Source organism: Dipteris shenzhenensis, chromosome 26 (assembly GCF_047967505.1).
Source record: "Dipteris shenzhenensis isolate YYH24624 ecotype China chromosome 26, Dip_SZ_1.0, whole genome shotgun sequence".
Lineage (NCBI taxonomy): Eukaryota > Viridiplantae > Streptophyta > Polypodiopsida > Gleicheniales > Dipteridaceae > Dipteris > Dipteris shenzhenensis.
Genome location: NC_141621.1, coordinates 26,379,459 through 26,523,637, shown reverse-complemented (window position 1 = coordinate 26,523,637; position 144,179 = coordinate 26,379,459). Strand labels below are relative to the sequence as shown.

The 144,179-nt window shown below is 44.6% G+C and overlaps 1 protein-coding gene and 1 pseudogene across 4 annotated transcripts; both read right to left on the bottom strand.

The window, feature by feature from the left end:
- Positions 1-31,551: 31,551 nt before the first annotated feature.
- On the bottom strand, positions 31,552-110,233 carry LOC147884895 (methyltransferase C9orf114 protein). Of its 4 annotated transcripts, none has more exons than XM_087397108.1 (13): positions 109,168-110,233; positions 109,017-109,064; positions 107,941-108,096; positions 107,737-107,803; positions 78,931-78,995; positions 65,898-65,967; positions 60,547-60,662; positions 60,349-60,428; positions 60,120-60,189; positions 53,930-54,007; positions 32,270-32,339; positions 32,010-32,161; positions 31,552-31,794 (listed from the first exon to the last, which is right to left on the bottom strand). In XM_087397108.1, the coding sequence occupies exons 1-11, from the start codon at positions 110,080-110,082 to the stop codon at positions 32,274-32,276; spliced, it is 1,731 nt and encodes a 576-aa protein (XP_087253234.1). In that variant the 5' UTR covers positions 110,083-110,233; the 3' UTR covers positions 31,552-31,794; positions 32,010-32,161; positions 32,270-32,273. The 4 variants fall into 4 exon arrangements, with proteins under 4 accessions (XP_087253234.1, XP_087253233.1, XP_087253235.1 ...); XM_087397107.1 differs by having other exon boundaries at positions 32,010-32,136; XM_087397109.1 differs by having other exon boundaries at positions 32,010-32,086.
- On the bottom strand, positions 95,867-98,172 carry LOC147884896 (uncharacterized; annotated as a pseudogene).
- Positions 110,234-144,179: the final 33,946 nt, after the last annotated feature.

The following is a 144,179-nucleotide window of genomic DNA, read 5'->3' as shown; positions in this document are numbered from 1 at the left end:
TGGTAGCCCCTCCTCATATTAAAAGGAGGCCCCTATATGTACATGTTAGCAAGTGGAAATGGTTGACACATGAGAATTTAAGGAGTCTATTCCCACCGACTTTCTCTCAAGAATTTCAATGCCATAGTTTATGCATCTCTAGCATAATGTCAGGAGTCAAATGACACTTGACTACTCACATTAACAAATAGACTCACCTAATACAATGGTAGAACCCAATTCACCTTGTTGAATAGCGGCCAACACATTTTACAGGTTTAGTAGATAATTTTCATAGAGGCAATAGCTATCGAGCTATTCATCTACAACAAGACAAAGCAACTATAGGCGTTGCTAAAATAGTGAAAATATGGGTGTGTCTAATAGTGCGTCTATTTGCACATCTAATAGCGCGTCTATTAGCGCATCTGCATTGTGAATTAGATGTGGATTTAGACGTGGAGTTACAAAAAGTGAGATTTTGGTGTAGGCTAATAAATGTACATCACTGCTTTCCAAACATTGCCCATGATTACCAAAGCACATAATTTTAACAAACATATCAATGCTTTTTGGCAAACCCACATATACAAAATTAAGTGAGGTGAGGAGAATGAGACAATTTGTAAAATAGTTTTGCCAATATCAATGATGGGCTATAGTTTAATCTCATCCTCAATGAGATCAACCCTTGACAAACTATCTACTTCAAAATCCAAACCAGTGTTGAGAGCTACAAATACATTCAGCCCACTACAATTTGTGCTACTCATGTGCTCATCGAAATTAGCATCACCAATGGTAGGCTCGTCCGCATGGGTAATGGCGTCAATATCTATATCCCCTATCTCATGATTATCCTCTCTTCTTGTATCACGATCATTATCACCTCCATGGCCATGATCATCCTCCATACGCTCCGTATTAGTAAATGTACTATACATCACTTTGGAACTGGTGTAAGAGACAATATGTAGAATAGTCTTGCCAATATCAATGATAAGCTACAGTTCAATCTCATCCTCAATGAGATCAACCCTTGCCAAACTATCTACTTTAAAATCCAAACCAGTATTGAGATCTACAAATACATTCAGCCCACTACTACTTGTGCTACTCATGTGCTCATCGAAATCAGCATCACCAATGGTAGGCTCGTCCTCATGGGTAATGGCCTCAATATCTGTATCTCCTATCTCATGATCATCCTCTCCTCTTGTATCATGGTCATCATCACCTCCATGGCCATGCTCATCCTCCATACGTTCCATATTAGTAAATGTACTATATATCACTTTGGAACGTGGTGTAATAGGTATGACATGCCACCACCTATTATTATCCACCATTGGTTGATAGACAACCTAATTCAAACACAAATACAATCATGTTATTTTCCTTGCATCGAAGATATCAAATATTTAAAAGTGAGTATTTTTATATGTGTATACAATACCTGTTCACATTGTTGTGGTAGTACTAGTGTGTCCTTCTTACTTTGCCAAAACTCTGTGGAGTCAAGAGTTACAAAGCCACTTGCATGGCATTTGATTGTTGCATTAGGGCCTCTTTCCACCACATCCTTAAACCACTTTACATCCAAAACATGCACAAAGAAGCGTTGAAAATCAAGCTTAATAATATCTTGGATTATGTCACAATAATCATCCATGGCTCCCTCAAAGCTAGCAATGATGCCGCAATCTTGTGTGTTTCTCTTATCATCAATCTGTTGTGTTTGAAAATGCTTGCCCTCACACCATATAGCATTGAACATAGTACACTACACCAAGACAAAATTAATTAAATAAGCAATCTAAATTATTGAAAGCTTCTAACTTATGCATAACATTCTATATATCGACCTTGCTCATGCATCCCCTAGCATACTCCCATTCTTCCATTGTGATATGCATCCCCTCGTCTCTCTCTGCTCTCTCCATTTCATCAAGTAGCCAATCCACATGAATATCCTTTGGAAGTGCTCTTAGATGTTGAGGGTATGGCATACGAGATCCATGGTGTGTACGAAAGAGGGCCCTTTCTCCTTGTCTTCTTGCATTTGCATCCTCGTATCTTGTCACCCATCTTTTCATCACATCACTATTAAGCATGCAATAAAGGTTGATATTATTAAGCAACTCCATGTCTATTACTTTGCGGCATCCTTTCCCTTGAGGCACAATAGAGGTCATGGTTAGGTCTTCATCATCTCTCCATAGTCATGGGAGAGAGCTATCCGCATCAACAAGAAACTCAAAAATATATGCAACTGACTTGTACCAACCAACCCTCGGCCATGCTACCTTCGGTTCTTGCATTTTATCTCACAAAACCCTTTAAGGTCTTTATGAAGCACTCGAGGAAGAACAACCATCGTGCATGTACAGTACTGCATATAGCAATCTCATCCACCAAATGCACTATGAGATGTAGTTGGCTTGTGAGAATAGAATGTGGAAATGTCTCCTCCACTAAACAAACCACCTCCACTGACATAACTCGAGCATTCTCAAGCGTGGTGGGATCTATTTCCTTTGAGCTCACATACCTAGAAAGGAAAAAGTATGTCATATTAGCAATATGAACACCTTGCATGGAGCATTGATACGCTTCACGTTTTGTATCTTATAAAGTACCTCACAAGCTCGCCCATCTTGTAAATACAATCCTTCACATCCTTCGATGCACTACAATAAATGCTAGTAGGTAGTATGAACTGAACACACGAGGAATGGCTGATTAGTTGCTTCTAATTCACTCACAAATTTGGAAGGAAAAAGATATTATGCATATAAAATACTTACTTGGAATATCTTGTGCCAATCATGAGATTTCATGCCATATAATTTCTCTACACTTCTTAACTTTTTGTTTGTGAAGGCCCCCTTCAAACACATCATGCATCCAGTGGGAGTACGAATTGTAGTGGTAGCTCACTTCACTGCTACCATCTCTAGCTTTGATAACCTCCACGGTGCACGAGGTAAAAAGACACGTCCATTTGGCTTCTCTTGTGGCCAAGCTTCACACATCCTCCCTGTGGTACGTAGATCCTCCCTTATGCCTGCAGAATCTCGTGTCCCATTGAAATGTTCCCAAATGGTAGATGCCACATTCTTGAAGATACGCATGGGATCAAGCAGGTGATTGATCTTGAGGTGGGACCAATATGGTAAACGATAAAAGATGGAGTATCTAAACAAAAGTTGGTGTTAGCAGGCAATCTTTATTTCCATTCAATATAGCACATAATAGCTACAAACCCTTACTGGCTCATGCCAAGTGGTGGAGAAGTCGTGGAACCGTCCCAAATTCTCATCTAATCTCCTACAGTGAGTGACTGTGGGGGGACTTCATTCTAAGAGGCGACATATCTAGGATGATCAGGTGGAAGAAATTAATGGTGATTCTCATAGATGACCTTATTCAATGCGTCTGCCCGTGAGGCAACTAGCGAAGGACCATAAATAGGACATGCATGGTAACCCGATGTGGTGAGACCTGAACAATAGATGCAATTAAGAGTTGAAGGTGGGTTTAGGGTGCCACATCGATTGCCTACTCGTAATTAAAAGTGCAATGCTTACTTGAACACTCGCCATAGCTTGGGAAGACATGCATCGTCCACATCAAAACTGCTTTGCAGTTGAAGTATCATGACGAGGGAGGCATCATGCACCTCGATACCTCTCCAAAGTATCTCTAGCTCATTAATCAAAGGCTCCAAATAAACATCAAGATTTTTGACTTTATGTTTCCCTGGAATTAGAAGGGATAACATAACATGTCCTGTCTTAATCGCGAGAGAGGGTGGAAGATTATAATTCACCAATATCATTGGCCATACACTGTAAGAGGTGCTTTTGAGACCAAATGGGTTCACACCATCCATACCCAATCCAAGTTTCAAGATTCTAGGTTCTTCCTTGAAGCTTGGCCATGTGTCTTCAATATGCTTCCACTCAGGAGTGTCTACGGGAGTTCTTCACTTGCCATTAGTTGATCGATGGGAGGAATGCATGACATGAGCTCTGCAATGGATTTGTACTTGAACATATATTAGATGTCAGGGATTATGGGAAAATGTCACAAAACCTTACGAGGTACATCCAAAGTTTTGAGATCTGCTCTATATCTTGCCTCTCCACAAGTAGGACACTCCCTTGCATCCTAAGGTCACATGTTTCCTTGCCATATCTCTTGAGGTCGGTAATTTATTCTCCCTTGGAAGAATTTTACACAATAGCGTGCACGTGAAGACCATAAATGAGAAAGTTGAGTAATTGACCCACTAGCATAATTCACCATGTTTGCAAAATAGACTTTAAAGCTTACTTGAGTAATGCATTCAAACTTGCATTGCTCCATCCATAGATGGTCTACAAGTTTAGTAACTCAAGAGAGGCACGTAGTACAGAGAATGTGCACCCCTCAAATAGTGGAGTTGATGCTATAAAAAGATCGTCCTACTCCATGCTATCATTCCTACCTGAGGATTGATGGACATATAAATCCCACACCATATCATCAAACACCTCCTTCTCCACGGCCTCATGAGGTAATGGCAGAGCGCTACTATCACCATCACTCCATGCATCCGTAACGGTCCCTCCTGAAGATCCCACCTCATATCGCCGATGCTTTGCCTCCTCATAGACAAGCATAGAGCAACATATGCGGGTGTGGTACTGCATCCTGTATCAAATTAAAACGGGATCATAACTGAAACACATGAACACCCATAGGTATCTCAATCAACCTTAACTCTTTAACACTTACCATGTTTATCATCGCATCCCATTCTCCATACTTTGAGACATGATTCAGTGTAATTCTGCATGCATGATACATGTCTCCTCAACATCGATCACACGTACATCGACCACATTTTGTGATGGTGGATATGGAGGGATTCATCTGAGTCACCGGAGCTACTTGTTGAAGATGAAGACATCCTACAAATAAACAACCCAAAAAATTTCTTCTTGCATGAGTTGTAAATGTCAAAACTCTATGGAGCATCTAAAAGCACGTCTAACACTGCATCTGTACTATGGAACGCATCTGTAGGCACATCTAATATGCACTGATAGATGCGCTTTTAGACGCGTAGATTGCGAGCTGATTTTTTAGCCTACTTTTAGCGTGCTTGCTTTCCTTCACATACTTTTAGCATCGCGCAGCTTGCTTTCCTATTAACAGACATAGCTTCAGGCATCCACACTTATCTCTAAGCACCCACACTCATCTCCAAGCTTACACAATCATCCCCAAGCACACAAGAGAAGAGGGTAAACAAGGAAGAGAAGAAAGAGAAGCAGCTTTGAAGAAGGATAAGAAGCTTTGATACCTCTATCTAAGGTAAGTCTCTTGGCAGTTGATCTTCTTTGGAAGTTGCTCTCTTTGGATTTGTCCTTTGTCATATGTAGGGAAGTGATGTTTTTGATACTAGTGTTGTTCTTTTTGGGGTTGGGTGCATGTCCTTTTTAGTTTCTTTGAAAAAGGCGTCTATTGGAGCACATCTAATAGTGCTTCCAACTTTTGGAAAAATAGATAGCTGCACCTACAGACGTGCTATGACAGTCTTTCTTATGTGTTCTTCCCTTTCCTCTTCGCCTTCCCCTTCCTTCTCTTTCCTTCCCCTTCCCCTTCCCCTTCCCCTTCTAAGAAAGGGATTGCATGAATGATGGAAATAAGTGATTGCATGAATGTTGGAAAGGGATTGCATGAAAGAAGAAAGGAATTGCATGAATGATGGAAAGGGAATTGCATGAATAAAGAAAGGGATTGCATGAATGATGGAAAGGGATTGCATGAATGAAGAAAGGGATTGCATGAATGATGGAAAGGGATTGCATGAATGAAGAAAGGGATTGCATTCGTGAGAAAATAAGGGATTGCATTCTCTTTTTCTCTCCTTTCTCCTCTCTTTCCTTCTCTTTTCTTCTCTCTTTTTCTCTCTTATCTCCTTTCTTTTTTCTCCTCTCTTTTTCTCTCTTTTCATCTCTTTTCTCATCTCTTTCCTTCTCTCTTTTTCTCTCTTTTTCGCCTCTCTTTTCTCCTCTCTTTCCTTCTCTCTTTTTCTCTCTTTTATCTCCACTTTTTCTCTTTTCGCTTTCTCTCTTTTTCTCTCTTATCTCCTCTCTTTTTCTCTCTTATCTTCTCTCTTTTTCTCTATTTTTTCTCCTCTCTTTTCTCCTTTTTCTCCTCTCTTTTTCTCCTCTCTTTTCCTCTCCTTTCTCCTCTCTTTCCTTCTCTTTTCTCCTCTCTTTTTCTCTCTTATCTCCTTTCTTTTTTCTCCTCTCTTTTCCTCTCTTTCGTCTCTTTTCTCATCTCTTTCCTTCTCTCTTTTTCTCTCTTTTTCTCGTCTCTTTTCTCCTCCCTTTTCTTCTCTCTTTTTCTCTCTTTTATCCTCACCTTTTCTCTCTTTTTCCTTCTCTCTTTTATCCTCTCTTTTCATCTCTTTTCGTCTCTTCTTTTCTCTCTTATCTCCTCTCTTTTTCTCTCTTTTTTCTCCTCTCTTTTCCTCTATTTTCCTCTCTTTTCTCCTCTCTTTCCCTCTCTCTTTTTCTCTCTTTTATACCCACTTTTTCTCTTTTTACTTTCTCTCTTTTTCTCTCTTATCTCCTCTCTTTTTCTCCTCTCTTTTTCTCCTCTCTTTTTCTCCTCTCTCTCCTCTCTTTTCTTCTCTTTTCTCCTCTCTTTTTCTCTCTTATCTCCTTTCTTTTTTCTCCTCTCTTTTCCTCTCTTTTCGTCTCTTTTCTTCTCTCTTTTTCCCCATGTGAAGCTTCAATAGCCTGACATTGAGCAAGCAGATACAAACTTCTATCACTCTAATTGAAAGAATGCAGGAGTCTGTAAATGCTTGCTCAATGTCACGCTATCACTCTATTTTTTCTTTTGCATCTCGTGACGAGGGCATGCTCGATGGTAATCTTCTTCTTTTCTTTTCTTCAATTCATCATGTGGCCAGGAAGCTCTATAGCCTCACCTGATCTTTGGGATGCCATCTTTTGGGAGTTATATAACATTTTGGGGCACCCTCCCACTCTTGGGGAGTTATACACATACATGACGGGTACTACAAACACCGCCTAGGAGTCGGCAGTATAGACTCCAAACTACCCCAACCCCACACCAGCTGAGATTACCCCAATGAAGTTGAGACAATCCAGCCAGCTACAAAGCTAAGCCCCTTCTCCCCCCTGCATTCAAGAGGTCCTTCTTCCTCGCAGAGCCATCGGCATACTCCCGTGCCATCGAGAGACGCTTCTCCAACTACGAGTGACCAACATACTCCTGTGTAGTCGAGAGTCGCTTCTGCAACTATGAGTGGCTAGCATACTAGCTCAACACGACAGGGCAGTAGGCGTAGTAGTAAGGAGAGCAGTGGGGGATGCATGGCACAGTGCTTTGGGGGGGGTAATGGTGGGGGCAAGGATGATTCAAATGATGCAAATGTGCCAGAGGGTGATGGTATGATCTTCTATGACATCACTCAGACAAGAGGCATCTTGATGGATGCACAGGGGAAGGACATCATGGGCTTCATGTGCTCTATATTTGCTAACAACTACAAAGATTGCTTTATTCACTATTACAAAGACCATCCAAAAAAGTTGGCTGATGAGACCCTCGCTGCTATTCGCTCTAGGTATCCCAATCCCCCTAATGTTCAGTTTACAAATAAATGGGCTAAGTCAAAGATTGTTAGGATACTTGGCAATAAAAGATCTTCACTTAAGAGGCAGGTACTAGCTGAGATTGCCAGGAGAGAGGGAGGTCAACCACCAAGGGACCAACCCCACACTGCTCACAAGCGTGAGTAGAAGAAAGCAGTGAAGGCAGCAAAGGCGAACCCCAGTCTGACCCCAGTCTACACTACGAGGAGGCACGACGGATCCAAATGGAGCAATATGGAAACGTGTATTTTGGAGGCCCAATTTGTAAGCATCGATCTCAAATTATATTATTTATGTGGTTTATTAGGAGGTTGTTTCTTTGTACTAACCCCTCCGCAAATTGTGTCATCTTGCAGCTTGATATCGTGGACAGGTACCCTACTCCTATCGAGATAGCCTACCACTACCACCATCACAGAGGAGATACATGGAGGCTCTTCTATGATAATAGGTTGATTACTGAGGAGTAGTATATCCGGGCTACTGGAGCGCCCCCCAGGTATTTAAAAGTAATTGAATAATGTCAATATTGCAAATAAAGATTTGATTTTTCATACATTGATACATGTTGTTCCTTGTTTACAGGGCCCTATGGCTGATCAGGAGGAAGAAGATGAGGAAGAAAGGAGCAAAGACGTAGAGAACGTAGATTAGTCATAGAAGTAGTGCTAGCTACTCTTTTTTGTACTTGAAGCCACTGGCTTGGCTTTGTGCCTCTCTTGTATATACACTCCTCTTATTTTTGTACTTGAAGCCACAGGACATGGCTTGGCTTCATGCTATATGTACATACAAGCACTTTTTGAGCTATGAATTAATATACACTCCTTTTATTTTTTTGGCTTTCAATTTCCTTGTGCAACGTTCTATCAATGAATGCCTTGTAAACTAAACATTTTGGAGTTGTAACATTTTATTCGGAATTGTAATCATCACATATAGACGTGCTTGCAATCATGCTAATTAAAATGCGGTTGGCTGTAAGAATTGAATTACACAATGTGGAAATGGGATTCTTGTAACTACATAGCATACACAACATACATAGCATTCTGTTCAACCACACAAAATTCTGCTTTTATTTTTTATTTTTAATTTGTAGAGCGTCTATAAGCACGTCTATGTGTGGATCTTTCTATTTTTTTTAAATTTCTACCAAAGCGTCTAAAAGCACATCTATAGGCACGTCTATAGGCGCATCTATGTTATATAGACATGCCTATAGATGTGGGTCTGTAGATGCACCAATAGACACGCAAATACACACGCCCGTAAGTTTTTTTTTAAGTTAAGGAAATGCATCTGTGGGTGCTTTGTCTTCTTGTGATCCAAGAGCAATAAACTTTCAAAGTCAAGAAAGAAATCATTATACTATTCATAAGGATTTTGCTTTTTTTCACTTGTATTATCACTTTCATTTGAAGTAGAAAAATGTAAAAATGTAAGAATTGCTGGCAGACGTTATGGAGAGATAGAAGAATAGTTACACTTGATGATAGTCATGGATAGAAACATGTAGAATACCCCAAAACATGTAGCAAAGACTTGGTCCTCTAGGGATGCCAATGTTGTTGTTATGGAGTACTAATTTGTATTAATGCTTGAATTATGGAGCTGAATCCAAATCCATGTAGATCACCTTTGGGTTTTACACTTGAGCATGCATGTGTATGTGGATAGACACATGCAAACATACATATGCAACTTGAATTAGTGACCTTAGATGTATGTGTTTATTTGTGCAAACCTAACGCATCTCCCGCCACTGTACAGTAGTAGCAAATTGTGATTTTGAGAGAGATAAGGACTCTATAGGATGCTGGGGGCCCCCTCACTTGGTCGCGAGTGTGGGTATGCAGTCATCGATGGTCTACGTCGACTAGGTGGTTACGAGGACCTTCAGCAAACGTTTCAGTCATAGGCAGATGATGAGGAGGAGGTCAGGGCATGGATTGGAGAGCCGTACATGTCCTATTTGAGCATGATTCTCCTCATAGGGTGGCTCTAGATATAACCTTTTCGAGATGGTCAGACAACATCCCAGTGACCTCGTTCTGGATAGCCTTTTCACATATTGCAGTGTATAGGGTTCAAGTAGTTATGTAATCATTGGCCTTTTTTATGTTAATAACATGTGTTAATAACAACTTCACATCATCACATTATTAAGAGCTTGGTAGCAAGCCGGTTTAGGGTGACATGATAACCCACAAAAACCCCATCGGGCTTTTTGATTATCCCGTTGGGGCCCATCGGGCTTTTGAGTTTTCTCGACAGGCCCGTCGAGAAATATGCTTTTCCCACCGAGCCCTCCAAGAAAACTCAAAAGCTTGAGGGGCCCCAATGGGATAATCAAAAAGCTCGGCAGGCTATATCTTCTATAGATGGCAGGCCTGCAGTGGGCTCCCTCACATTCAGATATCTCCCTTCACTCTTCATTGTTTGACCTTCAGCCTTTAGCCTTCAGGTAAATTTTAAACCTTTAGGCTTTATCATAATGTTATTTAGAATATTAATTTCGTAGTTTTGATTTGGCTCTATGTCATTAATTCGACATAATGAGTCGTCTCACTAGTTTAGCTAGTTAATGTAAAAATGTTTGGCCTGATGTCGTACTTTTGACATATCAGGTCATTCAAGAATACTATAACTACTAGTAAAATAATAGGCCATATATATGGTACCTAGCTATTGGCCTTTTGTCATTCATTTGGCAAGATGGGTCATTCGCATAGGTATGTTACTCTCCTCAACACTTGGTCGCCTTTTCGACCGTGTGTGCCGCTGAGATGTAACACCTTCCTTTCCAACCAATATCTAGGTATAGTTTTGCACTTAGTCATCATTTAGTCAGGCATATGTGTCATTTTTCGGGAGTAGGGTGTTATGTAGGGTTTGTTTAAGTTATGTAGGATTTTGACACTTGGTCATTTATTCGGCCACCTGTGTCATTACACTAGGTTCGTCTCTACACAAGAGCTCGACACTTTGTCGTTCATTCGGCATTTGTGTCATCTCTCCTTGCATTCTCATTCTCGTGCGTGCAATGCAGTGATGTCAGACAATGCACATTCCATCTACAATCTACATCTACACGAGCAATAAACTCACGTGCATGCGAAATGAGCTCACTTAAGTTTTCTTCTTTAAAGAATGATGTGACCAACTAACTTTCTTACATGTTTTAATTTTTATATAGTGTATCATGTATGTGTATGTGTTTACTATGCTTATGTTCTCACATCCTTGTTTTCTTGCCCACAGCAATCTTGTTATCAAGAAGCATGCTCTTTGTCTCATTGTCAATTGGTCTTGTATGCAAAATGGGTGACGTCAGTTATGGGAGAGATGAGAGAAGGGATGCAATGAGAGCTCTTAGCTTGGAGATAATCAATGAGATTAGTCACATGTTGCCGACTACTATTGAGGGAACCATTCAGAATGTCACATCACTTGATGACCACTCATGCAATATTGAGTGCAGCAAAGATGCAACTTCAAGGTGAGGGTAAAGGAAATTTCATGGAGGCAAGATTATGGTGCCCGAAAGTGGTCAAACACATGTGTCTCAGCGTCATTGGAAATGTCACTAAGTGTGTCATTGACCTAGGACTCCAATGACCAGCTGAAGATATGGAAAGAATATCTTTATGGGATGCTCAATCGGTAGAGGAGAAGCATAGGAACAAGAGAGCAAAGGACATTGACTCGTAGTTGTCACTGATCAAACGTCAACACAAAGCATTAGATGAACTTGGTAGAGGTGGCAAGAGAGAGATAGGTGTTGTAGGAGCATCATCAGGTGGTACAGGGGGGTTTGGACACTTGCAATGGACAACAAGAAACAATGAGTGTCTGGTGACCATTGTAGTGCCATACGATGCTATAGTATGGCAAGAAGAGATTGGGAAGTGTGCATATGGAGCTTGTCACAAGGTCCAGTTCACTGGTGTTTCTTACTTTCCTAGTCATCTAACATAGTGTGCAAATAAATACTTAGCAAGATCCATAGGAAAACAGTTTGAGGCTTTTGACATTGAACAAGGGATGCAAAGATTGCACCCTTGTCTCGTTTATTGCATAGGTAAGACAGGTGAGACTCCATGGGTAACTATCTTTCCATATTTCAATGGTGGTACCCTAGGGAAAATGATGATGCAATTACCTTTTTGCAAAGGTACATATAGGCATGTACATCTCAAGCTGAAGCAAGAAGGAGTGATCAGAAGCCCGGGGGATGATCCAAAGATTGAAGCTAATGACATGGCAAGATTACATGGGTTTCTAGACCATATTCCCTCAATTTTGTACGCCCTTGTGGATGTAGTGTTTGTTGCTCATACGGCAGGGATCATGCATTGTGATCTACATGCTAAAAATATTGTACTGGACTTTATGAGAGACCACTATCCCATAGTAGGTGTCATTGATTAGGGTCTCATGCTAAAGGCCGGTGAGACTAGACCGGCCTCTAATTTTATTGCTAGGCCCTAGGGAATGCATGAGGCAGAGTTCGAGTTGAGGAAAGCAGAAGCGCAACGAGGGAGGGGGAGATTGAGGGAGGGGGTGGCTCCAGAGATTTTGGATCCAACATGCTCCAATGCATACTCCAAGGCCTCCGATGTATACTCTCTCGGTTGGATCATCAAGCAAATGTTCACTTTTTGGAAAGAGTGTCTGGATGTATATTTGAAAGTAGACTACCGCATGCATACAAATTTTGTTCGAACATCACGTATATTGCGGATCTTATGTTGGAAAAGAAGGCAAATGCACATGCTGCTGTGATTGATGTCAGAGAAAGAATGAGCAAGTTGAACATCTTATTCATGTACTTATGTCTGTGTATACAACTTTTCATCAATTAAAGTTTGTGTCTGTGTTTTAAACTTGCTATCTCCGCATGATGAGTGCGGATTAAATTATTTAAATGGTATTGTTTAATTGGTATCCAATTGTTTTAAATTATATTATTTAAATTAAATTGTTTAAATGGTATTTAAATGGATGCTCATTGTTTTAAGATTAACTAGTATTTAATTGTTTTAAATTTGTATTGTTTAAATGGAGCATGTTTAATTGGTATCCAATTGTTTTAAATTTATGTTGTTTAAATCAAGGATTGTCTAAATGGTATTTAAATGGATGCTCATTGTTATAAGATTAATTAGTATCCAATTGTTTTAAATTTGTATTGTTTAAATTAAATTGTTTAAATGGTATTCAAATGGATGCTCATTGTTTCAAGATTAATTGATATTTAATTGTTTTAAATTTCTATTGTTTAATTGTTATCGCATATTTGCTTATGTACTGAACATCATGTTCTTTTGTTCTTTAGACGTCTGTCATCACAATACAGTGTACACGCATACTTCCATGGGTGAAGAACAAGACCCTAGACGTAACATAGATAGGGGAAAAAGACCATTGACTAGAGAGGAATTGGAAGAGGACGTTGCAACAAGGAGAGAGCTCAAAAAGCATTTGAGCGAATGCAAGTCTTAGCCTTAGGGATGGATCCAACCGGAGTGGCTCGTGTTGCTACGAGAACTAGCAATTGGGACAACCCTGCATCCCTTTAGTGGAAGGAAATCAAGAAGTAGGTTTCTGTTGAAGATGTGCATTTAATATGGCTGGTGTCATTGAGCGAGTCTTGAAAGGGACGATGGAAGGTGGACAATTGCACGAATGATGACAGAAAGGCAAACGTTGAGAGGATCTACCTCAAAGTGTTTGGACATCCCTTTCATCACCCATTATTCTTTGCAAAAATGTTATACATGCAATTTATCCGAGAAGAGCATGGAATTCAACTCTAAAGAGGTTGTTCACAATGTACGTGATATCAGGAGGGAGACTATCACATTCACATGGGAAGAGCTGAATCTAGCGCTTCAAGGAGCTGCCTTAGAGTTGAAGGTACATGCAGATTCTCTCCTCGAGAGGTTGAGCCAATAGGAGATAGAACTGAAGAGGTGGCATGAGTTTGCACAAACTCAAATGCCACCTCGTCTAGTGCAACCTCAAGCTGGACATGAAAGCATGGTGTGAGAGATGGTTGAGCTAAATCAATTGGTGAAGCAGCTTACAGAGTCATTGAAGCATTAAAATGACTCAACTCCTAACTCCATCACTGTGAAGCATCCGAAAGATTTCCAAACTCAGGTAGGGGAAGGCGCTGAAGATTGTAATGAATGTCCTGCATGCAACAACTCATTTGACTTATGGTCGGGGCATTACAATTTGGGATGTCTACAATATTCGCACCACTCATGCTTGATAAAGCATATGAAAGTAAGCCATGTATGTCCAATATGTCTTGTTCCACTATCTCATGCACTGTTTGAGCTATTTGGCCTTGAGAGATACTATGATATGTAAACAGGAACTGCACCAGCCATGTCGAGATTTATTCGTGACCTTTTTCAGGCTTATGGGGGAAGGAAGCCGTAATGATCCTCCGCAGTGACATTTCAAAATACAAATTTGATATGTAATATTGACAAGCTTGCAGTTTGATTTCGTGAAATATAAAAGCGATATTTACTTTGCCTGAAATCTTGTTTCACAAAAATTTCATGATGTTGTATAAAGTCTTGTTTATAGATAATTAAAGTTTGTTTGAAGCCTACAACATTCTGTATAAAGTCTTGTTTTAAAGTGTGGACATATGTTGGAAATGAGAATATATAGCACTCACTACAGTTGCATGTGAGGCTATATGGCTCAGAAGACTATTGTCAGATATAGATTACTTTGCTGAATCAAAGACCAGTAACAATATATTGTGATAATCAATCGGCTCAAGCATTGGCCAAGAATCGAGTATATCACTTTAGGACAAAGCACATTGATGTCAGAGAACACTTCATTAGAGAAAGAGTGTTACTTGGTGACATCACACTACAACATTGTGATAGCAAAGAAAATGTTGCAGACATCTTTACCAAACCACTTGGTAAAGAGCTTTTTGAGAAGCATCGACAAGATCTTGGTTTAACATAGAGGAAGGAAATTCCCATTAAGAGGGTGTGATGGAATGCAATGCTCAATCCTTCTTTGATTTCCCAAAATCATTATCTTAAGGAAAGGCCTACTTCATGATGTTGATCTTGAGGGAAGGTGTTGAGAAACCACGCTCAACATCATGTGATCATATTTGCATAGCACTAACCCAATAGAGTCTTATAAAGGAAATGGTTAGATGCCCTAGCCCTAACCCTAACCCTAAAAGGGTTTGTATATATTCTACATTTTCAACTAAATTTACTGTATAGTTAGTCATTTGTGGTGTGCTCTCTAGATGTTCCCTCTCTTCTCATCTCCACTCTTCTCCTTTTGCCTCTTCATATTTTGTTGGGATGGTACTTTGCAAAATCCTTAATCTCTCCTACTTTGAGACCCATGCAAAGTATCATGCCCATATAATCTTATTTGCATGGCCAGGAATGCATTTTTCATTCAGTAAAAGACAAAGAAACAGTTGGTTGCTTGTTGGACAAACATTATATAGCACCTTGACCAAGAAAAAATACATATCCTTGTGTTGATCTCTTGGTCTCATGATCTCTGACATAGTCACTCTGCAACCTTGGATGACTTCCTTTGTATTCTATTCCAAAGTGTCTTATACCTTTGATGTATCTTAAGACTCTTTTGGCTGCATTCCAGTGAGACTATTTTGGATTTGCCATAAACTGTGCTAGTGAACTTACTGCATAACAGATATCTGACCATGTGATATCCAAATATATAAGAGATCCGATGAGCTGCCGATAGTACCTGTCATTGACAATAGGGTTTTTTTAATCTTTTGTAAGTTTCAAACTCTATTCCATGGGAGTGGCTACAATCTTGCAATCCTGCCATATGAAACTTCTTCAGGAGATTGTTAACATATTCCACATGACTCATGAAGGTGCTGTCTGAATCTCTCTAGAACTCAATTCCAAGACAATAGTGCGTAAGTCCAAGATCTTTCATGTCGAACTTTGTAGATAAGCCTTGTTTCAGCTTTTTGATGAAGCTATCCTTACTTCTGGTCACAAAATCAGATCATCTACATACAAAAGTACAATAGTAATGTCTTCCCCTTAAACTTTGTAGTAGAGAGTATCATCTACATTGGATTTTATGTATCCTAGATTAGCAAAATAGATGTCAATTCTACTATACCAACTTTTGGGTGCTTGCTTTAAGCCATAGAGACTTTTCTTGAGATGGCAAACCTGATTCTCTTTTCTAGGTTCAACATAACATGCTGGTTGTTGCATATAGACTTCCTCGTCTAGGTTACCATTGAGAAAAGCATTATTGACATCGAGCTGATACATATTCCATCTATTGAGTGTTGCTAGTGATATCAAGAACTGTTTGGAATCCATCTTTGCTACTAGAGCATAAGTCTCATCATAGTCTCAATCGTACTGCTATGTCCTTTTGCAACTAGTTTAGCTTTGTATCTTTCAATGCTTCCATCTAGATTGTACTTTACTTTGTATACCCATTTGTTTACTATGTCCTTCTTTCCTAGTGGAAGGTTGCATAATTCCCAACAAGTATTATTCTTGTACAAAGCTTCCATTTCTTCATTCATAGAAATTTGCCATTCTGGCTTATCAACTATATCTTCAAAGTACACTGGCTCTTCTCTGTAGCCATGATGGTAGTCATAAGAGCATAGTTGGTGGTTTCAATGTGAATTGCTTTGCCTTTCTAAGCATATGCCAATCTGGCTGGAGTTTTTCTTTCCCTAGTAGACCTTCTAAGTTGTTGTGGCTCTTCTCGGGGTGCTTCTGGCAATTCTTGCTCTTCTTCATCAACCTTTTCTGTAGATGATTGAGTAATTGGTGCGTCTATCTCCTATGTATTTGAGGTTTTCCATTCTGATTCCTCATAAAAGATTACATCTCTAGAGATACTGGTAGCTATTAGTCATTGTTTACAAGTTAGAGTGGGGCTTTCTGGAATAGCTAGAAGTACTTAGCAATTAGTAGAGTCTAGCCCAATAATAGTTAGTATACTCTAACTCATGTCACTGGTAACTGTTAGTCATTGTTTGCAAGTTAGAGTGGGGTTTTTTAGAATAGCTAGAAGTACTTAGTAGCATCTAGCTAGTCAGTAGTATTAGTTTACAACTTTGTTTACTACTTAGTAACTCGTTAGTAAGTTACAAGTCTCATGTTGATTAGTTAGTATTAAGTATGAACCTAGTCTTCATTTAGTATTTAGTAACTCCCGTCTCATAGTAGTTTAGTTGATGCTCCACCTCATAGTAGTTTTTAGAAAAGTTAGAAATCGTTAGTAGTGTCTAGTTTAGTAAGTTTACTACTTAGAAACTTATAAGTAAGTTAGTAGTCACAAGGTTATTAGTTCGTCTTAGTTTACTACTTAGTAACTACGCAGTAAGTTAGTAGTCACAAGTTTATTAGTTAGTTTGAGTTTACTACTTAGTAACTAGTAAGTTAGTAGTCAGTCTTTAGTACTAAGTAAATGTTCCTTTAGCATTAAGTACCTACCCCTAGTTTGAGTTATAGTAGTTCAATTGCAGCTTGACTTGAGCTCCTCCACATAGTACCCGCTTGAACGTTTCTTTGTTTTCCCTTTGTTTGGATAGCCAAAAATTTAAAGAAGTGTCTCCTAGGATGCCACGATATCCTAGTCTTGTGGAAGACACTATATAGAAGATATTGCTGGGTCTACTTTTTGAAAGAGAAATCTGAAGTGTTTTCCACATTTCAAGAATTCAAAGCCATGGTAGAAAACCAGACACGTAGAAAGATCAAAGTCATGAGATCTGACAGAGGAGATGAATACATGTCTTCAGCATTCATGAACTTTTGCAAAAGTCATGGCATTTGAAGACAATTCACATGTGCAGATACTCCTCAACAGAACGCAAGAGCTGAAAGGAAGAATGGTACTTTAGTAGACAATGCTAGAGCAATGCTCAATGAGAAGCATCAGTGAATTAGAGTATACTAACTATTACTGGCTAGACTCTACTAATTACTACCAATGTGAATGCAACTCCAAGATTTTTCATGACGATGTTCTATGATATTTAGTGGTTGACTGGCAATCAAAAGGACAACTTATGGCATAGCTGCTCCAAGGTTCATATTGATAGCAACCCCATGGACACTTGATTGTGTTCCTTCTTACCTTATCATGAGGAATAAAGAGTGCCCATCCCCATCCATTAAATAATTCCAAAAGAAATACAATCATAAAAGAAATTGCAACACAATATTCTACAAAACATTGAAAGCATTATGTGGCTCATATCAAGCCACTCTATCAAAGCCTTGTAGAGGTCACCCATTATGCTGGAATGTACAGCTTGGCAATCATGGTTGTGATTCCTTCTAGAGATCAGTCAATCTAAGTTAAAGCAAGAGTTGAGACCATTTATCCCTTTCAAAAGCCAACGTATGAGTTAGACCAGATGTGTTATCAACCTATTGAGGAGCACTATTAAAGTCTCCACATATAAAAGCATGATGATGCCAGGGATACCGTTGCATGTGATCCCATATCATAGCTTTACCACGAGATGATTTTGGCAGGTCATAGATAGAGGCAAATTCAAAGATCTCTCCCTAAACAAGACATTGCATAACAATCCACCTTCCATGAATATCATTAAAGGCCATAGTTGGATGAAGATCATGTCTCACTAGAAAGGCCACTCCCAAAAAAAAATGGTGCCCGGCATAAAAGATATCATAGCCATGAAAATGACCATGCTGTCCTGCATATATATGTTGATTCTGCTCTTGTAGAGCCACAACATTAGGCTACAAATTGTTGAGATACACCCAAACTAACTTCCATTTCCTAGTATCACACAAACCATGTACATTAATTAAGTGTCAAGCATTTAATATGAGACAACATATTTATAATGTCTACATGTCGACCTCAGGATCAGGGCCTCTACCTTGAGGTGACAAAGGCACTTGTTGAGAGGACAGCAAACCCACAATATCCTCTTCTGGGAAAAGGATATGACTAGCTATTAACCCAAACCAAGTAATGCCAACCCCAACATTTTCTTGAAGGGTATGGCCATTAGAAGAAGTTCCATGTGTGTGGAGGTAATGTTCTTCTGGCTATATAATAGTTTTTCTTGGAGTCTACCAAGCTTCCTGTAATGTCTTTTCTTTCTCTTTAAATTGAGAAGTGGTATAGGTAGTAAAGTAAGAACATTTCCATCAGTAACAATCGTTGCTTTGCCTTTATCTTGGGCAACATACACATGTCTATTATCTTTGTTTTTTATCACAGAAGTCCCATTAGTGTCTTAGTTTTGCATCTGAGCAGGCATAGTATCTTGTGGCATTTTTTGTGAATGCAAAGGACATTGTGAAGCCATATCCCAAATTAATTACATTCAAAACTAGCGCGTACAAACAAACCCCACTTAATCTTGCAGAAAACTTAACATTATTTACAGTAATAGAATAAGCCTCAAGTGTGGGATTATCAGTATCCCATAAAATGCAAAATCTATTTGAACTCCCATTTGGTCTCGGAGGATAGACCACTTTGCCCAAAGATGCTGCAATTTTAGGCAAAAGGGAAGGCAAACACCATGGAAAATCTACCACCTCTACCCAAACTAGACAGCAATGGCAGATGAGGGCTTAGTAGTCCCTCGTTCGTGGCCATGGAAGGACATGTACCATTTGTTGCCCAAAAAAGAGAGGAAAGTGCTCCTATAACATCTGCTTATGCTTCTCATCTATCATGATAACCTTAGAAAATCCCCTTGTTGCATAGTGGACCTTATGAACAAAAGAACCACCAACTATCCTTGTCAACCAATTTCCAACATCTGCAGACAACAACTGGCATGCGACCTAGAAAGAAAATAATTACAACATGCTTGGCATAGTCTTGACAAAATATGAAGAGGGGAGAGGAGAAGAGTGGAGATGAGGAGAGAGGACATAGCTAGAGAGCACACCACAAATGACTAACTGTACACTAGATTTAGTCAAAAATGTAGAATATATATGAACCCATTTAGGGTTGGGTTTAGGGTCAGGGCATTTAACCCTTTCCTTTATAAAACTGTATATGTGTTAGTGCTATGCACCTATGATCACATGATGCTGAGCATGGTCTCTCAACACCTGTCCTCAAGATCAACATCATGAAGTAGTCCTTCCCTCAAGATGATGATTCTAGGGAATCGAAGAAGGACTGAACTTTACATTCCATCACAACCCTTTAATGGGAATGTCCTTCCTCTGCATCAAACCAATAGCTTATTGGTGTTTCTCAAAAAGCTCTTTACCAAGGGGTTTGGTAAAGATGTCTGCACCATTCTCTTTGCTATCATAATACTGCAGTGTGATGTCACCAAGTAACACTCTTTCTCTAATGAAGTTCTCTCTTGCATCAATGTGCTTTGTCCTAGAGTGATATACTGGATTCTTGGCCAATGCTTGAGCCGATTGATTATCACGGTATATTGGTGTTGGCTTTGACTCATCAAAATAGTCTGTTTCTGGCAATAGTCTTCTGAGACATATAGCCTCACATGCACCTGTAGTGAGTGTCCTATATTTAGCTTTAGTCGAAGACAAAGAAACATTTGGTTGTTTGTTTGACAACCATGATATAGCACCTTGACCAAGGAAAAATGCAGATCCCTATGTCGATTTCCTGGTCTCATGATCTCTGGCATAGTTACTGTCATAGTATCCAAGCAACCGTGGATGACTTCCTCTGTATTCTATCCCAAACTCTCTTGTACCTCTGATGTATCTCAAGACTCTTTTGGCTGCATTCCAGTGAGATTGTTTTGGATTTGGCATAAAGTGTGCTAGTGAGCTTACAGTATAACAAATATATGATCGTGTGATAGTCAAATATATAAGAGATCCAATGAGCTGCCTGTAGTACCTGTCATTGACTGTAGTCTTTTCTGAATCTTTTATAAGTTTCAAACTCTGTTCCATGGGAGTGGCTACAATCTTGCAATCTGCCATATGAAACTTCTTCAGGAGACTATCAACATATTTGAGTTGACTCATGAAGGTGTTGTTTTCATCTCTCGATAACTCAATACCAAGACAATAGTACATAAGTCCAAGATCTTTCATGATGAAGCTATCCTTGCTTCTGATGACAATCAGATCATCTACATACAAAAGTGCATTAGTAATGTCTTCCCCTTGAACTTTGTAGTAGAGAGTATGATCTGCATTGAACTTCATTAATCCCAGATCAGTAAAATACTTATCGATTCTACTATGCTAACTTTTGGGTGCTTGCTTTAAGCCATAGGTACTTTTTTAAAGATGGCCAACCTGATTCTCCTATCCTGGTTGTTGCATGTAGACTTTCTCGTCTAGGTAACCATTAAGAAATGCATTCTTGACATCGAGCTGATATACATTCCATTTGCTGAGTGTCGCTAGTCATATCAAGAACCATATGGAATCCATCTTTGCTACTGGAGCATAAGTCTCATCACAATCCTGACCATATTGATGTGCAAATTCTTTTACAACTAGTCTAACTTTGTACCTTTGAATACTTCCATCTTGATTGTACTTCACTTTGTATACCCATTTGTTTGCTATGGCCTTCTTTCCTGGTGCAAGGTCACATAATTCCCAAGTATTATTATTGTACAAAGCATCCATTTCTTCATTCATAGCAGTTTGCCATTTTGGCTTGTTTACTGCATCTTCGAAGTACACTGGCTCTTCTCTAGCCATGATGGTAGTCATAAAAGCATAGTTGGTGGTTTCAACTTGAATTGCTGTGCCTTTCTAAGCATATGTCAATCTGGCTGGAGGTCTGCTTTCCCTAGTAGACCGTTTGAGTTGCTGTGGTTCATCTCGGGGTGTTTTTGGCAATTCTTGCTCTTCTTCATCAATCATTTCTGTAGATGACTATGAAATCGGTGTGTCTATCTCTTGTATGTTTGAGGTTTTCCATTATGATTCATCATCAAAGATTACATCTCTAGAGATAATGACCTTGTAGTTGATGGGATCATACAACTTATATGCTTTGCTTTCTTCACTGTAGTCAACCATGATGCATTTGCGTGACTTCACATCCAATTTCTTGCAATGATCATCATGTATGTGGGCATGTGCTATGCAACCAAATATGCGGAGATGTCCAATGCGTGGCTTGTGTCCAGTGAATCTTCATAAGGTGTCATACCATGAATCGGTTCAGTAGCAAGACAATTAAGCAAGTAGTTTGCTGTGGCTATTGCTTCTGTCCCATGCTGATTCGAAAGATGCTGCTCACTAAGCACTATCCTACTAAAGTACCATTCTTCCTTTCAGCTCTTGCATTCTACTGAGTATCCACACAAGTGAATTGTCTTCAAATGCCGTGACTTTTGCAAAAGTTCATGAATGTTGAAGACATGCATTCACCTCCTCTGTCTGATCTCATGACTTTGATCTTTCTACCTGTCTGGTTCTCTACCATGGCTTTGAATTCTTGAAATCTAGAAAACACTTGAGATTTCTCTTTCAGAAAGTAGACCCAACAATATCTATTATAGACATAGATGAAAGTCAAGTAGTAAAGTGAACTATTGATGCTGCGGGTTTTGGGCATAACCCCATACATCTGTATGAATCAAATCAAGAATATCTCATGCTCCAGAGATACTTCTGCCAAAGTTGGTTCACTTTTGTTTGCCAAAGCAGCATGCTTCACAAACTTTTGCAAGACACTGTAGCTTAGGAATCCTAATTTCCATATTCTGGTTCCTGAGATCTATCAAGCTCTTGAAATTGACATGATCATATCTCTTGTGCCATTTTGTGGATAATAGCATCTGTTACAGTTGAGCTGACATGGCATGTAAATCTGGTACTGTAGCTAGCATTCTGTACAAACGTCCTTCCCTAACTCCTACGAGCCGAAATCTTATGGATTTATCTCTGATAGTGCATTCATCTCCGTCAAAGATGACTCAATAGTTGTGTTTCGTTATTTGACCTACTAACAAGAGGTTCTTGCTGAGCTTCGAAACGTAGAGTACATCTTTCACCAATCCTTTTGTACCACTGAAATTATTCATAGGAATAATGCATGTCCCTTAAACTGGATTTGGCGTATTATCTGCTATGTAGATGACATTCTTTTGACCTTCTAATGGTTTCATCTCTGTGAACCATTCCTGATGATTTGTCATATGAGATGATGCACTGCTATTGATGTACTAAGGATCCTGGTCTACTTGGTCAACTTGATAGCTAAAATCCTCTTTTGGATTGCAATTAGTGTCTAGGTACACTATATTAGTATTTTGCATTTCCTCGTTTGCAAGAAACATATTCCCATGTTCATTTGCGTAATGACTTTGACTAGAATGTCCACCACGATGGTTTCCTCTTCCGTGGAAATTCCCTCAATTGCTACTAGATAGTTTCGTTAAGAAGTGAATCTTTTATATTGGCATCAAAAAGTTTGAAACTTTTATGCAAAATTTTTAAACTTTCGCCAAGATTTTATATTACTATAAAACTATAGGTTCGATAAAAACATCCATGCTCTCCTCATTGACTTTCTGCTCAAACTGACCATGCTATGTGTGGAAGCTTTTTTAGGAGACGTTCAACACTACGTGATCTTATCTAGTAACATTTTTTGCAAAAAGAGCCGTACTAGAGTAAAAGATAAAGACATTGAAGATTGGCAATCTAAAAGCAATTATATGAGTGAAAGTATACCTAATTTCAAAGGAAATTCAAGTGAGTCAACACGACTAGGTGAAAGGAAAGTATATTGAGACCGTATTATTGGGATATTTATGAGTCAATGCAATAAAGCACATCATATTAATGAAAAGTGGCATGCACATATGGTGAAAAGAGGATACTAAAGAAATATGAGTGTGAGCTCCATAGCATAGAATGTAATTCAAAAGATGGGTTGCTATGAAGTCATGTTGGGTGGAAAGAAGGATCAAACTGAGCTACAAAGAAGAATCAAATATCATGCAAATTTTTGTGTCATATTATCGATCAAATTATTTATGTACGAGTCTAGTGACATCATTTTTTAGTAGAGGAACAAAACCGCAATTACACATATATGTTAGTTACACTGCATATGCTCATACAGTCCTTAGTTGTATTGCTTATGCTCATATATTATAAAGCAACTTTAAAGCATGGTATAGTAAGATTGACAAGTACTGAAAATGTTACTCTTTGTTGATCAATTAATCCTTAATAGGAATAATATAAAGATGGTTGGAGAGAGAAAATATATATTAAGTATGGAAGTACTCAGACATACATCATTAATATTTGTGTAATAGGAAAACAAGTTTCTAGTATTGTCAAGCATTTATATGGTCCAATGAAGATACTATGAACCAAGGAGTAAAGTATATAGACAACAAGGATGCAATATCTTTTGATCATATTATGTGTAAGAAACCCATTGACAAATTTGTTCATCTAATGAATCAAGACTAAGGCAATGAGTGGCATGACTAAGTTTTGTTTGAATCCACAAGCAACACATTGACAAGGCGTTACAAGAATTTTCAAGTACATAGAAGATACACATGTACTTTTTTGCTATGGTGATTTAGATGGAACTGGAGATTATATTTGAAGTTCATGAAGCACCTTGGCTTTCACATACATAATAAATATGATGCATGAACAACTTCAATCTACTGTGAATCAATATGATAATGAGAGCTCCATTGCAATTATAAAGAATCTAGTTTCTCATGGAGGTACCAACATATTGAAATATATCAACATAGGATTCAAGATAGTTCTATGAGGAGTGAATAAACTTATACAAATATTGCATCTCTTAAATAAAGGTGTACCTAGGACAAATTTTGTTTTGTTTCAAATCCACTTCAACTGAGTAGCCTTCAACACAAAAAATAGGACGAGATAATGAAATTTTTTTCGACTCCGAGTGGCGAATTATGTAAAAAGGAAGGATTCTAGGGAAATCTATCTAGAAATTTTATGTAAGAAGAAAGGATTATAGAGAATTCTATCTAGAAGTTTGTAAGGGCTTATAGAGTAAAGCAAATTTAGGAAAGAAGCATCATTACAGGCTAGACGAGACAATGAAATTTTTTTCGACTCCGGGTGGCAAATTATGTAAATATCCCAATAATACGATCTCAATATAAGCTTTCACTCATGATCTAGATGCCTTTTTTTTTTTGGCAAAAAAGAGACTTCTATTAAGTATGAAAGAAGCTCCCTCGAGCAAGCTCTGAGCGAAATACATCATGCTAAGCATGTAATAAAACACCTCAGAAAAATGAGGTAGAAAGAAACCAAGGCTGAGGCTGAAAATGCCAACTCAACCCTGTAGAAGTTTCAGCATGGAACGGAGAGTCTCTTAAATCCTTGAGAAAAGTAACTCTCCTGGAGGAGGCTGCTCAAGAGGATCCCTCCATGGTCGTCCATATGGCTATCAGAGTGTATACCATATCTGTCCAAGTACTGGCCAAGATCTGAGAAGGGTGAACCTGAGAACCCTCCATAGCCTCAGTGCATCTGGCTCTCCAAATGTGCCATGCTGCAATGCTAGCTAAAACCTCCCATGGAGAGTCAATCGAGGAATGAGCAACCCTGAAGAGAGTGCCCGGAACATCCTCTAAAGAGCACAACTCCACAAGGTGTCATCGAATGTGTAGAGCCTAAGACAAGTCATGTCTCGAAGAGAACCTAAGGAAATTTAAGCTCAGCTGTAAGGGTTGGAGGCCCACCAGAGCTCTTCATTGGAAGAATTATCAGATTTTTGCAGACTTACAGAAAATTTTTTGACAAAGGCTTTGAAAATCCCATCGGATAGAAAAATCACTCTCTTCTTTTGGCTTTCTATTCATGATGGGATAGCAATGAATCATTGGAGATCCAGGTTTGGGGCTGACCCTACTTACCCTCGTTGTCTTTATGCTTCGGAGACAGTACAGCACTGCCTTTGGGATTGCAGACAGGCGAGAATCATATGGAAGGGGATTGCAAGACTTTTCAGCACTTTTGTTCGCCTCCCCTTCTATATGACCTAGGAATCAATGGCTACTGACCATGTAACGAAAGAAGAGGATCCATGTCTCTCGGTGCCCTTCATCTATCCACTCCCATTCCCTAGGGTCCCACTGCAAAAACTTAATTGGAACACCTCCATAGAGCCACAGCCTCCATGAGCCCAGGGTAATGAGTAGCGAGTCAAGATCCAAGTACCACTGTAAAAGAGAGCCATGTTCCGTGAAGCCCACTACCCTGACTGGCTGAAACGGTATCTCCAACAATATATCTGTGAGCTTGGACAAGCTACCCCCCGAAGAAACATCAACGACTAGGGCATTCTCATGTGTGTTCCGTAAAGCAATTACCTGCAAAGGAATGCCCGATCTGAAAAATGCACCCATCCAAGTGGAACAAGTAATAGGCATGTCATCTGTGTTCACCCAATCCAAGGACAAGGCTGCATCAATCTGTTGAATTCTTACTGCACTCCCTCTAAGATTATGAACCACCTGGCCTGACGGTCTGCAAAAAGCCTTCTGAAGGCTTTTCGTGCTCCCACATTAGATGCAAGGCCTCTCTCCCATCTGGGCCACTGCATGTAAAGAGAAGCTCCAAGTGGTCTACCATGCTCATCCAAAATACTGTCGTTCCACATGATAGGCTGCCTTTCAATCTCTTCACGGGTAGACGGGGGAATCCTGCGAAGAGTACTCCTGAAGCTGGCCCATGCTTTCAGTATAGCAACCATAAGAGGGGAAGGAGATCTGAGGTGATCTATGGTAAAATCTCATCTGATACTATGTATCCAATCATCTTCTGAAGTGGGTGTGCGAGACTGTATGCATCTGATAAAAATGTCCTTCCAAGGCTCTTGTTCTGGCATGAGTCCTCTCACAACAACCTTGCAGAGTGAAGCTCTACACTGTAGATCCGAGTCAATGATATTCAAACCCCCTTCTCTAGTAGGAAGAATCAAGGTCTCCCAAGCTGCCCTGGCTGTAACATCAGTTGTGCCATCTAGACCACTCCATAAAATACAATCCCTAGAGTGACACCAACAAGAGCATACAGACCAAGCTGTGGCTAGAAGGACCTGGTTAACCACCACTACTCTGGATGCCAAGTCAAGTTTGGCTGAGCTTCAAAAAAGGAGCTTTCTTATGTTCTCCAACACTGTTCTCCAACACCGGAGCAAACTGTTGTGAAGGAGAGATGCCCACCCCAACTTGGCAGCCCAAATATCTGATGGAGACACCCCTTTGTACCCAAGTGAAACCAATATCATTACCCCAATCCGAGGTGTCATCATCGCAAATTCAAAAACCATTGGATTTATGCCAATTAATGTGTGCACCTGAAGCCGTGCAAAATAAATCCAAGGCTGTTCGGAAGGAAGTGAGTGTCCTAGGGAATGCATCCAAAAAAACAGCCGTGTCATCTGCCAACTCACTATCTAGGAGTTCTTCCCGTCGAAGAGGAAGCCTCAACCCATAAATATCAGCTTGAGATCTAAGATAGATACTCATAGCTTCCGCCACAAACTGAAAAAGAAAAGGGGCAAGAGGACATCCCTAGCGGACTAATCTACCGATCTGAAATCTGTCCCCTTACCCCCCCTGGATATGGGCTGATCTGTAGAGAGAGGATACTCCTCTAATCCATGCATCTGAAAAACCAAATCCAAAAAGAGTACCCTCTAAAAAACCCCAGTCTACTCTGTCGTAAGCTTTCTCAAAGTCCAAGAGTAGAATGGCCATCCTCTGGCGGCTCTGCATGGCCCATTCTGAGGCCTCCTAAAATGAGAAAATATTATCGAAAATACTTCTGCCATGCACAAACCCTGTCTGTGTGTCATGAATCGAATCTAGAAGAAAAACCTGTAGCTGCATACTGATGGCTTTCTCCAGAATCTTGTAAAAAGTGCCCAATAAAGTTATGGATCTCCATTGTGACACTAAATTCCTATTACCCACCTTTGGGATGAGATGAATGAGACCATCTATAAGTGAGTCAAGCATCTCACCAGAGTCCCACACGCCCTGCAGGACTGATGTAATGTGATCACCAATTTGCTCTCAAAAAGTAATAAAAAAAGAAGAGATAAGTCCATCCGAACTTGGGCACTTGCCCTTGTGAAGGACAAGTAATGCAGTGTTGAATTCTGCATTGGTGAAAGATGCATCAAGAAAAACATACATCGCATCCTTCACCAATACACGGATACACTGTCAAATAACCTCTCTAGCATCATCTATGGCTACACGCATGACGGCATCAGGATCTAACTGTAACACCCCGTCTGAGTCAACAAGCTGCAACACACTTTCTCTACTATGTCTAGGTCCATGAGTAGAGAAAAAGTGTTTGTTGACCCTGCCACCCATCTGAATCCAAAAGGATTCTCGTGCATGAAAGACATACTCTGCTCTTTGATCCACTAATATTTGTATATGAGCCCTTACTGCAGCAAGGCGCTCCTGAATCCAAGCATCAGTGGACCTCTTCTGCTCTTCCCTCTGAAGGGATGCTAATTGCTGGCGTATACCAATCTCACGTCTCCTAAGATCAACGACTGTATGATAATAGTCACTAATTCCAGATAAGGCTGCAACTACCTGAGATGAGCAGATAACTCCCCTGTATGTGAGAAATCCAAATCTGTAAAATATTCTCCATGAGGCTCTCCTCTACATAAAAGGCATCCGAAATCCTGACACTGGCAGAGCGTCCTCTTCGATGAGGCTCAAGAATTTGCAACACCACTGGAAAATGATCTGAAGTGGTAACCCCAGTAGAAATGCATACACATCTGCCTCTGTCAAGTGTCCAATCATCTACATAAAATCTGTCAATTCGTGCATGGATGGGTATGTGTACTCTCCTGTTCGACCAAGAGTACAGGAGTGACTGTGGCATAACATGAAAGGCATCATCAAGCCAAGTGTCCCTGCCACTGTACTGAAAGAGAGAGGCATCCCAAGCTACCCTCTCCAAAGAATGAATTCCACCCTGTCTGCCTCCCTTTTTGTCTGATGGCAACTCAACCATGTTGAAATCGCCACCAATGATCCAAGAATTTGCAATGGCGACCCAAGATAGTAACTCCTTCCAAAAGGAGACTCGCTCCCCTCTGTTGGGGGCATACAGATTGAGAAGACCAATCTTATGCCCTCCAATCAAAATAATGATCAATTGAGCTCTAAAGGGAGAGATAATGCCATGACCAGCAAACAAGGATAAAATAAAAGGAGAGACCGAAATGCAAGTACCTCCCCTTGTGCCTATAGCAGGCGACCAGAATGTATGTCCTGAAAGAAAATTGCCAAATTTAGAGCAATCACTGGCATCCAACTTGTGTTCTTGGATAAGAAGGATATCAATAGCACCTCCAAGCTGAGGGGGAGGCCCTATCAAAAGAAATCCCAATGACTGGGATCCCTAAGGTGGAGGGCACAAACTCCTCCTCATCCATCAAAGTCGCCGAGTCTGCTAATTCGAAAAAGAGTTCCTAAGAAGCAAGTCTGGCCGAGGAGTGCGAAGAAGACCTGCACTCTTGGAAGATGGAGGAGGATCTGCCAGGCCTCTATCAGCAGAGCTGAAGCTGGAGACTGAGGAGACCTGTGGCAGGGCTGAAGAGAAATTTGGAGTCCTCATCTATGCATGCAATCCCTCAGTCGTCCTAACTGTGCCAAGAACAATCTGTCGCAAAGAAGTATCCGTAGCCCCCTCATGATCAAAAACCAAAGTGACTAGGACTGGTATTGGTGCATCTAAAGGCCCTCCTGATGTGGAACTATAGTATTTGGCGCTGCAGCAACATCTACCTCTGGAGTCTAGATGGCGTCTGTCTGAACCGGATCAAAGGTCTCCTCTTGAGATAAAGGAGCCGCTCTAATCGCTCTCCATCGTGGTACTAGGTGTGCTATGCGAGCTTTGGGCGTCCTGCTGCCCCTGGTGCTCCTAGGGTGCGCGAAGCAAGACGCCCTACTACTCCTGGTGATTCTGGAGTGCGTGGTACAGAGCGCTGGGGAGGTGCAGTTGGAGTAGTATGTGAAGGAGCCGCACCAGAAGACCTCTTGGGTCTCTTTCTCTTCCTTGAGCAATCTCTAGCAAAGTGCCCAAGGGTCCTGCAAATCCTGGACTGATCCTGTCTACCTGCAATCTTGACACTCTGTCGAAGAGAGCCATCTGACCGCTGAAGCATGATGTGGTCATCTGAGATGTTAGGGTTAGAGACAATGATCCTAACTCGAGACACCCCGTCCGCTCTGATTACCTCTGCCGAGGAAGAAGGCATGCCAAGAAGTGGGGGGATCTCAGTGACCACTCTGAATGTGGCTCCGATAGTAGCAAGAAGTCGATGGTAGACCTGAGGAAGACCAAGAAATCTAATGAACAGTGATGTGACCTGACTGTCCTCCTCGACCAGATCGAAGCCCAAGGTGTAGGGTAAAAGAAATATCCTCCTCGAACCCAAAGCCAAAGGATTAGCTTTGATTAGCTTTGAGAACAAGGGCTGTGGACTCGTGGGAGTCCAAAACCACTTGGAAGAATCCATGTCTCAAAAGTCGAATATCCCTAAGGTGTGGGGCGAGATCTCCTGGTAATGCCGCCAACATCCAGTCTCTGGCCTGTGATCTAGAAGGGTGTGACCCAAAGATGCGGGTGAAAAGTGAAGTGGAGCCTTCTAGTTCCACATCTTTCTTGAGCTGCTGCAACTTGTCTTCTGAGAAAATGACAGTTCTCGCGGCCGGTGGCGATGGACGAAGATTGGTTAAGTGGGGATCCATTCGCCAATCGAAGTGAAAGCGCCAATTCAAACACTAAAAAAGTTCTGTTCGTGAAACTGCTGCCCAGGACGCAATGGAACACGAGCGCAGGAAGAAGGAGAACAGGAGAGAGAAGGAGAGAGAGGAAGAGGAGGAAAGGAGCCAAGGGAGGCTGTGGGGGAGGAGAAGTTAGGAAGGGAGGGGGCGGAGAGGGAGAGGGAGGGCGGGGGAGAGGAAAGGAAAAGAGGGGGCGGGATAGGAAGGGAGGGAGGGGGCTGGTGGGGAAGGGGAAGGAGGGCAGGGGAGAGGAAGGGAGGGGGCTGGTTAGGGTGGGTGGGGTAGGGGGAGGGGGTGGGGGGGGAAGGAGGGGCGGGGAGGGCAGGGGCGGGGAGGGCAGGGGCGGGGGTAAAGGAGGGGGCGGGGGAGAGGAAGGGAGGGGGGCGGGGGAGAGGGAGGGGGCGGGGAAGGCAGGGGCAGCAGACGGGGGGGGCAGGGCAGCGAGGGGGGAGAGGGAGAGGGCAGCGAGGGGAGAAAGGGGAGAGGGCAGCGAGGGGGGGGAGGGAGAGGAGGAGGAGGGACTGACGGAGGGGGCAGGAGGCTTCACGGGGAGGAGCAGCAGCTGTGATCTAGATGCCATTGACTCCTTGATCCTCTCAAATCCTTACAAATATTAGATTCACAACCAAACAGTTAACTACAAACTTTTACATGGCTGATGCCAAGTACTTGCTTACATGATCGCATTGTTCCTGAGTAGCCGCTTGTATTTTTGACAATGCCTCCCTCCAACAATCTTGATTGAAATGGGATAGAATTCCTAGGAAATCCATTTTTCAAGAGCAGCAGTGGCCAGAGTGTTCAGGTTGGGCCGATGTTTCTGAATTTCATAAGACTTCTCCCATCAAAGCGAACATGCAGGAAGGCAGTATCTTCCTAAACAAATTACATGATCTGCGAACTTGATTGTAGGATGGGAATTTTACCTGTAAAGTCGATATATTTACAATAGGAACAAACAAATGCAGCAGAAAAAAGCTGCTAAGCAAACTCAAAAACGACCAAATTGCAAAAAAGAGTAGGAGACCAATATGATTAGGGGATTTATTTAAAATTTCCCAAGGATAGAGCCAAGTGGAAAAATGAGCTACATAGAGGATATTTCATAGGGTTAAAAACCTGAAAATCCATTTCTAATGTAAGTAAATGAAATCCCTTTACATGCAATTGACAAATCTCTCTGTCCCTGCCCCCAAATTTTGTTCTATGCAAACAGGTTTTCATATCGTTCCCCGAAGGCCTCCATCTCTTCAGGACATATGGGGGGGTTTGGGCTTGAGCTGATCAATCCTGTTATAACATTTAGTAAACAGAATATTAGAAACACAACACATTGGACTCTCATCAATGCAATGATATGTTTGTACAATGAGCCTTGTTTGACGAAAGCAAGCATCAAAAATATGGCACAATACAGTTCAAAATCAGCTTCACCATTGCAAACCTTGATACTAAAAAACCCGTATGAATGCAGCCAAAACAGAAAGTCAAAACACAAAACATACCTTGAATCAGCAGAACAAAGGCCTAGGGAGGGGGTGACAATTTTACCCAAGCAAAATCCTTTGTATATTGGTTAATCCTGTAAGATACTCGCCAATTGAGCCATTTCCCAATGAAGATCAGTAACGCCTGAAAGATAATCCAACAAAAAAACCTTGTATTTGGAGACCCCCAATACGTAAGGATAAAAAAGCAAATCCCCTAAAATACATAATAAGCCATCCCAATGGAAACTTGAATTGCATCGATAAATGTACCATACCTTCTTAATCTGAGTCTATGGCCCTTTGAATAGCTTCTTGGAGACACTGCAAAGAAATCAAGATAGCTTCCTGTACATGACAGCACATTATATAGTGTTTAGAAAGGGAGGCTATCCCACTAGAGCCGACAAAATTCAGTTCAGCATGTCCTTCTATCTAGACAATATATTTGCATGCTTCTGCTTAGCAATCCCAGTTCACCCAAAAGCTAAACTAAGCACCATGTTATAAGTTATAATTAGTAACCTAGGGTCTCAGGGAGCCTACTATAATTGCATGCTTCTGCTTAGCAATCCCAGTTCACCCAAAAGCTAAACTAAGCACCATGTTATAAGTTATTCTTAGTAACGTAGGGTCTCAGCGAGCCTACTATAAGTGTTCCTTTTCAAGAGAGAATTTTTGTGTCATGGAGCTAGTTTTGTTGGCCTCCACTCATCGAGTCATAATACTATACTCTCCTGCTTGAATCAAAACCCGTGCAATTGAGTATAGTATGTCCTTTGTCAAGCTCTTTTGTATTGGGTACATGGATTAATGTTAGTCCAAAAAAGATTGCAATACGGAGTGCTTAATCAAGAGCAATTGTGCACCATATTACAGCCAAAGGCTTGGGAAATCCAAATGCAAGACAAAAACATCCTGATGAGCACTACAGTCAACAGTCGAATAGCAGAAAGTGCAACAACCAATAATATAAAAGAACGCAAAAGTTTGCCACACAGACAGAGAAAAGAGAGAGAGAGAGAGAGAGAAAACCTTGCCAAGTAAAAGCACAATGAACAAAGGAAACAACATCAACCTCATCAATAAGCAAATGGCAAATTGATACACATGACCAATACCATTGCTTAAGCAAGCTTATAGTACACAGAATATAATGGTATGGATGCTACGCTTTAAATGCTTAAAAGTATTTTGGCCCCAAAAACTTTTTGCTTTAGTACAAGCTGAGACACCAACTGTATATGGGAAAAAAGTGCACTGGTGTGCTGCAGCCTTGGAAACCATGCAATATGTAAGGCTTTAGAGAATTTCCTGACCAATATGTCCTTCACATCATCTTTGACTATGTAAAGGAAAAGAAACACAGACTGAGCTTCACTTGCTGCAGTTTTGATAGGCCTGAGGCAGACGTGATCAGCCAGAAAAGAGCTGAGAGGTACGGCATAATTTTAAAAATATCCATGTGCCGCTGCAGAGTTTCGTTGTTACACAATCAGCTCATTGAAGCTTTGAAATGTTGCAGAATCCTTAATGCACCCAATATGGTGTGCTCATAAACATGGGTCGTGTGCATAGGGTAACCACCCCCACATGCTGCCTAGCCACTCTTGGACGAGACTCTCAACTCCAAAATGGTATCAGCGTGAGAGCCTCTTCTATGCTCTAGGCCTTACTTGCCTAATACCTTAATGGCCCACATGTATGTGGGATAATTCCAATAGGACACTGCCACATGGCAGCCCTTCATCACCAACAGCCATAGAGCCATCCATTTTGAGGTTCTAACAAAGAAACCAGCTAGACATAGAATGTAGAACCAAAAAGAAATCTGCATAAGCTCACCAGCCTGCACATTCATGTCAGTAATATGTATTGATGTGAGTCTATAGGGTTTTGCCGACCAGTCATACAGATTGCTGACCGACCATGCTGTCAGGGTGACCTGCAGCAGGCCTATGTAAGGCCCTGCCCAGGCCCATTCCAGCCCATTATCTCGTCGCCTCCACTGCCCTAGTCAGCGACTGTTCCTGGCCATATATATTGTCAGCCCTAGTTGCTGGCCTGAGTAGCCCACATGGATGCCCTAAAATAATCATAGGGACTTACATGTATTGATGTGAGTCGAAAGGATTCCGCCGACCAGTCATACAGACTGCTGACCGACCATGCTGTCAGGCCAACCTGCAACAGGCCTATGTAAGGCCCTGCCCAGCCCCATTCCAGCCCATTATCTCATCACGTCCACTGCCCTAGTCAGGGGCTGTTCCTGGCCATATATCTGCCCTGTACCAGGGCCTATTGTCAGCCCTAGTTACTGGCCTGAGTAGCCCACATGGATGCCCTAAAATAATGATAAGGAGTCTGGAGAACTGTCTGCTGCCCATCAGCATCACTACCTCAACAGAGTCCATAATGGTCCCGCAGTCCTGTATGTTCAAGTGCTTTGACTGTGTGCTTCAATTGGTTGCTGCAATTCGGCGGCTGCCTCAAACTTAACCACTAAGAGTTCACAAGTGGCTCCATGTCCCCACGCCCAGCCACTTGCCCACCTTTGAGTGCACACCTGCATGTGATAGGACCATGTGTCCCCTCACTTTGAGGGCTACTCTATCCATCCCATTCGCTGCTGTGCTGTCATGCGTCCGGTGGCCTCTGCCTCGTCATTTACGGGCTGACTGGGCTGCTGCCACTCCACCCCCTGCTTCTATTGGTCAATGGACCATGCATCCTGATTGGTTGGCAACTCCTCTTCATTGTAGATGTTTTTCCTTATGCCACGAGCCTTTGTGCCTGCATTCGAGGCCCACCATGTGACCTCAGCTGGTGCATACGTGGAGCTGAGTCAAATATCGGGGCCCGTGTCCCGTGTCCCTTGTCAACGGGGAACGCACCCCGTTAAAACACCCCCTCGCGATCTCCGACCCCCTTTGGTTTTAGGGAATGGATGGCGGGAGTTGTATTCGATCACTTGCCTCTGCCACGCATCCGGTGGCCTCTGCCTCATCATCTACGGGCTTGACAGGGCTGCTGCCACTCCACCCCCTGCTTCTATTGGTCAATGGACCATGCATCCTGATTGGTTGGCAACCCCTCTTCATTGTAGATGTTTTTCCTTATGCCACGAGCCTTTGTGCCTGCATTCGAGGCCCACCATGTGGCCTCAGCTGGTGCATACATGGAGCGGAGTCAAATATCGGGGCCCATGTGTCCCGTGTCCCTTGTCAACGGGGAACGCACCCTGTTAAAACACCCCCTCGCGATCTCCGACCCCCTTTGGTTTTAGGGAATGGATGGCGGGAGTTGTATTCGATCACTTGCCTCTAGAACCTCAATATCGCCTCGCCATGAATCGGAGCTAGGAGGCTGCACCCTCCACCTATGAGGTATATCCGATTGGTACCAAATTCATTTGGTCAGTCCCAATGGGAGAGGATTTACTGAAGCTCTTCTGCTTCACCTCGGTCGGCCACAAGTGCGGGTCCTCGAACCTTTTGCATTCTAGCCGGATCAAGGACTTTGTGCACCGATTTCAACATCGACACATGGAACACAGGATGGACATGGTAGTGTGACGGCAATTGTAATTCTTACACCAAGGCACCCACTCGTCCAGTGATCTTGAAGGGTCTATCATATCTCTGGGCCAATCTATCTGTTATTTCACATGGATATGTGAATTGCTCCGAATCTAGTTTTCGTTGCCCCCTTTGAATTCGGCTCGATGCCTTCTAGCATCACAATCCTTCTTCATACAATGCTGCACTGTCACGGGGACGTGAATTTATGGGAATTTTGATTTGAGACTAATTTACATGTGACTGCCTTGGGCCTCTGGGGCGCAGAAGTCTGGCCGGACTTGGGGAATTTAAATTCCTAGCGGGCCCTTGGCAATTGTGGATGTGTAGGCCAATTACCAGGTAATTAACTCCTAGGAACAAGGTGTGCAACAGAGGGGCCAAAAAGTGGTGCAACTAAAAATTGCTATTTTTGGCACGGGACTCCAAAATCAGCCCAAGACACCTGTTTGGCATGCAAGAGGCCAAAAGCAAGCTAGGAGGAGAGAGAAATTCAATTGCAATTAAAAATGAGCCTGCTTGGAGCTGAGCGACCTGTTTTCAGGCTGAGTTTTGGTCTTTTTGATGGCAAGGAGGCATGGTGACCTGTTTGGAGGCTGTGTCTACTGCCGGAAGCTGGACAGGAGGTGAAGTGATTTCTCTACAGGCTGGTTTTTGCTGTTTCCGGGCTCCAGAAGTGGTGTGATTTCTCCTGCAGGATGATTTCGTGCTGTTCCAGGCTCCAGGAGAAGAGGCGACCTGTTTTGCTGCTCCCCGGGTCGCACACAAGCACCAAAAAGTGGGGCGGATTTATTCCTGGCTCATTTTTGGCAATTGCTATTGATTTCGAGGTGGGCCGATCTGTTTTGGAGCTGCCCTTGGGATGTGCCAGGGCTGAATCATATGTTCTTTGCTTCCAGTTCATACAACCTGTTTCCTATGGATTCCGGGTAGAGAAAGGCTAGTCTTTGCCTGGTTATTGCGTTTGGTATCAATTCCAGGCAGAGGATTGATGATTCATGTTGTTAAGCAGTGGTGGCCAAGGTGCCTACAGATAGGGGCGACCTACTTTGGAAGGGTTTGCTAATTGGTTGTGCCAAGGTTTGGCTGTCTTTGGATTTTCTGCAGCTGTTTAGCCGTGTCTAGCTGGTTGGGCACTTGGTTGTGCAGGTGCAATGGGCAGAGAGATAGCTTATGCCTTTGAGTTCTGCTGCACGCTTGATTGGAAGGAAGGATGTGTGATTGCCTAGTGATTAGATGCATATTCGCCATATAAAGTTGAGCAGGAATTGCAAGGTGTACAAGTCTGTGGGCAGTGGTTTGCCTATGGTGCAGCTTTTAGGAGACCTTGTAATCAACCTCTTGGCTTTATATGAATATTAAAGAAATACCACAAGGAGCGCCAATGTTTGGGGCCAATCGGTGTCTTTGTTTCTGAGTAGAAGCGGTCTAGCTCGCTGTGAGTTAATATGTGGTGATTAATAATTTGATTATTTACTGTGTATGTTGTGGTTAAAGTGAATCTCACCACCCTCTGATTAGTGAAGGCTAGTTTCATGGTTCCATTGCCACGATCCACCTAACTTCTTCAAGAGGTGAGCCTGTGGTTGGCTTTGGTGCAAGTCCAGCAAACTAGGCAAAGGATACAGCATACAGTACAGTAAATATGTCCCACAAGGAAAGATCTCTAACTCTAACAGAAGAGGAAGACGAAGAGAGGATGTCGCAGACTCCTATTGATGATCAAGGCATGAGAGAGGGATCCCAGCATATTGCTGAGCAGAAGGTTGACAATATTGATGGGGACATGGGTTTATTCAAGGCACAGTTGCAAAGCTTTATAAGTGCTTTTTCTCAATTCTCACACGACCCTCGTCTTCAAAAGATTCTGAATTCTGGAACGCAGCCGAAGAAAAGGAAGCTTGATGATGCGAATAAGGAGTTCGAAGTTAATAAGAGGCCGCATGTGAATTTCCAGGATCAGCCCCCGCAAAACCCTATGGTTTGCAGCAATCTAATGTTATTGCAAGACCAAATAAAGGTAACCTATAGTTTCCGGACAGCAAGGAGTTATTGCACCCCTTGTGCAACAGGGTTATTTTGGAGGAGGATTTTTTCAGGCTATGGTCATCCTCAAGCATGATTTGCTGGTATGCCTGCAAGTCAGACGGTGGAGTTTCAACATATTGTACAGCCCATGGGACAGAATTGAATGTATGCAAATGTTGGTGCAGCCCCAAGGATGCAAACGGGAATGCCTAATGCAGTAGCACGCAATATGGTTATGCCAAATATGCGGAATTCGGGAGCTGGTCTGAATAATACAGCTTTGCCTCATGGTGTTGGTGCTGGAGATAGTGTGAGTGTTGCTCTGCCTTTTGCTCAGACACCTGCATATGATAACTTGGCACCGAAAGGGAAAGTGAAAGGCTATAAAGAAGCTAGAGCTGCGGTCAAATTCGAGACAATTAGTACTTAGGACAAGCTCAAACATGGACCTTTCTCCAGCAGTTTGATGCAACGTATACTGGAGGAAATTTTTCTAAGTCATCTAAGATACGTCGGGCATCTAAGATACGTCGGGCTGGAGTAATGCTCTCCAGTGGTGGACCACTATGCTTATGCGGAACACTACACCTACTACTTGGGTAGGCTTCAAACAAGTGTTCTCAGCTACGTGGCTTACTACGGCTTTTGAGGTTGACATTATGACTGCCTCGCATGAGCTGAATTCAAACAACTGCCGAGATCTTGAGGAGTACAATAACAAATTTTGGGCGGCTTTGTTGCTTGTAAGTTCCTATCGACATGTTCCTTTCTCTGAGCAAGTAGAGACGTACTTCTGTGGCTTACCAAAGGAGCTTAGAAACTACTGTACGAAAACCGAGGTTTCTAACATGTCCCAATTGATTGAGAATGCCAGCACAGCATATGCATTTGATGCAGGGAAAGACTTCTGGATTCAAGGGTGGTCAAACGCATGAAGCCAAGAAGGATAGCACAAAGACGAAATTTGGGTCTCGTCCTTTCAAAATAGAGGAGGTCAACCACCAGAAAGCTGCGTGTGTTGCAGGATGGCAGCAAAAGAATAAGGTCGCTGCTCATTTATCTCTGGAAGAGCTGAGGTCTTTATATGAGGAAAAGAAGTGCTTTAAATGCAAGGAACCGGAACACATATCTAGGGATTGCCCAAAGTGGAGAGAGGAGAACGCTGATGCAAAAAAGAGTGATCAGAAGGGAAAGAAATCGAAGACCATGGCTGGTTTAATGTCAGAAGTAATCAGTGAACAACACCAGGGTGAAAAAACAGAGTTATGCAGGGCTTGGGGTAAGATTCGAGATCAAACAGCCCTCATCTTCTTTGATCCTAGCGCGAAGGCCAATTTTATCTTTCCAAATATGGCAGCCAGATTGCCGTGCAAATGAGATGGGGCCGAGTTGTGAAGCCGGCATGGCAAATCTAGAGTTTAGCACTCTTGTCACTCCCATTATAAGGAAGCTTCGCTTGCATATTCAGTCTTTGGTAGACAGTGAAGACTTTTATATCATGCCTCTCTCTGGTTGGGATGTCTTGCTGGGAATTCCATGGATGCAACCTGCTTGGATGTAGTGATAGAAACCAAAAAGAGAAAAATAACAGTTTGTCATAAAGGGAAGACCCATGTAATTGATGTCGCAGATTCTTCCTATCCCTCTCACCTATTCCAGGAGCAGAGTTAGGATGGGCCCTTTTCAGCTCTTCTGGCTCCTAGACCTGACCCCAGGATGGTTGGCAGAGATCTGCCCATTGAGTTTTGGCTCTTTTTGGCTCGAGGGGTTACCACAGACTCCCTCACTCGATTGGAACTTCTCCCGGTGTTTTGCCGATGGTCAGAGGAGGTAGAGGAGTACTTGGGATTTGTTACTCTCTCCAGAGAGGGGCACATTCTTCGTTTCTCCGTAGGCAGCTTTCGATCTCGGGGGAGCGAAAGCTGGTCAGCTGAGTTACTTGACAGCGAGATTGATAGACAGCTCATGAGCATGACTCAGTTTTCATCGGTTCACCGTATTGTCGGCTCGCAGATTCATTCATGCCCTAGGACTCTTCGACCTGGCTTCGGTGGCAGGGCCTTTCTGTTTCTGTTCTTTGAGGTTCAGGGAGACTCTGATTTGCCCAGGAGTGCTGGTTGGTTTGACTTTCAGCCCTCAGTTCGCGCCAGAGTACTATTCCCTTGGATGGAGCCATTTTACATGAGTTGGGGCAGATTTGGAGTTTGATCAGAGACCGACTTTGGATTGCACCATCAGAGAGAGAGATTTGTGCCGTTGCCACTGGCACCCCCTCACTTCCATCCGATGTCTAGGTTGTCCATCATTTCATGGAATGTGAGAGGACTGAACGGCCGCAGATTTACCTCAGATGCAGATGGTCATAGATCGGGAGTTCCTAGATTGCAGTCGCTTAGGGACTCCCTTTGATTTATTTCAGGGTCCCCTCCAAACATTGTGCTTATCCAGGAGCATAAGCTCTCCCAGGACAGGATTGACAGATGCAAATCCTTACTCAGAGGACGGAGCCGGACATAGTGGAGCCGAGCGGATGGCACGAGGGGAGGAGTTTGCATTTCAGTTTCAGCCAGGTGGGCCTCAGAGATCGCCCAAGAGGGTACACTAGTGGAGAGCAGGGCATGTTATGTTATTCTTCAGATTGAGAGCACAGCAGTTGGTGTTCTCAATGTGTATGCTCCCATGGATCCAGCCTACAAACGTGCTTTTTGGAGACATCTCAGAGAGTCCCTTCCTCAGGCAGACACCTGGATTGTTGGAGGAGATTTCAACATGGTTGAATTCTCTGAAGACAAGTCGGGCCAGACAGAGGGTGGCCTTTCTGGCAGGGAGAGAGTGGAGTGGGATAGTTTTGTTTTGCATGCTGGACTTCACGATGCAACTCGATTGGACGACTTTCGTCACTTGGCTGACAGTCTTCAGTCCTCTTGGTCCGGGGTTTTCCATGGCTCTCTTTCTTTGGTCAGACTTGACAGGTTTTATATTGGCCAATGGGGCCAAGCCAGAGGAGGACAGATTGGGATCCGCCCGGGTTATGTTTTATCTAACCATGCTCCAGTCCTATTGCAGATTCTTCCTACCTCTTGATTGGAGAGCACAGGCTCTGTGAGAGTTCCGGACTTTGTTTTTCAGGACACAAAGTTCGTGGAACGGTTGAGAGAGGCTTGGTTGTCAGAGGACACTCCTGTGGATCAGGCCTGGTTGATGTGGGTAGAGGGGGCTATGGCTAGAGTCAGCATGGCTTGCCAGTTGAGGGCAAAAGAGGAGAAGGAAAAGCTCAGAATCAGAGATCAAAACGCAAGAGCGGAGGTATCCAGACTTCAGAGATTGATTCAGAGTTTTCCTCATTCACTTTTCATCAAAGGGCAGCTTTCGGAGGCTCAGGAGAGACTAGAGGAGATTCAGGGCAGGAAGGCTCAGTTCAAGTTTTACTCCCAGCAGACTTTCTGGATCCAGAAGGGGGATAGATGCTCTAGAGAGTTCTTCAAGGCAGTGGGTCAGAGATACTCTTCGGACAGCCTTCGTAGACTTGTGGATGAGGCCGGGTCTCTTTAGACGGACCCTCACCGTCTTGTTGAGATCACTTCCGATTTCTATTCCACTCTTTACACCGCCGATCCAGTCACCGAGGAGATGATCAGAGCCAGATAGGAGATTTGGAGTCATGTCCCCCAGATGGTCTCAGACAGGATGAGTCATGTTTTGGATAGCCCACTATCACTCCTGGAGATAACGGACGCGTTACATGAGCTGCCTAGAGACAGATGCCCGGGGGAGGACAGTTTGTCGCCACTTCTTTTCAGAGCTCTTTGGGATACGATTGGGCCTCATCTACTCTCTGCCTTTTCAGAGGCTCTCGATACAGGATCTTTGGGCGAGACATTATGCACAGGTATGATTTGTCTCATCCCGAAAGGGGGAGACAAGACAGTCCTACGCAATTGGAGACCCATTACACTTCTAGGGACAGCCTACAAGATCCTAGCGAAGACCTTGGCTCTTCGCTTAAAGCCTATGCTGCCAGATATCATCAGAGCTACTCAGACAAGATTTGTCCAAGATCGGAGTATCTTGGATAACATCTTCACTTTTTGGGAGGCCACTCACTGGGCACAGGAGAGTCGGCAGGAGATTGCAGTTCTTCTTCTCAATTTTGAGAAGGCTTATGACAGGGTGGACTGGGGTTTCTTGGAGGGCACTATGAGCAGGCTAGGCTTCAGTGATAGATGGATTTCATGGGTCTCCTCACTTTACTCTCACTCTTCTAGCAGGATGGTGGTCTGTGGAGGCAGAGGACCAGCTTTTCAGCTATCCAGATCGGTACGACAGGGATGCCCGCTTGCACCTTACCTTTTCCTTTTCATAGCGGAGGCTATGGGATACTTTATGCAGGCTACTAGTCATGGAACTTTGGCCTTCATCTGCCTATCCGGCAGAAGCAGGAGTTTCTCGACACTGAGTTTGCTGATGACACGGCACTGACAGTCAGAGGAGATGCATATAGTCTTGCTACTGCTACGGATTCAATTGACAAGTTCTGCCTAGCCTCAGGGGGACTTGTCAATTGGAACAAATCTAAAGGCATCTGGACTGGAGCTCACCAGGATACCCCAACATGGGGAGGAGACAGAGCCTTTGTATGGATACCCAGAGGCACCTCCACGAGATATCTAGGCTTCCAGGTTGGCATTGAGGTGTCCCCGATGCAACAGTTTGCCCCAGTTCTTGAGAGTATCCGGAGAAAGCTAGCCTACTGGAGTACGGCTAGACTTTCTTTGGCCGGAAGAGCGTTGGTACTCAACCAGGTTCTACTAGCGACTATGTGGTACGTTGCGTCATGTTGGTGCTTTCATGCTGACTCGATCCGTCAGGTGAGGAGATTGCTTCGGAACTTTCTGTGGAGTGGGTGTGATGGTTCTGAGGACACTAGGGCCAGAGTTTCATGGGATACTATCACTTTACCCTCCTCGCAGGGAGGACTTGGGGTTCTTGATCCGGAGATGCAGAGTAGAGCCCTTTTAGTCAAACTTCTTGTTAGAGGTTTGACTCCAGGAGATCAGCCGTGGAAGCAGTTCCTACTGCATGGGATTCACCAGTGCACCCCCAGAGCAGCAGGCCAGTGGGCAGGTAGAGTCAATTGGATCTTCCTGACGGACCAACATTCTCAGCCTTCCTCACCACTTGTGAAAAGACTTATTCAGATCTGGGATCATTTTCGACAGCACCTCATCAGAGCACCCTCCTCCAGAGAGGAAATTGCCCGACAGCCACTTTACCATAACCCCCTGGTTCGGCATCAGGGATCTTCCCCTGGATGGCATGCTCAGGGGGTTGTGACAGTTGGAGATTGGTTCAAGGGAGGTGTGGAGATGTCAGAGGAGGTGATCAGAGATAGACACGGGCCACTTGGACAGATTGCTGCCACCAGATTACTGATCATGAGAGCTATTCCTCAGCAGTGGAGGGATATACTTATAGATCCAGCCTATGTTCACCCCATCTCTACTTGGTCAGGTTGTTTTAGTGAGGCTGGGCTATGCATTGGAGTTCGTTTAGGACCGGCACCGTTTATTTATTTTGAGACGGACTCCTCTCACAGATTGTATCCCACTCAGCTCCTCGACAGGAGCTCCTTTGGCAGAGAGTCAGGGTCATTGGTTGTCTGGGTAAGGAATGGGCCACAGATCCTTCCAGGTTGACCATTGCAGAGGATACTAGATGGAGACTTTGGATTTTTCAGGGTCGACCTCTTGCGGAGCTTGACTAGGACCCAGGTGAGTGGGCATGGCCTGCTCCGGTGGCAGGCGATCGTCCTCTTTCCTTTTTCCAGTACTCGACGAGGGCAGGTTACAGGCTTCAGCAGAGAGACTCTCATCACCTACCATCTGCCTCCCAGCATTGGCACGCACAGGGAACTTACTACAGAGCTCTTGCTGAGCTATTGGACTCACTTTTGGGGCATCAAAAGAGCCAGGAAAGTCTCCTACTTTCTTTGGCTCACTATACATAGGGGCATACCTGTGGGTACTTGGCTTCAGCAGATGGGTAGATCCTCCTTGTGTATGCGTTGTCAGCTTGCATAGGAATCTAGCAAGCATTGTTTATGGAGCTGCCCCAGCTCTAGAGTGGTTTGGACAGGTATCTTCAGGTTCTTCTCACATGTTACATCCGAGTCCTTTCTGATGACATGGGGCGCTGCCCTTTGGGGGAGAGGATATGGAGCCTTTACTCTCTTTGAGTCAGAGCCAGGAGACCACGGTTTCTTCATGCAGCGTCGCCAGAGACGGGGTCCCATAGAGGCCAGCATCATGGAGCCGCAGGATTTGCTTTTGGTACCTGTACCAGCTCAGGATTCCCTACCTACTTCAGCTGCAGGGTCAGCCTGGGAGGTGATTTCCAGCATTACCCTATGGTGGATATGGTGTTTGCGATGTTCTTTTGTCCTTGGGGGCCATTTATGCACGGAGGCTGACACTCTCGCTTCCATTTGGGCGGAAATTATCTTCACTCTCAGGAGTCAGTGGGAGCGGTGTACAGGCGCCTCTTTGGCAGCTCGTGGGAGACTTATATCCTTCATGAGGCCATGGGACTGCTCATTATTTTTTCATTTGAGCCCTTTTGGGATGTCGTGGCATTTTAGACCACCACCATGGCTGTTTTGCCACATTGTTGAGGCTAGGGATAGAGTACTTTCTCTCCCACTTGTTGTATGATTCGTTTTGAATGGAATATATCACTCTTTTATTTAAAATTGAGAGGGGAATCTGTCCTAGTTGTGACGACTTCCGCCATTAATTCCATAATTAAAAGTCATATTTCTTTTGCTAAGGAGATTCCTCTAGTGAATGAAGGCATATTGTTTCTCGTTTAAATAGAGAGAGCTATCTTTGTAAATCAGTTTTCAGATTGTTTTTCAAATGAATTACCCAGTGAACTCCCACAAGAACGGCTAGAGGACCATGGGATTGATATTGTGCTTGGCAGTATGGCAGTAGTCCACCTAATAAACCATGTTACAAGATCAGTGCGGCGTAGCACAAGGAGATCATGAGTCAGGTTAACGAACTTTTGGAGAAAAGGCTGATTCATCCTAGCTCGTCAACTTATTGTTCTCTAGTCCTGTTGGTGTAAAAGAAGGATGGTTCTTTGCATATGTGTATCAATTACTGCGCCTTGAACAAGATGACTATTAAGAATCGCTTCCCAATACCCAGGATAGATGATATTCTGGATAGGTTGAAGGGGGCAGCTGTATTCTCCCGCATTGATTTAAAGAGTGGGTACCCCCAGGTTTGCATCCGCCCCGAAGACGTACATAAGTGCAATCTTCTTGAAATCTCTTCTCTGTCACACCAAATACTCTCTCTCTCACTCACTCTCACACATAGTACTAGGGCCTAGGACAAATTGTCAAGATGGACGCCCCCCCCCCGAAGGCCTTTATTAATTGAGAGAAGAAAATTCAACCATACAAGAGTTCAGCGTAGAGCTATTTCACAAGAAATTCCCACGTGAAGGATTTTACAACGGAGCTCAAAGCTCATTCATTTGGCAACATGCCACTTGTCAAAACCACTAACTAAATTATAGTTACATGCCACAAAGGGCAAAGTTCTAGGGTCTTCGTAGCCCTCTCCTAGCTGAGCGTAGAGCTCCATAGCCGGTTGGTACCTACAATAATTAACTAAAGCGCACAAGTATGACACCTGTTAATGGTTAGCGCTTTGCATGCAAATAATAATTTGTGGATTAATCCTAGTCACCGTGGGCATCCCCACCAAGCAAACATGTGTGCATAACATAGAACACAATTTTTTTTTGGTCGACTGAGATCAACTCTCGTGATCGTAATTAAGAAGCTTGACCATCAGTCAAAGCGCCTTAATTATGGCCAAGTCTCTCCAACTGAGATTGGCGCATCCTGGTTAACCAAAGTTAATCCTCTTTGCATAAGCCAAGTCTTGTTGACCGAAGTCAACACTCTTTGACCGAAGTCAACGCTTTGGTTCTTTGGTTAACCGTAATTAGCAAACTTGGTCGAAGTCAAATCTTCCTAACTAGGGTTAGGCTTACTTAACCGAGGTTAAGTATCATTGACCAAAGTTAATACTTTGACTAAATAAATATAACTCTTTGAACATAATTAAATAAAAGAAAAAATTAATAATTATGATCAATAGATGGTCAACTTGAACTTTGACTTTGGAGTATTTACAGCTTGGTGACATCCCCTCAGCTTCTATTCAATTGACCTCAACTAAAAAGCTTCCTTGTAAATATCTAAAAGCTATGGATGATCAGACAACATGTCTCCATCCATCCACTTGGCATCCAATGCCGAGTAATTCTTGAATTTTACAAGCTACCTGTAAAATTCCTTGCCCTAAGAGCCTTTGCGTACAGTATGGTACACAATCTGCTCTGGCTGAAGAACCTCCTCTAGCTCATCCACTTCTCGTGGATCCTCTGTTACTGACTTTGAAGGGTCTGGCCCTTGAAATTTCTTTAGAAGAATCACATGAAAGGCATTGTGAATCCTCCAATGCTCTGGCAGTGCCAACCTGTATGCAACCTCATTAATCTCTTCAGGTAATCCTAAAAGAACCATAGTTTTGGAAGATAACTTTGCATACACCTTTTGCTTACCCTTTAGCTTGCAGAGCCTAGCTTTCTCAAACTTCAAAAGCACCCAATCCCCTTCTTTGAGATCTAACTGTCTCTTATGCTTATCAGCAGCTCTCTTATGCTTTTCTTGAGACCTTTCAATTGCTGTCTGCACCTGGCTGAAAGCTGTCTAGAGGTCTCTAACAAACTGATCGGCTGCAAATATTTCATCTTTGGTCCTCAGGATAGGTGGCAGAATCCCCTTTCCATAGATGACCTCAAAGGGGGCTTTCCCTGTGGAGCTGTGAACTGTATTATTGTAAGCAAACTCCACCAATGGTAGGTACTTTTCCCAATCTGAACCTTGGTCACCCACGTAGCATTCCAGCATATCCAACACTGTCGAATTTGCTACCTCACTTTGACCATCTGTCTGGGGATGGAAAGAAGAAGAAAAATTCAGATTCATCCCCATATTATCAAATAAAGCTCTCAAGAATAGACTAGTCATTATGGTGCAATGCAGCCCCGACACTCCCAACAAGAATCACAATCTACATCAAATGACTGATACAAATCTGGAACTATCGGAGTTGGCTCTGTGGTCAGCTTCTCTTTGAGTGTGATGAATGCTTTTTTCTGTGGGATTCCCCATCTGAAAGCTGCATTTTTCTTGGTAAGGTCGTGAAGTGGAACGTCTATGTCCGCAAGATGCCTGATAAATCTTCTGTAATAAGAACATTGGCCTAGGAAACTACGAACTTCATGCACAGTCTTCATCTTTGGCCATTCGTGAATGGCTTAGATCTTTGCCGGATCCATCCGTATCCCATCTTTGGATATTATATCCCTCAAATAATGGATCTCTCCCAGGAAAAATTCACTCTTCTTGCTGTTTGCATAGAGCTAGTGATTTCGCAGCTCTTGGAAAACTATAGCAAGACGTTCCTGTGCTCTTCTTTATTGAAAGTAGCTGGGGCATTAGTCAATCCAAAAGGCATCACCAGATACTCATACAACCCAATAGTAGTGCGGAACATTGTATATGCACATCTTGAGGCTGTATCCTCACTTGGTAATAACCACTCTTTAAGTCTATCCTGCTGAAAACTGAAGCCCCATTTAACTGATCCAGCACATCATCACTGCGTGGAATCGGGAATCTGTTCTTGATGGTCATTTTGTTAATCGACGCACATATGGAATGAATCATCTTTCCTCGGTACAAGCAGTACAGGGGAGCAAAAAGGAGAAGAACTGGACTGAATCATCCCCTTGGACAGCAAGTCCTGCACCTAGGCCATAATCTCTCTCATTGAGTTGCACCAACTCTATATGGGGGCCTATTAGGTGGCTCACTTCCAAGAATGAGTTCTATGCCATGATCTTCAGGTCTCTCAGGGGGTAACTCCCCTGGCAAAGCGTCAGAAAAACAATGTTTATAATTTTCAAGAAACTGAAATTTATTTCGATCTGCCTCACTTATTTCAGCATGCATTTCAACATCTCTCTCTTTTACAAAAACCATGTAAGCTGAAACTACAGACTTATTTGCTTTTCCAATCGACTATTTGATACAATGGGGATAGTCTCCCCTTTATTCTTGGCAACCACACGCTGTGTTTTGTCCCTATGTACAAACTCCAATGAAGTAGGACCCCTCTGATAGCACAATCTGAAGCATCAGTTTGGACCTCAAATATGGAAAATCAAAGTCTAGTAGTACCAAGACAAGGGCATTGCCGATCACCTGCTTCAGTTCCTCGAATGCCTTCATATGCTTTTCTATCCACCTCCACTTAACATCTTTTTGGTTCAAGTGGGTGAGGGGTAGTAATCTCTGAATACATATCCACAAAGGTTCGATAGAACGAAGCCAAACCATTAAATGCCTGAATATTGTGCACTGTTTGTGGAGTCGGCCATTCCACTATTGCCTTGATTTTGCTTTCGTCCATCATTAACTGGCCACGAGCTACCTTGAATCCTAGAAAGGGTGGCGGAATCCCTAGCAAACTCACTTACTTCCTTTCAAGTAAAGCTTGTTAGCCTTGAGCCTCTCGAAAACTGAGCAGAGATGCTCTACATGCTCTTCTAAAGGGCGGGAATATATAAGAATATCGTCGAAATACAAATGTATATTCATCTAACGCATCCCTAAATATCTCGGTCATGAGAGTAGAAAACATTGCTACCGCATTATTAGCCCGAACATTAAAACAAGCCAGTCATATGCTCCATAACTCATTCGCAATGTGGTCTTCTCCACATCCACTTCTGCAATCCTAATCTGATTGTACCCGGAATGTAGGTCTATTTTGGAGAAGTACCTTGCATGCACCAAGGTATCGAAGAGCTCCCGCATATTTGGCAATGGGTATCTATTCTTGATTGTAACCTTATTTAGGGCTCAGTAGTCACGGCAGAGCAGAGCCTTAGATCTCCTTCTTCTTTACAAATAAGGCCACGGCTCCATACGGCGACTTCGATGCTCAAATAAATCCTGCCTCCAACAATTCTTATAATTAGCACTTTAATTGAAGGTTCTCTTTGTGAGAGAGCCAATATGGTGCTTTAGCTGGCGGGTCTACTACAGTGTACAATTTGATCCTGTGGTCAATGCTATGTTCGGTGGCAACTCCTTTGGTAAAGCCTCAGGCATTACATCCGAGTACTCATTAAGCAATGCCTAAACTTCTTTAGGCGTATGTTGCTTCGAGACCTGAGTGCACGACATATCGTCCTTGTCACTTTGTTGAAGAATGGTTAAATACATCAAGATACCCTTTCTAGCGGCCTTTTTGAGCTGCATTGACGATAACAGTTGTTGTCGGGTGGCGGACTCACCATAAACCCTTGTGGCCTTAACCACCTCCCATCCGCCATCTTTTCACAAAACACTTGCTCGTTGTATGCATCAATGATAGCAAGGTCGGCATGCAAACATGTTTGGCCAAGTACCACCTCAATCGTCCATCTCCACCACAGTGAATTCGCACTTGTCCTTGATACTCACTATGCGCACATTCACACCCTTCGCATCACGCACAACAGCTTGCCCAAGTGAATTAACCATTTTCACCGCCTTGCATTTCAATTCTTTCGCCTTCATGCCAATCTCTTTAGCTTTAGCCAAGTTGATAAAGTTGTGAATCACCCAACTATCTATCATAGCTCGGATTAATCAAAAATTTATATCTATTGTAATAAACTTTAGACCCGGCGCCACGACGGTCTCTTTCATAGCCCACAACATTTGAATTGGCATAATTATGTGTGTGGATGTGTCTTTTGCTAGATGCCCCTCGATGGGTTGAAGAATCTTCCGCATGGGACGATCGTGGGCAAAATGTGCACCCGAACGGATGTAACAACCACTACCTTTTGGGGTGGCCCTGCTTCTAGACGTCTTTACTGAAGCTACACTACTCTTCGGTTGTGAAGAGCTCACCTTCGCCTTTCCTTTCTGCGAGGCTATGGAAGCGAGTTTTGCCACTTGACCCAAGGAGTCACCCACATGGGCCAAAAACGTTTCTTGTCTTGCTAGAATTGCCGGAACCTCCTGTTGCCTTTAGGACGCCCTCCATCTAAACCTTTAGGCTTCAAGTGGGTCTTCACATGCATAGCAGCTCCTTTAGACAAGTGTTGTTTCTCTTGCCAGTCAGTGAGGTGGTCTACCGCTTCACACGCTTCCATGAGAGTCTTTATTTGTTGGCGCATCGGTTCATCATGTACCCAAGGTTTTAACCAAGTGATGAAGAAGTATTACCTACCCGATTCTGACATTCCTTTTATTTGGAGCATAAGTGACGAATAAGCCTTCATAAATTCCCTCAGCGTGCCGGTGTTTGAGGTTAGTCAAAGCATCCCTTGCCTTTCATTCGATGTGCACTAGTTAGGAATTGTAAACGCAAGCACTGCTGGCCATTCATCCCATGTGTTGATAGTTAAGGTGTTCCGCTTGACACACTCATCTTCCTTATAGTTGCACCACCATTGTTTTGCATTGTTCGTCAGAGAAGTGGAAGCATGCAAAACTTGCTCTTGAGGTTCAATGACTTTAGCAAGGGCTAAGTATTATGTCATATCATATATGAAGTTCTCTAATACTTTAACCTCTCATGCACCCTTGTAGGGATATGGCTTGACCTTTACCTTACTGGTTGTGCCATCCTCACACTTCTCTATGAGGCTCGCCACTTGGATCTTCACGTCACTCAGTTGCCTTTCCAATAGCTCTTTGTCAGTTTGCAACAAAATCGCAGCTTGCTCCAAGGCAGAGAGACGGGCGTCGTGCTCTCAAAACTTCTGCTTTGTACGGCTTTCATGCATTGGCGCAAATCCAGCTTCGTGACCTTCAGCTCCTTTGACCGGAACGCCGTCGACCTCATGGAATCATCAACTTCATGCAAGTCGACCATCTTTACGTATCAAACTTTGTTGCTCTGATACCAACTGTTATGGGGGTCAATTAACTCCTTCAATTTATTTTTTGAAACCTTGCACTAAACCCGCGTATGGGTCCACCATGGATCAATGTCTACTCTTGAGTCTCCCATTATATTGCCTTTCTAGGGCATGTTCTTCTCCTTTGACAAAACGGCTAAGACACGGCACTAACTAGCTAGGCTAATCGGATTGCCAACCGGTTTGTTTAGGTCCGCCAAAGATCGGCCTCCACAATGACCAATTAGTCTGCCGACTATCTGAACCGAGCTAATCACCGGACTAGTTAACCAAACTAGCAAAAGGTCAGCCTTGCACAAACATTCACTACCACTGCGAATATGCCGTCTACATAGTCCGTGCCCAGACTCGAATCCTCGACCTTGCCCTCATAAACTTGCTCGCCTAACCACTCGCCCTTAGTCAATAAAAGGATCCTCCACCCAAAGCACCAATGGAATTCTTTGTCGAATATCTGACTTAGTCCTGGGCACACCCGTTAGGAATCGAACCCGAACCAATTCCACGATAACTGTCTCAGCTCCCTCGAAACTTAGGAGGGAGAGCTAGCCGTTTGGTTTTAACATAATACCGCACTGAGCACTATGTCATGAGGTAGTCGACAGAATCGACGACTATCTCTTTCAAATTGAAGGGTGGATGTTGGCTTCATTTCATTGTCAACAAGGACCGCAGGGCACGATGGATAAATAATCAAATCACAGGAAGACTCGAAGGGGAGAAGAGAGTTCATGAACTGCATAGAGTCCCTACATTCGATGAGCCCTCGGCTTCCAAGGTTACAGACGCTCTGGGCATCACGCTACACACTCACTACACCGTCTCCTGACTTATGGACTTTAGTACTACTGCACATTACTTTTGGATTCACTCGACATCGAACAATGAGCAAAGAGGGATGACTCGCATTTTGTGAGTTCATGACTCGATTTGACCCTTAAAATTGAAGCAAGACTCACATTTTGTCAGTTCATGAACCAATTTTACTCTACAAGTATAATTTATAGACTCTATGATCTATTATATACAAAAAAATGTCTAGTACTCATTTTTGTACTTGGCATCACGGAATTGGCACTTGGCCAACTAACTTAGCCCAATTATTACTTTCCCTTTGACTTTTGTCTAACTCTACTTCGATCTCATTCGTAGTCGTTACTTTCTTCAAACCTAATTTATCACGATGCTTTAAGCTTAATGTCCCTAACATTCAATCCTGTAAATATTATCTTTCTTACATCCAACATTGATATTTTCATATATATGCGTGTGTGTGTGTGTGTGTGTGTGTGTGTGTGTGTGTGCCAGGTCAGGTGGTGCATTCCAAAGATGTGGTCAGACATTTGGGATATCGTATAGGATGGCATATCACCAAGAAGCAGCAATTAAAATGGATCTTCCAAAGACTTCAACATAAACTGGAATACTGGAAAATTTCTACTTGGCCACTTCATGTCAGGCTCAGAATAGTACAATCCATTGTAATGTCCTATGTTCAATTCTTTTTGCCTTTGCTACATTGGTCATCCAGAGATATTTCAGCCTTTATGTCTCAAGCTATGGAGATGTTATGGAGGACAAAAACTGCTGTGAAAGCATTGAGACGGATGAAGATGGAAATGGTGTGCTCTCCTAGGATGCATGGTGAACTTAATATCCTTAATATAAGATATCATGTACTTGCAAGGAAGGCGACTATGCTCCATACTTTTTTCTGCCAACAACAGCCATGGACTTGATAGCATCCATGTGTGTCAACATGAGGACTTCTACTTATGGTCATTGGACTATAGATCATTGGGAGGTTGTCATTGGGAGATTTGTAGGGAAGATACCTGGCTGTCCTTTCTCTACTACTTTCTAAGGTCAAATGGGCTCCTGACAATTGCTCGGGGACAAACTCAATGAGGAAAGAAAGTATTCATTGGAGTGCCATCTTTGACATTCCACTAGCTTTACAGGAACCTGTTCGGGCATACAATCTCATGAAATTGGGAATTAGATATATACATGATGTAGTAGATAATCAGGACTATGTCTTATCTTTTCCTCAGGCCACTGCTTCCTATGCATTGGGAATGCACCATAGGTCGATATGGAAGAAAATTGCTGATTTGTTACATCCTTCTCTACCTGTTCCCCCTGTGGCTGACACAGACAGGCTTATGGATTGGCAATTGCAACCCTCTGCTACATGCTCTCATCCTATTCCTCTACCTGCCTTGACCTCCATCAGAGCCTACAGGCTTCTTCAACCTGCTCCATGGATTCAGCAATATGCTAATACTCTGTGGCATATCAGGAAGCCCCTCTCATGGTGGCGGAAGAATCTCCAGATATTATGGAAGTGTAAAATGCCTTTGAAACAAAGACTTTTTCTTTGGAGATGCATAACAGGCACATTGTCAGTGGGAGTCACACTTGCCAAACACCGCATTGCACCATCCACATGTTTACGATGTCAGGCTGTCCCTCATTTGCTTTGGCACTGCCAGTGTTCTAGGAACCTCCTCGGAAGAATTTCAGATCATCTTCGACTCCGTTTCCTGAGTCACAGATTTGGAAAACATTTCTGGCTGTTTGGCAGATTTATGAGGTCTTTGTCTCAATACTCACTATTTCTCTCTTGGGTGAGATATTGGGCTCTTTCAACAATCTGGAGTGAGCATAATTTGGCATTCTTGGGTCGGCAGATTCACAAGTCATATGAATCTTTCCGAGCCTCATTGCGGCAATCCTTGTATGATGCCTGCCATGAGGGTGATATAGATGCTTCTTGCATAGAGCTTTTCTTTTTATGTTTCTGATCTTTGGGATACTCTCTATTTTGGAGACTTCCCATCTTGTAAATTTATGAGCATATAAATACAGCACTGGATATTACCCAAAAAAAAAGTGTTTTATATATATATATGTGTGTATGTATATATGTATATGCACATATATATCTATATGTGTGTGTGTGTGTGTGTACATATATCTATATATGAATGCAAGCATGCATGCACGCACGCACGCATATATATTTATTTATTTATTTATTTTTTAGAAAAAAATGTTATTTCTAGTGTTTTACAATCTACCAACCAAACATGTTTGCATACATACGTACGTGTGTGTTTCAAAACAACTTCAAAGTCATCTAAACTTTCCAAAATGTTCCTATTTGGGTCGTTTAGACCACGCAAGTTCTCGTATGCACATTAGCGAAGTCAGATACTATTTGCCTGAATCTGTTTGAGAAATGAAACTTGTACAACATACCTCGGTCCGTATGGTTCTACTTCCTTGATTGGGACACGTATTCACATATTGATCAAATAAGGTCTTGATGCTACGTGCCTACAGCAAAGAACCCCGAGATAGCATGAGACACAAGAGATTCTTATTTTGAAACTATCTCCACTTGTAAGAAATTCAATGAATATGAAATCTACTAGCTTGCAACATTACATACATCTTCTTTAACACAAACTTATGCTTTATCCTATTGAAACCCAAACTTGACAATACAGCGAACATATGTAGCGAGAATTTAGCTCCCTCCACCTAGATAATGAAAGGAATATTTATGCATTATGGTATATATATATATATCTCTCTCTCTCTCCGCGGGCTCCCGTGGGACGTCTCTCTCTCTCTCTCTCTCTCTCTCTCTCTCTCTCTTTCCACTTTAGTGCAGCCTACCACCATATATGCAGCACCCTTCTGGGGGAGTGATCCCCTGATGACAGAGTGGAGGAGATCTGAGTGGCTACAGGTGACTATGGGATCTAGGATAATTCGTAGTAAGCCCTTAGTCCCATATAACATAGTACACGCATAGTTTGCCATGAGTCATGACACCGTTCTAGGTTGACACCATCTTTCAGACAATGACATTCATTCACATAGTTTGGGACCTACCTCACTAGAGACTACCGAGGCTGGCCCTAAAGTCATCCAAATGACTAGCACAGGGCAAAGCAGACTCATGGTATGCATTATATCCACATGGTTTGCCATGCGCGACATCCAGATGGATAACTTCCTCCCTTTCAGTACAGCATGGATCCGCCACCTGAGTCAATCCCATGAGATGAGATCAACTGTACCATATGGGATTAAATCTCATCCACCTGCATACATCTCAGACTTGGGGGGGCGAGAGAGGGAGACCAAGAGCTCCCCACCAAGATCCAATTCTATCACAATCACTTCCTGAGAGTGTCGGAAGAGGGATTCATCATCAGACCTGACAGAGAAGTTTCACACGCACTGAGGATCGCCATTGGATAGATGTGGGTTTCGTCCCATCAATTGAGAATTGAAGCGGGAAGAGCTGTAGGTATACCCAGAGAGAAGCGGATCTGCATGCTTTGCATATTGAGTTTGGTTGAGAGAGGAGCATTTTCTTTGTGCCTGCCCAACCTACTATGAGATCCGGGGATGCTACCACTGTCTCTACCTGGAGGAGAGCGGCTGCGGTCCACACTCACGACTGATCCACCTTCATGATTAGGTCTACATTGGGCTCTATCTAATGGAAATGCGCCGACAAAGGGAGACAGTTCGACAACAGATCACAGAGCACCAGGAGACGACCAGGCCACAAGAGATAGAGGTTGCCCGAGCGCAGCGACACGACGTCAGAGACTATGCATTTAAGTTAGCTCCAAGACACAACGGAGTACAGAAGCAGGAGCTAGCTAATATGGAGGATCGGACACAATACCGCCATAGAGGGACGCAGAGACCACGTGCGAGCCGGAGAGCCACCAGAGCACACTCTATTGAGGTCCGTCCTATCACAAATTTTCTCAAGGGAGACCGACAAGGACGAGGGGTCACTCTGGACATAGCTCAGCAGGTTCACAGATCGAGGAGACCACGTCCCCCGCCAGTGTGAGATAGCTCGACAAACGCAAAACCCACAACTCATCAAAGAGCCACCACGGTGCTCGGCTTCATTTTTTAGACACAACTCTCAATTTGCTTCAGTCTGTATTTGGTTTTGTTAAGCTCATTAGATCAGTATAGATTAGTACTCAGCAAGGGCCTTAGTGCGCCCTTTGCTCTAGCCCATTGAGGCTTATATAAGTTTTTCTTTCACCATTGTTGCTCTAACTATTGCATTATAATAATGGGAGACTAGGGTCCTCACTGGGTGACTATACCGAGGTTGTCCATGAGGAAGGCATGGTCATCTACACAAAGACGCTCTACAGCCCCAAAAGGGAGTAATCGTAGTACACGGGTACAAATGGCTTTCCACACAAGATTGGAGACCCGCAGGAGGGGAGGAGTATGAGGCTCAAGGGATCTACTTCCTAGAGAAACTAGGATACACTACCAACCTTCAATTCAATTTAAAGAAAGAGCTTTCATCACCAAGAATGAAGATCAGCTTCATTTGAGCACTGACTCTAAAATTATTTTGCTGAGATGAAAAATCGTCTTCACACAAGATGGTGTGACAACATGCCACAATGTTCCTCCACATCATTTCCTGTAAGTCGTGGCTTCCAAACCAGATTGTGCAAGCAAAAGTTTGGAGCATCATCTCCATAGCTAGATACACCCTTCTACACTGTAACATTCCTTCAAAGATCTAAAAGATGGACAATGCTAAACTCAATGTCCTACCCTCTTTCAAACAAGCTTAGACAGTGCAGCTCGAAATGGATAGATTGATAACTAATTACTAAGCTTAGATGCTCCACACCCCGCTACATGGACAAATCTGTATTGCAGAAAAACACACCTAGTTGTTTTATTGGAACCACATCAGTTTCATATTATGACGCTCTTGAGTGTCTCTCCCCTTTTCCCATTGCTTTGTTCTTTCTCTCTTAAAAAGTGCTTTCTATTCAGCTGCTCATTGTGCATACATGATTTATCCATTTCGTGAGCCACAAAAGAAGCTCTTCCTTCTCTCCTAGGCAACCTCTATGGAACTTGGACCGTTAATAAAGTCTGAGTATGAAGGAATATTCTCCCAAGTTGGCATCAGTAGAAGGAGTAGGTGTTTTTCATGACTGTTTGACCCCCTGTCAGTATTTGGCTCGTAACTTCATGCTCAATGCTCCGATTTTGACGAAACCTATATTAGTGCGAAGCTCTCTTCAAGGCACATCATCCTATGTGTTCAGTTTCTATATCAAATGTCAAATAAAAAAGTTATGAGTCTCTGTGTGTGACTACTTATTTTTCAGACAATTTTTACATCCTCAGTAAAATGTCCATAACTTTTCTCTGTTTCTTACGAAACTTATATCAGTGCAAAGCCCATTTCAAGGCGCATCTCTGCATGTACCTGAATCTTTGATATCATGTCTCTGTTAGAAGTTATAGGCCTCTATGTCTGATGACAATTTGCAGAGTGTTTTGAGCTACTTGTAGAGGTATCTATGAAGGCGGTGCAATGTTTCCTCGGAACCTACCCATCCGACCCATTCAACCCCTCCAAACTCCTCAATATATATCAATTCATGTCATATTGAGCCACAAGATCTTCTTTCAACAACGTATTTGTTGGAATATGGAAGCAAGAACTAGAAATAGAAACTGGAAATGAAATAACAAGACTGAAAGACTAGAAATACCTTGAGAAGAGTGTAGACAAGACACAAGCTAGACTGATAGATTACAATGATGTGACCCATTGAATATATGGGCCAAAGTACAAGACATAAAGCAAGAGTGCTTATGGGATAATTGTAGAAGTGCCACATGGCACACACTAAAGACTAGACTTAGACTTAGACAAATGTAGACTAGGAAATAGTACACTTAGTGTGCACTTATCTCCAACACCCTCCTTAAGTGGACACTAGGAGTAAGACAGAAAGACAAGACTAGAAGACAGACTGATAGACTGAGAGACAAGATAGAAAACATGACAGACAAATGATGCTAAGACACCCCTCCTCAAGTGATATCCTCATATGGGTCCACAAGGGTAAGGACAAGATGGATCTAAAACACAGTCAGATTGATAGACAAATAGACAGACAGACGAGACTAGATAGACAGAAGACTGACTGTAGACAAATAGAAAGACCAAGACACTAGAACCCCTTGACCTACATCATTGGTGGTCAAGGTGGTAGACAAGACATAGAAGTAATCAGAAAGCCCACTTCTCATCATGTGAGGAAGGAACAGCAAGATCAGCTGATGGAGATGTTGCAGCAACATGGGCTGAGGTAGATGCAGGAGCTGATGTAGAGGTTTTGGAGTAGCAGTCCCTCTCCCGGTGATTATCACAGCCACAAATGGTGCATGGATGAGCCTTGAAACAGTCCTTCTCCAAATGATTAGTTTTGCCACAATGGGTGCAAGGCTTTCTTACCTTAGAACTTCCTTTCTTTGCTAAAAATGCAGTGTCAGTTACCTTTCGTTGTTGAGTTCTTTCTTCCTCTTGGAGAGCATTGATGATACCCTCAAGAGAAGGATTATTATGATACTTGAAGGTAGTGACAAGAGTAGCATAGGAGTCAGGTAAGCTTTTGAGAAGCACAGCAATGGCAATATCTTCGGAGATGGGAAACTTGACTGACGCAAGCTGAACCATAAGACTGCAAAGATAATTGACATGAGAGGCTATAGTAGCTCCTTCCTGCATATGTAGATCAAAGAATGAGATCATAAGTGCAATCTTAGAGTTTTTAGATCGGGCTCCAAAAAGAGTGTCCAAAGTGATCCATGCTTGAGAAGCAGACTGTATGTCGGAGATGTGATGAATGTAATCATCTCCAAGGCCGAGCAATATGATAGCATAGGCTTTGTCGTTCTTGGCAGTGACAACTTGCTCAAATGGACCTTCCGGAGCATCACGGTGAACAATGTCCCAAAGGCCTTCTTTCATAAGATGGCACTTGATTTTGATCTGCCAAGTATGAAAGTTGGACCCATTGAATTTGTCGATAGATATGAGAGAATGAGAGGAAGATGTCATGTGGGAAGGTCTTACCTCTTGCTAGGATGCAAGGGCAATGTCTATTCCCTTACAATATTGCAGAAAATAAATGAGAGGAAGAGATCCCAGAGGCCGGTTCTCTCACCACTTTGTCAGGGCCATAGCATATGACAGCCCATCGAAGCAGGAGGAACCAGCAAAAAAAGGAGAGACTGTTCAGCAAACTGAAAGAGGCAAAGCTTAGTACCTTAATACCGGGCAGAGATAGAGGTGAAAAAGGGATGCAGATCTTCATGAAGATGGAGCTAGAGAAGTCAGCCTGTGCAGGTACGGAGAAGTCGAAGAAGTCAACCTGTGCAGGTATGAATTCCGTACAGTCGTACGGACTGTATGGACTGCAGACAATGTACGGACGGCGAGCGGAGTACGGAGTACGGCCGACGTACAGATGACGTGCAGCGTACGGACGACGGCGTATTGGCGGCGTACGAACGGCGGCGTACGTATGGAATACGAGCGACGCTGTACGGATAGCAGATACGACAGCAGGTTTACGAAGATCTGGCGCTGCAGTAGAGAGTTGCGCAGATCTGGCGTGACAGCAGATCTCGCGCTCAGATCTGTGGCTGAGCTACACAGATCTGAAGCGCAGATCTGGCGCAGAGATCTGGAGCGGCGCAGAGATTGGAGCGGAATGGCGGGGCAGAAAGAGAACAGATCTGCAGCGGGGGAGAGAAGAGGCAGATCTGAGCGGGGGAGCAGATCTGTATCTGAGGACAGACTTGAGAAGAGAGAAGAGGGGGAAGAGAAATCAACCTAGCTCTGATACCATGTTGCAATATGGAAGCAAGAACTAGAAATAGAAACTGGAAATGAAATAACAAGACTGAAAGACTAGAAATACCTTGAGAAGAGTGTAGACAAGACACAAGCTAGACTGATAGATTACAATGATGTGACCCATTGAATATATGGGCCAAAGTACAAGACATAAAGCAAGAGTGCTTATGGGATAATTGTAGAAGTGCCACATGGCACACACTAAAGACTAGACTTAGACTTAGACAAATGTAGACTAGGAAATAGTACACTTAGTGTGCACTTATCTCCAACAGTATTGCTCTTCTCTTTGGTACAGAACGGCTTGGAGAGATTATGGCCTCTATTGATCTTTTCATTCTCCCTATGCTAGAGTACAACATCACTTGGGATGTTACCATCTTCATTCTCATCTAAAGAAAGGAAAGAATGTGTGGTATGGTCTCTTAACATGAAAGTTTCTGTTTTATTTTTCCTTTCCCAGTAATAAAGATCTATGTCACTAAGTTTGGAGGCACTAGGAAGCTAAGAGGTGCGTGACGTTTTATTACCCCCAACTTCATGTCAAAATACCCAGCAATATCTGGAGTTGAAGCCATAATTATATTTCTGACATTTGTTGTAGAACAAGGATAGCATTTCACCACTGAGGTATTTACAAATACTGAAAAGTTACCTCATCATATGACTCAAAGAACATTGAACTGCAAAGATTGTATGATCTGTGCAACATACCATAAGTCTGTTGTCCAGCTCCAAACTCTCTTCAAGGCCTGCAAGGCCTCCAAAAGCAACGAGCAAGTGCCTGGTAAACCATATTTTTCCATGGAGGTGATCATAGTGATCATATTTAAAGGAAAGATTTGGTATCAATACAAGTGTTCAGAAGCATAACAGTAATTGTTTTTAAAAAATTATCTATTGCGAGAGAGAAGATATTCATGGCTCAAAACTTAATACTTACTTGAACTTTGGTATGACAAATTCTGTAGAACTGATTTTAGTACCATGTTCTGATGTTCCAATACAATAATCATATTTATCCTGAATGCAGTACATTTAGACCAGAATATTGACCCTTCATTAAAAATACACCAACCACTGATGGCAAATACTGTAAAGAATTAAGTTTCACTTTCCATGGTTTCAGTACCAATCGTACCTCAAATGGACATTCGTCAAACACAGCACTTAAGCAACTTGCATATCGCACTTTATAGCCCCAGTAAATGCCTGCTTGTCGTACTTCCTCAGAATCAACTATGTGTAGGACCTTCTCTACACTCAAGGCCAAAATTCAATATAGTGAGAAACCAATGTAGAAGACAAATAGCATCAATATACTCCACAAAGCAATGGGGTGTAAAACTCATTCAATAGGTTATATCTTAATCCAAGCACCCCTTTAATGACACTTTAGGATCATTCATATATCCCATTAACAGAAAATTTGAATCTGCCAGCAAACACAATGCTGCCACCAGAACAAAAACAGAGGAGACCTGTATGCACAAATAGAACCATAGATGATATGAGGAGACGGAAACTTGTAACACAATTAGCTCTACTCACAAGGAGAGATACAGCTGACTCAAGCTATCAAAAGATTAGGATAATAACATGCAAAAAGTCTTAAATATTGAATACGATCGAGAGCTGAAAAGATAGTAACATTCAAAGTTCATAAATGTCCTCATATATACAGAGTGACCCACTGAAAGAAGGGAAACATATAAATTCTGCACTCTTCATACCTGCACATAAGATCATCTTCTCTAGGCTTCAAAAGCCATGCATCTTAAACATACCACATAAGCTGATCAAATATCCAAATGGCTACTGCAAAAAGGAATAACTCAAGGTTTTCAGGCCCATCATAGGGCTTCATGTCCTATGATTCAAGATTACTGACACGAAAATTAGTTCTTTTTAAAGCCGTCATTTACAGAGTACCCTATTAGCATGAGTGTGCCTGAGAACACTGTATTGAAAACCCCATTGTCGTTCAACCCTTTTACGAGAACGACTCCATTGTCAAGGAGAACCCAGAAGCTTGATGCATCTTCTCATTTTGGGCTATGTCTAAGCAGCCCTCAGTGACTGCACTACAAAATCCAAAGATCTGGGAGCCAATTTATGATCTGTGTTCCCCTTCGGAAAGTAGTATTAGATATACCTAGATGAATCCAGGAACATTCCTAAACTCATCGTCTAAAAACACAACATAATGCAATTTCAATCTCACAATAGTCACTCATAAGATTGAAAACCATAAACTCCATCACGCATACCAAGGACTAGCTACTATGACATCCCCACTGACGTCATCAGCGCCCAACAGTGGGTGTAGACCATAGTATAAAAATATGCTCTCACACATACAAATCCACACACCCACACATACTTGAGCATCCATTTATACAAAGTCTTTGTACTGAGTTTCTGTCGGCACTCCGAAGGTGAAGGGCAAACTCAGCCATGACGAAGGCTAGCACTAAAGGAGAAGGCTAATCAAAAAGTAGTCCAAATCTCTTCATTCAAGCTACAACTGCTTGTGAAGTCTAAACGATTTCATTTTAGTCACTCCCAAACGAGCATCTAAATCTAGCTGATAGGGCAACGCACCATTTAAGATAGAAAGAATTATCGCAATACCAGCATTCCACAACTTGGACGAAAACTTCACAAGGTGAAATTTGCATGTCTGCTAATGCGGCAGAAGCATATACCTAGATGTAGAGGTTAATGCTAAATTTAGCTACTCACTAATGTCGTTCAGTGGTTGTTTTTAAATACCGACATCAATTAACCTCAGCCAAGGCAGCAATGGGCAATGAATCTGATGACACTTAGACTACAAAACACGAAAAACAGCTGCCAAATACTTTTGACGTTGAAGAGGAAAATGGACAGCAATTGGAACAGCCCAAAGCACATGACAAAGGCAAAGACAAGCCGGTTGATAAAGACAAACAAGTTGCTAATTAGGGGTAAGCAGCAGATAGTTGAGCAATGAGAAGGAACCTCCACCTGCTACTTGTTTTTGCCAGATTATACTTGGATCCAACAAAGGACTCAGAGAACCAGAAACCCGGGTGAGACACCACAGATGGACCTACAAGGTCACAAAGAGTAAAAAAGCTAATTGGAAGATACTCAAGCTTCTCTAATGTTGCATTTGCAAGTGAAATACAACATTTGTGGGAGAGATGCAGATTGACACACAAGAGACTATACAAATTAAAGAATCCAAAAATTGGCAAGAAGCCTTAGAGTCAAAATATAATTCCGTTATGAAAAATAATACTTAAGAATTATGTGAGTAAGGGTTACAGTCAGTCACATAGGATGTGTTGACTATTCAGAGGACTTTGCACCTGCGGAAAAAAATCAATACAATTAGAGGGGTGTGTTACAAAAAGGCCGGCCTATCTTCCATATGGATGTCAAAACAAAATTTATAATGGCTACTTGAAAGAACAGGTAAATGTTTTAACAGCCTGAAGGTTTTATTCAAAAGGGACATGAGCAGCTTGTGTGCAAGTTGAAAAATGCTTGGTATGTCTCAAACCAAGCACCTAGAGCACAGTATGCAAGGATCAATACACACATCCTTCAGAGAAGATTCAGATGAGCTTTGCTGATCCAAATCTTTTTAGTTTTAGAAAAGAAGCAGATTTTACGCTTGTTATTTTCTAATGGATGGTGTAGTCATAGCTGTCAATAATAATGCACATGTAGCAGCAGTAATAGCTGATTTATATCATTTTAGATAACTGATTTGGGTTTGATGCATATATTGCATGGATAGGGAATTCTAATACAGTCCTAGATAGAGAATGTCTCTATGGGTCGAACCATACCCTATAGAGGACCTATTTGAATAACTGCAGAAGGATGGACGGTTGATCCCAACTTCAAGGTGAGCATAGTATATACTTAACGCGTCTCAAGAGTTGTATGCAATTGGCCAATAGGTCGAGTATCATGATGTATGGTGTTTCTTTTTTAGTTTGTTTACGTTAAAGAAATGTGAAAAGTTCATGTCTAGGTATCTTAGAAAAGGGCAAATTCAGGCCAATAGTTCGCCTTGGGGTGCCCCTATTCTTTTAGTTAAAAAGAAAGATGGGTATATGAACTTATGAGCTTGTGCATATATTATCGAGCCTAAAATAAGATTTCTACAAAAAATAATTCTCCAATGCTCTAGCGATTGATGAGCTATGTACAAGGAGCCACGTATTTTAGTAAAATTGACTTACGTTCTAGATATCATCAAGTTCAAGTACATCTTGATAATGTGCTCAAAATAGGTTTTAGAAATCAAATGGGTCATTATACATTTAGAATAATGTCCTCTGGGTTAACAAATAATTCACAATCAGGATGAGTAGTGTATTTAGACTATATCTAGGTGCATTTGCAGCAGTCAATCTGGTGATATTCTTGTCTTTAGGAATAACAAACACGAGCCTTTGGAGCATTTAATTGCTCAAGCAACTTGTGAAAAAATCTAACTGTTTTATAAAGAAGTCAAGTACCTAGGTCATATTATATGTATGGATCTAAAGAAAACTAAAGTTCTTCTAGAGAAGCCAAGTCCAATAATGCTACAAGAGTTGCAAGCATTCCTTATTCTCTCGTTTTTTACACAAGATTTGTCGAGGATTATGCAAAAGCTGTAGCATCTATGATGGACCATCTTAACGGAAAGGGAAGTACCTTTACCTAGACTAAGCACGTTGAAAGACGCTGATAGGGTTCAATCTTCAAGGTGGTCAATCCTAATAGCCCTTTTGTACTTGAAACTGATGCAAGTAATAGGGCTGCAGGAGCTGCACTGATTCAAAATCAATGATCTGAAGCTTTTAGCAAAATCTAGCACAGCAAGACCTTTTGGCGTATGAGAAAAAACTCTATGCTGTTATCCATGCTTTGAAAACATTGAGGCACTATTTGTATGATGCTACGTTCAAATTCTCTTCGAACAAATTAGCCCAAGTTGAAAGATCAAAAGGCTAGATGTCCTGAATAGATGCAAGAGTTTGATATCTAGTTGCGATATTGCAAGGAAAAGAACAATGTTGTAGCCAACGCATTGAGTCGGATGCCAATGATTGATCAGTAAAGTGTTCCCAAGTTTCATGACGAGTACCTCAATTCCTTTAAGGATAAAAATGAACATGATCACCTTTGCTCAGATATTTCGAAAGTAGCTATATCCATAGTTGGCACTGATGAACAAATACCAGAAGTTGGTGAAAACAGTAACACTGTCCAAGAAGAAGTTGCAGTCCCTATGGTTGGTGAAACACCTATAGTTGACGCTGAGCAAACAAAAGTGGACAAGGTATATCATAGTAGATGGTTATCTACTCTGAAGTCCATTCATGTTGATGTATAGATTTCATCCTAGAGCACCACCATCTATAGGGCTTGAAAAGAAACGGTACAAGCCACCTAAGGTTTTCTCCAGAATATGCATCAGATGTTGATATAAAAGAGGCATCCACACAGACAAAAAGTTAAGTTTGAAGAAGGTGAAGTTTCTTTCAGAGTACCTGAATATTTTAAATCCCTGAAGACTCTTAAATCTCCAAAGTTGAGTTTTAACCATCCTTCCATTCAAGCTATTCAAGCTAAGCAATATCCTTTTGTAGGATATGCCCAAGGTTTACTTCTCAATACACTAGCCAAGCACTTTGGGCAAAAGGAGCATCTCCTAGTTGCTTGGGCACAACAAGTGGGTCAGCTTAAGGAATGGGCTGCTGATTATTCTTTCGATATGATACACACTATCACAAACTACTCCTCCCATTCAGCATATCCATCTGAAGTACCATCCATCAGTTATATGCAGCAACAAATATCCTGAAGTTCTCACTTATTGATTAAGAAACGTTTCCTTGTACTCAAATTTGTCCACATGTGCATGCCATTTTGCTACTGGTTCCAATGAGTTTGCATTGACTAGCATAGCCACTAAATCCCAAGCTCTAAATTGCTGAGTACGAGTCCATCTATACCTCATGGGATTTTCCCAATGTCAGTATCTCAACACATCTTAGAAGGCTTTGTTTCTTGACTGTCAATCCGACTCAACCAAAATTGACATGGCCTTCCTGAATCAAAAGTCCTAATATCCTAGGAGAAATTGCGCTTGGTCAAGTTTGTAACAAATGCCTACCATCAAGGAAGTCATTTTTTTCTTGGACATGCCCACGATGGTGCTCCTGATATTGAAAGGGCTCTATCAAAACATTCTGCCTTATAAAGTTGGAATTGCAAACATAATCCCCACGAAATGATAAATCTCTTCTTCAGAATTAAAAAAGCACCATCTATGTTGTTACAGACATGCTTTGAAAAAAACAAGAGAACATTGGTGAAATATAATCTGATTGTAATATAATTGAAGGGAGTTATCAACGACATTCGCTAATGCTTACCCAAACTCAACTTTCCACAACATTAGACAAAATTTGTTTGAGATAAGAAAGTCTTGTGACTCACCATCTTTAGTGTGGCCCATGGCAACTGTGACACGAGTTCCTGGCTTTAATGATTGATCAACCAGCACTTCCTGCAATATGATAGATACATAAAAAGCACTCACATCTTGTTTAAACATGTGCATTTGGTTCTGTACTTAGTCCCTAACCATAAATTCACTCTTTCAATCAATGAACCATCTGGTAAAAGAACACAAAACTTGTTTTGGTTCCTATTGACCCCATCAAGCATCTCCTCCCCCACAACTCCTAGCCCTTTTCTCCCTTTATTCGCTGCTCACTCTGATAGCCTATGTCCTACAACACTCTCATGTATCAACTGCATTACCCTCCCCCTCCCCTCAAGCAAAGAGAGTGGCATTGTAGTGCAAAAGGGGCCGGCGGCTTGGGGGGGTTATCTTCTTAACATAGTGAAGGACATTTGCATCCTCTGTAAATTATTAAAGGACATAAGCAGCATAGTATTAGCAAGAAGCTTACCATTATTCATAGCATTTGACATTCCTTAAGATAAGGGATCGTATTGATTTGTGTAATGCCAATATTGATAAAGACAATATCAAACTAAACAAGCTGAATACACAATAATCTTCACAAAACAAAATGTTGATTGTAGAATAGCTAATTAGATCTAATTCATTGGGTAATGTGACCCTCAACATATAGTGAAAGTGACGGGACGGATGTAGAGAAAGGAAAAAAGGAGTGAGAAAGGGGGGAATAGCAGAAGCAAGGGATGAGTAGGATAAGTGAGGGAGGATAGAGAGAAAGAAAGGAAGAAAGAAAGAAAGAAAATTTATTGAGTCTTGGAAAGACTGAAGGGTCTATGAGACTGAAAAAAAACCAGATATAATGAGAAGAGTTTTAAATGGTTGTAGCTACTAAGCGGCACTTTTTTTTTTCCTTGAAGTAACGCCCTTGAAAAAGGAGCACCTAAGTGGGCTATCCAAGAAAGAAAATTTATTGAGCCTAGGAAAGACCAAAGGATCTATGAGACTGGAGAAAAAAAAACAGATATAATTTCAAGTGGTCGTAGCTACTAGCGGCACGCTTTTTTTCTTGAAGAAACCCCCTTGAAAAAGAATAACCTAAGTGGGCTATCCCACAATCCTTATGCTTGAAAAATGATAGCCTAAAATGGGCGACCGTTGAAACAACCCCTACCAGGTCTAGTAACATCAGAACCTGGTACAAGCCTGAGTCCAAAACAAACCACGGGTCACATCCGCAAACAACCCATAGGGTCGCAGCTAGCAGCTCACCTCCCAACCATAGGATCAGTACATCAAGCCACCCTTGAGCTAGAGGTTTAGACCACCACAGAGATCGAAGTCCAGATGTGTGTCCTGCATCTTCATCTCACAAAAGTACACACGGAGATTCTAGAGACTGACTAGGTGAAAGATTGCAAACTAACAGCAATGCTAATGGAAGTGAACAGCAATGCCAATGGAGGTGAACACATATGTGTCCAAGAAATATCTGTGTCCATTGGTGGACATCACAAAAGTACCGAATCAGGCTTACGCTTTGATAAGCCTTTACCCTAGTTAGTCCAGTTGTGGACATAACATTCTCCTTCCCTTAAAATAGGATTTATGCTGACATAAATCGAGGTAGGAGAGTTAAGACAATAATTCTAAGACTATACTTCTCAATCCTTCATTTGATTCCAAATGGTAGTATCTGTAAGGTACCCCTTCAAAGGAACTGAGGTAGGAGTGTTAAGACACTGATTCTAAGACTATACTTCTCAATCCTTCATTTGATTTCAAATAATAGTATCTATAAGGTACCCCTTCAAAGGAATTTTGGAATCAAGACATTTACCATGCACGGTAAATGGAGAAGTATTGGTTCTAAAATCTTCTGAGTAAATTCAGAAATTGATTCTGAATTTACTACTCAACTCTCACCGAGATATGAGTATACTGCATTCAAAGTCTAGTTGAATATATTGATTCTGATTTATTTCAGAATCTATTATAGTACTGTAAATATGCAGAAAAGCACTCAACTTTGAAAGTAGTGAGTAAGTTACATTCAACACTAAATTGAATGTTCAGATTCTAATTCTGCCCAGAATCAAAATCAATTTGAAATCATACACTGTCCTGTGCAAGTAAACTCTTCTTTCAGATTTTATTCTATGTAGTATTTGTAGGGTAGTATCTGAACTGTAAAACCCCAAAATCCATCTGAATTCCCATTAAAAGAACTTTGTGCACCTAGCAAATGATGAAATCAGCTTACAGCACTATAAAACTTTCATAACAAAAAGTTAATGTGACTCACGTACAAAAAATCATTTAGTAAGTTAGCAGTCACCTTACCCAATATCATTTGAACATTAGCAATCCATTGGGTACGACTTTTAAGTCATACTCGCCAATGGAAAAAACAAGATACTGCAATCTATCAAGCTACTCAAGTTCTGAGTTAGAACTTCTTAAAGTGATCAGCTTTACCAGTGCCAACCCTATTTTGAATGTTATACCAAATATGCAAATCAATTCCCTTCCACAAATGAATCCTGAGGCATCCATCATAATATTTGTAGCGTCCCATACGACTACAGACCACCCCTCAGAATTACCTATCTCGATCACCGAGTGTATATACCTAGATGAATCCAGGAACACTTCCAAACTCATCCTCTAAAAACACAACATAGTGCAGTTTCAATCTCACGATAGTCACTCATAAGATTGAAAACCATAAACTCCATCACGCATAGCAGGGACTAGCTACTGTGACATCCCCACTAACGTCATCAGCGCCCAACAGTGGGGATAGACCATAGTATAAAAATATGCTCTCACACATACAAATCCACACACGCACGCATACTTGAGCATCCATTTATACAAAGTATTTGTACTAAGTTTCTATCGGCACTCCGGAGGTGAAGGGCAGACTCAGCCATGACGAAGGCTAGCACTAAAGGAGAAGGCTAATCAAAAAGTATTCCAAAATCTCTTCATTCAAGCTACAACTGCTTGTGGAGTCTAAACGATTTCATTTTAGTCTCTCCCAAATGAGCATCTAAATCTAGCTAATAGGGCAATGCACCAATTAAGATAGAAAGAATTATCCCAATACCAATAGGCCGCAACTTGGACGAAACTTCACAAGGTGAAATTTGCATGTCCGCTAATACGGCAGAAGTATATACCTAGATGAATCCAGGAAATTTCCAAAGTCTTACGACATAGTGCCGTTTCAATCTCACGATAGTCACTCATAAGATTAAAAACCATAAACTCCATCAAATCTCACGATAGTCCCTCATAAGATTGAAAACCATAAACTCCATCACGCATAGCAAGGACTAGCTACTATGACATCCCCACTGACGTCATCAGCGCCCAACATTGGGAGTAGACCATAGTATAAAAATATGCTCTCACACATACAAATCCACGCAGCCACACATACTTGAGCATTCATTTATACAAAGTCTTTGTACTGAGTTTCTGTCGGCACTCGGAGGTGAAGGGCAGACTCAGCCATGACGAAGGCTAGCACTAAAGGAGAAGGCTAATCAAAAAGTAGTCCAAAATCTCTTTATTCAAGCTACAATTGCTTCTGGAGTCTAAACGATTTCATTTGTCTCTCCCAAACGAGCATCTAAATCTAGCTGATAGGGCAGCGCACCAATTAAGATAGAAAGAATTATCGTAATACCAGCAGGCCACAAATTGCATGAAAACGTCAAAAGGTGAAATTTGCATGTCCGCTAATATGGCAGAAATATAAACCTAGATGAATCCAGGAACATTCCCAAACTCATCCTCTAAAAACACAACATAGTGCAGTTTCAATCTCGCGATAGTCACTCATAAGATTGAAAACCATAAACTCCATCACGCATAGCAAGGATCACCAAGTGTAGACCTTTGTTGGATCTAAGTTCAAATGAATCACGATCATTGAATCTATTGCTAGATTCTAGAAAGTCATTTCAAATTTTCTCGTCTCTCCCTCCCTTTGATAAAAATAAGGGATCCCAAACCTATATCACAATACCATGGCCATTAGGGAGAGGTATGGGTGGAATCTTCACATCTAATAATCCTTTGCTAAGGAATCTACTTCATATCTCGTTTATTCAAGACTGGGTTACTTCATCATTTGAGTAGCAAGAAAACGTATCCTATCCATTCCGAATCCATACAAGAGTTCTTAGGTCAACAATACTTAGTATTCATATCATGTGCTTAATCCAAAGCACTGGATGCACTGAGTTTAAGAAGTTCCTTTCACAATCCGGCTGTTATCAGAGTAAATTCTCACTCCAGGAGGACTTAGCTGATCAAAAAGTTTACCCGGATGACATAGGCATGTCATCTAGCAAAGGTCTTAGTCTTTGTTTAGACAACTTACCGACATTCCTTAGATTTCTTTAAAAGTGGGTTAACCAATCACACACTCTTCCTGTCACCATCACTAAAAGTGACAATTCATGGCTGATTAGTCACACCATGACTAATCATTCACTCTTGGCCTCAATTCCCGTGTCCCACACCACGACAATCCATCCTGTGGTTGCTTGGCCAAGAAGTGAATACCAGAGGATATTCAAACAGTTGCAAAACAAGACTTAAGAACAAACATATACTTCTTAAATTCATCATAGAACACAAGTTACTTTAAATCCTTTCCAAACATATGCTTTAAATATAGAGAATTTCAAACTTTTCTTTTAGAAAGGATTCAAAATATTGCACATGAACTCAGGAGAAGACATTATCTAGTAACAAATAACGTAATGGACAGCCTGCACTAATAATCTTTACAATGCACAAGAACATGCATATCACCCCACTTAAAAAGACAAAATGGTGGACCTCATTAAATTGGCTTGGATTTGACTAATTTCTCTTCCAAAAGAGGCTTTTTGAAATACTGAACCCAACACTATCTTCCCTATCTTCTTTAGTCAACCCTGTCGTAGCTAGCAGAGCAACTTTTCAAGCAATTCTACAAACACATCATTGTTTGGACTGGTTATCCCAAAATCGCTGTCCCTTCAAGGTGCTGCACACAGCTCCAGATGTCTAAGGGGCAACTATGCCAATTGATTGCAGTCCAATATGCACACACTTAACAACTTCTCAGCTGTCCCAAGCACTCCCATGTTGGCAGCAGTCCGTGTATGCAATCAGTGCCATGCATGGCTTGCATGGAGGTCTAGGCTGTGGGCAAAAGGAGTGACCCAGAAACCACCAACTTTTCCCGACCTTTTAGAACTTTTCTAAAAGGCTTGGTGTTCGAGAAAAGTACTTTTTTTGAGAGTATCCTTCTAACTCAGTGGGATACTTTTGGAGAGTACTCCTACATGCATGCATGCATGTATCTGCTTGTTAATTTAAAGGTCATGTGGTAATCCCACGTTAGCTTGCCTGTCAAGTATGCATCCATGCACACTCTGAGCTTGCATCAACCATGCATGACACAAATAAAGGTGTAAAGTAGAGATCTCAGCAGTTTACACTGCTTAATTCACTTGCCAAGGCATGCAGCCCCAAAAAGTAAGTGCATGGCTTCATGCACCATTACTTTACCATCAAAATAGGACTGGCCTGCATGACCTTCAATTTACTTTAAATTCAGCACCAAGCAAACTATCATGAAGGCTCTGCACACCCACAAATAAGTCTAGATGCAGCCAGCCACCAATCAAGTCGCAATGCAGCCCTTCTTTTGCAAGTCGGGGACCTGGAACAGAATCGCAACTGTTCTTGGCTCACTTAGCCTCTTCATACCATCAAAATTTGATCCGTCGGACCTTCAGCCAGCTCTGGAACAGAATCGCATTTGATACAGGCTGTTTCTTCTTCAAGGCAGAGGCAAAAATCAGCAGGAAAACCCTGCTACACTGCCACCCTGTCCATCAGCCTACAGCCGAACAACTGCGACCTGCTCCTGGCCCTGCTACAAGCGCCTAATGCTTCGCAGGGTCTTATGCAAGCCTGCGAACAGATCTGCCACATCAGCCCTCAGCTTCCGGCATATCTATTTCTGAACATTTGCCTTCCTTTCCTGCAGTTTTCATCCGACAATCCTCCCTCATCTTGCTGTGAATTCACTCCCTGCTTCTCTTTTGACCTTCATCTAGCCCTGCAAAGTGCAGAAACTTGCAGATACAGCCAGTTAATCAAAAAACGAGATTGCAAACAGTCCGAATTCTAATTCGCAGGCATATCAAACCAAGAAACTCGAGCATAACACAATCTCTTCTCCTATCTCTACCAGGATATGTGCATCCTTTACCAGGATAAGCACTCCCAAGGGGATCTATTCTTTCCCTCACTGCATCAGGACTCTATGGAAACTCGAAGACGGCTCTGATACCAAACGAAACAACCCCTAGCGAGGTCTAGTAACATCAAACCCTGGTAGGGTAGAACTTCAAGCATGAGTCCAAAACAAACCACCGGTCACACCCACAAACAACCCATAGGGTTGGAGCTAGCAGCTTGCCTCCCAGCCGTAGGTGCAGTACATCGAGCCACTGCCTAGCACTAGAGGTCTAGACCACAGCAAAGAGCCAGCCTCGAAGTCCAGACATGCGTCCCATACCACATGCCCTTTCCTCTAACTGCTGCTCCCAGGCCAGCAAGTCTATCTTCAAAGAAGCGCACTCCTCAAACCCTAGATAATGAGCTCTTGGCCTACACTTATAGAACATGCCCCCCAACTATTTTTAGCTATGAGCCTATACTTTAGCATGCAAGAGTGAAGTAACTTTACTTTACTTTGTGGTCACCCTTTGCCAAGTATAGCTCAGCCATGCCTTGCCTTTAGCAAGCTAGCTCTATCCACAGGATCTAGACCTCACCTTTGCTAGCTATGATCTCAACCCTAGGTTATTCCTTACCTCGGGTTAGACCACATTCTAACCTTAGATCTAATCCTAAATCCCAGATTAGTCAGCTTAGGCATTGATAAGCATATACCCTAGTTAGTCCAAACTTGGTGCAGAAACTTAGGCTACATTCATAAAATTCTCAATTTGATGCCTGTGACTTCACTAAATGGTGCAAAAGCGTGATAATTATCTAAGTCATGTCTTGCCATTTGATTTGATATGCTACATGACCCAATTTGGATTTGTCAATCAAAAGATATAGGTTGTCAAATCTGCATACATTTTTCCAACAAAAAAAAAACCGTGGCCACCTAGTTTTTTGTCCCAAATCCAAATGAGCACCTAGTTTTCTACTTCGCTCTGACAGAAAACACTCCTAAGTGGGCATCCGTACCCAAATACAAATACAAATACTGAATATCTGAACCCGTGGGAAAAAAGATAGATCTACAATGTGGTATCATAGCAAGTCCTCTGTAAGCTGTCTGAGGAACCAAATCCACCGTGCGACTGAGAATGGATATGAGGGTCTCAACAGACAGAGACTATGACAGAGATCGGTGCCGTGAAGGGATAAAATCCATGATGGAATGCTAATGGTGGCGATCGACGTGCATAGTCTGCTGTGGTTTCCTTGCAGTAGCTCTCCATTAGACAAGTGCTAGTGTCACCCCAACCAGTGTAGCACACATTAAGGAGAGATGCCCAAGTGCCATCTATGTGTCAACGAGCTCGCGAGTCTATTGTCGCTCGCTCATTGGCAAGTCTATCGTGTCTCTCAACTCTAGGTCTTGGCTGCGTTGTCTCCCTAGGGATTGCTAGTCCATGCTATCTGACTTGAAAAAATCAAGTAGTCATCTCTAACTAGACTACAACATGGGACCCAACCACGGTGCCATACATTAGATGTAAGAGTACAGTCAAAACTAGACAGAAAGAGAGAGCAAACCACACCACACACAAACTGAATTGAGTGGAAAGAGACAGAGATTACAAGGGATCTCAAGAACAGGCCCAAGAACTATTGGGCAAAACCTCCACTGAATGGTGCGCAAGAGATGCTACACTGAGATAAACAACAAGTGAGGACGGGGGGGGGGGGGCTATATATAGGCACTCCACCTCCCCTACTCGTGGTACAGTAGGCCAACCCCTTGCTCTGGATGGGTCAACTGACAGCCTATAGAGGGCAAAGGGGACACATCCGCATGCAGTTGTACTGACAACCCTTAGGTGGAAACACCAAATAGGCAGATCTTCCCTCAGCTTGTACTACCCTCACTGGCAACGGGCACAGCCTCAACAAAGGCCCTCTGTCTGACCTAACCTAACCATGGTACATTAGGAGATGCTGACCTCCAACGCCCCCTCTCAACTCTTGGATGTAACATCATCTCCAAGGAGCTGGGTGTGACGCCGGAGCAACTGAAGGAATAATCCATCAATGAACCTCCGTCGCGAAGACCACCACAAGTACTGTCGTAGAAGCCCCGTCTTTGCGTGAACAATCTCAACACAATCACTAGACACCTGGAACTGCTGCTCCTAGGCCACTGGTGCTAGGCATACTCCTCTAGTCCGGTACTATACTATTAGGTTCAGCAAGAAGCAGCCTACAATTGCTATGTCTAGTTGTGAGGCTGCGTACAAGGCACCCTTTATAGATACTATGGAGTGTGTCTGGCTCCGTAAGCCACCTGCACATCTGGAAGTCTACCAGACCTATTCCACTGAGTGCTTTGGCCATTGCGTGTAATCCTGTCTTTCATGCACATACCAACCACATGGAGCTTCACTATCACTACGTTCGAGAACAAAAGTCAATTGTCCTAGATTCCAATGGAGGACAACTTAGCAGATCTCTTCACTACGGTTTCTAGGATATTTCAGCCATGGAGGGAGGTTTCTTGCCACTTCGGGGTCTCCAGGATTGCTCTCCTTGGGATGAAGACTCACTAGCTTGGGAGCAGCAGCTAGATGTGGTATGGGACGTATGTCTCGACTTCAAGGCTGGCTAGCTCTCTGAGGTGGTCTAGAAATCAGGCTTGGGGGTGGCTAGACAATGGGACATTCCCACAAAAAACCCATAAGGGTTGGAGCTAGGAGTTCACCTCCCACCCGTAGGCTTAGGGGAAGAGGGGAGAGGAGGTAGAGGAGTGGGCGACATGAGAGGAGGTGGAGGAGGGGGCAGGGTAGGGCAGGTTAGAGGAGGCGGGGAGAGGGAGAGGGGGTGGGGAAGAGGGGGAGAGGTAGAGGGGGTTCTGTTGGATTCTGGTTCAAAGTTGTACACTATTAGGGCCAGTTGCTTACTAGACCCAGGCGGGGGTTGGTATCAGAGCCAGCTTCGAGCTATGTAGAGTCATGAGGCTGTAAGGAAACAGCGTAAATTCCCTTGGGTGGGTAGCGGAGAAATCTGCAACACACCTTGCTGCTAGTGTTACAACGGCTGGCTGGAAAATTATGCAAAAGAGCTATGCTATAGACAATAGTCTTGGTATGACTAGCACGGCTGTGCAAGCAGGTATGCATGGCATGCTGACTCATCTATCAGCACATTTACCGACCTGAGATGCTAGTGGGATTTAAGCAAACAATTGGTTGTGCTAACCGAAGGCCCTGTGCAGCATGGAACAGCTCTCTTGCTGTTCCTCAAGTCTTGTTCAAGGTGCAAAGTGGCTGTTATGTGTTAACAGGTGAAGTTTTCACTGATGGGAAAAGGGTGAGCTGGTAAGGGCTGGAGCGAGTCTACCAAGACTGATCTCACCTAACTCTTGGGGAAAGAGAATCTACAACTGTTACTTCTTTGCGAATCTTTGAAGGTGTGGCCTAAATAAGGATGCATCTGTCGCTTAATTTAGGTGGTTTGCTCTATTTTTGGGGTGGTATGCACTGTGGGACATGCTCACGGTTTTGAACTGCAGTCAAGCCTTAGTTTGTGGCCTTGCATGTCAATAAATAGAGTGCATACACCAGATTTGAAGGAGATGAAACTCATTAAAATTAAGAGGTGAAGATTTCACAAGTAAGAGAAGGATGAATTGGCTGGGACTGGAGCCAGTTTACAAGGACTGATCTCGCCTCACTCTTGGCGAGAGAGGATCTGCAACAGGTGTGACCTAAGGTGTGGCCTAAGCAAGGGTGCATGTGTTGCTTGTTTTAGGTGGTATGCTCTATTTTTGGGGTGGTATGCACTGTGAGACAGTACATGCCTAAAATAGTGGCATTTCACAAGTAAGAGAAGGATGAATTGGCTGGGACTGGAGCCAGTTTACAAGGACTGATCTCGCCTCACTCTTGGCGAGAGAGGATCTGCAACAGGTGTGACCTAAGGTGTGGCCTAAGCAAGGGTGCATGTGTTGCTTGTTTTAGGTGGTATGCTCTATTTTTGGGGTGGTATGCACTGTGAGACAGTACATGCCTAAAATAGTGGCATTACATGCAAGAGAGCTGGTGATTGCATGCAAGCTTGCAAGAATTCCAGTTGCTGTATCCAGTGTGTATGAGAATTCTAGAGCCTACAACAGTAATTTGTAGCCTGTATGGGCTTGCACGTGATGAGAACAACCTTTTAGCCAAAGTTCTAGCACAACAGGGGGTAAAATTAAAGTTCCAAGGGTGTGGTTCCAATTGAGCAACTGATCGTAGACTCTAGCTATTCTATTTTTTGCCAATTGTAGTTAGACTTGCTAAAAACCAGGGACGACTTTTAGCTGTTAGTATCCAAGTTGAGTCCAATTCTGGCCAAATAGCCTAAATTTAGCAGTTACCTGAACGAAAACTCCCGGCCTCTTAGTCGTGGGAATTTTGACAATTCCTGCATACAAAGGTGAACTGCCATGTGCAAGTGTATTTACTGGCTTGCGCACACTCATGGTTGTGAACTACACATTAGGAAATAAGTTTTTTTTTGAATTCCATAGTTAAACACTTCCGCGTGTAATTGCTGGGATGCTCTATCAGTCTTCCACCTGTGGGATACCCTCTGTGGGGATTCATTTCTAACGAGACTCTCTCTTGCCTTTATCCAAATTCCTCTGTACCTCCTTCATGTCCTGGATGTAGGCCCAAGGCAGGGTCTTCTGCTGCTCCTTCCTGCTCACTGAAGTGCTGATCTGCTGGATGCCAAGTGAGGCCACAAAGGCCCCTTTATATAGGGCTCCAAGCGCCTTGAACTGGCCGATTGGGTAGGAGGGTTTGGCCGACCCAAACAGCCCCCCCCCCTCGCCGTGGGGGCACGCATGTTGAGGGCTGGCTGGCCCAGCCTGGCCACGTGGCAGGCTGCCACTGGCCCCCAGGCCTGTCCAGCCCTAACCCGCCGACCTCCTCTAGGCCCTTTCTGGCCCCCAAAAGGCCGTGACCTGGAAGCCTTCCTGCTGCAGAAAATCCGCACCTGTCCAGCCCTCTTCCAGGCCCCGGATCTGCTCCAAGGCCTACTGTACAACCTGCTGACATCAGCACCACCTCATTGCACTGTTTTCTGCCTGCAAACCCTGCACACGTTTGCCCTCTCCAATCGTGGACAGCCTCTGGACAGGCTCTGCCAGGTATATGCTCTTTTGTGCTGCCCACATGGAAGCCTGTTTGTTGTCCATGTGGCAGCCCCCTCTTTCTGCTTTTCCATGTGTGAATGCTGCCCACATGCCAGCCATGATGTGGCCATGTGGCAGCCCCATCCTACCCTGCTCCACCCCCCCGATGCACTCCTCATTTGGGGCTCACAGATGGGGAGGTGACCACTACTATTCCAACATTACAAGAACAGCAAATAGATATAAGACATGGAGGTAAGTCTTAGCATCCCTATTTATATGTATGTGATATGAAGAGTATCGCTTCATCAAATACTCTCTCATAGTCAACCCTATCTTCATGGAGAAAACATGGTTGTCCTTTGTGCAAAAATATTTCTCTAGATGAATGCCAAAACAAGCCCAAACTCATCTCTAAAACAACAACAAATAGTGCAGTTCCAAACTCATGACAGTCACTTACAGGGTTGAAGACCATTTATGATGCATAGCAAGGACTAGCTACTGTGACAGTCACTTACAGGGTTGAAGACCATTTATGATGGAGAGGCTCGGAAGAAAGGTCGTCGAAGAAGCTTCGAAATGAGACTTGAATGAGCCAAAATAGGGCTGTGGAGAGCCGCTAAAGAGGCTGGAAAATTTTGAGTTTTTGCCCCTCTTTTTTTTTCTTTTGCCTAAGTCACCTGGGACACTTAGGACTCATAACCTAAAGTCTGGTAGGACAGTTAGGACACTGACTTAGCGTAACCCAACCTAACCTACTAATTGAACCTAGTTAGGTTAACCTAACTGACCAACTAACCTAACCTAGCTAACTAGACCTAACTGACCTAAGTCCCACCCCACTAACTAAACCTAACCAACCTAACTTGACCTACTTACTAACCCTAGTTAGGAACCTTAGACCTTTGTCTAAGGTTGGCGTGGGAAGTGGCATCGCGGCGGCGGCGCATGGGCGTGGACAGCGATGCATGGGCTGGGATTGCGAGGGCTTGGCACAGACAACAGTTGATGAGATTGCTATTGGCTGACGTGATGCCGGTTGATGGGCTGAGGATACCACGGCTGACGGACTATCAAGGGCTTGGCACAAACAACGAGCGTCAATGGGAGCTACTAGTTGACAAGATGCCGGCTGATGGGCTGATAAGGTAAGGATATTCTTTTGTGATGCTTTCTGACGAACATGGGCTAAACCCCACCAATTCATAACGTATCAGTGATACCTTAATCTGAAGAACCAGACGTCTGAATTCCATAACCCGCTCTGGCATTTACTATATGTACGTTTCCTAATCCATGGGTAAGAGTTACCTGAATAGCTGTCTCTCAAGGCCCACACAAACCTCTCAAGTAAAAAACACGAAGCATGAAGCTCTGACTTGTTCATAGCAGCTGCGACTCATATCGTGATGGACATACTAGTGGATGCATGTGAATGCAGACTATCGGACATAAGCAAGTGTGAACCGTAAAATGTGTGTGTGGGTGCCACTTGGACTCAAAGAAGTCATTCGAGCTTAACACAAAAAGAACAAACCATCCGTTTAACTCATTCAAATCTAAGACAAAAAACAACTAGGTGCCCTTGCAATCGGTCAATAAACAATCCATTTACTGTGAACATTTACCTTGTCAAGACCAACATCAACATAAGAGCCTGGGCTGGACAAAGCTCTCTTATTCACAACAACTCCTGCAAAGGGCCAAAAAAAGGCTAGCATGTTAACCCCATGACAAAGCATAAAAAGAGAGAGCTTTTATCTATTGAAACCTAAAATATCTCACTGATACAAATTTTTAATTTGTTAACTCTACTCCAACAAATACACTAAACGTATAGAAAAAAAGATGTGGGGCTGTAGGTGCGAGGTACACTAAGGGCCATTTTTTATTCTTTGATTTATCCTATATTGGAGCACGGTATATACATGACTTTCGGCTCTCTACTTGGCTGCACAATTCTGTAGACTTGTGTCTGTTTGAGTTTCCTCATGTTTAACATGTTGAGGTTCAATCCAAGGGTAGTATGATCGGTGGGCAACCTTCAGCAGGGGTTTGGCTACAGCAAGCAAGCCCTAGTTTTTCTGACATGGAGAAAAGATTCAAAATTGAAAAACCTAAATGTTAGACCTTCAGAATAGTCTACAACATCTATGTATAAACACACAATTTGGTCTACCTTATTGAGGCCTCACATATGTCCACCGGATGTGGCACTACCAAACAACATCATGAACCCACCAAAATCATCCAGATGCCCAAGTACCACCGTCAGGTCCATCCAATGAATCCACTCCACTATTGCACATGCCATCCTCGGTCTGATACATGACCATCCAGTTGCCCCATCATGGTAGGAGCAGCCCAGATCCTGTCAAGCACCAAACATCAAGGGTCTATTTCAACCTGACAATTTTTCAGCATCGTCCATAAACTCCTTCACCTTGTTGTCCCCCACCATAACCAGCTTCCTGCAATTGGTCCTCTATAGATCCGCTTTCCAATCAGCTGCCTTGTACGAAACAGACAACACATCTCGTATCTTTCTTCTTCAACATCAACCATACAATCTGGATATGAATCAAGGGGACGATGTTCATGACCATCTAACAAAAGTCAAGGTGGTAAGGGACCAGCTCGCAGCAGTTGGTCAGAAGGTAACCTCAAGTCATCTAGCGTTGCTGACATTACACAAACTACCTCGCAGTTTCAAGAGTTTTGTGACTACGGTCACTGCAGGACAGAGGACCAAGCCTCTCACCTTCAAAGATCTTGGCCCTTTACTATTGCAGGAAGAGGCTCGGGAAAAGCTATTTACTTAATCGGACGAGAAGGTTCTTGTGGCAAGGGTAAGTTCAAAAACTCCAAGAATAGCAAGACCGAGGATGCTGAGAAAAAGAGGCAGATGAAGTGCTTCTACTGTGAAAAGATGGTCATTCCGCTAAAGAATGCCGCAAGAAGAAGGTGGACCTCAAGCGAAAGGAGTCGTCCAAATCCAAGGAGGAGCCAAAGACCAAATCAGCAAACGTCACGACTGGCGCTCTCTTCTCTTTATCATTACTCTGTACTCCTCAGCCTATGCAATCATAGAAGGAAAGGAAAGCCGGTACGTGGATAGTGGAGCTTCATCCAACAAGTAGTGGTTCAAATCCATGGAAGGTACGCATCCTGATTCCAAGGTCACTGTGGGGGATAACCGAACATGCCCTGTGAAGGGTGTTGGTAGTATTCCATTCATCATGATTGCAAGAAACGAGGAGCTGATTTCCGGAGTACTGTATGTACCAAATTTGTGCAAGAACCTTTTGTCTGTCTGTCTGTCAGATGGACAAGCACAACATGCCGGTCTTATTCAACAACGGCAAAGTCAATGTCAGATCCCAGGCAAATGGAAAGGTGGTGGCTCCAGAAGTAGAGGAGCATGGGCTATATCGACTCAATGCTCTGTTGGTGCACGGAGACCATGGCAGATCCAAATTGTGGCATGAGCGGTTCGGTCACGTCAATTATGGCAATCTTGCCGAGATGCAAAAGTCAAAGATGGTGAATGGACTTCAGGCAATGATCGTGTTTGCAAGGCTTGCTTGGAGGGCAAGCAACACAAGGACAAGTTCCCACAAGAGGCCTCATCACGGGCCAAGAAGCCGCTCAAGTTGGTTCATTCCGACATCTGCAACCCAATTCTCTTTTATTTGTGGATGATTTCAGTCGCATGACTTGGGTATTCTACCTGGCCAAGAAGTCTCAGGCTTATGAGAAATTCAAAGACTGGAAGGCCCAGGTAGAGAAGGAGAGCGGGGAGGTAATCAAAGCCTTCTGCACAGACAGAGGGGGGGAGTTCACTTCTACCGAGTTCAATGGATTTTGCAAGAAGCACAGGATCAAGAGACAGCTCGCATATCTCAGCAGAATGGAGTTGCTGAGAGGAAGCACAGGACCATCACAGAGACAAGTTTGACCATGTTGCAAGGGAGAAATCTTTCAAAAGATTACTGGGGTGAAGCCGTGAACACTGCCGTTCACATCCTTGTAGGCCATCTTCTGGTGGTTCTAGTGATGCCCTATAGGCCATGGTATGTGCCTTGTAGGCATAAATATAGGCACTTGTAGAGTTAGTGCCTTTTAGGCCACACAGGACACTTAGTCCTATGTGACACCTAGGACACTTAGTCCTAGGTCTAGGTACTTGTACCTTGTACTTCTCTTTTTTCTATTATCCAAGTTTGATGTGACGGCTAAGACTTGTGCGACGCTTTGCTATCTGCACTCTCTCTCTCTCATTCGATCCTACAGTGGTATCAGAGCAGCGTTTTAGATTCACCTCCTGCACCCGGACTCGTATCAGCTCCCTTCAGCTTCACTGCCCCTTCATCTGTACAGTCGTACGGTACAACTTCGTACATGTTTTTGTACTGCACTACGTACGTCCCTTGTACCTGCGCCGTACAACCGTACAGTTCCGTACTGCTCCGCTCCGTACTACGTATCTACACCGTACAACCTACACACAGGATCTGCATCGCCATACAGCCATACAACAGGCGTCGTACCCACTTCGTACTTACGATGTACTTGCACCGTACGCCGTACATCTTCCGTAAGGTCTTGTAATTGCTTAGTACTACATTCCGTACTTGCATCGTTGTACAGCCACGTGGAAACGTACCTACACCCCGTACAGCCGTACCTGTTATTCCGTACACCAGGTTTTCGCACAGTAGACATACCTACTCCGTACAGTCTCCGTACATTGTACATGTGTCGTATATTGGATTCCGTACTGCGCTCAGTACTATCTATACAGTGGTACTTGTCCCAAGAGTACCGTACAAGCTTGGCACGTGTGAAGTCTTTTGCAGGGCATTCTCAAAATTTCGGGCTTTTGTGTTGGGAGCTCAATTTCAACTTGTGTTTGGGACAGTAAATCATACTTTTGCAGTTTAAAGCCTTGAGGCTATACATTGGGTCAGATTTGCATACATTGGGTCACATTTGCAAAAATTTCAGCAAAATTTGAGGCTTTTCTGCATTTGCCCTCTTTTTTGTCTATTTGCCCTCAATAAATTTGGGGCTTTTGCCAGATTTGCTGTCTTTGCAGTGAACATTGCCTGTCACAGTCACATTTGGGTCAGATCTGCATTTGCCCTTTGATTTGGGTCAAAAATTTGCACATATTTCCTGTCATTTTTGGACAGCCAGCTTTTTACAGTGATAGCCTTGAGGCTTTTGGGTTTTCAGGTCTCTTTCAGGGTATCACATTTGCTATGGCTGGGAACAATCAAGATTTATTTGGAGTTCTTCGTGAAGATGATAAGTTGGATGGCACCAACTATCCGATGTGGTCTTATCTCATGAAACAGATTCTTGTTGCAAAGCATTTGTGGAATATTGTTTCTGGGGTTGATTTGAGGCCAGCCAATGCTACAGTGGTTGCCTCTATTGCTGGTCCCTCTGTAGGGGTTACTCCTCCTGATGCCTCATCTTCTAGCACTCCTTCTACTACTCTTCCAACTCAGGAACAAACAAGATGGGATGCAAGAGATGCAAATGCACATTCATGTATTGCTTTATCATGCAAGAGAATCATTATTCCACACATCCGGTCTTGCAGGACAGCAAAGGATGCTTGGGATAAGTTGGCTTCTCTCTATCAAATTCGCAATGAGGCACGTGTTGCATATTTGACAAGGCAATTACAGGAAGTCAGCATGAATGAAGGTGACTCTATGGATGCATACCTGACAAAGGTCAAGGACCTCATGGAACAACTTGCCAACATTGATGAGGTGGTGCCAAATTCACAGCTTGTCAAGACCACATTGAATGGACTGCCAGATACATATCAAGGGTTTGCTACAATTAGTGGCCATGGGTAATCCAGACCACTATTCTTTTGATTAGCTAGTGACTTTGCTTTTGCAAGAAGAGCAAAGTAGAGCTAATAGACAAGCCATTATTCCTGATCATGCATTTGCTTCACAGCAGACAAGAAGAGGCAAGGCTTCCAAGCCTATGGGCAAGCCAAAATCTGCACATAGCAGCTGCAATTCCTCCCATGCATCTAAAAATACCGCAGATAAGTCAAAGAAGAAAAGATGCAACTATTGTCGCAAGTTTGGACATGACATTTCAGAATGCAGGAAGTGCATTGCTTCGGAGAAAAAAAAAGCAGGATTGATAGTTAATGCCTCTCATGCTATTGAATCCCATGAGCCAGAAGATGCTTCACATGCACATGCTCTTCAGGATGATTGGGCATGGGCTGTCCATTGCTCATTTGATCCCTCCAAAGCTAATGCATTCTTTACTGCTAATGATGCTCAGTCCTGGTACTTTGATAGTGGTGCTTCCAAACATGTCACATCTTGCAGATAGTTGTTTCATTCTTTAGTTGATGCACCTCGAGGGGGGACTGTCACATGTGCTAATAATGCTTCATATGCTGTAAAAGGAATTGGAGATGTGCAGCTCACATTCATTTCAAGCCATCCTGTTACTTTGACAAATGTTCTTTTTGTGCCTGGAATTGAAGTCAACTTGATTTCAATTTCAGCAATTGCCACTCCAGGTTTCAGAGTTATTTTTGATGGCTACAGATGCCTAGTTTATGATCTTCGTGATGACAATGCCATAGTTCTCACTGACACTTTGCAAAAAGGGCTTTATCACCTTGATCATCACTCAGCTGCACTTTCTATTGAAGCATTGGCTATTTCAGATTCACAGCTTGCTGAAACTCATCTTTGGCATCAGAGAATGAGCCATCTCAATTATAGAGCTCTTGCAAAGCTACATTCACAGCAGATGGCAAATGATGTACCTCAAACTCACACAGTTTCCAAACATGTGTGTGAGGGTTGTCTTTTGGGTAAGATGCATCGATTTCCTTTTCAAAAGAATTGTCCAAAACTCTCACAAAGGAAATTGCAGCTAGTGCACAGTGATGTCTGTGGCCCAATGAGGACAAATGCCATTGGGGGGTACAAGTATTTCATGACTCTCATTGATGATTTCACAAGATATTGCTGGATATATCCTTTAAAAGCCAAATCTGAAGTTTTCTTATGCTTTCAGAGATGGCTGAATATGGTTGAGAATGAATCAGGATGCAAGCTTGTCACCCTCAACACAGATAGGGGGGGAGAGTATATGTCGAAGGAGTTTGATGCATTTCTGTCTTCACGGGGAATTATTCACTCATGTACTACTCCTTACACTCCTCAGCGAAATCCTGTTTCTAAAAGGAAAAACAAGTCCACAATGGAGATGGCCAAATGCATGCTTAAGGCCAAGTCTTTGCCCAATAAATTTTGGCTTGATGCAGTAATGTGTGCCAACTATGTGCTGGATACATCACCTACACGGGCATTGAATACTGTTACACCTTATGAAGCATGGAAAAGCCAGATGTTAACAAGTTTGATGCCTTTGAATCTTGGTTACCTCTCCCATCCTCAGAAGAGGATTTTGACCAGCAACATGAGCCTCCTGCAGGCCCTCCACCAAGCAATAATCAGCCACTACCTCATGCTGATTTGCAGGTTTCCAGGTTTCTCTTCCGGCACATAATGATCCCACTATTCATGATGCAGTCATTGAAGAAAGAGCTGTCAATAGACAACAAAGGCAAGTTCCCAAATGGCTTCTTGATACATTGAGGGACAGCAAAGAAGATCAGCCTTTTGCTGCAAGGAGAAGATTAGGGAATAGACAGCATGGTCACTTTCTTGAGTTTGCACTCCTTGCTACAGCTTGCAATGAAGAGCCTCTGTGCCATAAAGATGCTTTTGACGGCAAAGAGTGGATGGATGCAATGAGAGCTGAGCTACATTCCATTGCTAAAAATGACACATGGGAATTAGTAGATCTCCCTCGCGGCAAGCATGCCATCGGAACCCGGTGGGTCTACAAATTAAAAAGGAAATCTGATGGCAGCATAGATCGATACAAAGCCCGTCTTGTTGCAAAAGGGTATGCCCAACCACAAGGCATTGACTTTGAGGAGACAATTGCTCCCACATCCAGGATTACTACCATTAGATGTGGCATTGCTATTGCAGCCCATCATCATTGGCAAGTGCACCAACTTGACATCAAGACTGCTTTTCTTCATGGGGATCTGCAGGAAGAAATATATGTCACACAACCTCCTGGCTTTGAGGTTGTTAATTCTGAAAATAAGGTATGCTAGCTTAGAAAAGCCCTTTATGGCTTGAAGCAGGCACCCAGGGCATGGTATGCCAAAATTCATGCACACTTACTATCCCTTGGTTTTCGGAATAGTCCCACAGAACCCACTCTTTATGTCCGTGGGAGTGGATCTGATTTTTTAGTGCTGATTTTATATGTGGATGATATGCTCATCACGGGCCCAGATACTCAGCAAATTGCAGCTTTCAAGGCTGATTTGCAGCAGTTTTTCGAAATGTCAGACATGGGACAGCTCTACTATTATTTGGGCATTCGGTTCAACGGGGGGTATCATGATGTCTCAGTCCAAGTATATTGGACAACTCCTTGATCGCTTTCAGTTTGAGGATTGCAAGCCGATTTCTACTCCAGTGGACCCTGGCTTCAAATTCTCAGCTCATGATGGGAGCCCACCATGTGATATCACTCTTTATCAACAAGCTGTTGGATGCCTTATTTATTTATGTCACACCAGACCTGACTTACAGTATGCAATATCTCAGCTCAGCAAATTCATGCACATGCCCAGTTCACAGCATTGGAAGGCAGTGAAGAGAGTCTTCAGATATCTCAGAGGCACTCAGGATTTAGCCCTCTTCTATGGTGATCAAGGTTCACTTACCATGCATGCTTACATGGATAGTGACTGGGCAGGATGTTCCGACACCAGAGTGTCACATACTGGCAATTGTTTTTTGCTTGGCAATTCATGTATCTCTTGGCTCAACAAGAAGCAACCAACAGTTGCCACATCTAGCTGTGAGGCTGAGTACAAGGCAGCTTTCACCGCTACAGTAGAGTGTGTTTGGCTTCGACAGTTACTTACAGATCTTGATATTCGCCAGACATCCTCCACTTCTGTCTACACTGACAGCCAGAGTGATTTGGCCATTGCACGTAACCCAGTGTTTCATGCGCGTACCAAGCATATTGAAGTTCATTATCATTATGTTCGGGAGCGGTTGTCAGCAGGAGACAGAGAGTTGTCCTATCTTCCCACAGAGGACAACATAGCAGATATGTTTACAAAGGCACTTTCTCGTTCCAAGTTCGAAGTCTTTCGATAGGCTTTACACTTGGTTCCCTTTGTTACATGATCTGACATACTCGCTTTAGCTGCTTTAGGAGTCATTACTTCCCTAGTGGCACAACATATGTATTCCTTACCCGCTTATGCTTTTATAGCACAGGATTATACGACCCAGGCCGCGCTATACACCCATCACCAGTACATCGCTGGTTTTATTATGACAGGGGCGTTCACCCACGGAGCCATATTCTTTATACGGGATTATGATCCGGAACAAAATAAGGATAACGTGTTGGCAAGGATGTTGGTTCACAACCAACGACATTTTCACCGTCTGGAGTAACAATAAGTCGAAGGACACCGTGCATCGACGGGTGGTGGGGACCCATACTCACTATAACTGGATCCACTTTTGTAGGAGGTATACCCATGAATCCCTTGTACATTCATAGGTGGCTATATCCTTTTGGATGAACATGTGCCACCATGACCAGAAAATACCACGTATTCAAAGACGTTCCAGAATACTTCAGCCCATGCCATGGAGGGGGGTTTGTAGGCCATCTTTTGGTGGTTCTAGTGATGCCCTATAAGCCATGGTATGTGTCTTGTAGGCATAAATATAGGCACTTGTAGAGTTAGTGCCTTTTAGGCTACATAGGACGCTAAGTCCTATGTGACACCTGGGACACTTAGTCCTAGGTCTAGGTACTTGTACCTTGTACTTCTCTTTTTTCTATTATCCAAGTTTGACGTGACGGCTAAGACAGAACCTTGTACCTCTCTCTCATTCGATCCTACAATCCTCAATAGAACCAAGACCAAGGCTTACTATGGTAAGAAGCCAACGATATCTCACTTACGGATTTTCAGTTCTAGTGCATTTTTTCATGTCCATAAAGATGAGCGGACGAAGCTTGATTCCCATAGCCGAAGATGTATCTTTGTGAGATACAGTGAAGAATCCAAGGCCTATCGTCTTTTCAACCCGAAAAAGAAGCAGATCCTTATCAAGAGGGCGTGATCCTTGAGGAGTCAGAGCCACAGCTTGCAAAAGAGGTTCATGAACTTCTGTCATTACCCCCACCTAAGATCACCATCCAAGAGGTAGAGACGACTGAAGAACCCGAGGAAGAGGAGGAGGAGCATGCTGTTCCAGAACCAACTCCCAAGGCAACTCCAGCAAAGGCACCTCCATTAGAGAAGAAGCTACCTCAGTGGTATTTGAAGACTTTAGTAGACTCACGGGTCACGGACATTCCCGAGATCAGTCTCGAAGTGCGGCGATCTCAACGCAACATGAAGACTCCCCCCCTGAACTACGCTATGGTGGCTCAGCTTGAGGAGCCTTGTTCTTTGAGGAAGCGAAAGATATTCCAGAATGGCAGGAAGCCATGCAAGCAAAGATGGATGCCATTCTGCATTGCCTTGGCTGCTCATCACAGATGGCCTATTTTTCAGATGGACGTCAAGTCTGCATTTTTTAATGGAACCCTAGAGGAGGAGGTATATGTGGCACAGCCACCATAATTTCAGATTCCAAGATCCCTATCAAAAGTATGCAAACTGAAGAAGGCCTTATACGGGCTGAAACACGCCCCTAGAGCATGGTACCAACGGATAGATGTTTTCTTTCAAAAGATTGGGCTTGAGTGGAGTCCATCAGAAGCAAATCTTTATCTCGACACAGAGGGGGATTTGCGGCTAGTATTGATCCTGTATGTGGATGACCTCATCATTACAGGGGATCGTACGAAGAGGATTCCTCAGGTCAAGAGACTTCTCATGGAGGAGTTCGAGATGACGGACTTAGGCATACTTCATTACTTTCTTGGGATTGAGGTGAAGCAGGGAAAGAGCTGTAGCTTTATCTCACAGGAGAAATATTGTAGGGAGCTGCTCAAACGCTTTCAGATGGAAGATTGCAAAGCAACATTGACTCCCATGGAAGCTGATCTGAAGCTTAATGTACATGATCCATCTCAGCCGGTTGATTCATCACTGTATCGACACATGGTGGGAGTTTGCTTTACCTCACCAATACCAGACCGGATCTTTCCTTCTCAGTTGGATTGCTCTCAGTTCTTCGCCACGCCCAAGAAGGCCCATTGGGACACAGGTATGAGGGCCTTGAGGTACTTGAAAGGTACCTGCACCTATGGCATCACTTACACGAGAGGCATTGAGTTGGGAGGTTTCTGCAATAGTGATTGGGCAGGTGATAGTGACACCCAGAGATCGACTTCTGGATATTGTTTCTTACTCTCATCAGGAGCTGTGTCATGGTTGAGTAAGAAACAACCTCTTGTCGCCCTTTCATCAAAGACAGAGTACAGGGCTGCTTGTACAGCGGCATGCGAAATATTGTGGATCTTGGAGGACATGAACATGGCCCAAGAAGATGCGACTGTGATTATGTGCGACAACCAGAGTTGCATAGCAATCGCCAACAACCCCGTGTTTCACGCACGGATGAAGCACATCGAGGCCCACTACCACTTTGTTCATGAACTCATGACAAAGATGTCATAGAGTTGATGTACTGCCCGACTGACGACAACATCTCGGATGTCTTCACGAAGGCACTTCCTAGGGAGCAGATGGAACACCTCATTTGACGCCTGGGGATCGGCCCACAGTTGTGTCATTGAGAGGGGGTGTTAGAAATGTCACTGCCCCACCCGTGAGCCCCCGATTTGAGGGGACAACGGGGCAGGAGACTATAGGGGGATGGGGGCTGAGTGTACCTTGCTGTCTGAGGGCAGCACCCTGCATGGAACAGTGCGCCAGCACCACGGGCCCATGGGGGGTGGCATTTGCAGCACATGTGTACCAGCCAGCAGCAGCCAAAAAGGCCCAGCATATGGGGCCTTATATAGGCCAAAGGGCTGCCCTAGAAACCGACCAGAAGTCGGCCATTTAGGCCCTTCTGGAAGACAGTGCAGCAGACTGGAACCGACTGAAAAGTCGGCCAGTTTAGGGGGCTTGCTGCCCACCTATATAACCCCCTCCCCCCCACACTATTCTTCATCACCAACACTCACAGCCTGCACCCAGGCAAGCGTGCAGGGAGAGGAGTAGACTCAGCCTTTTGTATCAGCATCACCTTTGCTGTTCGGTGCTCACCTCTTGAGCTTTTGTCAGCCCACTGTTTGTGGAAGAATACCTCTGAGTTTTGTCTCTCTCTCTCTATCTCTTTGAGTGTTGTTTGAGCTGCGATCGGGAGTGAGAGGAGTGAGTGATTCTATCCTCTACTTTCCAACAAAGAAGTGCCTGATCAAAGGATTGGGAATGTTCCATTTACTACCGATCAATCTCTAATGTTGTTTATATTCCATACCTTTGCAAGAATGTGCTTTTAATAATTGTTTTGACTAAGCATAGGATGAAACTAGAATCTAAGGACCAAGAGCATAGGATTTGGGGGCATGAAAGGGAAGAAAGAGGGGGCTGCCACATGGGCAGCACCTCACAGCAAACCGAAGCTTCAAAGGGTGCATCAAGGGAGCTGATGTGCAGGAGAGATGGCAGGGCATCAAGAATTGGATCTGGCCTGGCACGAGGCGACAGAAGAGCAGCAAAAAAGTGAAGGTATGCGGCTGGAGAAAGCCAGACAAAGAGGTGCCTTGACGGGACAGATGTTGCAGCAGAAAAGGGGGCTGTGGTGGTGGCAATGGAAGGCCACCCACCTAGCCTTGGTACTGCCCAAGGGAGGGGCCTGGGAGCAGCCCTAAAAAGGCCGACCAGGTCAGGCAGCAAACCAACCAGCAGGTCGGCCAAAGTGCCCTGCAAAAGGGCCTCAAACTGAGACCCCCCCGTTGGTTTTGGGGGGCAGCAAAGTCGGCCATTTAGGCTTGGACCAGTCAGCCATTTCAGAGGTCCCTTGGGGCCTATATAAGGAGAGGCTTTGAGCCTCACAATTCATCCAGCAGCCAGCAAGTTTTGGGAGCGGAAGGAGCAGCACCACCCTCACCTTTGGGCCTACATCCAAGAGGCAAAACAAGGGAAGAGTTGCTGCAGACTGAGCCCTTCCAGGGCTGGAGCCTTGGCTGTCTTTTGGGGCAGCAAGGTGCTGAGGTCAAAGGACAGAGAATCTACATACGCTGGAGGTGGAGCACACAGGCTCAAGTTCTAGAGGTATCTGGCAGATACTCGTGGTAAGATCAAAAGACCACGCTCTGGTGGGACTTTGGATCTCTGTCTCTTTGTATTGTGTCCATAGTATTGGACGGAAATATATTCTTTTGGTAGCTTCTATATCTGGCTGGATCATTGTCTATCGATGCGTCTGCGCATCTATTTGAAGCATATACGTTTAAGAAGTTTGTGATTCCACATCCAGCATACACACTATTAGTCTTCCGCTCTGCGTACCCTCTGTTGGTCAATTCCTAACATGGTATCAGAGCCCAAGTAGGAGGCTCACAAGTGTGGGAACCTGAAGGCAGGGACCTTGCTGAAGGACGACCCTAATTCAAAGGCTCTTGGAAATCAACTTCCACGACTAGAGGATAGTGCCCTTGCAAGGTTCAGTCAGGTGTGTACAGAGTTCTGGTCTACAGAAGGTTGAGTTTGTTTTTTTGGACTTTGTTGTGTGGTTCAGCAGCAGAGATGTCAATTTCACAAGCCTCTTCAGTTCCTTCTATCCCTTCCTCCTCCCCCAATCGAGTTCTTTCTTCCACCATCCCTAACTTTGGAGAGTCTCAGAAACAAGATGGACTAACTATCCTATCTAGAAGGTGAAGATCCGGAGTCATTTAGTGGCTCAGAAATTGTGGAAACTGACAACGGGAGCAGAGGCGAAGCCGGAGGATGTGGTGGACAACAATGGGAGGATACTCATACCAGTAGATGGAGAGGAACTCGAAGCATGGGAAGATAGAGATGCCCACACCCTGGCGTTGATCATAGGGACTACCGCGGACTCTGTGCTTCCTCGCATCCTGATGACTGACACGTCAGTAGAGGCATGGGCCATTCTGAAGGATCTGTATGAGACAAATAACACATCCCGGATCTTGCTTCTTCAGCATCTCTACAACTTGGATATGGATGAAGGAGATTCGATACATGACCACTTGACGAAGGTCAAGGTGGTGAGGGATCAACTAGCGTCTGTTGGTGAGAAGGTGGACTCGTGCCAGTTGGCCTTGATGGTACTGAGGAGACTCCACGAAGTTTCAAAAGCTTCGTTACGACTATGACAGCAAGACAGAGGACCAAACCTCTGACTTTTGAGAAGCTGGGTCCATTACTGCTCCAAGAAGAAGCTAGGGAGAAGCTCTACAACAATGACAACAATAACAAGGCGTTGCTGACAAAGGATAACGCTGGCAAAGGAAAGGGCAAGCCTAACGGTGGCAAGCCCAAGAAGGATGACTCTGGAGATAAGGAGGACACTTCCAAGAAAAGAAAGCAAAAGAAAAAGGGTTTCTATTGTGACATGCCAGGTCCTTTTGTGAAGGATTGTAGAAAGAAGAAGGCGGGTCAGAAGAACAAGGAGGAGTTCGACTCATTCAGATGGTGACAGAAAAGCCAAAGCTAATGTGGCAATCGAAGAACTATTCTTGGTGACATCTCCATGGTTACGGAGGTAAGATATGCCGTCCTAGAAGCCACAATGAAGATGTCTGACATTGAGATGTGGGCCGAGGGGGAGTTAGAAACCTTTGTGAAGGTGAAGGACAGCATGGAGTGCTTGCAATCTTCCAAGTGCATGGCTGTTGATACTGACACGAGGGTGGATTCCATGGAATGCCCTAGGGTTTCACGTTCAGATGGTTGCTGTAATTCAGCAATAGAGGATTGCACAGGTTATTCGTATGTGCCTCGATGAGGTGCATGGTTTGCTTTCAGAGCAAGCACACAGGCAGTACGACGATCTGCTATGTACTTGATATTCTTAATTAAAGCCTTTATAGCATGTTGTGGGGAGAATCTGCTCTTCATATGTCTCAGGTAATGAGAGATTGGAAGGAATGGGCCTTCTTCGAAGGTAGAAGGGGAAGTGTGGGTGCTTCTTCAAATCACGGGCACAGATTGCTGGAAGGTGATGGACAAGGTGTAGTGAAGCCGGAAGAGTACCTACTTGAGAGCTCAATGAGAGTTCGTGGTCCAAGTTATCTGGAGATATTCTTGGGATTTCATTTCTCAAGATGGTTCTTTTGCTGCGGACCTTTCCAAAGGAAGGACGGGTTGAAACAGACCCTGAGAGCATGGTGCCTGAAAGACTCCAAGTTATTGACTCATTATGATGGGGGACAACTGGAAGATCGTGCTGGGGCATCAAGCCTTGGATCTAGCCTGGCACGAGGTGACGGAAGAGCAGCAAAAAAGCGAAGGTATGGGGCTGGAGAAAGCCAGACAAAGAGGCGCCTCAAGGGACAGATGTTGCAGCAGAAAAGGGGGCTGGGGTGGTGGCTATGGAAGGCCAGCCACCTAGCCTTGGTACTGCCCAAGGGAGGGGCCTTATATAGGCCTCCCTTGGGGCCTGGGAGCAGGCCTAAAAAGGCCGACCAGGTCAGGCAGCAAACCGACCAGCAGGACGGCCAAAGTGCCCTGCAAAAGGGCCTGAAACTGAGAGCCCCCCGGTCGGTTTTGGGGGCAGAAAAGTCAGCCATTTAGGCCTGGACCTGTCGGCCATTTCGGAGGGCCCTTGGGGCCTATATAAGGCGAGCCTCACAATTCATCCAGAAGCCAGCAAGTTTTGGGAGCAGAAGGAGCAGCACCACCCTCACCTTTGAGCCTACATCCAGGAGGCAAAGCAAGGAAGAGTTGCTGCTACTAGGGCTGGAGCCTTGGCTGTCTTCTAGGGCAGCAATGTGCTGAGGTCAAAGGACGCAGAGTCTACATACCTTGAGGTGGAGCACGCGGGCTGAAGTTCTAGAGAAATCCAGCAGATAGTAGAAGTGCGTGGTGGTAAGATCAAAGGACCACGCTCTGGTGGGACTTTGGATCTATCTTTGTATCGTGTCCATTGTTTTGGACGGAAATATATTCTTTTCGTAGCTTCTATATCTCGCTGGATCATTGTCTATTGATGAGTATGCACATCTATTTGAAGCACATAAGTTTAAGAAATTTGTGATTCCACATCCACCACACACACTGTGTGAGCTCCTGGGCTATTCTATCAGTCTTCCACTATGCCTACCCTCTGTTAGTCGATTTCTAACAAAATCACCATGCACATACATGTGGGAACAAGGGAGAGAAAGAAAGAAAGAAAGAAAGTTTATTCAAGTCTTCGGAAGACCGATGGGTCTATGAGACTGTGAAAATCCTGATACAACGAGCTGTGGTAGTGGAGCTACTAAACGAGCGTCCATACCAATGCAAAATGCAAAATGCCAAAAATGCAGAATGGCAGTACTAAGTCCTAAGTACAACATAGTCATGTCGGTGGTCGACTATATATCAATCTCAGCATCATCATCAATATCATCATCATCCCCAGCAACAGCAAGATATCAGGATGGATGAGGCAGTGGAGGCATGGAGTCGGCAATAGAGTGTTGTCAGCCACTCAGAGGTGCGGTCCGGGCACGTCTCTTTGTCGTAGCTCTACGTCTAACCAGGGCTACTGTGACCCCCGTCGGTCAGGCTCCAACTCTAAACAAGGAGGGGATGTCTCCAAGTGTGATCTGTGTGTCGACCCTCTGTCTAAGCTGTCGGGTCACGGGCTCCGGGTCACGGTCATGTCGAGGCCTCATCTCGTTGGGGTCCATGTGATCTAGCTAAAAGAACTCCGTGATAGAGCTCTGAAAGGGATCAACCGAGGAAGAAGTCTGCCCCACTTCCCTATGTAGAGGAGGGGGCAGGTGTCCTACGGGGGCCTGTAAGAAGTCGTCCCTCTCGTACCACTGCCCACTTCCCCTCCTTTCGGGCCTGATCCCGCTGCTGCAGCAAAGAGCGCCTCTCCTCAACCTGTAGAGGTGTGAGGTCCTCATCCATAGAGATCGCTGGCTGATCTCGAACGACCGACCTGCGTCATAGAGCTGAAAGTCGTGCCTGAGTGTCATGAAATCGTATGATCAGGGGTTGCTCTCAGTTGGGATCCTCCCCACCCGCCATGCCCTCTCTATCCTGTGCTCAGCCACACCCAGGGTAGTGGTCACGAACACAGCCGCATCTGCCATCGGTGTAGCCTCAGTGCGTGGGATCCCGCGTACTCTGATGTTGAGAGCCTTACTGGCTCTCTGCTGCTGCTGCTCCATGAGGGTAGCCAAAACGGTGACCCTTGCGGGTTCCCGTTTGGCCACGTCAACCCATCTGGAAGTCTCCTCAATAGCAGATTGCATGCTCGCAATCTGTGCCTCGACCACCGGGGTACTCCCTGGGACAGTGTGTATGGCTGTGACCTCCTGTCGGAGCTGCATAATATCCTGTTTGAGTCCCTTAATAAGACCCGCCTGCTCCTGTATGATGCGGCTCTGCTCCTGGTTGAAGCAGACCTGCTCCCGTGCGAAGCGGGCCAGCTCCATCTCACGCTCACGAAAACTATGTATCTCCGTGAGTAGGGTCTCGCGGGCCTCTGGTGTGTCAGTCCACCCATGTCCATGCTGAAACTGTGGTGACTGTGGCATGAAAGAGTGGGACTGAGTCCGAAAACTGGACGGTGGCTGAGTGAGGAACGGAGATGAGAGTGGAATGGGTGAGGCAGTCCCCACGGGGTGTGGGAGGATGGGCTGACTGAGAGGAAGAGGGGAGAGTGAAGCATAGTTTCCACGCGTTTCGGAAACGGGGGTGCAGAGCACGGCGGGAAACGGCGTTTCCGAGTTTCGGCCTCCGGGAGGAAACGGGGAAACGGAGTTTTGGTTTTAGGGTTTAATACATACATATATAATTAATAAAAACATTACAAAAGCTTTAAAAATAGTAAATACATCTTTGCTCAAGTTCAATATAAATCTATGATTTATCACATCAATCATTCAAATTTCAATGTCAAAGACTCAAATGATAGATCAAAATTCAGAAATGACAACTGTAGGCTCAAGGCTCAAGCCTCAAAAGAGTCAATACAAAACAAGATCCATCATCCATAATCCATATGTAATAGACTATGGTAAATACAAAACATGATCAAAAAATATCCATGTGGCTGGCAGCAGCTGCTCAATGCTGGAGCCTGGCATGACAAAATCCTAGACCTAAGTGCTCCAAAAATCACTCATCAAGATCATCCATGGAGGAGTCGCGTGTCTCCTCCAACTCATGAGAGTCAGCCTCAAATGAAGAAAGGGTAGGATCGTGGTCCTCTGCCTCTACTGAAGTGGAAGCGATGGATCCCCCCCTCTGCCTCTGAGAGCGGGTGGTGCAGCGGGTGTTGTGGCTCGGCACTGTCAGCTCCTCATAAAGCAAGATGTACATATCACGCTCATTCCGTGGGATCTCTGGGATGAACCTCTCTCTCCTGATGTCGATCTTATCCACATTCACCTGCGAAGGCTCCGGATGTCGGGCATTCCTCTCAAGGAGCTGGAGGTTGCAATGACAAAACACCAACCGCTCTAGCTGAGCGGTACTCAGCCTATTCCTCTTCTTTGTATGGAAGAGGGCCCAAGTGCTCCAATTCCTCTCACATGGACCCGAACTGCAATCCTGTGAGAGCACTCGAATGGCGATGCGTTTCTGTTATTGAAATGCACATACAATTAGAAATTAGAAGTTAGAACTAAGTGGAAAGTTGAAACAAGAAAGATGCACATTGTACTATGTAGATTGTAGTTAAGGGTAGTGAATTACCAGCGTGGGAGCACAATTTCCATACTTCTCCCACCATGAGACAGGCTGTAGCTGAGTCTCTCGAAGCTTTGCAGTCTCTCGACCAAAGCTTCCCGTCTGGTTGCGAAAGGCCAAGAGATCATCCTCTATACATTTCAGCATGTGCACATTACCACCTGTCAAGTTCCCGATGTATGTCATGAAGCCTTCGTCTAGCTCCTCGTTCTCGTATTGCTCCTCATCTCGCCACAAAGGATGCAATACATGTGCTACTGCATGAATCGGCCTGTGAAACCAATCCCATCACCGATTCCACACAGCCTTGATTTCATCAACCCTTTAGAGATCAAACCATAAGATAAAAATGGACAAAAAACAAGAGTCAAGAGTCAAGACCAATGTAAAGACTCAAGAGTGAAATAAAGATAAGAAGTAAAGCAAGGGTGGTCAGGACTGAGAAGACTTACTTCTCTGCTCTCAAGTAGTCTTGCTTGTCGAGAGCCTCCCCAATCTTGTCCATGTACTCGTATAAAAGGCCTATAGTACTGCCCTCCATGTCTGTAATGCGTAACACTGTGTAGATGGGGTTGAGAGTTTGGACCAACCCCTCAACCTCTACCCACCACTCCTCTCTCATGACATCACGTACAAAAGCTCTTGCCTTGGGGCTCTCTCTCTCATCCCACTCTAGCCATTCATTTGAGTAGACAGTGCGTACCAACTCTCTGCGGACTCGCAGGAATCTCTCAAGCATAATGAACATGTATGCAAATCTGGTGGCTGCAGGCTGCAATAGCTCAAGAGTGCTGTAGGCCCGATACATGCTCAAGACTTTTGGCCTCTTCTTCACAAACCTCACCATGCTTCGTCATGTGCGAAAGATGGCTTCAACCCATTGTATTTGACCTATGTCCTCAATCAATAAGTCGAGGCTATGTGATGCACAAGGGGTCCACACAATGGCTGGAAATTCATCCTCTAGCATAGAGCCCATAGACTTACAATTACTTCCATTATCTGTCACCACCTGCACAACATTCTCAGGCCCAATTTGCTCTATAGCCTCCCTTATATGTGTCCAAATAAATGCACCTGTAACTGTGAGACCTCGGAGGGAGGCATCAATGGCTTTCAAAAACATAGTGCCTTTGCAGCATGACACCAAAACATTGTATACATTTCTCCTGCGTACATCTGACCACCCATCACACAATACAGTGCAGCCATACTTTTTCCATGTTTCCTTCAAGGGCTCTAGCTGCACTTCTATGCATGATTTTTCCCGCTTTAGCTCCCGTGTCCGCAGAGCCTCAGATGTAGGGCCATCCCACTCGCATCCAATGCGGCTGATGGCCCTCATGGTCTTCCTCCATTGATTTGTCTTGGCCACATGAAAAGGAATGGCACACCGTATGAACATCCGGGTGAGCTCCCTAATTGCCTCTGCAATTGCTTGCGTTTGTAATCCTGCTTGGATGCTAGCCCTTTGTACAGTATTTATTGGAGGGGTGTCTAGTGAATGTGATACATCACCTGGCAAAGGAGTCCTCCTTGCATGCACACCCGACACTGAGGTAGAGGAGAAATCTGATCCTGTGTCTCTGCCTCTGGCCCTCTTTGCTACTGCTGCTTGACTTGAACCAGCTTCCTCTTGACCACCCATTGCTGTAGATACTTCCTCTTCGGGAACGGCCAAACGCTTACGCCTCCACATTTCAAGGCTTTCCCGAACATCTAGAGGAACAGAGGGGCATGTCCCTACATCTTTGTTTGGAACCTAAGCAAGATGGTCCTTCACACGGGTGACACTCCCCGTTTTGACCAACCCACAATACTCACATCTCCATTTCCTGGAGCCACCAGATCCTGCATAACCCCCCACTTGCTCCACATGCTCCCAAAAAGGATCTAGAGTCCGAGCCATGTTACCTGTGCAATTCGAGGTCGGAGACTCGAAGAGATTCGAGAAGTGGAGGCTGTTTTTTTGGTCCTGCAGCCCCTTCTTGCTTGGTAGAGCTAAGAGGGGCCAGGGCAAAGGTGGAGGCCGGCGAGGTAGAGGGCTGAGGTGGAGGTAGATGGGTAGAGGAGGGCAAGGTAGAGCAGGCTGCAGCTCCAAACGGATGAAAACACAGGCGAAACACAGCAGGCGAAACGCAGCGCGGCCGAAACAAAATACAGGTCGCGCCCGGGTTATAGAAACCCTGGAAAAGACAAAAAAACGAAAACGCCGTTTCTGGGGACGGAAATGTTTTCGAAACGTTTCGGCGTTTCGCCCAGGCTGAAACGGCGTTTCTGAAAACTATGGAGTGAAGCGTAATGCGGCACAGTGTATGACACCTCGGAAGTAGGTGTCATAAGCTGTGTGAGAGCTGTAACAGGAGAAGAGGGAAAGGGAACAACAACCGGCGCCATGGGCATGAGTATGTCACTGATCGTAGATGTAGATGGAGCTGAGACTGGAACTAGAGCTGGGCCTGAAACGGGGACTGAAGTCGAAGTAGAGATAGAGATAGAGGATAATAATTTTATGAGGATATATACTGGGAGGCGCGACCTTCACCCCGCCCACTGCTGCCCTCGCCCCGCGCGCTGCCTAGGCTCCACCCTGCCACTCCCACCCTTCTCTCCCCGCGCCCTCCCCTCGCACCTTGGTCGCCGCCCTGCTTGCCTTGCTGCGAGCCCCCTCCGCTGGCTGAGTGCTCCCCCCTGCTGACTGGCTGCCCCCCTGCTCCGGTCCAGCCGTGAGCCTCTCCAGGATGGCGCATCCCCAGCCTTGGCCTGCTTGTTGGTGGCTTCCTTCCCGTGGCAGTGTGGTCTTCCAGGCTGGTCTTTTGCACCCTTCTCCCTCTCCGTGGAGTAGAACGCGTCTGGGTTGGGGGTGTTCGGGCTTTTGGAGGTGTCAAGCCACTTGTGGCATGGGGCCTTGCACTTCTTCGGAGGGGAGTATCTTCGGCTTCAGCTGTCTCCCTTGCCCTAGCGGTCCTCCACATTTGCACCTTCACAGCAGCAGTAGGTTCATCTTTCAGGAAGCGTCTCTCCCTTCCCGGTGGCATTTCTTTGGCGGGAGGAGGTTTGCCCTGCACTCTCCTGCTCTTCCGGAGTTGGAGTTCTCCTCGCAGCTTTGCCCTGGCGTCATCGGCCATGGCCTTCCCCCAGCAGTCCAGTTCGTCCCTCCCCGTAAGGGTGGTTGTGCTGCCCTCGTCCCATCAGCATCTCCTGGCCGCGAGTGGTGCACTGGAGCTGGAAATACCTGGCCCTTGGACAACAACCCAGAGGGGTCGCGTCGGCTGGTGGCCTCTTTGCTTGGGTCTCCAAGCTTCTCAAGACTCAGAGTTTTTCTCGAAGATTCTTTTCCCACAGGGCGGCGGCCCTCGACTCCTTCCTCAGGGATCCCTTCTCCTTTGGCTCTACTTCTTCTTGTCGTACCAGGAGGCTCCCCATGTGGGTTGAGGCCTGCAGGTGCGTGGAGCGGGCTACTGGAGTGCGGACTCGCCCCCCGTCAGGTGGTGGTTGCTCATGCTGGCAAGTCTCTTCCTATTGGCACCCTCGGGCAGGCACGATGGACGGGAGCTCAGCGGAGGAGGGATCCATACATGCTTGGATTACGAGTATCTCCAGGATTCACTTCATCAGGGATTATTGGTCGGCCTCGATTGTTGGATGTTGACTCAGAGGAGTCATATCAGTTGATGATTCACTGTCTCGAAGACTTTCTAGTACTTCCAGGATTCACTTCATCAGGGATCCGTAGCTTTTTTGGTTTCGCGGTTTACTGGTTTTCAGAAGACCCAGACTAGGGCTTTTTGTTTTGACAGCATTTTGCAACAGTTTTTGCTTAGCCCTGTGTGGCTTGTAGTTTCGCAGGTGGGAGTTATCCCTGTGCTCCAGCATTGCTGTTGAGTCTCTTGTATTCCTTGTCTCGAAGATATAATTAGCCCTTCTTTTTCTCAAAAAAAAAAGAGATAGAGATAGAGGGAGCTGAGGTTGGAGCTGAAAACGAAACTGACACTGTAGCGGGAGTTGAGGTTGAGGTTGAGGTAGAGATAGATGCTGAAGAAGCTGAGGCGGGTCCTAACTTTGCCTTGCTGTTTACCCCGAGTCCACTTCGGTTGTAACATGTGTTCACATCCTCCAAATTCAGTTGTGTCGTTTGCTTTTTTTTGTTGTTGTTATTTTCGTCTTTCTTAGCTTTGTCCCCCATTCTCTTGGGGTGCGGGTGCAGATCTTAGTGTTAATGTTCAGCCGGGAGCAGGAGCACCAGTTCCCCCCCATAATGGGAGGCACGTCCAGTGCGAGGTGGTGGAGAGGTAGTGCGGAAGCCTGAAGTGGAGAGGCAGCCAAGAGGTGGAGATGGAGGAGAGGCTAAGATGGCGAGATTTTTTTTTTTTTTTTTAAAGGTGGTTGTGGTTTCCCTTTCCCCCCCCCCCCAGGAGGAGGGAGGGAGGGAGGTGGGTAGTGGCTGAGTGAAGGGGTAGCGGGGAGCAAAAGGGGGGGGGTGCGGTTAGCTACAGCAGCGCCCAGGGAGGGCTGAGCGGGGGGTAGCGGGGGAGGGGGGGGGTAGCGAAGGGCTGAGCAGGGGGGGTAGCAGAGGGTAGCGGGGGCTTAGCGGGGGGACTGAGCGAGGGTGGCGGAGGGGTAGCGGAGGGCTGAGCGGGGGGGGGAGGGGGGTTAGCAGAGGGTAGCGGAGGGCTGAGCGGGGGGTAGCGGGGGGGCTGAGCGGGGGGTAGCGGAGGGCTGAGCGAGGGTAGCGGGAGGTAGCAGGAGGGCTGAGCGAGGGTAGCGGAGGGCTGAGCGGGGGGTAGCGGGGGGGCTGAGCAGGGGGTAGCGGGGCGGCTGAGCAGGGGTAGCGGAGGGCTGAGCGAGGGTAGCGGGGGGTAGCGGGAGGGCTGAGTGAGGGTAGCGGGGGGGCTGAGCGGGGGGTAGCGGAGGGCTGAGCGAGGGTAGCGGGAGGTAGCGGGAGGGCTAAGCGAGGGTAGCGGGGAGTAGCGGGGGGCTGAGCGGGGGGTAGCGGAGGGCTGAGCGAGGGTAGCAGGGGGTAGCGGGAGGCCCTGGCGGAGGGCTGAGCGGGGGATAGCAGGGAAGTCCACAGAGCTAGGGTGACAATGATCATGTGCGACCACAGGAGTTACATAGCGATTGCAAAGTGAGAGAGCAGGAACATGAGAGAGAGAGAGAGCTGAAAACGATAGTTGCAATAGATGATGAGAGTACAACTGAATAGAGTGATAGGTTTTGTCTAAGTGACAAAACCTTATCCTTCACTAACCGTAGTTAGTGAACTAACTGTGGTTAGGGGAAAAAACCTCTAAGTGAGGGAAAAGTGCCCCTAACCTACTTATTACATTACATTGGTCACTGCTAAATTATAACAATAATTCTAACACCCCCCTGCAGTGCCAATGTCATGTACAAGGAAATGATCAATCACCAAAAGGAGATAAGTTCAGGGCACTGCGAAATGCCTCAAACTTTTCACGTGGAAGTGCTTTGGTGAAAATGTCTGCAACATTGTCATGTGTTGACACATAGATCATACTGATCTCTCCAGCATGCAAATTCTCTCTGACGTAGTGATAGTGAACCTCAATGTGCTTCGTGTGAGCATGAAACACAAGATTCTTTGCCACTGCAATAGCACTCTGACTATCATTGAGAATTGGAGAAGGACCCTCCAATGAAAGATGAAGATCAACAAATAAACGACACAGCCAAACACATTCAACTGTCACTATGAAAGCTGCCCTGTACTCAGCTTCACATGAAGAGGTAGCCACTATAGATTGTTTCTTGCTTAACCAAGAAATACAAGCTTTGCCCATAAAGAAACAATTGCCACTTGTGGGCTGCCTAGTGTCATAGTCTCCAGCCCAATCTGAGTCACTGTAGACATGCATCTGCAAGTCACCCCCCCCCGGAAACATCAAGCCAAAAGACTTGGTACCTTGCAAATAACGGAAAATGCGTTTTACAGCCTGCCAATGCATAGTCTTTGGGCTGTGCATATATCTGCTCACCTGAGAAACTGCAAACTGAATATCAGGTCGTGTATTGCAAAGATAAATGAGGCATCCAACAGCCTGACTGTAGAGTGTGACATCAAATGATTCACCTGCTTCATGCATTGTAAGCTTCAGCCCCGGCTCCGTGGGAGTAGCTATGGGCTTACAATCCTGCATGTTGAATCTGTTTCTGGTCAGAAAGGCATGAATTTTGGCATACCATGCACGTGGGGCTTGTTTCAGCCCATACAAAGCTTTATTCAGCTTGCATACCTGAAGTGCATTTCCTGAAATTTCAAAGCCTAGAGGTTGTTTGATATAAACCTCTTCCAACAAGTCTCCATTTAGGAAGGCTGTTTTTATGTCCAACTGATGAACATTCCATTGAAAATTTGCAGCCATGGCGATAACTGACCGGATGGTTGTCATTCTGGATGTAGGAGCAAAAGTCTCCTCATAGTCTCTGCCCTTTTTCTGAACATATCCTTTTGCGACCAGCCTTGCCTTGTACCTATCAATGGTTCCATCTGGCTTCCTTTTAACTTTGAAAACCCACCGTGTACCTATGGCACGTTTACCTGGTGGCAAATCGACAACTTCCCATGTTTGATTTTTCTGAATGGACTGCAATTCATCGTGCATGGCATTTATCCAATGCACATTATCCTGTGCCTCTTCAAATGTCTCAGGTTCCTCCTCATCAAGAAGAGTACCTGCATAAGCTGATTCAACTGAAAGAGCACCTCCCCCATGCCTTACTGCACTCCGAGTTCCGCCAGGTAATGGAGCATCAATTTTACTCTCCCTGAGAGTTTGTGACAGCCAATTTGGGACTGTTTTTGCTGCATGTATATCTGCAATTTCTTGCTGAACAACCTCTTCCACTGCTTGTGGAGGTGGTAAGATATCCTGTGGCTGAATCGGAGCATGTGGAGGTATCTGAAAATTCTGATTTGCATCAGATATATCAGCAGGGGAACCCAAGGCAATGGGTAGTAACCCCTCAAAGACATCATCGGAAGAAGAAGGCAAATCAAATTCAGCTTGAGTGTGAGCTGAATTTTCTGAAAATATAACATCTCTACTGACAATAATCTTGCGTGTAACAGGACTTGTAACAGGACTGTAGAGACAGTAGCCTTTGCTCTCTGCACTGTACCCAACAAAAATGCATTTGATTGCCTTATCAGACAACTTATGCCGAAACTCAACGGGCACATGAGCATATGCAAGGCATCCAAAAACATGGAAATGATTTACAGAAGGCTTTCTCCCTTGCCAAACTTCATAGGGAGTCTTGGTCTTCAAAGCTTTTGTGGGTGCCCGATTCAAAACATAATTGGCACACATGAGACCTTCAAGCCAAAATTTGTGAGGCAATTTTTTGCTTTTTAGCATGCATCTCCATAACAGTACGATTTTTCCTCTCGGCTTTGCCATTTTGCTGAGGAGTTAGCCTCACTGTAAGCTGATGTACAATGCCCTTGTCTTTCAAAAAAGCATCGAAATCTGCAGACAAATACTCCCCTCCTCTATCTGTGCGTAATGTCTGTATTTTGAGTCCTGATTCATTCTCAACCATGGCTGCAAAGTGTTTGAAAACCATAACACTTCTGATTTGCGTTTCAACCCATAAACCCAAGTGTAGTTGGATTAGTCATCTATAAAAGTGACAAAATAAAGATGACCACCCAATGATGGAGTCCTCATGGGACCACAGACATCACTATGGATAAGCTGTAATTTTCGAACAACTTTTACTGATCCATCCTTCTTAAAAGGAGATCTATGCATTTTATCAAGAATGCACCCTTCACATGCATGTGGAGGAGGTGTTTCAAGAGGAGGCAATGCATCAACCATGGCATGTTTTTGAAGCGTCATCAAGCTGCCATAATGCATGTGTCCATATCTGGCATGCCATAACTCTGCATTCTGCATAGCAGCAATAGGAGTGGAAACTGCAAGAGCATGTGCTGGTCTTTTCTCATACATGTCAAGCTGAAAAAGACCACGTAACAAAGTGCCAGACAATCTCAAGGCATAGTCATTTTCTCTGTCATGGACTGCACACTTGTCATCTTCAAAAATGAAATCCAGCTCTGTTAAGAGTGGACACTGAAAGTAGATTTTTTGTGATACCAGGCACATACAAGACATCAGAAATTTTGAATATTGAGCCATCAATGGCTGTACGTTCAACTTCTCCTGTACCACGAACTGAATAGGAGGAGTTGTTGGCACATGTGACCTTTTTACCAACTGGAGGTGGATGCAGAGATGTGAAAAGACACTTCCTGGAAGTGATGTGCTATGAGGCACCGCTATCAAAATACCATGTATTTTGTGTCTCATTGACACTGAAAGCTGATGCATCCTTGGAAGAATCATAACTGCATGTCAGAAAAGCATAAGAGTCATCATTACAAGTGGCTGTACTATCCGGAGCAGCCAACTGAGAGTCTGAAATGCAAGACAAGAAGGCATAGTCGTGCTCCACAAAGTTGGCTGTAGCTTGCTCATTGTCAGATGCATGAGGAGCTGAATCTGAAACAGCCATACCGGAGCTGTTTTTCTTTTCTTTTGCAAGTCTTTTCTTGCATTCTCCAATGTAGTAACCTGGCTTTTTGCAATAATGACATATTCCCTTCTTCTTGGGCTTACCTGCATCACCCTTAGCCTTTTGAGAAGGCTGTCCTGAACCACTGGAAGGCTGATTTGCTGAAGTCTTTGCCTGTCCCTTTACTTTAGGCTTGAATTTTGAAAGCATGGCATGTTCACCTGCTCGTGAAGCCACGTTTTTCCTGGTCTTGCTCTTCCTGCAACAGAAGTCCTATCAACTCGTGAAAATTGAGAGGATTTGCACCCCCCCTCAATGACAAATTCAGCGAGGTATGAAAGCTGAGATAAGACTCAGGAAGAGAATTCAGAGTAGTGGTAATCATCTCTGAATCAGGAATGATCTCATCAATATTCAGCAATTGCTCTCGTAAATCTTGTAGCTTTGTGAGGTACACTGACATGGAGTCACCCTCTTCCACATGTGTATGAGACAATTCTCTTTTCAAAAAAGACACCCTGGCATCATTCCGAGCTGCATACATGCTCTCCAAAATATCCCATGCTGCCTTTGAGGTCTTGCACGACCGGATATGTGGAATGATGAATCTTTTCACTGAAAGAGAAATACACGACAAAGCTAAAGCATCACGTGAATCCCATCTCTTCTGCTCTGGAGTGGTAGGTATAACTGCACCAATAACTTGTGCTGCAGCTATATCCTATGCATGACCTCTGCCGCCTCCTTGTTGGGGAGGGGTATTAGGTGCCACATTTGCTGGCCGGAACTCATCCCCATTTACATAATCCCCCAAATTATGGGAAATCAGAATATTGCGTACCATAAAACTCCAGAGGGAGTAGTTGGTACCATCCAGCAACTTTCCAAGCCCACCTACAAAGTGACCAAATGTGAACTCAATTTCACCTTCAAACTATACGGACTAACAGTACGGAGCTGTCAGTCCGGTTGAATGCAGCTGTACTGAACTGTATAGCGCAGCCTGTACGGTCAAAATCCGTACACCTGTACGGATCTGACAGTGATGTACAGCGAGCTGTACGAACGACAAGGTCAACACGTGCAGGTACAGACAATCGTACGGCAGCTGTACGGACTGGCGAAATGTACGGTCTGTACGGGCTGGCGGACGAGCTGTACGGCTGATGGTATGGGGGATGTACGGTCTGTCGATGAGCTGTACGGCTGACAACGGCGAACTGTACGGATAGGCTACATGCTGTACGGCGCCTGTGTACGAAATGTACAGACAGAGAGTGCGCCTGTGTATGGAATGTACGGAACAGCCAACTATGGCTGTACGAAATGGTACGAAAATGGTACGGAAGCTATATGGGCTGCGGCTGTACGGCGACGATGCAACAGCAGAAGCTTGGGCAGGTCGACTTGCAGGAGGAGCTTGGGCAAGGAGCTGGGAGCAAGGTCAACCTGCTCTGATACCAAATGTGAGAACAAGGGAGAGAGCAAAGTGAGAGAGCAGGAACATGAGAGAGAGAGAGCTGAAAACGATAGTTGCAATAGATGATGAGAGTACAACTGAATAGAGTGATAGGTTTTGTCTAAGTGACAAAACCTTATCCTTCACTAACCGTAGTTAGTGAACTAACTGTGGTTAGGGGGAAAAACCTCTAAGTCAGGGAAAAGTGCCCCTAAACTACTTATTACATTACATTGGTCACTGCTAAATTATAACAATAATTCTAACAATACATATAAAACAAAGCAAGTTAAAATTCGAGACTAGTGCAAAAGGTTAAAGAACAAATGCGTGCAGTGTTAAGCAACGTGTAAATCTCTTCCAAATCAAGATGGTGCCCAAGCAGACTGAACAATCTAGTGCATAAATGTGGTCTGCATGAGGTGAATAGCCACCCGGTTGGCCTTCTTAAGATGCAAGGCAATGGATGAGGAGACGTCAAGTGCACAAATGTGCTCTCCATGTGGTCAATAACCACCCGGTTGGTCTTCATAAGATGCAAGGCAATGGACGAGGAGACGGGTGTCCAGGGATGATTCCTGCACCTAGGCCAACCCTAGTCAGCCAGTCACCATGTGGTTTGCCTCATGGCAGTGAAGCTGACTTACCAGTGCCAGCTGCCTGCCGTGGTTGTCAAGCCAATCACCATGGGACAGACCAGACAGCTGCCGCACGGCACCTACCGACTAAATGTTTGCCGAAGTGCCTGGGTCCTAGACCCTGCTTGTGTGCCTGGCCCTAGCTAAGCCCTAAGGCTAACTTGCATGTACCTGGTCCTATCCTAGATATGCAAGTGGCAGTCTGGCAATCCTCAATTTGGGGCCTTATAGGTTGAGCAACAAAGGATTGACCTTTCCTCTTTCAAAGACATGCTTTGGATAAGCCAAAACGTGTAGAAACTTAAGAAGGGCTGTACCGATACATTCCACGGAATGGATGGAGTGGGACATGTTGAAGTTTATGTATGTTACAGTTCTGCATAATACAGTGTGTATTAACCTAGAGTTAACTTTACCTAGCCACAGTTGGCTGACTCTGATTATCATGGTTAAGATTGCTCTCAATTAAGATTCGTATGTTGATACTCGACATAATAAGGTAGATGTACATAGTAGGTTATCCTTCTGTGCAACTCATTGGCTTACTTTGAATGTTAGAAATTTCTTATTTTTCATTACTTGTGCTCTTGAACTTTCACCAGCTCTACACTTGCTGACTTAAATGCTGACTTAACTATTTAATCACACTTTGATAGAATCAACATTAATGTAGCTCACAATCGCTAAATCATCTATAAAAACCATCCCAATTTGAAATGCTCATTACAAGATTTACATTTTGAAACAAAACTCGCTCTGCACAATTTTCTAGAATCAATTAAACAAAACATCAATCAACGAACTGAACATGAAGTTGGTGTTCTACTTCCACCTTCTCGATACGGTCGCCATTCATGCTTTCGAAGATGGTGAGGTGCATCCAAAGGAGGTAGCCTTCCCTGAAGATTCGGACCAGCTAATATGCCATTTGTTAGTTGCAAGTTGTGGGAGCAAAGAATTTCATAACTATGCTTGTCGAATCACTGATTCTAATAAATTTCATAGAAGGCAAGAAGCAGCATTGAAAGAATACTACCACACTGCGGAGACTGTTGTGTTTGGGAACGAGGGCTCGGCGCAGGTACTGAGGAACCTCAAGATGCTTTAGAATCCGAACCATAAAAGCGCCAGCCTTTTCTTCAGCCTCTTCATCTTGCATATTATTTGGTTGACCATCATCAAATACTACTACCTGTCAAGGCCAAGGGTAGCACTCGAAGGTTCAAAATTTTTCAAAACCAGTATCCTACAGAATACCTTCAAAACCTCCCAGCCAAGCAATTTGTAAGAGGGCTGCATGATACTAGGAAGGAGTCAGTCTACAGGGCTCAAGGCTGTCAAGAGATACTACTACAAATGATAAAATAATTCAAAATTTGAAGGCACTGAAGGCAATCGTTGCTGGGTTATGACACGTGGACACCTTTATTAGGTTCATAGATGCTTCACCCCAAATCCTAATGCATGAATTCTCGATCCATAGATGCTTATGTTATGCACTAATTCCGAAGCCTGTTAGACAACTGGCAAAGTACCTCCCTCGCTTTGCACTTTTGGGAGGCAGAGCCCGTATTTCGATCAAAATAGAGGAGGACTGACAAGCCAAACAATGCACAAACATATGTGAGAGTAGAAAACTCGACCCTGACATTTTAGTTTCTTTCTGCACAATGCCCTATGAAAAGCGAAAAAGAAGTTAGACATTGAAAATCCAGAGCAAGTATGTCATAACCAAACAACGAGAGACTATAATTAACTTTGGAACATGTGTTGATTTCATTTAACCACTGAAATGTCCATATGCACAAATGCAAACTTCCAATTGACTTTCTGAAGGAGCAAGAGTCGCACCAAAAATCTTAGTACGATGGTAAAACCGTACAGCATTTCATACAAAACTTACAAAGCAACAGGAAACACAATAAGTCAACGCACAAGGCTATCACCATGCAGCCACAGGAAACATTACAGGCAAGTATGATCCATGGTACTTGACACAGATTCTGATCAAATGCTTACGAATCTCATAACTACGCCACAATTCGACATTTTCTGGCTGAAAGAAGAGCCTCTAGTACTTTTGACGAAACGCACCAGTACACTGCCACATACCTCATCAATTCTGAAAATGGTAGCTGCTCTCGCTATTTGCCCTGTTAGCTGTGATAAGATAAGAAAAAGAAATGAGAGATCTGTTGAACTAAAAAGAAATAGGTGACCCCTGATACACTAGGCTCTGAAAACACTAAGCAGGCACATTTACCATTGTCGCCAGCTCTAGTGACTGTGCATTGTCAACTATAGACCCCGCAACTGCTATGCTGACAGTCTGGTTAGTAGCTGCTGCAAAAACCGGATTTTTCGACCCAATAATACTCCCGGATTGAGCTTCTGCAGATTTGACGCAATTATCAGCTGCAGCATTGCCAAGGTCGTTCAACGGCATAGACTTCTTTTTTTGTATCTTTGTGAGGTCGTTGGTCGCGTGCTCGACATATTGCATGGTCGAGTGTTCGACACTGTGCTGATCTTTTGGGGACTCTGTCTTCTTCTTCTGCTCTCTCTTTTTCTTTCTCTGTTGACCGTCATCCTGTGGATAAAACGAACTGTCGATCTCTCCGCAATCCTGTTCCTTTTTAATCCTCGTTTTCTCCTCCTTCGGATGCTCGCCCTTTTTCTTTCTCCTCCTTTTCTCTTCCTTAAATTTCAGAAGATTGGCAACGTCCCCATTGAGCTCGGGCTTCTCATGAAGATTGGCAACATTTTGATTAAGCACCTCGTTGGACGCCCTCGCATTGCTCACAGTAGCTAAGTCGACGCTGCTGGAGAAGTCGACCCTGTCATGATCGGGGGCATCATTCAAGCACTTCATCTTTCTCTTCTTCTTACTCGGCTGCGACGCATGATTCGCGCCCTCGTCGTCCTGGGTGTAAGAATCACCTCCAAGACCCTTCTCCTTTCGCCGCCTCCTCGCCTTTTCCTCGTTGGAGATTGCAACACGGGGGTACTTGGGATCCGAACCATTCATGTCTGCGCAGCCCTCCTTTTTCCTTCGCGTCTCCTCCGTTGGAGCTCTAGTGCTGGTGTCCTCGTCGAAACGTGCAAGGATGTCGGGCTCATCGTGAAAATTAACAACGATGTCATCGCCAGCAGAAGCGAGGGTGATGTTAAGGTTCATTTGTCGCCAAATTCCGTCTCGCCAAGACCATGAAACAGAGCTTCACTTAGAAGAAATATACCATCAAACATACAAGGCTTAGAAGAGATTGAACAAACAAGCTCTTCTAAGTAAAGATTTCAGAATTGCCAGTTTTGAGAGAGAGAGAGAGAGAGAGAGAGACTTTATAATTTGTAGCTAACAATGCCATTATCATTGCCAAGGAGCATGACTTGACTTATCTAATTGTGTGTGTGTCTCTCTCTCTCTCTCTTTCTGGCTCTTTGGTTTTCATCCACCCAAACCGGAGTTTCATCTTTTCTTTTGGAGTTTCATCTTTTCTTTGTTTGGGTTCGCTATTGGGCACTCTGGACTTTATGGATAGATAGGAACTGTAAAGTCTTTAGTGATCCTATATTTTCCTTATTTGGCTTTTTTAAGCGTTCTTTGCAACAATTCTTCTTTGATTGCTTGCAGACGCGCTGCATAGATCATGATGTATATCTAGCATACACTGATATTTTCAGCTGATGTAATTTTGGCTACCTCGTTTTGAGGTTGCTACTCTTGTAATATAATCCATCAAAAGTTTTTACTTTTTAAAAAAAGTGTGTGTCTCTTTGTGTGTGTATTTTTACTTTAAAAAGTGTGTATGTGTGTGTGTGTTCTCACTTAGAAGAGATACACCTTAGATTGAACAAGGCTCGACTAGGTCCATCAGGCCTACCTTGGTGTTATTGCATGCAAGGGTGGACCTCCAACCTATGTAGTTTGTTTTGCAAGAACAATTGAGGGGTTGTTGTGTTTTAGTTTGTTGGGCTTGTGACCCATGGTGGTCCTGAGTCACCTTGTGTTATCGGCGTGGTTGTGTATACAAGGAAGTGGTCTGACTAGTATGCAAACATTGTGCCGTGCTTTGTTGTTTGTAATTTGGATGGGACCTAGATGTGGTCAATAGTAGTTCCGTGGATGGTTGTTGGTAATTGGATAAGTTGTTTCATTTCGTTACGTGCCATGAATTGTGCAAGGTTCGAACTTTTAGTTGGGTCATTTTGGCAGTTAATGCTGCAGTCGCTCACTATGTATGTATCGATTTCACTTGGCACCGTGTTGTGTAGTTCTTCCAATGTTTGAAGAAGGTTTTTAATTTTTGCTTGTGGGAACTTGTATGCATTTATTACTACTACTTTTTGGTTGTTTCTGTCACTTAATATTGTGAGGAGGCACTCACAACCTAGTGTATACATGCTAGTTGTGTGCAATAGTGTTAGCTGTGTTGAGAGACCATGCTCAGCATCATGTGATTACATGTGCATAGCACTAACACATATAAAGTGCTATAAAGGAAAGGGTTAGATGCCCTAACCCCAACCCTAAATGGGTTTATATATATTCTACATTTTCACTAAATCTAGTGTACAGTTAGTCATTTGTGGTGTGCTCTCTAGCTGTGCCCTCTCTTCTCATCTCCACTCTTCTTCTCTCCCCTCTTCATATTTTATCGTGGTATTAGAGCTCCCTTGCCTTCCGTTGAGGCATTGCGATTCGTATGAGAGAGAGTGATTGATTGAGAGATCGAGAGATCGAGAGTTCTTGAGTGTTCTTCGAGAGGATTCTCTTCCGTTGAGAGAAATTCCATTTGCTCAAAATAATTCCGTCTATACTTTTCGTTCATTCTTGAGAGATTTTAGTTCCTTCTCTTGAGTGTTTGTGAGAGAGAGAGCTTGTGAGAAAGAGAGTCTTTGAGTGTTCTTCTCTCCTTTTGAGAAAGAGTGAGCATTGAGATTGAGAGAGAAGTAGTTCTGTGAGAGAGATTTCTTTCCTTCATAGTTTCTCTCAAATTTGATAGGGAGAGCATCATACAAGCAAGGGCACTCAACTAAGCAAATTGGAAGAGCAAAGTTCTGCCCAAGATCAAGAAATTTTTTGACAAAGGAAAGCAAAAGGGTGCATCAGAGGTTGCAAATCTTTAGACAAGTCTAAAGGAGATAGAAGATAAGAACCCAGAACTACATCCAAAAATATACAGATCTGCAACTGTTGACCACCTTCTGTGCCCTCCATGCAACGCAATGAACAACTACGACCATCCTCAGCCAGCGCTCACTCACAACTAGTCTGAAGCTCACCGGCCAGCCAGCACACGCTGAGTCAACCTTCTGTTTGCCAACGCGTTCACGTTGCCAAGCCTGCATAGACTTACGGCTCCAACGCCTTCCTCATCTAAGGCTCCAACAAGGCACATCACTACGGCCGGCTACACAACGATTTACAAGTGGCTCCCTTCAGCAAAAGACTGTAGCAACGCTTAGCCCAATTGGGCTCTTCGCAATCACTATGCCACAGCCAAGCTCCCAACACAGCCAGCCAATCACCCACGTCCAACCTACAACGACCAAGGCTTCGAATCGCCAGCCCGCTATTACTTCACCTCCTAGTTATTGCTTTATAACACCGACTACTCCGGGCTCAAAGCCTATCCAAACGGCAGGCCTCCAAGCCTCTCCAAACGTCTACAAGCGAGCAGTTCCTCAGCCATCAACGGGAGACCTCCACCGTCTCTACTAGCACTCCAGCGCTCCAGCTCTGTCTATGCCTTCGGTGCCTAAGCTCCATGCATGGTGGCCTACTCCATGCACAACAATGAGCTTGGCAGCCCTTAAATGACGGACCTCTATGGCTACTCCAACCAACAACAGCTGGTGCTCCAACCAAGCAGCACACTCCAAAGGTCGACGGCTCACGAGTAGTCTCGACTCAAGCAAAGCGGCCACCACAGTGAAGCTCCTCCATGACTATCCCATCAAGGGCTCCATCAACGACCGGCTCCCTCATCGGAATCATAAAGATTCCGTCATAAAGATTCCATCAGCATTGACAGGTTTCAATCATTTGATCTCCCCCTGCCACATGGCAGGCTTATCTCTTGGGTGACCACCTGACACATGGCACCACCATTTCCATACACATGGCACGTACCTTATCTTGCCATGTCAGCATAGTTGACTGTATTGCCACATCACCCTTATCCTACCATGTCATTACTGACTTATCTGCCAGCTGTCAATGTGCCACATCATCTACCACATCAACGTTGACCAAGCAAACCCTGGTTAGGTCAACTTGACTCTAGTTAGGTCAACCTGACCTTGGGTTAGATCAATCACCTACCACCTCATCATTGCCACATGATGGCAGTCCCTTGTCAAGCATAGTTACCTCTTGCAAGGCACACATAGGCACTACATGTGAATCCATATGCCCCCTCATCACACATTGCCCCAGAGGCACACCCCTTCACAGGCACAGTCACTACATGTGACCCCTTAACTACCACATCATCAATGAGCACATTTCCACTCCTTTTTGCCTCTCCACCTAGATCAAGCCATATCTCTTGATCCAAGAAGAATTTGAGGGCATGTACCTTATCTTGCCATGTTAGCACGGCTGACTATACTGCCACATCACCCTTATCCTACCACATCATTACTGACTTATCTGCTAGTTGTCAGTGTGCCACATCATCTACTACATTAGCATTGACCAATCAAACCTTGGTTAGGTCAACCTGACCTTGAGTTAGATCAATCACCTGCCACCTCATCATTGCCAGATGATGGCAGTCCCTTATCAGGCACAGTTACCTCTTGCAAGGCACACATAGGCACTACATGTGAATCCATATGCCACCTCATCACACATTGCCCCAAATGCACACCCCTTCACAGGCACAATCACAACATGTGACCCCCTGACTGCCACATCATCACTGAGCACATTTGCACTCCTTTTTGCCCCTCCACCTAGATCAAACCGTATCTCTTGATTCAAGAAGAATTTGGGGGTGCTCCAAAAAGGAAAATCGCTTGATTTTTTGTGCTCTACATGCTCGTCACATCATGTGCACATTTAGGCACAATTTGCACACACTTTTGAGCCTCGTCGATGATAAATCCACTTCCTTCACGCACATCAACCTCTACATCGACGCATCTGACCCAGCACATAAAAGGAACCAAAGAAAAAGAAATTATTTGATGTTCTTTTCTTCGATCAATAGTTGGTCTAGATCTAGATCATGGTAGACTAGATCGCCATAGAGGAGACGATTTGAATTTCTCCAAGTTGCAAATCTAAGCCATGCCCAAAATTCTCGGCTAGTTCCTACTCAGTCCCTATGCTCACATACGGTTTCACATCATTACATTACCTCAAACCTGACGTTCATCAGTTCAGTGAATAGGCTTCAGAGTGTTCAGAGGCATTGACCTATTGATCAGTGGGCCAATAGCACATGATTTGATTTCACACATGCATGCCATCATTGTAAAGCCTATTTGGCTATTTCACGGCATTATGCACATCCTTTCAAGCCTTGTCAAGCCTCTTGGCTATTCCCGGCATCATTTGCCACCACAAGCCTTGTAATTCATATCGGATTATATATTACAATTCTACCTTCACCGACAGTTCAGATTTTACTTGCCACAATTAGTGTTTTGCAGTTGATTAAGATAGTTATTTTCACGACACTTTAAATACATTTCTTGCACCATGTCTACGACTAGCAACCTCAATTTGGAGGCATTTACTAAGCTAGATAACTCCAATTACGGCACATGGAAATACCGAATGGAGACCATTCTTGTACTTCAAAACAAATGGGAGTATGTCGATGGATCTACACCTAGACCATTGGATGATCTAGCCAGCGATAGCTCTACTCCACCTATTGTCACAGCACCAGCAACGGGATCTCCAGTTACACAAACAATTTTCGCACCTGTAGCATATCCTGCCATTGCCCGAGCACAGGCAGAATGGGCCAAGAAAGACAAGTATGCATATCATCTGATCAAGCAGAATGTGCAAGATGTCATGCCAGGATAGCTCAACACTGTCAAGACATCAAAAGAAGCATAGGATATGTTCGTAGCTCTCTACGAGTCTAAGAACACTTCCAAGATTCTCACACTGAGAAAACAAATCAACCAGAGTTTTTGCAACAGCAACGAAATCGATCATGCTTACGTACTTAGAATCGAAGAATACAACAATCAACTCGAAGCAGCAGGATAGACCATGAATCCAATAGAAATGGTTCAAGTCATCCTGAATGGATTAGGAGAGGGATATGAGAATATAGTCTAGAGTCTTGCCATCCAACGACAAATTCTGACACTGGAATAACTTTAGTCAATTTTACTTGGTAAAGAACTCAGGACTCAAGCCATTCATGCATGCAAAGGTCATTCCAATGATCAAGCATTCATAGCTTCAGATAGAGGCAGAGGTAGAGGTAGATCATTCCAGAGAAGTGGTCATCATCAACAACAAAGTCATCAGTAAAGTCCGAATCAGCATCATCATTCTCAACAACATCAAAATCACCAAAGAGGAAATCATTCCAGCCGAGGAAGATTCCAAGGACGAGGGAATGCATCCACCAACATGTCAAACACTCAGTGCAACTACTATCATAAGTTTGGACACTATGAAAGAGATTGCCGCAAGAAGCAGTACGACCAAGGTAGTCAATCCAGCAGCAATCTAGGGAATTTCCACGGAAGAGGAAATCATCGTGGTGGACATTGGAGTCACAGTCATTTTGCAAATGAACATGGGAATATGTTCCTTGCAAATGAGGAAATGCAAAAGACCAATACATAGTGTATCTAGACACTGATTGCAATTCAAAAGAAGATTTCAGCTATCAAGTCGACCAAGCAAATCAGGATCCTTGGTACATCGACAGCGGTGCATCATCTCATATGACAAATCTTCAAGAATGGTTCATAGAGATGAAACCATTAGAAGGTCATAAAAATGTTATCTATATAGCAGATAATACACCGAATCTAGTTCAAGGGACATGCATTATCCCTATGAACAATTTCACTTCTACGAAAGGATTTGTACTCTATGTTTCGAAACTCAGGAAGAACCTCTTGTCAGTAGGTCAAATGATGGAACACAACTACCGAGTCACCTTGAATGGAGATGAATGCACGATCAAAGACAAATCTAGAGGATTTCAGCTAGTAGGAAAAGGAGTCAAGGAAGGACACTTGTTCAGAATGGCTATGGTATCAGATTTCCATGCCATGTCAGCTCAACCGCAACAAATGCTACTATCCGCAAAATGGCATAAGAGATATGGTCATGTTAATTTCAAGAGCTTGATAGATCTCAGGAATCAAAATATGGCAATTGGGATTCCTAAGCTACAGTTTCTTGGAAAAGTTTGGAAGCATGCTACTTCGGCAAATAAAAGCAAACCAACTTTGGCAGAAGCACCTCTCAAGCACGAGGTATTCTTGATTTGATTCATATAGATGTATGGAGTTATGCCTAGACCCGCAGCATCAATGGTTCACTTTACTACTTGACTTTTATCGATAACTACAACAGATATTGTTGGGTCTACTTTTTGAAAGAGAAATCTCAAGTGTTTTTCAAATTTTAAGAATTCAAAGCCATGGTAGAAAACCAAATAACCAAAAAGATCAAAGTCATGAGACCAGATAGAGGAAATGAATACATATCTTCAGCATTCATGAACTTTTGCAGAAGTCATGGCATTCGAATACATTTTACTTGTGCAGATACTCCTCATCAGAATGCAAGAGCTGAAAGGAAGAATGGTACTTTAGTAGATAGTGCTAGAGCAATGCTTAGTGAGAAGCATCTTCCGAATCAATATTGAGCAGAAGCAATAGCCGCTGCAAACTATTTGCTTAATTGGCTTCTGACAGATCCAATTCAGGGTTTGATACCTTATGAAGCATTCACTAGACATAAGCCACGCATTGGGAATCTATGCATATTTGGTTACATAGCATATGCCCACATACATGATGACCATCGTAGGAAATTGGATGTGAAGTCACGTAAATGCATCATGGTTGGCTACAGTGAAGAAAGTAAAGCATACAAGTTGTATGATCCCATCAACCAAAAGGTCATTATCTCCAAAGATGTAATCTTTCATGAGGAATCAGAATGAAAAACCTCAAATACATAGAAGATAGATGCACCGATTACTTAGTCATCTACAAAAAAGGTTGATGAAGAAGAGTTACAGCATTGCAAGAAACACCACGAGAAGAACCACAGCAACTCAGACGATTTACTAGTAGGGAAAGTAGACCACTAGCAAGATTGACGTATGCTAAAAAAGGCAAAGCAATTTAGGTTGAAACCACCAACTTTGCTCTTATGACTACCATCATGGCTACATAAGAGCCAGTGTACTTTGAAGATGCAGAAGACAAGCCAAAATGGCAAACTGTTACGAATGAAGAAAGGGATGCTTTGTACAAGAATAATACTGGGGAATTATGCGACCTTCCACCAGGAAAGAAGGCCATAGCAAACAAATAGGTATACAAGGGGAAGTACAATCCAGATGGAAGCATTCAAAAGATACAAAGCCAGACTAGGCAAAAGGATTTGCACAGCAATATGGGTAGGATTATGATGAGGCTTATGCTCCTGTAGCAAAGATGGATTCCATACGGTTCTTGATATCACTAGCGACACTCAGCAGATGGAATGTGTATCAGCTCGATGTCAAGAATGCATTTCTCAATGGTTACCTAGACGAGGAAGTCTACATGCAACAATCAGCAGGTTATGTTGAACCGGAAAAGGAGAATCAGGTTTGCCATCTCAAGAAGAGTCTCTATGGCTTAAAGAAAGCACCTAGAAGTTGGTACAATAGAATTGACAAGTATTTTGCTGATCTGGGATACATAAAATCCAATGCAGATCATACTTTCTACTACAAAGTTCAAGGGGAAGACATTACTATTGCACTTTTGTACGTAGATGACCTGATTGTGACCGGAAGCAAGGATAGCTTCATCAAGAAATTGAAACAAGCTTATGATACCTTATCACATGACCACCTGTCGACAGGCTGACGACATCTATTGACCACATGTTGACCATGTGTCAACATAAGTTAGCCACGCGATCACACGGGTTCATCCAGGAGTACTATCCGAGGCTGTCAACCACAAGTCGACACATGTCAACCACAGGTCGACACATGTCAACCATAGGTTAACTAGGAGTATCGTGTCCAAAGTGATCTCATCAAGAGCTGCGCACATGGAGAGTGAGCTTAGCACATGGAGCAGTCAGGAGTATTTATATTTACACAGTGGTTCAGTGATACAGTGGTGCAGTGGTGCGGTGAACCAACTCACCTGCACATGGAGAATTTACACCATCAGGCTAGCGAGTCAGGGAGTCAGGAAGTCACCGAAGCCATCAAGAGATGCGGTGAACCAGCTCACCTGCACATGGAGAATTTACACCATCAGGCTGGCGAGTCAGGGAGTCAGAAAGTCGCCGAAGCCATCAAGAGAGACAGCGGCGCAACGGCTATCCTCAATAGCTAAGGAGATAAGAGGATGACCAATGGAAAGAAAGAGGGGGAATTCTCAGCGAAGAAGGGACCCTGCAAGGCGGGGGATGAGGATGAAGGAGAAGGGAGAGAGAAAAGGAGGCATTCGGCATTCGGCACGGGAGCGAAAGAGAGGAGAGTGAGGAGAGATAGAGGCTAGAGCTACGAGCTCGCCAAGGAGAGAATGTGGAGAGACTTGTGTGTACCCCTGTGTCTACTATGGGGATAGACCTGTGTATTCTTGTGATTTGCAACTTGTGTATTCTTGTGACTTGTGACTTGTGACCTGGGGACATGTCCAGTGATATGTACATTGGCCAACTCGGTCACTTTCTCATCTCTCTTGTCTCTTCCCGATATGGGGATTGTTCACTAGTGTAGGATTTTCTTATTTTGCTTATGTTGTGGAGTTCACCGGTGATTGTCATTTAGCATAGTGCACTCGTACGTCGTCATTCACTGCAGTATGTTCACTGCAGTATAGCATACGACACTTGCACACTACTGCACGGTGCGCTCTACACGATCCATTGCATTAGAGCATTGCAAAACTCATGCTTCTCACGCCAGTGGCCTTTGGCCTTCGGTAACACCTCCGGAAGGATAGGAACCCCTCCCCTCAAACAGTTTATGGCGATCACGGTGGGACACTACTGGTATTGAGTAGCACGAGTGAAGTGGTGATCTAGGGTCCTAGAGAGAGGTCTTATGCCGAGTAGTTCTGAAACCTTTGAAGGAGCTAGTGAGAGAACTAGGAGGTACTTGAGGAGAGTGGAGAAAAGACTTCCGGCAGACCAAACTAGGTACAAGAAGCATTACGTGCGATGTAAGTTTGCGAAGCCCTCAACTCGAGCACAAAGTGAGCCCACTGGAGCAGTAGCCAGAGCAAGTAACTTCATCGACACTCTCATTGACTTGGATCAACAGAAACCCTGGTGGTCTGATCCAGACTCCGGAGAAGAAGAAGTGCAAAGCGGAGAACAGGTGAAAGAAGAAGAGGGTACTAAGGACGAGGGCTCCTCAAGGACTCATCAAGGTCAAGGTAGCCCCTCTCCTCCTCCTGCAACAATGTCTTCATCAACCACCTCTTCTACCGGAGTGGTGACTCCATCTACTCCCGCCTCGACCTCTTGTGGACAAGTTGCTACCTCATCTATTATGCATAGCTCTGGGCTCCTAGCTAATCCTTCTTCTACATCTATCCCATTGGGGGATACTTTTGCTCCAGCCATGCCTTTACCTGCCACGATGGTTTCATCTCCCTTTCCATCCACACCGATATTGCCTTTTCCACCACCTCCTTCCTTCCCTTCTGCCTACTCATCCATGACTTCAGCTCCGCCGTCCCTCTCTTTCCCAAATGCTCTCCCATCCTCTTTCATCCCCACATCTTCCATGTTCTCACCCTTTCCCTCTACAACACCGAGACGTCCCACTTACACGCTACCATCTGGGTACACTCCCTCTATGACTACATCAGTAGTGACTTCCCCATTGTGGTCCTCCACAGGAGGAGTTGTCGGGGTGGTCTCCTCCTTGAGAACACCAACACTCATTACAGCCCCATCGGGACTCCCTCCAACTCTTGCATCTTCTCCAACCTCTCGGGTGGGGATGGCCGTTCTCAATCCCCCAGACAGAGCTAGACTTCTTGAGCTACTCAACAAGGTCCACGTGAAGACTCAAAAGTTCAAAGGCCACCTCCATGAGGATGCGGAAGCTCATGTGAGGAAGTTCCTCACAGCATGTAAAGCTAAAGGTGTGGAGAATGAGCATGCGTTCCTTCACATCTTTCCCTCGTCATTGGAGGATGCCGCGGATGTATGGTACAGTCAATTTCCTCCGGACCACTTCTAGACGTGGACAGACCTAAGGGAGGAATTCTTACGTACTTTCAAGTTGGAAAAATTCGAACACATGATTGTCCAAGAGTTATCCACTAACACCATGAAGCCTGGAGAAAGCATCTCTGAGATGTACACAAGGATGAGGGTCTTGGCGGCAAAGATGTTTGTGCCACCTAATGATGCTGTCATGAAGGGATGGTTTTTGAAAGCATTACCCCCTTCCATTGCTATAAGGTTGGTGGATAAACTCCCTGAACATGCCTCGAAGCTGTCAAGATGGAACGGTCACAGTTAAGCTTTGCCTCATCAACGAATACGACCACCCAACTCCCAAGAGAGGAGGGATCATCCGCATGGCAGCAACTCAAGAAGGAGTTAGAAGAAATCAAAGAAGGCCTGAAAGATAGAATAAAGGTGGATGGCCAATCATCCTTTGAGGCCCAAATTCGAAGTGGCCTTTGGTGCACCGAATGCAAGGGTTCTAACCATGGTTACTCGGAGTGCCCCTCCAAGCGAAAGGTACCTACTTCTACCTCATTTTGTACATTTTGTGAGATCCATGGACATGATGCCTCTGAGTGTAGGTACCTCAAAGGATTAAGGAAGCTTCTTCCAGAGTATACCTCGGGGGAACCTCTAGTTGCTGCAGTCAACAGAACGGTACCCATAACTTCTGGTCCAGCAGAAGTATCTTCTGCTCCCCCTCTTACACGAGCATCTGAGCCACCTCCTCCTCCTGTCATGCCACCTCCATTGCTTCCGACTCCCCCTTTGCTCCAAGCTCCTGCCCCCAATTCAATTGGTTCCCCTTATTTCTATCCTCAGCCATACTATGCCCCGTACCAACCACCTATGTCAGGAGGTGGCTATGGACCCTCTTATCAACACGGTCGAAGGGGTGGTTTCAGAGGTGGACGCGGAGGTGCAGGCAGAGGTACAAACTTTAGAAGACCCATCATGTGTTATAGATGTGGCGAGTACGGCCACTACCAAGATGATTGTACACAGCCGTTCGGGGGACCCTCTTGTACACAGTGCAACACAAACGACCACTACACCAGAGATTGTCCCAATAGAAGAGTGGAACCCACATCCCAAGTGAATATGGTTGATGTAGTAGTGGCGGGGGAGGGCAACAATCCCCATTTGATTGGCACAGTGTTGGGCGCTGTGACACGGTCACATACAAAAGGTGACAAATGTAAGGGTGACTCAGAGTTAGCACCAAAGACCTCAGCACCAATGAGTTTGACAAGTGTTCCCCCACCGAGGTCATTCTCCTCCTCCAAGGTACACAGTACGCCGAGGAATAGACCACCCATGCTGGCTTCTGATAGTGATTCAGAAACAAACTCGAAGGGCCCACAGCCATTAAGGTCAACCACTAACTCTGGGAGTGCCTCATCCTCGGGTGATCAATCTATGCCTTTGAGGTATTAGGAGGTAGTAAAGGGTGTCACGAGAGATCTTCAAACAAGTTCTGAAGATGAAGGTAGCACACCTCAGCTTCCGTCCCGCAAGTCCAAAACTGTGAGGTTTGCAATAGAAGTGACAACCCTCGGACAGTACCGGGATAAGGAGGCACGAGTAGGTCCTCCCACTTTGTCCCCAACAGCACTCAACAGAGAAGAGGCTATGGGGACAAGACTTAGTCCTACCCAGGAAAAAGGGAAAGGAGTAATGGAAGAGAAACCACTGGAGACAATGACTCACAGTTCATACCTACATCCACGTCCTCGTGTAAGCTTCGACCCTCGGCCAGAGGCTAGGAGGATGAAGTTGCAGAAGGCTATTGCTAGTGTCCACCACTACTCCTTGTTTGAAGATCTTATGAGTTTCAAACCCAACCTCACTCTACGATAACTTTGTCTATTGTCCCCCCAAATCAAGCATCAGACTATTACATTTCTGAATCACCTCCCAGGAGGTCGACACAAGGGATCTACTCCAAGTGGGCCAACACCAGAGACATTACCGGCTCAGCATGGGTCTACACCGAACCACTTCTCTGCCTACGCTGCCCTCACTTGTGAACAAAGTCCCAAGCTCGCCGTGGAGATCCATGGAGTGGAGCTGAAGGACATCTTCCTCGATGGTGGGGCGGCTGTGAACATTATGCCGAAAGGTACACTCCAAAAACTAGGGTTGAAGTTGACAAGTGATGTTCACTTTTAGGTATGCATGGCTGATCAACGCAAAGTAAAACCAATGGGTGCAGTCAAAGGTGTTCACATGAAGATTGGTGGAGTAACTTTTCTCTCCAATTTTGTTGTCCTTGATATGACCGAAAATGAACAAACTTACCCTCTACTTCTTGGTAGGCCATGGTTGCGGTCTTCAAAAGCCATTCAGGATTGGTCAACTGATGAAGTTCGATTGCCCCTGGGATCGACATCCCTCGAAATAGATATGGTCACAGGGCAGGCAAGGCACATACCAATAGAACTAGGAGAGGAGGATTTTGAAGAACAAGCCGGAGTCGAAGAGGAGCATTGGGCCTATGGGGACTGGCCCAGGGGTGGTGACCAAGATATCAATGAGGAGACAACCCTAGAAGGATTTGAAAGGTTGACCTACTTGTTGGATCGGGCTGATCAAGAAGATGAGGAGGCTATCAATTTGGATTGGATGGGAGCCCTGGGCTCATTAGCGGTCAACATGGTGGAACTATGCCAACAAGAAGATCAAGAAGAACACCTACTTGCAGTATCAGAAATCCACCCAAAACGACAAGGTCTGGCTGAACTAGTTTACGAAAGGATGCCCTTTGGACTTTGCAATAGTCCACACATGTATAAGAGAATGGTCACTAGGGGTACTACAGTAGACACCACAGATCGTACCGAGGACAATGATGGTACTGTAGTAAACATTGAGGATCGTTCAGTGGCCGACATGGAGGACATTGGTCAAAATGATGCTGACTATACTATAGGATACAATGAAGCATCTACTAGGGACGAGGCTAGTAGTGCACAACCCACCAATGGTACTTCAGAGTACAATCATGGTATTACGGTGCACAACCATGGTACTACGGTGTACAACCATGGTACTTCTAAGTGCAATGATGGTAATAGAGAAGACACGAACACTAATGAAGACGAGACTGATGATGATAGTGATTTAGGAGAAAGTGACATAGACATTGCTGAACTTGAGGAGAATCACCACCAACAGCTTGAGGTTTTGGGCAGACCCAGGGTGCATACCGGATATAGAGATGAGGACATGGCCGATCTCACTTTGCTTGACCTTTTCTTATTAGAAGCCGACCACCCCTCAATTCAAGACCTTCCGGAAACCACTTATGAGGTGGAAGGCTTACCTTACCGGGGCATGCTGAAATAGTCACCGAGGCATCGAAGGCACACAACATCTGCAACGTCTACTAATTCTACATCTCAGTCAATGCCTGAGAACCCCCCAGTTACTTACCCCTCATCTTGGTTGAGAGAAGTGGAGGGGGACTTTCCCCTTGAAGATACTCCAGCACATACAGGACTGAGAATGGGTGAACCAAGTACCTCAACATCCCAATGCATTGCCCCTATTGATGAGGCACGGAACTGGCGGTATCTCAACATTGGAAGTGAGGACCAACCCAGGCATTTGAAGTTAGCCACTTGGGTCTGGGAACATGACTATCTTCTAGCTGCAGTCACCGACCTTTTTAAAGAATTTGTGGATGTCTTTGCTTGGTCCTACAAGGATCTGAAGGGGGTGCCCCCGCTGATTTCATGGAGCATAGCATCGACTTATATCATCCCGATGCAGACCCTATGATTAAAGGTCCATACCACATGAATCCCAACTACGGCAAGGCAGTCCAAACAGATATATAGAAAATGGAGCAAGCAGGATTAATCTACCCAGTGGATTACTCCGATTGGGTCAGTGGAATTGTCATTGTGCCCAAAAGAGAGACCGGCAAACTTAGAATATGTGTTGACTATCGGAGTTTGAATGCTGCAACACGACGTGATAGGTTCCCCCTTCCCTTCATAGATAGAGTGTTGGAGACAGTGGCAAGACATGCTTTATACTCATTCATGGATGGATATAGCGGGTACAACCAAGTCCGAGTGAAAGAACAGGATCAGCCCAAGACTACCTTTGTCACTCAATGGGGAACATATGCCTACCGAATGATGCCCTTTGGACTATGTAATGCCCCGGCAACCTTTCAACGACTCGTAACCAAACTCTTTCAGGAGAATATCGGCAAGTTTCTTGAGGTATTTCTAGATGACTTCTCTGTTTTTAATGGTAAATCGGCCTCCCATCTTGATCCGGCCATACAAAATGATCATCTACATAAGTTGAGATGGGTCTTTGATAAGTGCAGAGAAGTGCGCTTGTGTTTGAACCCTGACAAATGTTTCTTTCTCGCACTCCAAGGTGTTCTCCTTGGTCATATTGTTTCTGCTGAGGGCATGACCACGGATCCCGCAAAGGTAGAGGTGATCATCTCATTGCCCATCCCTCGTACACCCAAAGAGGTGAAGTCCTTCTTAGGGCATGTAGGATATTACCAAAGGTTCATACGTTTCTATGCCGACATTGCTATTGCACTGACAGAACTCCTACATCAAGACCGATCGTTTGTCTGGGCTACCCCACAACAACTAGCCTTTGATGATCTGAAGCATCGCCTCGTGAAGGCCCCCATCCTCAGGCAGCCCGATTGGGATGTAATTTTTCATGTCCATGTGGATGCTAGTGGGTGGGCAGTAGGTGCTATACTGGCTCAACCTAACCAGGATACCAAGATTGATTTGCCGATCTACTTCACGAGTCGACAACTCAATGGAGCAAAATGCAATTACAGTACCACAAAAAGGGAGGGCCTCGGCATGGTTTATGCCATGACCAAGTATCGTCACTACCTCTTGGGCAACAAGTTTGTGATCATCACTGATCATCAAGCTCTTAAGTATTTATTGAATAAGCCTACTCTTGGTGGCCGGATAAGCAGATGGATTCTTCTTTTTCAAGAATTTGAATTCGACATTGTGGTGAGGGCTGGGAGACTGCATCAATCTGCAGACCACTTGTCCAAGTTACATTCCGGGGAACCAGCCAGTGGTATCACCGATGACTTACCCGATGCGGGCTTGTTCGGAATAACAGCACTACCTGATGAATGCCTATTTGCGGTGGACTGCTTCCCACCATGGTATGCCAACATAGTACACCTCTTGTCTATAGGTAGCTTTCCTCCAGGATTAACTCCAACAGAGAAACGTAAACGGATCCTTCAAGCTGCTCCTTGTAAGTTGATTGCAGGTCAATTGTACAAGCTTGGGAAGGATCAGATCTTGAGACGGTGTGTGCTTGTAAACTAGTGTGAGACTGATTTTGACACAGATGAATCTGAAAGTGATACAGACAATTGAGATTCAAACAAGGGAATGCTAAATCAGAAACCAAGGAGGTCAAGGGATTGGAAATCCCTGATTCACTAACAAAAGAGAAGGACCTATTTTTGTTAGAGCAAGGAAATGCAAATCGAAAGGGGCAGAAACCAGTGGGAAAAATGGGACAAGAGGAACCAGTCAAATGCAAAGATTTTATCTTAATTCCATCACCAGGAAGGGAAGAAGGACAACATCAGCAAATTCCAATTTTGAATCTTCCTAAGGGGTTCATAGTCAGAGGGGATTAATTGTCAATCTACGAGCTCCCTAGCTCCTGCAAGCTTCCCCCTCCCCCTCCGTACCTCTACCTCCCCTAGCCCTCCTCCTCGCCCCGACCTCTCCCACCCCTACCTCTCCGCCCTCACCTCCCCTCACCCGCCGCTGCTGCCGCGCCCTCCCTCGCCACCCCCGCCTCACCTCTGCCTCACCCCTGCCCTCCGATCTCACCCCCCCCGCACCTCCGCTCACCCCCTCGCAACCCCGTCTCGCCCCCCCCTCACTGCAGCCCTCCGCCCTCACCCCTCACCCCTCGCCTCACCCCCGCCTCGCTCCGCCCCCCCTCACTATGCTCACCCCTCCCCGCTCCATCCCCTCTCCCCTTGCCCTTCCGCTCCACCCCACCCCGCTACCACTCCGCTCACCCCCGCCTCCCGTTTTGCCCCCTCACCCCTCGCCTTCCGCCCCCGCCCCCTCTCGCCCCTCCGCTCCACTCCCGCCTTCCCCTCCCGCCCTCCGCCCCCACCCCCCCTGCCCCTTCGCTCCACCCCGCCCCTCCGTCCCACCCCTTCCCCCCACCCCCCGCCCGTCCTCTCGCCCCACTCCGCCTCTCCCCCGCCCCCGCTTTCGTTCTCGCCTCCCCACCTCACCCGCTCCCCGCCCCCACTCCACCCCGCGCCACCTCCGCTTCCTGCCCTCCCATTTCGCTTCCTCTGCCCTCCGCCCTCCTTCCTTCCCGCCACACCCAGGCTCCACCCTCCTGCATCTACCCCCCCTTTTTTGGGTGGCAGCCTCTTCCTCATTGGAAGCCTCGCAGTTTGTCTTGGCGGTATGGCTGCTCCCTGCCCGGAACCGGAGGCCCAGATGGACCCTCCCTCTCCAGATGCCTACCGCGTCATCCTGACAGAGCAACAATCATCTCGGGTTCAGGAGTTTGCCAATGACTTTGCCCTTACCTCTGTTTATGGCAGAGTCATTGGACATTCCCCCTCCAGATCAGCCATCAGGGACTGGCTCTAGTCCACTCTCATGCTAGAGGACGGCCATATTAAGGAGGTGGCCCTTATGGGAAGGGGCATCTTCTGGCTCAAACTCTCCAATGCGATAGCTGCGAGCAACCTGATTGTTGGCTCCCCCACGTCAGTGGATGGAAAGATTATCATGATAGTCTCGTGGTACCGTGGATTCAACGCAGCGGATTTTGATGCTCGGTTCCGTATACCTCGCCATCTAGTGACGCTAGTTTTTCCAGGTCTTGCTGCTAAGCTGCGGCCGATTGTCAGGGACCTGGGCTCCCACTTTGGCTGGGTTATGCACGATACTTTCGCCGATGCGGTGACTACGGCAGGAGCCCCCCGAGTCCGTGTGGCTGTGGCGGATCCTGCGACTCTCCCGGTAGTGATCGAGATCGTGATAGATGCCGGCAGCATCACCCAGAGCATGGTAGTCACCAGACAGCCAGGACAGTGTCTGAGGTGTCATGGCTTTAGGCACCTGGTGGCTGTTTGTCCACGCTTCGCCAGCTCTTCTCGGCCTCCCCCACCCCCCCCTCTCCGCCCCCTCCCCCCCCCTTCGGGCAGCCACGCCAGGAGGAGCAGAGGCAACCGGAGCCCGGACCAGAGTTAGCTGGCGGCTGGACTGAGGTTAGAAGGAAAAGAGGAAAGAATAAGAAGATTTCTGATAAAGGCAAGGAGGCAGAGGTTAGCCAACTTGTAGCTGCACCTCAGAGACCCGACAGGCAGCCGCCCAAGGGACCTGGGAGAGCATCTTCTTCGACGGTAGCCCGCCCTCCACAGCCTCAGGTCCCCCTCTCCTCCTCTCCCTAGCCTCTTCCCATTCAACCCCAGCCCATCCCCCATCTGCACCCCATATCTCCCGACCCGCAGCTTCAGCCCCCTCCTCGTCCTCCTCACTCTTCTCCCCCTCCTTCTCAGCCCCAGTTCCAGATGCATCCCCATCCCTCCCCCCCCCGCCTCTTTTAGCTCTCTCGCAGAGCTAGCTGCACCGACGGTTCCTTAGCTGAGGGCAGCCCCCGCTCCCCCTCCTCCTCCTCCGCTAGTCGCCCTTGAGGAGTCTGAGTTGCCTATTCCCCAGCTTCCTCCCCCTCCCCCTCCGCTGGCAGGACACCCTGAGTCTACACCACCACCGGAGCAGGCTTCTCTGTCTGCTAGCCCCTCAGTGGCAGACTCTGACAGGCCTTAGCTTCAGGAGAGAGAGCTCCCCCATGACTTTTACAGATCTGGCCCCTGGGACTACTTGGATTTGGCCGACCTCAGGACTTTCCCTGCTTGCCTCGACATCAGTATCTTCCTACTCCGCAAAGGGGTGGATGGGAAGATAGCCGCCTTGGCCCCTAGGGATGGCCCTAGCTTTGCTTTCACGTTCCTTAGCGATGGCACCGAGACCTGGATAGACAACTCGGTTTGGGAGGCTCTCAGGGAGTAGACACATGCTCAGGTTTGCTCCTGGATAGGCCCGCGTCCAGTGGGCAACTTCTCGAGACTCAATGGTCTGAGGGTGACGTGGGCCTGCAGTGGCATTGCGCCGCCAAATGCTTCAGACTGATTGTGATCCTCAGGCCCCCCCTGTCTTGGCCCCTTCCCCAAGATGTCAGAGCCTGGACTCCTCAGAAACTCCGTGCCTTCTACGGGATGTCCACCTCGGAGATCTCGAGCTGGCTCGAGAAAGCTTTCGTTCATGGTACCAAAGGTCTCTCGCCTTTGCTGAAGGTGTTGAAGGATGGGCAGGACGACCCCGCTTCCCCCTTCAAACCTTCCCATAAGCATCAGCGCCTCCACTCCGAAATGTCAGCTTCTTCTTCGACTTTGATTGCGAGCAGACAGTTGTTTGCAGCCTCCCAGTCCTCACCATGAGCCTACACCTCGTATCCTGGAATGTGAACGGGTTTCACTCTTCTGGCACCCGTGGTCCTAGGAAGCTCATTTTGAGACAGGAACTTCAGCCAGCAGTGATTGGTCATTTGGATGTACTTCTGCTCTAGGAGCACAAGCTTTTTGCGGCTCACTCCCGTAGATGCGGGAAGATTCTCCCTGGACGCTCTCACACTTATTGGGAGCCCTCGATCGGTGCACTGGGGAGGAGTGGTCGTGTCTATACTTCCGTGGGCGAGCAGCTAGCCCAAGGAGTTTTCAGTCATGGCACGTTGATACCAGGCCGTGCCCTTTGGGTAGGCCTGGAACTGGAGGGCTCCAGAGTTGGAATCCTCAACATTTATGCTCCCACAGATCTCCGTTGTAGAGCCACCTTCTGGAGGACACTTACAGGGATTCTCCCAGACATGGATTCCTGGATTGTTGGAAGTGACTTCAACAATCTGGAGACCTTGGAGGACCAGTAGGGCAGAGGACCGGAGTTTACAGGTGTCTCAGGTAGAGCAGTCCGCTTGGGACTCTTTTATCTTTGCGACAGGAGGAAGGGACAGTTGGCGAGACCCGTCCTTCCGGCATTGGCACGGGAGCTTGGAGTTCTCGTGGGGCTTCCGCAGGGAAGGAGGTAGACTCCTGGAGAGGCTGGATAGATTTTATGTTAGTGATTGGGCCATCGGCAGAGGTGGTCAGGTGGGTATAGTTCCAGGGACGACACTTTCTAACCATGCGCCTGTGCTCTTATCATTAGACTCGGCAGCTCAAGCCCTTCCCCCCGCTCATGCCGGATTCTCGACTCCATTTTCTCGAGGGAGGACGTGCACAGCAGTATATGCGGTCTTTGCGACAGAGACTGGGGCGAGTGCGTGGATCTGGTTGGTTCGGTGGCGCATGCTTTGCAGGAGTCCAGCCAAATCTGCCAGCCCGCAGCCCTACAGGTTCGACAGGATTGGTGGGGCAGAGAGAGAGCTCTTCGGAGGGACCTCGCCTCCATTCAGCGACTCCAGCAGGCATCCTCGGGCTCGGAGGAGCTTCCAATCCAGGCCCTTCGAGCCAGAGCCCTTCTTGAGGAGACACTCCAGCATCGCTCAGAGTTTTCCTATCACGCCTCTCTCTCCTTCTGGGCCCGGAAGGGTGACCGGATGTGCAGGGAGTTCTTCAGGACGCATGGCCAGAGAGCTGGAGGTGATCAGCTTCGGAGTCTCAGGACAGCGGAGGGACACATCGTTACGGATCCGGGAGAGGTCTTGGGGTTGGCCACTGACTTCTACAGGACCCTTTTCCAGCAAGAGCCGCTTGCCCCTCGTACTCGACGTGCCCGTGAGGAGGTGTGGAGGCACACTCCATCCCTAGTCCAGCCTAGCATGCAGGCGACGTTGTTGGCACCGTTCACCACAGATGAGATGGAGGCCTTGATGGCCATCGATGGATAGAAATGCCCAGGTGAGGATGGGCTATCCTGGGCATTCTTCACCTCCTTCTGGGACCAGATCCATCAGCCCCTCCTAGCAGCTCTTTAGAGGATTTTCAGCAGCGGTTATATGCCAGAGAGCCTCTCCTCGGGACTGATTTGCCTCATCCCGAAGGGAGGAGATAGACAGGAGATCCGTCAGTGGCGCCCGATCACTCTCCTTACCACTGCCTACAAAATCCTCGCCAAGATGATCAGTGCCAGAGTTCGACCTCTACTCCCAGACCTCATCCATGACACTCAGATAGGCTTTGTCCAGGATCGTAGTATCCTGGATAATGTCTTCACCTTTTCAGAGGCGGCGGAGTGGGCTCAGCACAGCGGATCACACCTTGCCATCCTACTTCTCGACTTTGAGAAGGCCTACGATCGAGTGGACTGGTCCTTTCTGGAGGGGACTCTGGAGCGGCTAGGTTTCCCAGCAGGTTGGATTCAGGGTATTTCAGCTTTGTACAGGACAGCTTCTAGCAGAGTCATCATTGGAGGCAGGATGGGTGAGCGTTTTATCTTAGAGAGATCAGTGCGTCAGGCCTGCCCCCTTGCTCCTTACCTGTTTCTCTTCTTCGTCGAGGCTATGACTTACTACCTTCGGGCGAGGTCTACATGGATCAGGGGTGTTCGCCTTCCACTCCGGGAGGACATGGAGCTCTTGGACTCAGAGTACGCGGATGACACAGCCCTGTATGTCCAGGACAATGAGATGATGCTGGAGAGGGTGAGGATGGCCCTGGAGGTCTTCTGCTCGGCTGCTTATGCAAAAATCAACTGGAACAAATCAGTTGGTTTTCTCACAGACCCCGGGGCGTGTTCTCAGTGGGGGAGGTTTTTGGGTTTCAGGTGGATCCCACGGGGACAGACAGCTAGATACCTTGGTTTTCAGGTCGGCCTGGACATCACGCCAGCTCAGCAGTTTCTCCTGGTGCTAGATTCCATCCGACGGAAGCTGGCTTTCTGGAGCACTGCTAAGCTTTCCCTTGCAAGTCGTGCCCTGGTAGTCAACCAGGTCCTCCTAGCCACGGCTTGGTATGTGGCTTCCTGTTGGTGTTTCTCGAGATCCAGCGTGGCCCAGCTCAGCAGGCTCGTTCGGAACTTCCTTTGGTCCAGGGAGGATGGCCTCCGAGATACTAGAGCCAAGGTTGCTTGGCAGGACAGTCATTCTTCCGTAGGCTGAGGGTGGCCTGGGGGTCATCGATCCAGAGCTTCAGAGTCAGGCCTTATTAGGCAAGCTAGTCATCCGCAGTTTGACCCCGGGGGGGCAGACGTGGAAGATGCTACTTCAGCAGGGGTCGGTTCTTGTGTCCCGCGCCGAGGTGGAGAGTGGCTACCGTCCCTCAGGTGGATCTTCACTTCCGCCCCGCTCACTCAGCCCCGTTCCCCACTCGTTGGTAGCCTCCTCATGGTTTGGAGGCGGCTCCGCCTCAGTCTCATTCAGTCCCCTCCTAGCTGTCAGGAGGAGATCGATCGCCAGCCGCTTATCTGGAATGGTCAGGTCAGAGATGCCGAGGGCCTTCAGTTGGGGGAGAGATCACATATCAGGTGGGATGGCTGGATGAGGGGGCCAGCCCGGTCCCTTCGAGTTTGGAGGGAGACGTACAGACATTTGGAGACGGCTGATCTCGCAGACGCAGCTGGAGGTGCACGTGGAGCCCAGGCGAGATGCACGGAGATCGACGGCATGATCCCAGCTGATTGGTTGGTTCCACCTGAGCCTCAGATCTTCATGCCTAGTGACGACCGTTGGCTGGGACAGTTCACCCCCCGTGGCATCCCACTGGTTGTCGCAGGACGTATGGATGACTCCTCTATTTCCTTCTTCGTGGTTATGGGGGATGGACGACTCAGGAGAGAGGATGCGCTCATCGACCCCCTACTCCCATGGCAGAGGGTTCGAGTCGTAGGCCTTTTGGGGAAGGTCTGGCGTACCGATCCTAGCATGGAGTAGGATCAGATGCAGCTTTGGCGACTCTGGCTCTGGGAGGGGCGGGCCTTGTTAGAGCTTGATTGGGACCCAGGAGAGTGGAGTTGGCCAGAGATTGTGACAGGACAAGGGCCGACCTCCTTCTTTGCCTACAGCACGACTCTGGGCAGAGGCGAGTTCTTGGGAGGATGCAGAGCCGCCCCCCCACCCAGCGGCCTAGTTGGTATGCACAGGGTATTTCCAGGTTCTTTTTGTAGGCCTTCTGGAAGGCCTTGTGGGAGAGCTGGCGGCCGCGGAAGATCTCCTACTTCCTGTGGCTTCTTGCCCACAAAGGTCTTCCAGTGGGGAGCTGGTTGCGGCAGATAGGCCAGGACGGATGCTGTCAGATCTGCCATGAGGATGAGGAGTCACCAAAACACTGCCTGTGGAGCTGCACTCACGACCAGGAAGTGTGGAGGTGGACTTTCGGGATTCTTACTCGTGCAGCATCGGAGCCAGGTTTGATCACTTAGGGTGCGTTCTGTTGGTGCAGCACCGCACCTGGCCTTCATCACTTATTCGAGGCATGCCAGCAGGACCCCACTTTCCTTATCACACAGGGGATGTGGGGGCCGCTTGAGGGTATCCCACAGCACCTAGCAGAGGCTGATACAGGAGTTCAGGAGAGGCAGCCAGTCTGGGAGATTATTAGCAGCATCGCAGGGTGGCACATTTGGACCTCGCGTTGCGCGCAGATCCTCGGTGGCACCTCATTATCGACTGCCCAGATCATGACGGATATTTGGAGCGAGGTTATTCATACCCTCAGAGGCCAGTGGGACCAGATTCAGGGAGATTCTCGGGCCGGTTGGGAGAAGCGAAGACGCTTCCTCCGGGGGCTTGGGACATATAGGGCCTCTTCTTCGAGCAGACTTCGCAGGGCCTTCGGTGGCGCTACTCACCACCCCGATGGCTGTTCATTCACACTCGCCTTATCCCTCCGTGAGAGAGTGATTTATTTTTGTTACCTTTTAGGGCTGTGTCCGATTTGTGAACGCAGCCCGTCAGCTACAAGCTGACCTTTTGTATCTTGCTCTCGAAGTAATATAATTAGCACTGTTTTTTTGGCCAAAAAAAAAAAAAAAAAACCTTCAGCTCAGGGGCACTTGAAGCAATTTTTGAGCAGCAGGCCAATTGGGCAGTAAGGAAAATTATATCTTCTATCAATGTTTTGACCACATTATCAACAACAAAGGCTAAGATCTCAGGAGGAACAGATGCTCCTAGAAGAATTAGAAACAGAATTATAGATGCATAAGAGCTACAGGGAAGGCCAGGAGAAATTTACAAAGCATATGCATATTAAGGAGACAAGATTGAAGACTCGTCTTAAACAAATTACAGATGAAAAGGCAAGGTTGACTCGATGGGGGAATTGCAATAGCAAAATGCACAAATTGCAGAGAAGAGTAAGAAGTTGCAGAGTTTATTGGTTGCCAAAACTAGCATGGTTAAAGATATATAGAAGTGTCTAGTGGATGTTAAAAGCACCTTGACTGAATAGTTAAATATTTTAATGGAGGGAAATTCAAAACTATCCACAGAGAATGTAATATTACAAGCAAGGGAGGATGCTTTGATAGAGGTAGAGGCTCAGTTTAAGGTCATGAATGATGTTGTCTCTATGCTAACATGGACTTAAGTAGCACAGAATGTGTGTGTAGAGTAGCGGCAAAGCTCCACTTATACTTGCATAAGGCTAGGAATAATCTCTCTTAGGAACCTTCAACATGCAAGTCCTACATGCATGTTCTACATGCAAGTTCTACATACGACTCCTACATGTAGTTTCTACATGCAAGTCCTACATGCATGTTCTACATGCAAGTCCTACATGCAGTTCCTACACACAACTCCTAGATGCAACATGCAACTTCTATATACGCATCCTAGATGCAAGTTCTACCTGTAGAGAGAGAATTTATTACCATTCGAGTTCTACTTTGGTGTTCCATGCAATTGTCTCCAAGTGTCCATGCTCCCTTGCACTCCACATCCAAAAGCATGTCCTAACCTTGCCTCCTACTCCCCTCTTCTCCAACGGCCTCCAATCTTGCAACTCCTTCTCTCCCTCTCCTCCAACCTTGCACCTCCTCCTCTCCCTCTCCCTCTCCTTCTCCCTTCTCCTCTCTTTCCCCCACCCCCATGCTCTTACACCTTCTTCCTCTCCCATTACTCTCTTAGTCTAGTTCCTCAACCCTTCACCTCCATGATCTATGAGGGAGATGAGTTCTTCGCCATGTACTCTAGTCTACTCTACTCTGAACCTTGGATCCTCCTTCCAAACCCTTAAACTCCTTCTGAACCCTGAAACTCCTTCTGAACCCTGGAGCCTCTTCTCTCCCTCTTCTAAACCTTGGAGCCTCTTCTAAGCCTTGGAACCTTTCCTAAACCTTGGAACCCCCTCTAAACTTTGAACCTCCCTCTAACCCTTAAACTCTTTCCAAACCTTTCAACCCCCAATGGAGGCAAATGCCTTCAATACCCCAACCATGATGATGCACGTTCCTTTGATACAAGCATGTACGATGTTTGCTTCCCACACTTAAGCCTACGTCTCTCACCAAAATATGACATGAGGTCCTAAGCTACACTTATATTACAACGACGACACCGATATATCTATAGGTGACCAAAAACCCCAAAAACTTGCATACTTAGAACTCCCCTCTTTTTTCACAAAAGTTGTGGGGAAGAGCCAACATTTGGCACTGTTGCTAGGGATACTAGTGTCTCAAGTAATAAGTAGACATATGTAAGTATTTGTAAATAACAAACTACCAAGAACTATCACGAACCTATCACTCAAGGGCTAGGAGAGTTTTTTTTTAAAATCCAACTCTAGCAAAAAATAATAACCCCACGCATCAACCTTGGGTTATTACCTTAACAAATTTTTATTTCTTAAAAAGAAGCCACTTAAAGAACAAATTAGGTTATCTAATTAAAACCAATGTGTAGAGATCAAAATTTCAAACATTTCACCTTTTTACAGAAGAGAGATCCTAGCTAACCATGAAAAGTTATGGCACGGGAAGTTTTTAGAACCTAACCATGACCCTAAACCCTCCACCTCCATTCCTATAAAAACCCACTCCACCCCCTCATTCTTCTTCTTGTACATCTAGCCTCCATCCTCTTCTCCAGTCTGAGCCCTATGCAAGACCCTCCTCCCTCTCCATCGACCACCACCCTACTCCCACCATCCTCCTCCCTTTGAGTTTTCATCAAGTTTTTCATCCATCAAGTTTCCACCCCCCACCTCCATTTCTATAAAAACCAAGTCCACCCCCTCATTCTTCTTCGTCCATGTATAGCCTCCATCCTCTTCTCCATTCCAAGCCCTATGCAAGACCCTCCTCCCTCTCCATCGACCACCACCCTATTGTACAAATGTACGATTTGAGGACTCTGACAACCTGGCCATTTGCATTGTGACATGCCACCCCCCAGGCATAGGCATATAAGGGACGATTACATATGGCATATCTCCCATGTTTTGTGGACAAGTAGGAAATTATGAAACTTTGAATGTAGGGGGTCTTATTTATGGACCTTCTAGATTACTCCTTTGTTCACTATGTTTCGGCATTTGAACCTCCTGAGGGAGTCAGGCAACAAATTTAACCCCTATATGGCTAGCTTTAATCAAAGAATGCATATGGTGGTGATTGATTGCCAGTAGATGTGATGGGACTTGGTTCCCTAATTGTTTCTGACATTGATGGTTAGGTTGACATCTAAGGTTCTATCAACACCCTATTCTTCTTGGCAAATGGGTTTAGCATGTCTATTGGTTTAGTTAGTCCAAGCCTCCCCATCATGTTAGAGAAGATTTCTCTTAATCTAGCTTCAATTGAAGGGATCATTAAAGCCCTGTTGTTTAGAGCTAGTAAGTCTTTAACATTAGAAGGTTCTCCCATGTCTCTGTCCAGGCTCATGGACTATTTTGATCTAAATAGGGCACCTTGTGGTGGTTTTTGCATGTCATGAGAACTGCCTTTTGGGCTTGCTGACCCTAACTAGGTGTATAGGTCAAAAAGAGGGTATTCGGGCTTTGCTAACCCTAAGGATGAAAAACTAGGTGTATAGGTCAATAAGAGGGTATTTGAGGCACTATCCTATCCTCAGGCTCAAGATCAACTCTTAGGACTCTTCTTGATCTTAATTGCATGTGTTGGTAAGTGCAATTGAGGCCCTAATTCAGGGTTAATTTCTCTTTAAGGGGTGGCAAATCCTTGTGGCTTTCCTATGCCACAATAGGGCAGGGTCCAAGATTGATGGGATGAGGGGCAGTGCCCTAATGGTTTTTTTGACAAATGTGGTTATTTTAACTACACCGCACTCTCAAGCTTCAAGTACTAGTTTATTACTCACATTGGAGCTTCTACTACTACTTAGCACTCACAATAGGAATGAAAGTGAGTTTGCACTCACAATAGAGTTTTAAGTGCTATCTGGCACTCACATTGGTGCTTCAAGTGCTAGTTAGAAAAAAAAAAGGACTTGTAACTAGTTGTTAGCACCCTCAGTTGAGCTTATAGTTCTAGTTATCACTCACATTAGAACTTCTAGTGCTATTTAGCACTCAAAATATGAATGAAAGTACTGGCTGTTACTCATCACAACAACATTTAAAGTGCTATTTAGCACTCACAATGGTGCTTCACATGTTATTTAGTAGTAAAAATAGACTTATAACTAGTAAGTGCTAGTTGTCACTCATCACAACAACGTTTAAAGTTCTATTTAGCACTCACAATGGTGCTTCATGCATTATTCAATAGTAGTCAAAATTAAACTTATAACTAGTAAGTAGCACCCTCAAACAAGCTTCTCATGCTACTTAGCACTCAAAATAGGAATGAAAGTGCTAGATGGCACTCACAATGGAGTTTGAAGTTATTTTTAGCACTCAAAGTGGTGCTTCAGTTTCTCAATAGTAAAGAAAGACTTGCAATTAGTGTTAGCACCCTCACTATAAGGTCTAGTGCTAGTTATCACTCACATTGATGCTTCCTGCTACTTAGCACTCATGATAGGAATGAAAGTGCTAGTTGCCACTCACAACAGAGTTTTAAGTGTATTTAGCACTTCGACTGATGCTTCAAGTGCAACTTATAGTAAAAACAGACTTGTAATTGGTAGTTAGCGCTCTCAGTCAAGGAAATAACTGGTAGTTATTAGTAATAACAATATTGTTGCTAGTGCTAGTTATCACCCACTATGAAGTCTCGAGTGCAAGTTAGCACTCACCATAGAGTGTGAAGTAGAGACTCACAATAGAGTTGTAAGTATCTGAATAGAGCTGTAAGTTCTAGTCAATACTCTTAATATAACTTGGAGCTATTTATCAAGTGCTATTTACACTCACAATTATGCTCAGAATGCTATTTAGAGTAAAAATAGGCTCGTATCAAGCGATACCCATTGTTGATGCATTTCTTCCAAGAGGGGTGGATTCCCTCCAAACTTTAAAGGGGCCTCTTGATGTCGAACAATGTTATCCATAGACTTTTTCTATTTGTACATTCTTTGAGGAAAAGGCACACTAGAAGGTCCATACATAGGCTATCCTCACAACAGATATGCAAGACCTTGAGTAGATCCTATCAGGTAATTCTCTATAACCACAATGAGAACATGTATCCACAACTTTGCCATGCTTAAAGGATCACCTTGGGAGGAGCATCATGGCTTGTCTTCCAATAAGTTTTGCTATCATCATCATAAATCTCAAGCAAGCTCTGTTGCAATCACTTCAAGTCTTTCCCTCACAGTGATTTAGAGTTATGCAATAAGAAAGCTATTGATGGGTGAGAAACACATTTTGGTTTGTGAAGAAAAATGAAAATATGTGTAAGAAAGATCTTATGCTCCTGCTACAGCAACAAAGAAATGTTTCTTGAAATCCCCATCTACTCCACAATCTCATTACTTCACTCTATTAAAATGATAGAATATGTTATTGATTTCTTTCTAAATAAAAAATGCGTTAGCATTTCCTAGATATGTAGTGGAGTATCATCTTCATGTATTTGCTCTCACAAGAATCATCTTACATTTAGAAGACTTGCATCCAAAAGATGAGAGAATAGTAAAGAGAGGAGTAGATGAACAAAGCATAGCATGCCTTTATTCAGCCCTAATACCAAAACGAAGACCATGATGATGAGAACATATTGAGTTTGTTGCACATGATTTAATGTAAAAATGTAAAATCTGCAATCAAAGTAGGGACTGATTGCCAAAGAAACTTCCTCACTATATAGTGTGGCATGAACAAGATTCATGTCCTTTAAGGCATGCACATGCATCTATTTCTCTTGGGCATTGATGCTAGCACCGATATTCTAAGAATAGTATACCATGGATTTCTACAATCACCATACGATTTTGGCCACCCTTAACTCCTTCAATGATGCTAGCATGGCCATGCTGATCCAAAATTGACCTTTTCTTGCTTAATGGGCCACCAAAACTCCTTGTATGATGCTAGCATCATCCTCCTAGCTCAAGGCTAGCTCATGCATGCTTTTTTTATCACCTTGGTTCTAATAGATTGAAAATATGGTCACAAATTTGGTGTCATGTGAACCGAATGACGTGGACATTTTAGTGCAGCTAGGGGGAATGTGGAGATTTCAGTCCACTCATTTGAGTTGGATAACTCCACGTATTTATCCAAGAAAAAATGAGATATTATATCTCCAAATCTACCTACGTTGAGATCTTTGTGCAAAGGAGACTAGTAGAACTTCCTCTCTAGATAGCACTAGAAGTGATGATGGTGAGGGTGTTGTTCCTTGGATGCAGAGCCAGAGCTAGACTAGGAAGAATTGTATGTTATTGTTATCTAAAATTTCATGATTTTGAGGAACTTGACTATATTGGCTCATTTTACACAAAACAAAGTGTGGTTTTTTATTCTTTTTAAAATATTTGGGCTTTACAAAACGTTAGGTTTTTAAGGGAATTTAGGAAATATCATATGAGAAAAACATTGTGTCTTCAAGTTTAGGTGTTTTTTTGAAGACATGCTATGCAAGAAACGGTCCATTTGCAAAATGTCTTTTTTTTGTCTAATTTTTAGAAAATACGTTAAGAAGACTCTTTCAAGTTAAGAAGATATGTTAAGAAGACTCTTTCAAGTTGCCGTTTAAATGTAATGTTTTAAATGTAATATTTTCTTGGGATGTTACCAAACTTTGACCCCTTTCAAGGCCCATGAAAAGCATATTAGATGCAATTTGCATTTTGCTCTATTTCATGCCATGATTCTACAAAGGAGACGAGATGGTTAGCACAAGAGAAGGTGACTATGGCTAATCGATTGAGACAAATGTGCACATGCAATACTACTTTGCAAATTATATTTCTTTTGTTTCTTTGGAGTTTCTTTGTGAATGTAGTATTACTCTAAATTGCAAAGGAGACTAGTAGAACTTCCTCTCTAGATAGCACTAGAAGTGGTGATGTTGAGGGTCTTGTTCCTTGGATGCAGAGGCAGAGCTAGACTAGGAAGAGTTGAATATTATTGTTATCTAAAATTTCACAATTATGAGTAATGCCTAAGAGGAAAATTCACAAGCTAAAAGTGATCAACTTTCAATAGACCATCGACTAAGAGCTTCTAAAAAAGAACCAAGGAAGTGGCCAGGAGTCTTAGGGCAGGGAGGGAGAAGAGGTTCAATTTCTTCAGGAATGCTTACAAAGTTCTTGCCTAGTGATGCAGGGCAGGAGGGGGGGGTAGCAGTAGGTCTACCTTGCTCTCATGGAATACCAAAGGTTGGTGCAGCTGAATCAAACGAAAAGGATGTCTTCGTGTGTTCCAAAGGTGGTGACCTCAGATTAAAATCTTCTCTAAGATTTAAAGTGTGGTCCATCTGTGTGTAGTCCAAGCGGTGACGTGTTGTGGGGATCTTGGAAGAATGCCTTCAAATCCTCTACTCCAAAATAACTCCATGTGGGAGCTTCGTATGCACAAGCCTCACACTTGCGTCACCCAAGAGTCTATCGAATTGTGTGCGAGTGATTCCACGAGGGGGAAAGAGAGAGGGGGAAGGGGAGTGGGAAAGGGAGGCAAGGGGGAGGGAAGAATGGGGAAGGGGGAGAGTGGCAATCACAAGACAACTTAGCAAGAGGAAGCAAGAATACTCAATGCAAGAGAATGAAGAGAAAGAGAGAGCTTCTATTCCAAAACTTGCAAGTATACAATGAAGACCAAAGTGATACTTTTGGCCTTATATACATTCCCACCTTTTGAAGGGAGGGCTAACCCTTGTATTCTCATGTACCTCTCTCATTCTCATTTTACAATCACTTGGGCCCATTCAGCTCCAAGGCAAATATCATATGCTAGTCCTCACATTCTGGTGTGATGTGTTGTGATGTGGAGGGCTTTGAGGTGCAACCTATGTTTGTGTGGCTCCCCGTGATAGTAAAGCTGGGGTTTGTGCCAAGAACTATGTCAGGATGTAAGGGCGATGGTGGTTGTGGGGTGGAATTAAAAGAGTCCAAGCCGCATCCATATCATCGGCTTGTACATCGATTGGGTATGCCAATTGTGAATCATTAAACTAACTTATGCCAGCTTGAATCATATTTTGAAGGGCTTGGATTATATTATTGTACACTCATTGTACAATACTATAATGCTGGTAGGGGGATATCTTTCACTATCAACCTTGAATAGGCAGTGGAATATATATTAAACATCATTCTTACCATACCCTTGCATCTATTCTAGACTTCTGTGGAGGATATCCTAATAAGCTCTAGAAGAGGTGTAGCCATGGTGAAGTCTATGGAGTCCTATTATAGTTTAGTCCATGCCATGAAATTATGTACTATAGGGTGGTAAAAGAGTGTAGGATGTCTATTTTGACGTCCAAGACAAAATATGCCATGGTAATGATTGGATGCGCTTGGTTGGTAATGTGGCAAAAAATCTCACCAAGGTAGTGCAATGTGAGGGTGTTGTCAAAAAGTATGTCATAGGGGAGGAAGGGGGCGGCTATTGTGTGCAAAAAGTAGTGGAATGTGTCATGGATGGTGCATAAGTTGAACCAAAGGGTGGAGGCATGGGACGATACCTGTAACCTATTAGGGAGGGGTTGATGCTCGAGCTACATGAAGATCCATCTTGAGTGAGAGAATTTGTTGTTCATATTGTGCTGCTGCAAGCAGTTGGTCAATTAGTGTGGCTTGCTATTGCACTTGAAGCTCCAAGGCCCTTTTTTCTTCCTCTACTCAGGCATGCTACTCTTGATCCATTGTTGCATGTCTTTGCAAAGCTCAAAGTCTACATAGAGGGTGTCAGTATGGGAGCGTTAAGTGGCTAAGTCTTCTTGAGTCAGTTGTGGCTCTTGCTCCAGCTTCTTACCAATTTCAATTGCTTTGAGCCTGCTAGCCTCTACCACTAGGTACTTCGCTTTCTCTTTTTGGAGGGCTACTTCCATCTACTGGAGCCTCTAGGTGGTCTGCAATGGGCCTGAACTGTGGCTATATGGCAACGTTATGCCCTGTTTCATCACTATATAGTGATGCTTTTAGGATATAAAATTCGCTATATAGCGACTGACCAGTGTCGCTATATAGCGACACTGGGGACTAAAACCCGAAACCCCATGCAATGTCGTCTTTCACAACTCTATTGCGAGAAAAGAAAAAATCTCTCCTCCAACCTTATATTCGGCGATCTCACTTTCCTCCAACCTCTTCCCCACACTCCTTACCCCTAGCCAACCCCTCTCCCGGCACTTGTGCTCCCTCTCCACCCTTCTTCCTCCCTACCCATGTGAAAGGAGGTTTTTCAAGAAGGTGTGTCTCTTTAAGAAATGTAGGTTCATTTTTTGTGAGATTTCATTTTGTGAGTGTTGAAGCATGTTTCTCCTTGCATTGCTAAGTCCATGTGCTTATTTTCATGCTTGATTTTCAAAGTTAAAGGACAAAAAACGAGATTTGGTGAAAGAAAAAAGACTCGCCTCTTCTTCTTTTGGTATTTCTCTTCCTCCTCTTTCCCTTCCTTTCGTGCTTTCTCCTTGTTTGTAGGCTTATGCTTGTCCCCTCAATCCAATCCCTTTGGAAAGTTGCTTTTCCAAACTCCTCCTTTCACTAATTAGTTATCTGAAAAATGGTATGTTTCCTCTCTTTTGTTCGAGTGGGATTTTTCGAGGTAAGAAAGTGCTTCCTCTCTTTTCCTATTTTTATTTTCGTGATTTGCATTGGCCTGTAGCTAGCGCCTTAGCTATAGTGATGGGCATAGGAACCCTCTCTTCCCCTCTCTTCTCTTATTTCCTCTTCTTCCCCTCTTTTCCTCTTTTCCTCCCTCTTTCCCCCCTCTTTCCCTCCCTCTCTTATTTCCTGTTCTTCCTCCCCTCTCTTTTCCTCTCTTTTGCGTATGCTTATGCATGAGCTCATAAGCATATGCTTATGCTCTTTCATCTTCTCTTTCATCCTCTTTTCTCTCTTTTCATAAGCATATGCTAAAGTAGATGCTTATGCTTATGCTTGAGCATATGTTGATATGCTCATGCATAAGCATAAGCATATGCTTTCTCTCTTCTTCTCTTTTTTCCCTCTCTTTCAATCTCTTCCTTCTCTTCTTATTCCTTCTCTTTTCTCCTATTTTTTTCCTTCTACTCTTTCATCCTCTCTTCTCTCTTTTCTCCTCTCTTTTCTTCTTTTCCCCTCTCTTTTTTCTTCTCTCTTCCCCTCTTCCTTCTCTTTTGCCCTCTTCCTTCTCTTTTCCCCTCTTCCTTCTCTTCTTTTTCCCACTCTTTTCCCCTGTCTTTCATAGCATATGCTCATATGCTTATGCTCTTTTCTTCTATTAAGACTCTCTCTTTTCCTACTCTTTTCCCTCCTTCCTTCTCTTCTTTTCCCTCTCTTTTCCTCTCTCTTTTACCCTTTCTTTCATCCTCTTTCCTCTCTTTTCATAAGCATATGCTAAAGTAGATTCTTATGATTATGCATGAGCATATGCTCATGCATAAGCTAGCATATGCTTTCTCTCTTTTCCCCTTTCTTTTTTCCACTCTTTTCTTCTTTTCCCCTCTCTTTTTTTCCTTCTCTTTTTCCCTCTTCCTTTTCTTTTTCCCTCTCTTTTCCCCTCTCTTTCATCATCTTTTCTCTCTTTTCATAAGCATATGCTAAAGTAGATGCTTATGCTTATGCATGAGCATATGCTCATATGCTCATGCATAAGCATAAGCATATGCTTTCTCTACTTTTCTCTTTTTCCCATCTTTTTTCCCCTCTTTTTTCCTCTCTTTTCTTCTTTTCCCCTCTCATAAGCTTATATGCTTATGCTTATGCATGAGCATATGCTCATATGCTCATGCATAAGCATAAGCATATGCTTTCTCTCTTTTCCCCTCTCTTTTTTTCTCTCTTTTCTTATTTTCTCCCCTCTCTTTTCCCCTCTTCCTTCTCTTCTTTTTCCCTCTCTCTTCCCCTCTCTTTCATCCTCTTTTCTCGCTTTTTTCATCCTCTCTTTCCTTCTCTCTTTTCCTCTCTTTTTCTCGCTTTCTCCTTTCTTCTTCTCTCTTTTTTCTCCTCTTTTTTCCTCTCTTTTCCCCTCTCTTTTTTTCCCCTGTTTTTCCTTTTTTTCCTCTCTTTTCCCCTCTCTTTTGGCATTTTGGCATTTTTGGAGAATGTCTCTTTTGGAGACAAATTTTGCTTAAGCATACTTTTGATGATAGATTTTGTGCTCTCTTTTTGTATATGAGAACTCTTGTTTAACAATAGTATTTTTTGTGATATTTTTTATATATGAAAACCTTCTTGGATTCCACTTGTCTTTCATAAATATTTGTCCTTTCAAAATTGGCTTTTCATAATTGTCTTAAGTAAATAATTGTCCTTTCTGTGTTGATGTCCTTTCATAATTTTCTTAAGTAATT

Bases quoted from the DNA above. Each gene is read 5' to 3' on its own strand.
- LOC147884895 (XM_087397108.1), bottom strand. From the start codon at position 110,082: ATGAACCTTAACATCACCCTCGCTTCTGCTGGCGATGACATCGTTGTT. The intron at 109,065-109,167 runs GTAAATGTGCCT...ATCTTATCACAG, and splicing joins CACTAGAGCTGGCGACAATG to CTAACAGGGCAAATAGCGAG. The intron at 60,663-65,897 runs GTGAGTCACAAG...CCTTGAGTGTAG, and splicing joins CATGGGCCACACTAAAGATG to AGAAGGTCCTACACATAGTT.